This window comes from Heptranchias perlo, chromosome 34, assembly GCF_035084215.1.
Source record: "Heptranchias perlo isolate sHepPer1 chromosome 34, sHepPer1.hap1, whole genome shotgun sequence".
NCBI classification, from domain to species: Eukaryota; Metazoa; Chordata; class Chondrichthyes; order Hexanchiformes; family Hexanchidae; genus Heptranchias; species Heptranchias perlo.
The window spans coordinates 1,519,707-1,622,775 of NC_090358.1; the positions used below are offsets into that span (position 1 = coordinate 1,519,707).

General features: G+C 43.7%; 3 protein-coding genes across 6 annotated transcripts; 2 read left to right on the top strand and 1 right to left on the bottom strand.

Annotated features, from left to right (window-relative positions):
- Positions 1–343: 343 nt before the first annotated feature.
- hacd3 (3-hydroxyacyl-CoA dehydratase 3) lies at positions 344–25,350 on the top strand. Its single transcript, XM_067971254.1, has 11 exons — positions 344–642; positions 9,444–9,486; positions 11,582–11,655; positions 12,739–12,903; positions 15,001–15,055; positions 18,511–18,621; positions 20,188–20,315; positions 20,648–20,760; positions 22,208–22,314; positions 22,504–22,635; positions 23,957–25,350. The coding sequence occupies exons 1-11, from the start codon at positions 544–546 to the stop codon at positions 24,031–24,033; spliced, it is 1,104 nt and encodes a 367-aa protein (XP_067827355.1). The 5' UTR covers positions 344–543; the 3' UTR covers positions 24,034–25,350.
- Positions 16,780–45,131, bottom strand: ints14 (integrator complex subunit 14). Of its 4 annotated transcripts, XR_010958337.1 has the most exons (14): positions 44,987–45,131; positions 43,831–44,106; positions 43,028–43,135; positions 39,512–39,667; positions 37,682–37,800; positions 36,744–36,886; positions 35,092–35,184; positions 33,816–33,960; positions 32,506–32,639; positions 32,274–32,392; positions 31,559–31,624; positions 21,862–30,400; positions 19,535–20,869; positions 16,780–19,233 (listed from the first exon to the last, which is right to left on the bottom strand). XR_010958337.1 is itself a non-coding variant. In XM_067971253.1 (12 exons), exons 2-12 carry the CDS (start codon positions 44,050–44,052, stop codon positions 30,149–30,151), a joined length of 1,557 nt encoding a protein of 518 aa, XP_067827354.1. In that variant the 5' UTR covers positions 44,053–44,106; positions 44,987–45,131; the 3' UTR covers positions 16,780–30,148. The 4 variants fall into 4 exon arrangements, 1 of the variants encoding a protein (XP_067827354.1); XR_010958336.1 differs by having other exon boundaries at positions 16,780–19,224; positions 19,535–30,400; XR_010958335.1 differs by having other exon boundaries at positions 19,535–30,400.
- A 5,369-nt stretch (positions 45,132–50,500) lies between these two features.
- On the top strand, positions 50,501–98,370 carry slc24a1 (solute carrier family 24 member 1). Its single transcript, XM_067971126.1, has 8 exons — positions 50,501–51,700; positions 69,364–69,472; positions 81,895–81,981; positions 91,376–91,506; positions 92,468–93,076; positions 93,252–93,341; positions 95,153–95,319; positions 98,121–98,370. The coding sequence occupies exons 1-8, from the start codon at positions 50,501–50,503 to the stop codon at positions 98,368–98,370; spliced, it is 2,643 nt and encodes an 880-aa protein (XP_067827227.1).
- The last annotated feature ends 4,699 nt before the right edge of the window (positions 98,371–103,069 follow it).

Here is a 103,069-nt window from a genome sequence, read left to right on the forward strand (position 1 = left end):
ACACACCATCCCGACTTGGAAATATATCGCCGTTCCTTCATTGTCGCTGGGTCAAAATCCTGGAACTCCCTTCCTAACAGCACTGTGGGAGAACCGTCACCACACGGACTGCAGCGGTTCAGGAAGGCGGCTCACCACCACCTTCTCGAGGGCAATTAGGGATGGGCAATAAATGCCGGCCTCGCCAGCGACGCCCACATCCCATGAACGAATAAAAAAAGTCCCGGGACGGTCAGCTCCACCGTGGAGCCAAACTCCAGATGACCGAAAGTTGCCGTGTACGTGCGCGCTCCTGGCGACCTGCGTGTCGCCGGCAGCGCGCACGCCAAGCGCGGGACGGTCCGGGATACGCGCACGTCGGCCGTGCAGATTGTTCTAGCAAAAGAAGCGGCGGCGCGAAGGCGAAGGACGGACTGGCGGGACTGGGCGCTCACTCACCGGGAATAGTGCGCTCGGCGGCCCGGCTCAGCTCACAGCCCACAGCCCGGCTCGGCCCACAGCCCGAGGCCACAGCAGAGAGCGGCGGTGGGACGGGACGGGGAGATGCAGGGCCAGGGCCAGAGCCAGACGCTGACTCCGCACGTTTACTGGGCGCAGAGGCACCAGGAGCTGCTCCTCAGGGTGGAACTCAGCGATGTACAGGTGGGAATGAGATGGGAGTTGCAGGGTTTGGGATTGGGAATGAGATGGGAGCTTCTGGGGTTTGGGATTGGGAATGAGATGGGAGCAGCCAGGGTGTGGGATTGGGAATGAGATGGGATCAGCCATGCTTTGAGATTAGGAATGAGATGGGAGCTTCTGGGGTGTGGGATTGGGAACGAGATGGGAGCTGCCAGGGATTGGGAATGAGATGGGAGCAGCCAGGGTGTGGGATTGGGAATGAGATGGGAGCTGCCAGGGTTTGGGATTGGGAATGAGAGAGCTGTCATGGGATCGACTGGAATGAGATGGGAGCTATCGGGGAATAGGAACTGCCAGGGACTGGGAATAAGATGGGAACTGTCGGGATGTGATTGTGAAAGAAATGGATGCTGTCAAGCGATAGATTTGGAAAGATATGGGAACTGTCAAGTCTTGGGAATGGAAAGATATGGGAACTGTCAGGTCTTGGGAATGGAAAGATATGGGAACTGTCAGGTCTTGGGAATGGAAAGATATGGGAACTGTCAGGTCTTGGGAATGGAAAGATATGGGAACTGTCAGGTCTTGGGAATATGGTAAAGAAACAGGAACTGCTGACATTCCCATCTTGTTCATCCACATTTCCACTGTCAGGGAATGGGAATCAGGATGAAATGGGAATTGTCAGGTAGTGGAAATAAAATGGAAATTGTTAAGAAGTGCGAATGAGATAGGGACTATCAAGGAATGGGAACAGTCTGGACATGGAAATGAGGATAGGAGTGAGAGCATTTCTGGGCATAGGAATGCATGTGGGAGCTGTCTGGGAGTGGGAATAGACGGTTTGACAGGTGCTAACAGAATGGAATGGATGGGTGAGAGCTGGCGAATTGGATTAAAGGAGGAGGGAGATATTGCCAATCTATGAGTGAGAAGGTTGCAGATTTCCTATGGGCTGTTTCTTGGTAAAATGCAGGGCATGTTTATACTTGCAGTATGGGATAGAATTGCAGTACCAGTTGCAAAGTGATTCCTAAAAGTTCATTAATAATATATTTTATGTGGTACCTCTGGTGAGGCACAGAGTGAGATAGATTTGCAAATTGGCCCCGTGTGTACAGTTGGTAACTGATACGGAGGTGGATGATACGTGCTATACAGAATTTGCTGATGACACCAAGCGATGTGGCAGATGATGAATATAAGGAAGATTGATGGTATTAAATGGGCTAAAGATTGGCAGATTAATTTTAATCCAAGTGTAAGGTGATGCACTTTGGAATAGGAAGTGTGAAACATACACAGTGAAGAGGCTTTCGTTAGTGAATGTGGGAAAAGAAAAAGGGTGATATTATTGAACATTCGCTGAAAGTATCCAGTCAGTATGAAACTGTTATCAACAAGGCTAATCAAACTGGGCTAAATCACAAGGGCACTTGACTACAAGTCAAAACAGAGTGTTCTGATCTCCTGTCTATCTTCTGGTGTGGTCTTATCTAATTTGTGACCTTGTGTATATATATCATTGTGTGGTCTTACTTCAAATTATGATGTGCACTTGTGTACCCTTAAAATCACATCGAGGCATTGGAGAGGGTTCAGAGAACAGTAACATAACCATAGAACTAGTTGGAATGCTGTGGAATGAACTACTGGAGTTAGTGATTGAAGCAGAGACCATGTCAACATTTAAGAATGGATTAGATAGGTGGTTGAAGGAAAGGGGAATAAAGGGATATGGGAACAGGGTGAGCCCATGGGATTAGAACTACTGCTGATGTGGAGATAAACGCCAACATGGACTGGTTGGGCCGAATGGCCTGCTTCCATGTTGTAATTTCTTTGTAAGAAAAGGCCATTTGGCCCATTGAGCCATGCCTTCCACGGACTCTACAGTCTGCTCTGCCTTGGATTTTGCCCTATCAATTTGTCACAAATTATGACATTTATACAGTTTTATTAGTGTATTTAAAGAATACCAGCAGTATCCTATGGTTAAAATAACAACTGGGTTCTTACATTTAGTTTGGTTAGTTTTTGTTTCTGCAAAACTAGAAAAGCTAGTTCGGTTAAAGTGCAAAGAACAAATAACAGGTCCTTTGTCTTGCGGGCATTGTTGGAAAGTGATGGTAAATTGGGCTCTATCATACAATTGAGAAGCAGAAATAGTTTTTATGAATTTTATCATTGAGTAATATCAGGCATAAATGTGTTTTTGGATGGTATGTGTCAAAGTGGCTGGGGACATGTTCAAATTAAGCTTGTGTATCATTGGTGTTAAGAGTATTGCTGTATTTTTAAGATGAGGAAGGTTCACAGAATTTTACATTTTTGCATTGAGTTAATTCACTGACGGTTTTGTGAGTTCCGTCTGGCCAAACGAGCTGCAGGATGTCTAGAATACAACCATTGTGCTGCTGTAGATGGTTTCATCACAATAACAACAGCAACCTGTATTTATATAGCGTCTTTAATGTAGAAAAATGTTCCAAGGTTCTTCACGGAGACGTAATCAGACAAAAATAGACGCTGAGCCAAAGAAGGAAATTTTAAGAGGTGTGACCAAAAGCTAGGTCAAAGGGGAAGGTTTTAAGGTGAGTCTTAAAGTGGAAAGGGAGGTGGCGATGCGGAAGGGTTTGGGGAGGGAATTCCAGGCATGAGAGCCAGCTGAAGGCACGGCCGCCAATAGTGGGGCCACGGGAGGGAGGATGCACGTAGCGGCAGAGTCAGAGAAACGGAGCACTCGGGGGAGGTGATTGTAGGGCTTGAGGAGATTACAGAGATGGGGAGGGGTGCGTCCATGAAGGGATTTAAACCAAGGATGACATTTTAAATTCAAGGCGTTGGGGGACTGGGAGCCAATGTAGGTCAGTACGGACAGAGGTGAAGGGTGAGTGGGACCTGGTGTGGGATAGGACATGAGCAGCAAAGTTTTGGATGAACTGAGGTTTATGGAAGGTGGAGGACGGGAGGCTGGCCAGGCAATCATTGGAATAGTTGAATCTGGAGCTGACACAGTGATTAATGTTTTTAGCAGGGGTGGAGGCGGAAGATGTTAGGGAAGTGGAAGTAGACGGTCTTTGTGATGGAGACGATATGGAGTTGGAAACTAAGCTGATGGGCCAAGATTGTGAATAGTCTGGCAAGACATTTTTGACATTGCGTAAAAGGATTTTGGGTTATATGTTTCTTGAGTTCTTGCTGGTTTCTGAAGATTGTTCAGACTATGAAATTTTGTAAGAGCTCAGCTTGCCTATTCCACTTGAAACCCTGTACCTGAGGAATACAATTAAAGATATTATTCTGTTACCTAGAGAAGTCTGGACTGTTATAGTTCACAGTGCTAGTACTGAGGGCATTTTTATTAATTCCAAGAGACTGTTTTAATGGCTGGTGGAGGGCTGGTGTGAGCTCTTGATAAACATCTACAAATTTTAGTTGTTTCAGTGTTGGCCACGGCTCAGTGGGTAGCACTCTCGCCTCCGAGTCAGAAAGTCATGGGTTCAAGCCCCACACCAGAGACTTGAGTTTATAATTCAGGCTGACGCAGCACTGACAGATTGTACTTAGAAAAGGGAATAGTACCAGAGGATTGGCGGACAGCTGACATGATTCCTGTATTTACAAAGGGAGATAGAACAAGTTCAGGGAACTATAGACCAATTAGCTTAATGTCGGTGGTAGGAAAGATAATGGAATCCTTACTCAAAGATGTAATAGGGAAACACCTAGAAACCAAAAATATAATAAAGAATAGTCAGCACGGATTTCGAAAGGGAAGGTCATGCTTGACCAACCTTATTGAAATCTTTGAAGAAGTAACAGAAAGTGTAGACAAGGGCAGTGTAGTAGATGTAATATATTTGGATTTTCAAAAGGCCTCGATAAGGTACTGTATAGACTTATGACTAAGGTCAGAGCATGTGGAGTCAGGGGACAGGTAGCAGAATGGATTGCAAGCTGGCTACAAAACAGAAAACAGAGAGTAGGGGTTAAAGGTAGTTACTTAAACTGGCAAAAGGTGAGAAGTGGTGTTCCACAAGGATCGGTGCTGGGACCACTGGTGTTCACAATTTGCATAAACAATTTGGACGCGGGAATCAGAAGTACAATTTCAAAATTTGTGGACGACACCAAATTGGGGGGTATAGTTAATACTGAAGAGGACTGCGACAAAATACAAGAAGATACTAATAAGCTTGCAGAATGGACGTGTAATTGGCAAATTAATTTCAGTATAGATAAACAAAAGTAGCTACACTTCAAATGTAATTCATTGCCTGTGAAGCGCTTCGAAATGTCTTGAGGACATGAAAAGAGCTATATAAACGGAATTCTTTCATGTACCTTAATATTAGTCTGACCAGATTTGAATTTTAGCTAAAATTGATTAGTTGTTCAGTTTGTCAAGTCCATGGTCTGTGTGTAATGTTTTCACCCATCCAAAGCGAATGTCAGATGAAAGCACAAGATTACACTTAACCCAGTAGCAGTATCACTAGTGAGATCATTGTTACTTCCTGGATCCATGCACTCTGCTGAAACAGAACTAAGGGATGTAGAGTTCAGATTGCAGGGCGGCTGTCTGCTTCTCAAAACTGTAAACATATAGGTGAATGAGAAAACTGCCAACAGAACCCAAAACTGTAACACCATTCTGTGTGTTGATGCAAGGCTCTGCAGTTTCCTCCTGTATCCTTACCCTTTCTCTTTCAATCCCTTCCAAAGTTAGATCATATCTAACCTGTTGCCTTCCTTAACATGACATTTCCAAACTCCTAACAGCTCTAGTTTGATACAATTTTTTTTATTCGTTCATAGGATGTGGGCATCACTGGCGAGGCTGGCATTTATTGCCCATCCCTAATTGTCCTTGAGAAGGTGGTGGTGAGCTGCCTTCTTGAACCACTGCAGTCTGTTTGGTGAAGGTTCTCCCACAGTGCTGTTAGGTAGGGAGTTCCAGGATTTTGACCCAGCGACGATGAAGGAACGGCGATATATTTCCAAGTCGGGATGGTGTGTGACTTGGAGGGGAACGTGCGGGTGGTGTTCTTCCCATGTGCCTGCTGTCCTTGGTGGTAGAGGTTGTGGGTTTGGGAGGTGCTGTTGAAGAAGCCTTGGCGAGTTGCTGCAGTGCATCCTGTGAATGGTACACACTGCAGCCACGGTGCAAGTGGGCTGCTTTGACCTGGATGGTGTCAAGCTTCTTGAGTGTTGTTGGAGCTGCACTCATCCAGGCAAGTGAAGAGTATTCCATCACACTCCTGACTTGTGTAAAGAATCTTACAACACCAGGTTATAGTCCAACAGTTTTATTTGAAAATCACAAGCTTTCGGAGATTATCTCCTTCGTCAGGTGAGTGAGAAAGGAGATGAAGGAGATAATCTCCAAAAGCTTGTGATTTTCAAATAAAACTGTTGGACTATAACCTGGTGTTGTAAGATTCTTTACATTTGTCAACCCTAGTCCATCACCGGCATCTCCACATCATGTCTCCTGACTTGTGCCTTGTAGATGGTGGAAAGGCTTTGGGGAGTCAGGAGGTGAGTCACTCGCCGCAGAATACCCAGCCTCTGACCTGCTCTTGTAGCCACAGTATTTATGTGGCTGGTCCAGTTAAGTTTCTGGTCAATGGTGACCCCCAGGATGTTGATGGTGGGGGATTCTGTGATGGTAATGTCGTTGAATGTCATAGGGAGGTGGTTAGACTCTTGTTGGAGATGGTCATTGACTGGCACTTGTCTGGAGCGAATGTTACTTGCCACTTATCAGCCCAAGCCTGGATGTTGTTCAGGTCTTGCTGCATGCGGGCACAGATAGCTTCATTATCTGAGGGGTTGCGAATGAAACTGAATACTGTGCAATCATCAGCGAACATCCCCATTTCTGACCTTATAATGGAGGGAAGGTCATTGATGAAGCAGCTGAAGATGGTTCGGCCTAGGACACTGCCCTGAGGAACTCCTGCAGCAATGTCCTGGGGCTGAGATGACTGGCCTCCAACAACCACTACCATCTTCCTTTGTGCTAGGTATGACTCCAGCCACTGGAGAGTTTCCCCCCTGATTCCCATTGACTTCAATTTTACTCGGGCTCCTTGGTGCCACACTTGGTCAAATGTTGCCTTGATGTCAAGGGCACTCACTCTTACCTCCCCTCTGGAATTCAGCTTTTTTTTTCCATGTTTGGACCAAGGCTGTAATGAGGTCTGGAGCCGAGTGGTCCTGGCGGAACCCAAACTGAGCATCGGTGAGCAGGTTATTGGTGAGTAAGTGCCGTTTGATAGCACTGTCGACAACACTTTCCATTACTCTGCCGATGATTGAGAGTAGACTGATAGGGCGGTAATTGGCCGGATTGGATTTGTCCTGCTTTTTGTGGACAGGACATACCTGGGCAATTTTCCACATTGTCGGGTAGATGCCAGTGTTGTAGCTGTACTGAAACAGTTTGGCTAGAGTTGCGGCTAGTTCTGGAGCACAAGTCTTTAGCACTACAGCCGGGATGTTGTCGGGGCCCGTAGCCTTTGCTGTATCCAGTGCACTCAGCCGTTTCTTGATATCACGTGGAGTGAATCGAATTGGCTGAAGTCTGGCTTCCGTGATGGTGGGGATACCGAGAGGAGGCCAAGATGGATCATCCACTCGGCACTTCTGGCTGAAGATGGTTGCAAACGCTTCACCCTTGTCTTTTGCACTCACGTGCTGGACTCCGCCATCATTGAGGATGGGGATGTTTGCAGAGCCTCCTCCTCCCGTTAGTTGTTTAATTGTCCACCACCATTCACGACTGGATGTGGCAGGACTGCAGAGCTTTGATCTGATCCGTTGGTTGTGGAATTGCTTAGCTCTGTCTTTAGCATGTTGCTTGCGCTGTTTAGCATGCATGTAGTCCTGTGTTCAACCGTATTTAGCAAAATACGAATCAGTCAATCATGAAGATGTCTGCTGCATTTAGCTGATGTCAAGGAGTGGCTCTTGTAGTTTTAGTGGAGATTGGCCATTCCCTTTGGTACTGAATGCTGATCGTGAGACATCAACTACAAACCCAGCCACTAAAAGGGGAGTGAGAGAAAGGATGTTCCACTTTAAAAATAAACATTTACCAGTAACTTTTGGTATCATTTGTTATGTGCTGTGTAAATTGTCTTTTTGATACCTTGCTTACTTTCTAATTGTGGCTGACAAAGGAAGCCTACAGTAAATCACCTTAACACTCAAGATTATGACTTCACAAAGCAGAAATTGATCACTATTTTAATGCACCAGCTTCTAAACTTTCTCAAAATGCAGTTTTCCTTGCTCTGACTTCCTGTTATCAAACTTGTATCTAACCCATAATTTTCAACAACTTCTCCATGGGTTGTAATAAGTGGAAATAATCCTTTCTGCACCTCCAAAATCCCTCACTTGATTAACAGAAATTCATCAGAAAATGTTGCTAGAGGTGTGGATTTCAACTGTTAAAAAGCCCTTTTGTACTTGCTGTTCATTTAATTCCAAAGCAGCACATGGTGTAAAAATTGTTTCACTGATGAAATTGGAGAAGTAGTTTGCCAGTTATGAAAATCTGACCCTGCCAGCAACACTTGCAGACAGTACAGGTATTGTGTGATTTTCCATTTGATTGTCATAACCTGAGTTTACAATTGTAGGAGTGGTGAAATATGCAAAGATTCTTTTAATGGGAAACTCTATAAACACAGTGTTTTAAATTAATGCAGTGAGTCACGGTTTCTCATATTAGCCACAGTAAATAAGTGTATTCAAGACTGGGGGAGGGATGGTGTGTGGATCAGAGCTTCAGTGCAGTGAGTGAGGCAAGGAATATTCCCCACACTGACCGTCCAAGCTCAGCTGTGTTGTTTTGGGTCGGCATTAATTAGAAGCCAGGTGCTTCCTATCGGGAAGGGAGAAACAAGCAGGGCGAGTCACCCAGGCCCACTCTTGCACTGTTCCAAAATAGAGATATTTCTGCATTATATTTCATATAACTTTAGATGGACAGGATAAATCCAATTTAAAGTTGGGTTGAGCTGATTCTTTAAAGGAATTCTTTTGTCTCTGTGACCAATATACCTAACTGTTTGGCCCCCCACTATATCTAGCCCAGATGTTGTCACTGTATTCAGAAATTAATTCACTCAAACGATTGATGCCTGGGTGACTCCTTTGTGATGCCAGTGCAAGAATTGTAGGCGAGGGGAAGCAGACAGCATCATTAGATAGGATGGTTGAACATCTGTGACACAAAAGACTTCTTTTTGGCATAAATCATAGTCCTAGCTGCTCAAGTTTAATTCAGTTCTGAATTGTTACCTGGATTCTGCTCACTTGATGAGGAATCATGTCGCCCATCTTGTTCTCAAGGTTTACAGCTGTTCCATCCAAAACCTGTTGTGAAACTGACTGTATAAGAAATACTTTTTGAAAAAGGATATTTTAAATCCTTGTAGACTGATTCTATCTTTTTATTGTTTTAAATATTGTATTTTCAGTTTCTTGCAGACTTACTCCCTCTGCACCCCACTTCCCCTTCATCCCCATCAAAGGTGAACAAGGAATGTAGGCACTTGTAATGGCATTGATGAACCTTATTGTGAAGTATTGGAGTGTTGCTTGATCCTGTCCATATTTGTACAAACATTGTTTTAAACTTTTCTTTGTTTGTTGCTTGCAGAATGCCTTGAAAAATAATTTGTAAAAACTGAGAAGTTCATAATATATTTGCTTTTTTAAAAAACTTCAGTAGAAATGCAAACAGCAAGAAAGCTTAGAAAATACTATCTGTTAAACTGGTGATGTTTGCACTCTTTCAACAGAAACCTGATATCAAGATCACTGGAAATACCCTCTCGTTCAGAGGTAAGATTCTAATGCTGTACACGAGGCACAACAGGTTCCTTTTCTGTTGTGTATAAATCAAAGTCAAAACTAAAATGCCTGTAATTATAAATGCATTTTTCCTGTCTGATAGACAATTACACTGGGTTTTTTTACGCTTATAATCGTGCTAGTCTGGAGCTTGTTATAAACAAACTGCTCCATAAATTCAGATTGTGTATAAATAGTTGAAAAATATTAACTTAGCCACCAGGAAGCTTTTTTTAAAAAAACGTTGATCAAAAAATTGCACGGGGGGAGTGAAGATCGAGTGTAGTCTTCAGGTGAAGCGCGGTTAGAGGGTGGGGTTGACTGGAGCGTGGATGTAATTCAGTCCCCATTTTAAGGTCGTACATTCTTTCCTTATTTTTAGGCAATATATTTTCATTTGATGTTAGTTATCGTTAAATAGCAAAACTTATCACAGTTTGGGAAGCAGCGAAGTAGAGTTGGTTGGAGTCTAGGAGTTTCCCTTCAGTAGCTGGCTGGCAGATGCAAAACTGAGTCACTACAGCACCACAACTGGCAGGAGGATGTAATTATAGCGTGACAAGTTTACATAGGCAGTTTCCATTGTAAATGTGAATATAGAAATTTATAATGGCAAAAGTTGACACAAAAGTGTGACAACAGGAAATAAGGATTTGTAGACAGGAAGTGCGTGCAGATGTAAGATTTTTAATATTATACATGATAAAAAGTAAGATCTTGTTGCCTTCCTATCTAGAACATTTCAACAGTTTGTGAAAAAGTCCAATCTAATCATCTTTTGTGAAATTATGGTTCATTAAAGCTTATGATTCTTGCCAAATTACGGGCAGTTTTGTGCTGTTAACATGTGAATCCTAGGAACTGGATTGAGATAAATATGAATGTAGAAGGCCATTTAGTTCATCTTGGGTCATCCAACTGGAAAAACCCTCTCCCCATCACAACTTCTGAATGTGTTGTAAATGACTAAAAGGCTTTTGACTCGAGCCCTACATGGATGTCAAGTGTTTATCACTCTTAGTATGAAGAAAAACTTCCTGACATTGATTCCATCTCCGAAGGGAAACATCTGCATAAATATTCTCTGACCCAAAAGATAATTGAGCAAAATTCCAGAATATTCATCCACACTCTCCTCTCCAGTTTGAGTCTCTGACCTCGAGACAACAATCCCCCACAGCCCAGTAACACAGTGTTCTGTGGCGTTTATGATCATCTCAATCTATACTTACCACCATCAATCCCATTCCTGGGGTAAGAATTCTTCTGGTCGCCGTGTGTAGTGTCACCACAAATGTGCCTGAAAAGACTGGTCCCATAGACCACCTCTCATTTCATTTAAGACCCTTGCAATCAGCAGAAAAAGCCTGTAACCCGAACTGAATTCAAACCTGTTTCCCAGCAGTGAGAGGAAAGTGTTTTAACTCACTGTGCCGAGCAGTCTATTACTTGGAATTTAAATGGAATAAAATGACACATCAACCCAATCAAATTAGAATCTCAGAGATCCTACTTATGAGTACCAACCAATCAACAATAGGCCTGTAGTTATTTACTTAAGATTTGGAATCCAGATAGCCCTACTTCCAAATAGCATTCTCTTGGTTTGCCTGGCTAGAGTTTTATAAAAAAAGGGAACACCGAATATCTGCACTGGGAATTTTAACCAGGTGGGTTGTAATGAGAGAGAAGAAAAAATACATTAATGTTACTTTTAAACGGCACCAAATAAAGTAGCGTTGGCTGTATTTCCATGGCAGTGGCAGTCTGCTTTCATCATCACTGTAGTTGGCGAAGACAAGGCACACGCTATCCCGTCCTACAAAGCATTCTGAGATGTCTCCTTCCATGATGAACACTATAGAAATGTAAGTTGTTGACTGAGCTTCATATATGTACAGCTTTAGAGTTACCGATAAGACACTATGTCCAGTAGTCATTTAACTCATCCTGAGACAGCAGTGTACAGAATCTCCCAGCCCTGATAAAGGTGTTTGAATGTGATGTCTAACATGTTATAGTGTCAAATATTTTCTAACATTTTCTACATTCTAATCAAATATTTTCTAATATTTTCTACATTCAGCACATGGCCATGGTGCAAAAGGAGACAATGCATATGAATTCCATCTTGCATTCCTGGAAGCTGTGAATCCTAAGGTATGTCACTAATTGCTGATGGTTTAACACTTTGACGGCGATAGCATTTCAGCTACAATCCTAATGAGAGTTGACTGTTTTCAGTTGATCTTTTGATTTGTTTCCTCATGAGACCACCAGCTGAGACCATAGTCAGGCTCTCTGCAAAAAGGCAGACCAGATTGTTTGATCTGATGATGAATAAGATAAGGGGAAGCCATGTTCATGTGACTGGTAAGATGATGCGTTGTCTGCAGCATTTAGTAGTTCCTGGGTACGTGATGACTGACCAAGATACAAAACATTGCAATTCAAAAGGTGTCACATTCAAGATGCTCTGTTGTGTTTTTGAAAGCTTTGTGTGGTTGGAGGCCTCTCAGGTTGAGAATTACAACAAAAAGTCGGCCCATACTTTAGTTCACTCAGTTCAACTGTATTTCCAGGCAACTGTTGTGAGACAGAATATCATTAGTGCAGAAACAGACAGTTATGTAAAAAGCCCATCAAAAGACCGAGATTAAAGGATTCTGAAAATTTGAAATGCTTTGTTATTTTGGTCTCTGAAAATGATTTAATGTATCAGGGACAGTTAAGTTCTCTTATTTTATCTAATGATTTATTTTGCTTCTGTATAAATTTATGTCGTGCAGTAAGTTTGACTAGTAATTTTAGCTCAAGCTGTATGGTCCGTCAATATTGTGTTTAATTGCCTTTTGGAGAGCGTGGTGGGCGACCCGTACTAATTGTTAAGTCTGGGTTTCCAGTCTCTTCAAATACAACGTTGAGCTCCAGTCCAAAGGAGGTGCAGGCCTGTCTATGGAAGGTGCCTTTGTGCTGAGTGAGAATAAATAGTTTTGTGAAAGGGCCTGAAATGTAACAGTCTAATTAAATTGAGAACAAACCTCTGACGTGACCTTTGGGTGGGTAGCCAAGCAAATTAGCCCTTTCCTTGAGCATAAAAGAGGTTAAAATGTCTACCATTTAGTGGCCCAGCTAATATTTTGGGTACAGGGCTATTATTTATGACCCTCGTACAGTAAATGGTGAGGCAAATAACCTTGCTGGCAGGAAATTTACATCAAAAGAAATGTTCTGTGTCGATAGCCAGTGTTCAAGGCCACTGAAAGACAAGTGAATATAACGGTGAAGAAAGTGGAGAACAGATGGTGGGACAGACTGACCAAACAAGAAAAGAAACCAATATTCTTGGCTCCTGATTTTGACCGCTGGCTGGACGAGTCTGATGCTGAAATGGAACTTCAGGCAAAGGTAACTTCAGTGAGGGGGCACTAGGTGTCGTGTTGGGTTCGAGAACTGCCCTTTCCTTTCTATCATTTTGTTTCAAAACTAACCACTGTTGAATTTACTTTGGACAGTCTCTATCAAACTTGCAATTGGCACAAGTCCATAGCACAAACCTGACCATGGTATCGCCAAATAAGGAATTCAGGAGAAAATTCTTTACTCAGAGAGTGGTGAGAATGTGGAATTTGCTACCACATTTAGCTGTTGAGGCGAAAAGCATAGATGCATTTAAGGGGAAGCTAGATAAGAATATGAGGGAGAAATGAATAGAAGGATATGTAGAAAGGGTGAGATGAAGTAGGGATGCAGCAGGCTCGTGTGGAGCATAAACCCCGGCCTAGACCTGTTGGGCTGAATGGCCTGTTTCTGTGCTGTAAAGTTCTATGTAATTCTATGTAAAATTGGCAGTGTCATTAAGACAGGCCATAGGGACAACAGGTGAGGAATTGGCAATAGTGTGGCGTAGTTGGGTACAACATTTTGTGACAAAGGTAGGGAAAACTTTACTCAGTATCTAAATCATGTTGTACCTCACCAGGAATTGTTGATGTTATCACTGGGAATGAATGTTTTAAAAAAAAAACCTGGAAAACCGTTCGATTCCTCAGCAGTGTCAGAGATGCAGTGAAAACCTGGTCCAATCATATGGTCAAGAAAGAATGAAATTTTCTTTTGCTTCAAGGCCGATCAGGATAAAATGGGACTCCTGATGTAAATGACACTGATGTAAATAAGAAGTTGCCCTAAGACTTAATATCCATGGAACAGACAAGATTGTGTCAGCTTCTGACTGTAGGTGTTGATTTTATATTTTTTGCTGCTTCACTCAGTATTAGAGTGAGCTTTAGACTGTTGTCCTGTGGAGAATGAGCCGTGACCTTATACATAGAATTACATAGAATTTACAGCACAGAAACAGGCCATTCGGCCCAACTGGTCTATGCCGGTGTTTATGCTCCACATGAGCCTCCTCCCACCCTACTTCATCTCACCCTATCAACATATCCTTCTACTAATTTCTTCCTCATATTCTTAACCAGCTTCCCCTTAATCGCATCTATGCTTTTCACCTCAACTACTCCATGAAGTAGTGAGTTCCATGTTATCATCACTCTCTGAAAAAGGAACTCTCACCTATTCACTTAAAATTAATTGTAATTAACAACATCTTGTTTTCATGTATTTATTCCGTGTTTTATCTTGGTTTAAATGACTAGTGCTGATAACCTCAGTGGGTAACTTGTTTTGAAGGTGCTCCTATGTGAGTGGATGAATAAACATATAATTGAAATGATATAATGGCTGCATTTCCCTGGTGAATGCACATTAGGAGATATATTCAGCAGCCCCACTATAAACACTGACGCTCTCAGTACTGAGCTTTAATAAATAGTCTTCAATTCTTGTTTGTAGCATTTGTATTTTTCCCCTCCCTTTGGAAAGTGATGACTTGTGCTCGGTGCTAACCCTCAGCCTCTGGTTGCCATTTGTACTGTGCCCAGGTGGCCGTTCTTTGATTGTGACTTTGGACATTGAGTATCGATAGGCTGTTTGATTGATGGGTGCATCACAGCTGAACCTGATCCTGTCAGCACCTGGATTTTAAACAGATGGTGACCAGCAACAGCTGATCCTTCAGGGACAGTACGGCCAGTTATAACACCCTGAATATTTCATGGCTGATAGCACAGGTCACACACTGAACCTGAGACCTACCTGATCTATGTAGCTCAGTATTATATCCTATTATATTAGTAATACAAGTATTTATTAATATAATAATTATAAAATTACTATTATTATAAAATTAAAACTATTATAATAATTATAACCTTGATCTCCCTGGCTAAGATTCTGTTAGGGTGCATGAGAGCCGTCTGTGGTGAGAGGCCCCTGGAATATCGCTCAGCTTTACAGACCCGTAGTTTCTTGGTTATCTCTCCATCTTGTACCTTTTAACCCCTTTACTAAGCAAACAGGAGTTGTATCTTCTAATAACCTGAATGATGTTTCTGTATTATAACTGATTGTAATTAAACCCTTTCTGTTCTTCATTTGTAGGAAGAAGAAGAAGAAATTAATAGAATAAGTTTGGAGTCGAGGGTTCGGAAGGATTGTAAGTATAGCCCACTGTTCACTGTTGTGACTTGTTTAGATGTTACAGTGTACATTGTCTGGATTCCACTTGAACAACAGGTATTCAAATAAAACTAAAGTCCAAAACAAATCACGTGGGTAGGCTGTGGGCATCATTTAAAGAGCATCACCATCAGGCCCCGTCATATAAAACAGTTGCAAACTTATTATTTTCAATATCTTCTGTATTTGTGTACATTTGTTTTTCTGTCGGTAACAATAGCAGTAACAGTAGCATGTCGTTAATTTAAATGGGATGGTGGGCGGGGCGCTCCCTGTGGTGTGGGAGGGGAGCTCTCCCCTGTGGTGGGTGGGTGGTGGGGCTGGGGAGCTCTCTCCTGTGGGTAAATGCACTGCACAGTTTGGCACTGAGTCACACAGACCAAGGTGGCCCCTGGGCTGTGTTGATCTCAGCTGAGCACAGGCAGTGGGAATAAAATTAGGCTGTGTCCTTTGGATAGGGAAGAGTCAAAAAAGTTAGGGTTCCTACTCCTGATTGCTGTCTAATGATCCCTGCTGGAATGTGTGTGTGTGTTCAGGTGAGGACAGTAATGCCCATCATCACTTGCTGTTTAGGTTCACAAATGAAAATCCTAACCAGCACAAGGCACAGAGGGCTGGTGACACTCATGAAACTATACTTTTCCCTGAGTCGTCACTCACTGATAAGTGGCGAGTAACATTCACGCCAGACAAGTGCCAGGCAATGACCATCTCCAACAAGAGAGAGTCTAACCACCTCCCCTTGACATTCAACGGCATTACCATCACCGAATCCCCCACCATCAACATCCTGGGGGTCACCATTGACCAGAAACTTAACTGGACCAGCCATGTAAATATTGTGGCTACAAGAGCAGGTCAGAGGCTGGGTATTCTGCGGCGAGTGACTCACCTCCTGACTCCCAAAGCCTTTCCACCATCTACAAGGCACAAGTCAGAAGTGTGATGGAATACTGTCCACTTGCTTGGATGAGTGCAGCTCCAATAACCCTCAAGAAGCTCAACACCATCCAGGACAAAGCAGCCCGCTTGATTGGCACCCCATCCACCACCCTAAACATTCACTCCCTTCACCACCGGTGCGCAGTGGCTGCAGTGTGTACCATCCACAGGATGCACTGCAGCAACTCGCCAAGGCTTCTTCGACAGCACCTCCCAAACCCGTGACTTCTACCACCTAGAAGGACAAGGGCAGCAGGCACGTGGGAACAGCACCACCTGCACGTTCCCCTCCAAGTCACACACCATCCCGACTTGGAAATATATCGCCGTTCCTTCATCGTCGCTGGGTCAAAATCCTGGAACACCCTTCCTAACAGCACTGTGGGAGAACCGTCACCACATGGACTGCAGCGGTTCAAGAAGGCGTCTCATTAGGGATGGGCAATAAATACTGGCCTCGGCAGTGACGCCCACATCCCATGAAATAAAAAAAATAGGAAAGGAGAGATAAGGGAGAGGATTTTTTAAAAAGAATTAACTACCAGCCTAAAGTGTTGGAGTGCGATTTGTTCTGTGCTGGGCCAAGCTGCTGTCTGAAACTCAATGTAATCCTTTCTTTCATGGTGTCTAGAACTCAGACCATTGAATAATCACATCTGTCCCCATCACTTTGACAATGTATGCTGCTGAAAGTTTACCTCTGAAAAACTGAGTTATAATTTTGTAAAAAGCAAAATCAAAATGCTAAGTATACACGTGTGCATTAAAATGTTTTATTGTAGACCTAACATTTGACATTTGCACCAAAATCTTTGAAGTTTAAATTGGGAATATTTTATATCTGAATTCAGGCCGCTTCTCATGATGCGATGTGAGGTGATCATTGGTGAACTCCTCAGTGTAAGGAATCCTTCACCCCAGTGCCACAGTCTCTGTTGTGTCTGATTGTGCCTGAAGTCCATCAGGATAGCATTGTCCCCATCTGCTAATCACAGGGTTGGTCTGTTTTTCTGGGACATTTGGCTGATGTACAAATTTCATATATTGCTCAATCCTTTCTTACAATATTGTTATGCAATTATTTCTTTCACTATGATCCGCTCATACGAAAAGATGTTTTTGCACATTAGCTCATTCACTTATATTTCGATCACAAAATGAGTATTTTAATACTTTAAAAATGTATACAAAATATTGCTGGATTTTAATGGTACCAACTTACCCGATATTAACATGCGTTGCTTAACAGACATGCTTGTAATTGGGGCAATGCAAAATCTCAGAGGCCGAATTATAGATATCCTGTCCCATTGCTTTGTGTCACATGCTTAAAACAATTCTTTGATCCCCCGTTCAGGTCCATACTTATAGGAGTTGTAGAATTCAATTTGACATTGTTAATGATAGCAGTATTTGTATTGTGATTGCAGTAGTGATAGCCTGTCAAATACCTCTATATTTTTAACAAGTTAGTCTTTTCAAGCTGAGTGATCTTTGTTGAATGATGGGTGAGTAAACTGCAGCTGTGGATTCCTGGCCTTGTTTCCTGGACAGACAAGGGGTTCCTGTGACACAAAATATGTGCCTGTTACATGTATCAGTCACTTTGCTTGACCTGAGGTTGGATGGCAGAAGATAAGTCTGATTACGGGATTGCAGCTAAAAGTTTAAGCAGAGATTAATTATATGTTGCAGTCCTTTTAAGTCTCAGTTTGAGTGGGAACAGGTAATTATCATGAATTATTTCTGAAGTGAGAGCAATTTAGGCTCCATTTAAATTTTGAGCAGAATTGCAAGAAGCTGATTTTGGTGCCCAGTGTGATAGTGTGTTGATGTATGACGATGCACCTTTGTGCCCCTGATTCCCTTTACACACACAGATCCAGATGTCTGGCACCCCAGATCTGATGGAACAGAGTGGCTGCAAGGAGAGAGAATCTGAGAATGAATGACCCCTGAGTCGCTCTTTGAAATGACCTGTTAACAGGCCAACATGGGCATGGACCAGGGCGTAGGACAGCTGCCTACCCTCTTGGCTAGGGAATGGTGCTCGGCACAAAGGGAGAAGAAAAATAACCTTAAAAAAGGAGAGTGGGAGGTGGCAGAAGCATTGTATTACATTAGAATTACACACAATGCTTTGTAGCACAGAAGCACACCAAATCTTGAAACACAGTTTGTCCAAAGTTGTTAAACTCCAATCTTGGCCAGAATGGATTTTCCAATGGAGTAGTACAGGGTGACCAAGTTGCAGACTGAGCCCAGGCAATCTGGCCCTTGAAAGACAGAGAGTTCAATCCTATTTCTACTTATATTTCTTATTCACTGGTTTGTCCTGATTGAATTTTATGGCCCTGGCGGTTTGGGAAGGGTTGTTTTTAACACAGTTGCATATTTTATACTTTATTTTCTTAACTGAGGTCATTAAAATATTTACAATTCGTGTATTTTGTTTCCAGCAGCATTAATGTTTTATTTCCTTCCTAACAGCCTATGTCACCATGAGGAAAGGTTACTTATTTATGTACAATTTGGTGCAGTTTCTGGGCTTCTCCTGGATCTTTGTCAATATGACAGTGCGGCTCTTTGTGTTGGGCCAAGGTGAGTGACTACAAGCAGCCTGTAACAGTGTGAAATCCAGAGTAATGAAACAATATTAGTCAGCCTCTGTTACTGTGAAACCCTTTATAATGAATCTTCTTTTTTGTTAAGAGTCAGCTGATTGTTAGATTAGTTTCTTGGAATTGAGAATGTATCCATTTGTGATTCTGACACTCACTCCATACTGACACTGCACAGTCACATAAAGCTTTCCACCCTGACTGGTGTCACAGACAAACTGTACTTGGATGCTGGTTTCAACATTCAGACTTTTTTTAAGCTAAATGTGCAATTTGCAAAAATGAAATCTCAGTTTTTGTTGTTTCTTGGAATGTGATGCAGTGCTGGTTTCCCAGCTCGGAGCTGCTGTGAGTCCAGCAACTCTAGCATGTGAGGGGAGTGATCCTCTGCATTCGGTGCCACAACAAACTGCTGGAGGTTGGAAATAAAGGTCTTCATTGTTGCTGAGCGTTCCACCCATCAGTACACTTGGGACAGTTTCTGAAACTCGCTGATCTTCAACTTGCTGTATTCTGTACTGCTGCAAGTTGTCAGCCTGCCTTCAAACTGTGCAAAAAGGTTGTGGTTCTGTGTCTCTTCCTTCTAGATGAACTCAGGTGATAAATAAAGTATAATTAATTCAGAGAATCAGTCAGTGCACAGATGCTGGTTAAACTAGGGCTATAAATTATGTGATTTTTAATTGATAACTTGTCCACCAGATTTGATAGACATCTCAGTCATAAAGAACTGTATCCTGCATCTCATTTACCTCTAGATATTCTTCACAAAGTACAAAATGAGATATAACTCAGCGTGGGAACAAAATAACTAATTTCCACGCGTTTATCCACAGTACATTTAGACAATCATTCAGTAATCTGATCAAGAAAAAGATAAAATACAAATTTACCAGAAGTGGGTAGGTTTTAAATGTGTTGTTGCCTTTGTGAAACTTGCTTTTAACATTCAGCATGTTGATCAAGATAATTCAGAAATGTTCATGGATCGGGTCCTGAGGATTCATGCGACTGCATTCTTTCAGGCGAGTGGTGGGTAATTCATTCATCATACTCCTAGATGGTGGAGAGACACTGAGGGTTCAGGAGGTGAGCCACTCGTCACAGAACACCCAGCCTCTGCCCTGCTCTTGTAGCCACAGTATTGATATAGTTGGTGCAGTTAATCTTCTGGCCAGTGGTGATTCCCCAGATGTTGATGGTTCAAACTGTTCCCAGATATAAGGGAACAACTGAAATGAAGGGATTCCACAGCACTGAAAATAAATAAAATTAATGGTGCTTCCTACCAAATTTTTGCACTTTTTTCCCTCTGTTGCTTAGACAAGAATGAAGTACATCCTTCCATGCCCCAGTCCCCAGCGCAACCCCACCACACTGCACTGAATCCTTGTGGGGATTTTGTGTAGTAGTAAATGGGGATTGGTTTGGCTCAGTCTATTATAACTTGAATCGGGTGTGAGTTTAGGCTGCAGTTAGCAATACTATGCTTACTGTTGGCATTTAAAATGCTAATAATTTTATTTTATTTGTGTTGTATCTGCAGATTCTTTATTTGATACTTTCCACGCAGTCGGTGACGTGATGAACTTTTGCCAGATATTTTCAATTTTGGAGGTTATAAACCCACTGCTGGGATTGGTGAAAACAGGGTTTTTGCCTGCAGTAATCCAGGTACGGTCTGGCCCTCTGGGGTTAGGATAGGATGAGTGGGTAAAGGGGAAGGAAGGTAAAGGCAAGTTGAACCGCTGTTCCTTTTTCGGCTACAAAGTACAGGCTTTCCTTCTTTCTGAAGTTAGTCCATGTGTCACTCCCTGTGAAGTCTGTTTTCCTCCTCAAATGAAGAAAACTGATGTAAATAAAACTGAGTATGTTTAAAACAGGTTTACAGTTTTGAAAACATTTTCTCCCTTCAAGGTGTGAGTCACTTTTTAATAGACCAGCAGTTTCAGTTTCTTCAGCAGTCCTCTGCTAGCTTTATGATGTGGATTTAATTGTTTTAACAGGTAATTGGGAGGAGTATGATTCTGTTTGTGGTGATTGGAACTCAGGAGGAAATGCAGAATAAAGCAGCAGTGTTTGTTGTCTTTTACCTGTGGAGCATCATCGAAATGTTCAGGTTTGCATTCTCCTCACTTTCTTGAGCTCAGTTTTCAGTGAGATGATGGTTTAAAGAACCAGGGCCTAGTCCTGGAGAACATTCCCTGTGAAGTCTTAACGCTAACAAGCTGTGAGAGGAGCATTACAGGTAAAACATAGGATCAATAAGACAAAAAAAAAGGCACTTCATTTAGTAACTTATCAGAATGTCACAACATTTCACGCAATTAATTATTTTTAGAGTGCAGTGACTGTTATGGAACCAGGGATATTACAGCACAGGAGGAGGATTTCAGCCTGTGCCAGCTGTTTAACTGGAGCTTTGTACTCTAATCCCACTTCCCTGTATCTTTTTATATTCTTCCTTTTCAAATACTTTATAAATTATATTGTAGTCAGATACTCATTGCCCACTTCTGGTAAAGCATCTAAATACTTTAATCAGCTGCTAAAAGGTGTGTGAGACCAACCTTCCTTTGATGAAGTGCATTGCAACCATTCAATATTGCTCCTTTCTCTCTCTCTCTCTCTCTCTTCCCTCCCTCCTCCATATGAGCCATGGTTGGGGACTTGTATGAGGAACCAGAGGTCCAGTCCCATGCTGTACCACCTGATAACGCTGCCCGTTAGTACGCAGGACGTCCCAAAACGCTTCACATCCCATCCATTATTTTTTGAAGTGCAATTACTGTTGCTATGTGAGCCAATTGGACATTTACCATGAGCACACTGTCCCCCCGCCCACCTCCAGAGAGGTTAGTCCACATCATTTCTTGTTTGTGGTGATTGGAACTCAGGAGGAAATGCAGAATAAAGCAGCAGTGTTCGTTGTCTTTTACCTGTGGTAATGTTCAGGTTTGCATTCTCCTCACTTTCTTGAGCTCAGTTTTCGGTGAGATGATGGTTTAAAGAATGAGTCTTCAACTAAGGGTATTACGACAGGACCATTAAATACAAAGTAGTGTTGTGGAAATTGCAATTCATTCTAATCCTTTTTTTCACAGTATGCTTATGGTGGCACTCACTGTTTATTTGCATAATTTTAATGTTAGCAATCCCAAGTACAACCACGTAGCTTAGGCAAATTCACTTTGCTAGTAGTTTCCCTGCCAACCCTTACCTGTGCCGTTCACACCAGGCTGGATCTCTGTGCCTGGTACCGTGCAGCACCATCATCTTCATTTGCTTTCTTTACATGTGCAGTGCACACTGGATAAAGCTGAACTCATCTGCTGGGCTGTGTTCACGGGGGACCGGTATCTCACAGTCAGAGCTCTGGGTAATGGTGGAGCAGTTACTGCATTTAAGAATGGGACATGTTTCACTCATTGAGGGAATAGCATTTATCTTCTGAATGGTACAAGTCTCTACTGTGTATAGGTGTATAGGTTATGTTCTCCGCTGTATTCACGGTAACTGCTACATTGAGGGAATGTACATAAAGCATTGTTCTGTTACTGAAATAGGTACCCATACTACATGCTGTCCTGTATAGGCACAGAGTGGAGAATGCTGACATGGATCCGATATACTATTTGGGTTCCTCTTTATCCACTCGGAGTCATTGCAGAAGGTTGGTTGTGAGGTTTTTATATACTTTTACACTATTGCCAAATTGTGACATCAGTTGAGCTATTGGAACGACAGTTTGCTTCTACAGTACGGTTTTTGGGAGGGATGTGAAGTTTTGGTGAGCTTTTCTCCACGTATTTAGCCTACGAAGATCCACTTCTATTAACTCCCTTCTTCCTCTCCTCCACAGCGGTGTGTGTGGTTCAGTCTATTCCACACTTTGAGGAAAAGGGAAGATTTAGTATCCTGCTGCCCAACCCACTCAACATCTCATTCAGCTTCTCCTACTTCCTGCAAGGCTACCTTATTGTTATGTTCTTAGGTGAGTTCCAGTCTCTGGTCTCCGGACCACTTGGGTCTGATTACTCTGACTTTTGTTTTGATATATTCCGTTTTGTCAATACAGCTGATACACTGACATAAAAGGTGTGTTATTTAATGGTATAGGGCCTAATCTTAAACATAGGGTCCAGTCATGACTGATATTTAAGAATGAGGAGGATTAGGTGCAGTTTCTTCCTGCACTGGAGTCTCTGTCTCCTCCGCACACTCTCGTAGCACAGGGCTCGAGGGAGGTGACGTTTAAAATAACACATTGGGACAAAATACTGGTGTTATGCGGAGTGATTAATGCCTGACAGTGATTGTAAGGTAGTAATCTCATTGAGATTTTCAGTGGAGTCCCAAATGAGATTACACCTTGAAATCGCTCCCATGTGTTTTTTTGATGTGGAGATGCCGGTGATGGACTTATTTCAAATAAAGCTGTTGGACTATAACCTGGTGTTGTACGACTCCTTCCATGTGTTTTTTTGTAATAGTTACATTGAGTTACAGCACAGAAACAGGCCATTTAGCCCAAATGGTCTATGCCGGTGTTTATGCTCCACACGAACCTCCTCCCACCCTACTTCATCTCACCCGATCAGGATATCCTTCTGTTCCTTTCTCCCTTGTGTGTTTATCTAGCTTCCCCTTAAATGTATCTGTTATTTGCCTCTTCTAATTCTTGTGATGGTGAGTTCCACGTCCTAACCAGTCTTTGGGTAAAGAAGTTTCTCCTGAATTTTCTATTGGATTTATTATATTGACTATCATATATTGATGACCTCTAGTTTTGTGGGGTTTATTCTGTTTTGTCTTTGTTGTAAGCACAAATGAGAGCCAACACAAGCCATGTTTAGTTTGTGACATCAACTCTTATAGTTATGAAATCACTGCAGTTTTATCAGATGGCAATCAACAATTACTGGGAAGTAATGGTCTTAGACCAATAGTGCCTCCTCTCGCTATCCTGACTGAAATTTGTAACAGCACAGCTCATGGATCAAACCTGGAACTTTCTTGCTCTTTGTGGCCTTCTGCTACACCGAAAGCTGCATTTAACTTTTGGGTCATTTGAGTCAGCGTTAACGCACTTATGTCTTAAAATTGGGCTTTTCAAATGCTAATGTATGAAATTCTTTAGTCCACTATTTTAATGACAAAGTTAACTCATTTATTTCAAACAGGTTAGTGTCTCGGTTAAATTAGTAGAGGAAGGAATTTCGTAGGATCGCATGACTGTTTTATGCGCTGTATTCGAAGAACTCAGCATAAAAGCTCCTTGTGTGTATTATGATGTGATTTTCTTTTTTTTCCAGGTTTGTTCATTAATTTCCGCCACCTCTACAAACAAAGTAACAAGCGTCTCAGACCAAAGAAACGCAAGATGCAGTAGAGGAGACTTGTGTCCGTCTCTGAGTTGGTGAAGAACCACTCGGTGTCCTCAATTATTTGAATTAAATGTAAACTTGCTGCCTTTATAAACACACTGTACTTTTCAGGAAGTGAGAAAAGCCATGGCAAAGTGTCAATAAACCTTCAGTAACCAGTCACCCTGCTGCTCCCGTAATGCCACCTTCGCGGAGTATAACCATTTCCACCTCACCTGTCAGCCTTGCTGCCTGTGTGAGGAGTACTTTGCAATCACTGAACACATTCCTTAGTAGCAGTGGAAATATTCATTATGGCCATTTATTTTTTTCCCTTAAATGTACATGTTGTCTGAAGAAATCCAAACTCTAATGGGAGGAAAGTTGATTTATAACAAGTTATCTTGCACCCATGTAAAGTTTTTCTTTCCAATTACAACAGATTAATTTTATCAATTAAAAATGATTTTATATTGCAGTATAACTTTGATTTATCAAAGGTGACTGAGCAATGAATGGTGTCTCAGAATGATCAATGAGCAATATTGGACAGATTAATGATGATGCTGTTTAACAGTCTTTCTGGAATTAAGTAATTTAATTTTAAATTGGGTGCTTTAATCTGCGTTCTTGTGGCCCTGCTGCCACGTGTTATTCTGTGGGAGAGCAGGAACCATGTGTACAGGTCTCTGCTGCTTTGTAACCAGCCACGTGGTCAGCTGGTGGGGCGGAGTTGATTCATAGAATAGGTGCTCCCTTATTACACCCATTAGATTCCTCCACAGTAGGGAATTGCAATACAGATCCTGAGGAGTACATTGGTACAAAGTTACCCTGCTACTGAACTACCCAACAATCATGCTCATGAATATTAATATCATAAAGATAATTAGAAGGATGGTTCATTTCAAACTACTGATTAAATATAATGAGGATGGGGGACCTTAACATAAATCATCTCACACTGGATTAGTGTGATAGGCAGATGGCCATTGAAAACTGCAAGAGTAAAGCTGGGGCAGGCTTTGTTTCTCAGTTAACCCCAAGGTTGGATGATTGTCTGAAATTCACTGAAGGACATCTGATCATTTATAATATATGCAAGTTGATTAATTTTAATTTTTGTTATTTTTCTAAAAACTGCACTAATTTTGTGCTTTTTAATGTAGACTATTTCGGTGCATTGGGAAGCAGTGTTGGGTGGTTTAGAACAGGGGTTTATGAAGAGTTTGAAAGTATATCGGGGTAAGCAAGCTTTCCTGGGGGACAGATAGAGACGGGAAGCTGCTGTTACTATTAGAAAGGATTCACTGTGATTTGAATAAACTGAACATTAGTGAAAATCAGTGGTTATAATTTACTTCCATCTCCTATAATGGGGGTTAAATGCCCTGTGTGAGACTTGCCTGCTCTTTCTCATATGTTCAGGTGTCCCCACTAACAGGTACAATTGTCCAACTTAAGGTGTATTGAAATGTGATGGAACTTGCACTATACCTTGGCTGGGGCAGGTTACTCTCTGGTGCAGGTTATCCAGAGAATAATCATCAATTATTTCTACCTGTAGCACTGACAAGATGAACTTTGACCTATTGTTACCATGTACTGCTGTCTGGGGAAGGCAGAGCTTTTGGTGCCAGGTGTTGTTGCAGCATTTGGCTGGCTGGAGGCTGCATTGAGTTAATGTGTGATGCATCACTGGAATTACCTTTTCAGTGGATTATTAGAAAATAACACACTGTTGTATAAATTATACGTCGAATAATCAATACCAAGGAGATGATTTCAAGATGGTGTTTGATCCAGGGCTTTAGATGATGGACAGTGTTATCTATCATGAGATCAAAGCCTTGAAATCAGCCACAGGTACCTATTTGGTTGGTGTATAATATAAACTTAAATGTATGCTTTGATTCAGTTATTGAATCACGTGGACTGAACTGCCACTGTATTACGTGATTTGAACTGCACTGATATCAATTTTATACATTAAAAATTATAATTTCATTGCATATTAAGGAGTACCACAAACCCTGATATGAGTTAAGTATTTCTGCAATGTTCTTAAACCCTGGATTGAATAATTCCTTTACATTCTCTCCTGCTACTTGTAGTTTATAATAGGTGGACAGTGTCTGGAGGAAACTGTATGAGGTAGGTGAATAAGTTTTTTAAAAAAAGAACAGATCTGAAGGTATGTCATTGAGTGACAGGCGGTTAAATTTACACTCAGTACATTTCTGGTAAAATGAACAGTAGACACACAACAATTTGCATTTATATAGCACCTTTAACATAGGAAAACACCCCAAGGCGCTTCACAGGAGTGTAATCAGACAAAAATTGACACTGAGCCAAAGGAGATATTAGGACAGGTGACTAAAAGCTTGGTCAAAGAGGTAGGTTTTAAGAAGCGTCTTAAAGGAGGAGAGGCGGAGAGGTTCAGGGAGGGAATTCCAGAGTTTAGAGGCCTAGACGGCTGAAGGCACGGCCAACAATGGTGAGGCAAAGGGATTTCACTTGCACGAGGCCAAAGTTGGAGGAATGCAGAGATCTTGGAGGGTTGTAGGGTTAGAGAAGGTCACAGAGATAGGGAGGGGCAAGGCCACGGAGGGATTTGAACACGGGGATGTGAATTTTAAAATCGAGGCATTGGTGGACCGGGAGCCAGCGAGCACAGGGGTGATGGGTTCGGATACGGGCAGCAGAGTTTTGGATGAGCTCAAGTTTATGTCAGTATTCTGCATGGATAAAGATATTGAAAATGTAAATGTTACAAAAATTACTTACGTTGAATTTGAATAACGAAGATGGATGTAGATTGTGAAGATGCAGTTTTTAATTGGAAGATGAGGTGTATTAATTATTTCTGTTGCGTAACTAAGATTTGATCAAAGTAAAAGGTATACATGGTACAGAATCGGACACTGATCACACATCACGTGGGCACTGCCCCGTCTCCAACACAGTTCATACTGCTGTTAAACGTCAGTGGCTCAGCTAAGGTGGGTGAGTCTGACATAAACCATACAGAATGGACCACCAAGTTTTTTTCCCAGACATGTACTATAATCTTTTCTGAAGGAATGCCCCTCATGTTAAAAGTGCCTTCCTGTTACACCATACAATTCAATGTAGGGCTTTCCACATGTCAGGGAAAGCCTCGGTACTGATGCTCTTTAATGACCTGAAGAGTAGCAAATGATAACTTGCTCTTCAAGTGTCCCTAATATTTCTGCATTAACTGACGGACAGCCCAGGTGAGATCAGGATCTTTCAAAGCAGAGACGATCAAGGGGATGGGAGAGCTGTTTCACTAGATACACCAGTACACTGCAGGCACAGGAGGGTTTTTTTTGTTGTTTTAAGGTTTGCAAGGCCACACTTTGATAAAATATTCCATTTGAAAACTTGTTTTAAAGGAAAAATGATATTACTATAGCATACTTAGGAGGTGGTGGTGACTTTGGATCTATGGTTCCCAAAGCTCTCCACCGCTGGGGGTTTTCCTCACCTCATGTCTGGGTGCGTTGTAGACTAATAGAGATTGATTATGATAAGTCAACAACTCCATTATCATTGTATCATGTGACCACCAGGATGGTAATAGGCAAACTAGATGGACCTTGGTCTGTTTTTGGTCCAGCAGTAACTATGATACACTGTTTGGTCATGGTGATATATAATTGTGGAGCCACACTGAATTTCACATGGGATAAAAGGGGTATGAGGGTGGTTATGGTGGAGATGCTTAAATATTTAATCTTTTTACAGAGGAAATTGAAAGTGGGACTGTGGGAGTACCTGAGGGGAGGGTGGATGAGCGACAACTGGAGGTAAAGGTTCATGGGCCTAAAAATAGAAATATCTGGTCCAGCTCTGTTTCCATCCCAGAATACTGAGGGAGGGTGGGGAGAAGATGGCAAAACCATAACTTGCTAAAATCTTTGGAAATGGGAATTATGCCAAAGGACAGGTGGATGGTAAATGTTACATCCATGTTCGAGGAAGGGGAAAGGGGCAAACCACAAAATAAAAGGCCAGTTAGTCTTGATCTTGGTTGTGGGTAAACTTCCAAAGGCCACAAACAATGAAATTAGCAAACATTTAGAAAGGCATGGGCTCATTGGGGGTAGTCAGCATAGATGTGTAAAGGACAGGCTGTGCTTAATCACAAGAGGGACATGAGTAGTGGTGTGCCCCCTAGGGATCTCTTGTTCTTCATTTATATACATGATTTGGATGTGTACACAAGAGGATTCAGGTTTGCTGATGGTACCAACCAAAAAAGCACAACAAACTGAGAAAGATTTGGTTAGAGGAGTGGACCAATAAATGACAGATGCAGTTCAACAGAGAGAACTGTGAAGTGGTACATTTTGGGGAAAAAGAACAGTGAAAGGGAGTATATTTCAAATGGTAAGATTCTTAAGAGTGGAGGAATAACATGGAGTCGAGGGCAAAATTGCAGATAAAGTGACCTTTAAAGAAGGACAGTTAAGTAGAGAAAGGCAAATCGAGTTCTGGGTTTTATAGACAGTGGCAATGAATATAAAAGCAAGGAAGTGATATTGAATTTGTGACAGACCAATTTAGGCCCCAGCTAGAGTATTATTGTGCAGCTGTGCACCCTATTCCAGGAAGGACATTTGAACCATAGAAATGCCACAGCAAAGATACACTCGAATGATACCAGGAATGTGGTTAGAGTTTTTTTTAAATTGTTCTCAGGGGTAGGCAGTAAACATGTCCTTGCACATGTCCAATACCCAACTTGCCATGAGCAGTGGGCCTTCGCCTTGAATTGCTGCAGTCAGTGTGCTCCCATAATGGCGTTACGTAGGGAATTCCAGGAGACTGACTCAGTGATGCTTAAGGAACAGCGATTACACATGTCCAAGTCAGCATGAAAGCATTGTTTTCATAAACTTAACAGGAGTTAAAATCTACAGGATATGGGCTTTTGAGCATATCTGTCATTGCTCTGTAACTGCCAATAAGGTCAAGCCCAATAAAATTGCAAATGTGATCAAGCAGTATACCAGTAGTTCACTTAAAATAACTTTAGTTACTGAAGCCTGGACCCTGCTGTGAGGAACCAGGATAGCCAGCAACAGAAGCCCTGAAAATTGAAGAAACCAACCAACTCTGTAGAATATCAATGGGCTGAGTTTCAACTATGTATCTATCTTGTGCTTCAGATGAAGTTGATAAACTGTAATCTTTGCTCTTGCAGTTTAGGGTATGAGCCAAATGCTTATCTTCCTGCTTTGCAACCTGTATTAGCACTTGAAGATTGCACAGATGTAATCATACATGGTGCCTTGGGACATTTTACTACATTAAAAGGTGCTATCTAAATGCAAGTGCAGGGATGTTAGCGATGCTCACTAAACTAATTCAAACTCAGAATTTTTTTACCGCAAGTTTAATCGTATAGATGCTATTTTAGTAACGAGGCTTTTGCTCTCTTTCACTGTCACTTTAATTACACATTTTTAAAGCATCTTCCAGCTTGTGCCAGTGACTGTTGTAATATTATCAATAACGGTCCATGCACAACTGAAAATAGTCCGAGTTAGATTGTGACACATTTGGGACAAATGAGTTAACACCCAAACCAAATGTTGGGTGTTAACTTATTTTTCCACACTTTGGGGTGTGAGACATCACATTTGTACAACTTTCATATCTTTCTCTTTATTCTGTCCCGTCCACTACACAGATTGTGAAAGGTAATGGTGTTACACCTGGCTCCTCTGCAAACAGGTACAACACAGGCACATGAGACAGTGAATGAATAGTTTCATTTCAACTGGTGTGTACTGTACATGTAGAGGAATTAGTACAGAGAAAGTATAAGAACTGTACTGTACTAGATATCCTATTACCTAGGCTGTGTAGACTGGCAAAGAAATTATGGAGATTTAAATCTTCAACATTAACCAAAAAGTCAAGGCTTGTTAAAAAATAGATTTTGTAAAAAGATTTTCTTGTGGTGCACGCGGATAGATTTTGTAACAGAATTTTTCACAACCTCATGTCCCTCGCTGTATCCTTGTGCACAGCACTTCCAGCAAAACATTTCTTTTTTAAAAAATTAGGTCCTCAAAAGTGAACCAAATACAGTCTCTGTTCTAATCAAATTCTGTCAGCACTGCTACTAGAGAAGTCTGTCTGCAGAGGGGTAATGTTGTGCTCGTAAGCTGCATACTCCGAGTTCCCAGTGCTGGCCAACTTGAGCTGCTGGGCAGCGTGAGAGAGCTGAAATGCAGCATCGGGATGGGCTGTGTCTGGGAGGAGCGTACACTCACGGTCCAACATATCTGCAACACCTTTCAGCAGGTCCAGAAATCCAAATGCGAGGGCTGCCTTTCTCAACCGATTCAGTTCCTGTGAAAGGAAATGCACAGGCTGAAGGAGTGCTTGCTTTTAAAATGTGAAATTTGTGCTCATCACAGCGAAGGGATCAATGCTGAGGAATAGCGTTAGAATCTAGCACTCACAGGCAGAGGGCAGCACAGGACAAAAGTGCAGCTCCTTCTATCAGCCTCAATGATGTGAACAAAATGCCTTCTGTACCAGTGTGACAATTCCATTCATCACATTACAGCTTCACCGAGAGACTGATAATTAGTGCCATTTATAGGCATCATCTAATAGGAATTTGATTAACACTGTCCTAATCTCATTTCCTATAAAGACTCTTTCAGCCCTCAGAGAGGAGATGTTAATTCCAGTTGAGTTTGGCCTGGATTCAGATCCTGGTCTCAGAGGTGGAAGAGCACTGAGCTAAGCTGGCCACTTCACCCAGTGCCCTAAGAGTTTTACTTTTCTGCACGAGTCTGGTTATCGTCAGTAACTCCTGACTGGATCAGACGTACCAAAGGGCAGGGGCTGCAGTTTATGGGTGGGGGAAGTTGCTCAGATAGGGTCAGGCGAGTCTGTGAGAGGATCTTAAAATGAGGATAAAGGCCCTGAAATCGATTCCCTGCTACTTGTATTTACAAGTAAACCGGCTGAGCTCCACTTCGATGTCAGAAAATAATTGGACGTTTTTAGGCTGGAAAAATTCCAATGGTAACTTGTGAGGGCAGAACTTCCAGATGGTGCCGAATGACAGAGATAGACCTGTGTTTCAGGTGCATATTCTTTGTCAGAACTCGAGTAAAATTTGAAATTTGCCCCAAGTGTGGACCTGCTTATTCCACCTGTTACTGAAGTGTAAAGTCAGGGATACCTCACAGGAAGCGGCCTGTCTTTATATCACGTTTACCATTCACAGGCAGCCTCTCCATTAATACAGCACTTTACCCAAAGCCAGATCCCAAATGGCAAATCCCCAGATCTGCAGGGAGAAGATTAACAATCAAATTTTGCCCATCAGGTAGCAACGGTTTAACAAACATTGTACAATGAATATACTCTCCACCAGTCCTACCCTTTGTGTTTTAGATTTGATTGCCTGCCCACAGCTGAGGGTGATGACCTGGAGACTGGATTACCTGAAGAAACTGAAGATGAGAATTCACTGAGGATCAACCCATTTACCTTGTAGAATGTCTGTGTCTTTTCTGGAAGTTTCCGAGCATTTCTTAAAATCTTCTGAACATCGGTCTAAAGGCAAAGGAGAAGATATTAGAGGCGATTAAGAGACCGTCTAAAGGCTGCATTCCCCTTTAAATATGTTAAGAATTGGATTCAGTTTATAGAGATATCCCATATTCAGCAGCTAAATGCTGACAATTGACTGCGTGATCCTGTAAGGATTGTAAAGGAAGCTATACTATATATTTTATACATCAGCCACTCCATGCTGCAAACTACAGAACCGTATGCTCAGCACACAGCCCACATCTGAGAGCTGCATAGAGCAAGGCAGCAATGGCAAATAGTTTAGTCTGACAGGTACTAGCTGTATAACTGGTGTATATTTTCGATATGAGTATTGTGCAACATACGTCAGACATGTGCAGTAGGCACTAGTATCTGGCGTTATGCACAAATTATAAAATAATAAGCACATAGGGTTTACAGATTGTAGCTACATTCATGAAAACCTTAAAAATGATCCATTTTGACATTAAAGATGGAGATAAGTAGAGTCAAAGTGAAGGGAAGACTTTATCACCGACTGGATTGTGTGAAATTTTTAAAGTGAGTTCCTGTACATTCTCTAAAGTGTCCAATTATCAATCAGTGCCAAGACATTAGGAGCTTGAGTACAGACAGGCTAATAACACAACACACCCAGTACCACCCATACCTGCAGTCCACTGGGCTTAATCCACACAGTCACGTTCTGTGCGTAACTGCGCTTTGTCCTAGGCTGTAGAGGGAAGGGGCTTTTACTGTCATCTTCACCATAGGGATTTTCCTCAGCGTCTGAAATGAATCAAAATAAGTAGTAAAATATGGAGAAGGTAGTTTGTGACATGGGGAGAAGAGAGACGAGAACTAGTTTCACAGAAAATCCAATTTCACAATTTCTCACTCACCTAAAATAGGTCCCAAATGTGACATCTTTCCAAGCCAAGGAAGAGGCTCTGGACCAGGCTCGAACAAGGACATCATCAGATTGGATTTCTTTTTGCTGTCGGCCTGGGAGTACAGCATCCCGTACCAGTCTGGTCTGGTCAAATCAGAAACAAGTAGTAAACATTCAACATATTGTTAGGTCGGCAGATTAGTGAACCGAAGTCCCCAGGTTCCAACGATGGAATGTGGTGAGAGGGAGCTGTCAATGGAGGGTGGGGGGAGAATGCAGAGCCTCCCATTTACTGACAGCAATTGCTCATCATGTTTATTGCCCACCAACTCAAGAATTACTACTATCAGTGAGATTCTCTTCAGAAAGTTGATGTAACGATCTCCCAGCTGTCACTAATAATTATAAAGGGAGAATGGATGTTCTGGACAGTGCTGACATTGAGAATCGATCCTTTTTGTACAAAATGAACAAGCTCCATGTGAAAAGTAAACGGGGCTAGTCAGTGTGTACAGTAGGGCGTCAGGACTCCTCCCTTTGCAGAAAAGGGAACGTAAGTACTTGTGTGAAATACAAACTACCCAGAGACAGAGTCTCATTTTATAGAGTTAACCCTTAGCCCAATGGAGCCATGTTAGGTCAAGATTCCAATTCTAGGTCCTGCATCAGTCTCCTACGGACCCAGCTGTTATTGGGGGTTTTTGTGCACTTGGACCTTGTAAGCTGCTCAGGTAAGTCTGGGAACAATTCTAAGGCTTCCCTGGGTCTGAATGAAGGACCTACCAGCTGAAGCAAGCTGTAAGGAGGCCAAGCTCTTTGTGTATTGAGAAGGAACTGAAAGAAGCTCCGTGCGGAGGGGGAAAGGGGAACGGCAGAGATTAATGCAGCATCTTTCTCTACACGTTGCTTCCGGCTCTGTGCAAAAGCAGACCCTATCCAGCCAGGGCACCCCAGGGGAGCGAGGAAATTATCTTGTGACATCTTTCCATGGCATCAGAGGGGTGATCAGCATCTGATCACCAGACTGGTGCTGTGCCAAGAGTGGATCACCAGGGCATTGCAGAGCTCCGTCACACCAAGCAGCAGCTGAGGGCAAGGATTCAGATCACGAACGCAGCCTTGGAATGTAAGAAAATATTTTTATACCTAGTAAGAGCCAGGGATTCCCATTAATGTTTGTCAGTGAGAAGAATCCTTTACTGATGTCTTTAGGACTTTAGCCAGTGTGTACCCCTCTCTGTATGAATTAGAGACAGTGAGTGGGTGTCAAAGAAAAGATACCTGGCTAATTTCAGAACATATTAATGTACAATTCCTCACCCGAGCAGTACTATAGCCACCATTCCTTCTACTTTGAGACTGCCATGCAGCAAGACACAAAATGACGGCATCTTTCCAGCAATTTGGGAAGCGGAATTCTCATCTTCAGTTTCTTCAGGTAATCCAGTCCCCAGGTCATCGCCATCTACCAAAGCAAAAAAAAAAAATCACTCAATGTCAGTACATTCACTCCTCCCCTCCCCAACAGGAGCACCACACTAACACAAGGCAACCCCACTATAACAGCAACACGTTCACCCCACCCACCCCCCTAGGATACCCCAACCTTGCAGGACACTAGCTTTTATAAACTCCCCTCTGCTGCAGTGCTGTTACATTCCCACCTCTTGCAAACCGGCAAAAGGCAAATTATGCCTTTACGGCGAGACGTTCTTCCTCACTCAGAATGATCGGCGCGAGATGGTCTCTGCATTGGGTGCTGGAGGCAAGAACCCTGGAATCATTTCTGAAACAGTTGGCTGGTGTGATGAGAGGACTGTAGGTTCTTTCTGGATGGATGAGCCAACACCCTCCCTCATCAGTATCCATCAGGTGATTTGTGCAGTACTGCTATCCAGCTTTTCCCTCCTGTAGATGGATACACTTTGACCCAAAGCTTCTAATCAGTACAGGAAATGGCTGCACTTTACCCAAAGACAGAAATACCTGTATCTGGGATTAGGACTGATATCAGGAATTTCTGCTTCACACAAGTAGTGACTGACACATAGAAGAGAAAGAACTTGTATTTATATAGCACCTTTCATGACCTCAGGACGTCCCAAAGCGCTTTACAGCCAATGAAGTATTTTTTTTAAAAAGTGCAGTCACTGTTATATTGTTGGGAAACACGGCAAGGTCCCACAAACATCAATGAGATAATGGCCAGATAATCTTTTTTTTTAAAAAAGTGATGTTGGTTGAGGGATAAATATTGGCCAGGACACGGGGAGAACTTCGAAATAGTGGCTGTGGGATCTTTTACATCCACCCGAGAGGGCCTCAGTTTAACATCTCATTCAAAAGACAGCACCTCTGACAGTTCCTGGAGTGGGACTCGAACTCACGACCTTCTGACTCAAGAGAGAGTGATACCAACTGAGCCACAGACGACACCTAGAATAGACTGGGCAGAGCAGTGGAAAGAAAAACCCCTGGCCATAGCACAGCCATATCCTACTGCCCCATTCAGAACACCCCAGACTCGCTGACAGGTTGGTACAATGTGATTGGCACTCTCAAGACACCAAGCAATACTCAAAGAGTGAGGACCCACCTTTATTAAGGGCTATGGGTAAAACCAAGTGACGAGAGAGAACAGGAGGGCTGGCAATATCAGCAATCTTTATAAATCCCACTATATCCAACTCTGAAAGAAAAAAAGATTAAAAAAGTTAAAAAAAAATCACACCAGGCTCCCCTCTCCTCCCTAACTTGGAACGTAACCTGGTGACAGGAGCTCGTACTTGGACTGGTCAGAAAATACACAGTTCTCTGTGTACCATGGGATATGCATGGACCATAAGCCCACAATATGTACAGCATCTGTCCCCCAGCTATCGCCACCCCCTAGCCAAGCTCCCGTCTGGGAGTGTGGGACGAACCCCCATGTAATGATGCATTTTCAGTTTACAACAAGCAGCAAGTGATGTGAGAAAGTTTCTCTACTCTGCAGATCGATGAGATCACCAAACTATACACACCTGCTTAAGGTTCTCTACCTTGACTGCAGACAATTAACACAGTGACAAAATGCTGACCACGCCCGTTATAAATCCAATAGGGAATTCAGAAGAAACTTCTTTACCCAGAGAGCGGTTAGAATGTGGAACTCGCTCCCACAAGGAGGAGTTGAGGCGAATAACAGATACATTTAAGGGGAAGCCAGATAAACGCACAAGGAGAAAGGAATAGAAAGATATGCTGACAGGATGAGATGAAGAGGGGTGGGAGGAGGTTCATGTGGAGCGTAAACACCGGCATAGACCAGTTGGGCCGAATGGCCTGTTTCTGTGCTGTAAAATTCGATGTAACTCTGCTAGGTGATGTAACCTCATGCACCCCCTCCCCAACTGCCTGTAATCCTGGGGAGGCAAAAATAACCAGCGACCACTTTCTGGAATAATTCTGGGAGATTGCTCCCCGACCCCCAAAACAAACAAACGGAGCTCGGTGACCCACAACGCAACACCAGACATACTTAAAACTACCCCCATATGTTCCAAATTCCATGAGAGAATCAAAGAATCATACAGCACAGAAGGTGGCCATTTGGTCCATCATACCTGTGCTGGCTCTATGAAAGATCTATCCAATTAGTCCCACTCTCCTGCCCTTTCCCCCATATCCCTGCAATTTTTTCCTTTTAAAGTATATATCCAATTCCCTTTTGAAAGTTGGAGTCAAGTACAGTCCAGACTAGGTAAGGATATCAGGTTTCCTTCCCTAAAGGACATTCAATTATATTGCCAGATGTCTTTAAAAAACTGAATTCAAATTCTCAAAACTGGTGGGATTAGTCCAGACCTCTGGATTACGCGCTCAGTAATGTAACCACTACACTACTCACCCCCTCCCCGGTCCCCAGTGAGCACACATCCACAGCACTAAATGTCTCACTGGCACTGACCCAACAGCCTCACTCAGACACACCACACCAATAGCTTGTCGCACATCACACACGTTCTTCCAGAGCTGGGACTAAGCCCCGTTACTGGGGCCGGGTAAAGGGAACGATGCTCGGCTCATACCGTGCCTGAGCTGCAGAATCCTGATGCTAACACCAGGCACAAAAAGTCGCCAAGTGTTTGATTCTCTCCCGCCAATATTATTTACCTTGATAAACCCAAAAATTCACACAAAGAATCAAAAGATAAACCTAGGAAAGGGACTGCTCGTCAAACGGCAGCTTTACATGAGCAGACTCACCTGTACTGATGGTTTTTGGGACAGGCTCCAGCTCTTCATCAATGATGACAGGTTCTGGTCTCGGGAACATCTGCATGTCAGACACCAGGTGCCCACATTTCAGCACAGCATGGAAAGGGGAGTATGCTTGATCAATCAGTTTACTACAACATGAAAGAAAGACACAGCACCGTGATCCAAGGATCAGTGAGTCTACAACCTGCACTTTATAACAGGCGATGTTTCTCTAGTGATGCTTTCTACTTCCCCCTCCCAGATACTTAACGCTTCCTACTATCCCAACCCTTCTTTATAATTAATGAATTCTGCTATGCCCTCCTTATTAGGGTTTATCTGAATCAGACCCTCCTCTCTGCTCAGTGCAGCCATGCTCTCATACATGGTGTATATAATCAGCTACATCCGGAACATTTTAATAAACGCTTTTCTTGTGTTTGGAAATAATTGACGTACACCATTTTTGGAAAAGCTCTGTTTTTAACGTCTGTTTTCCTGCAGGTCTCCAGACCTGGGTATTTTAACCAATTAATTACACAGAATGCGTCTGCAAAAGTTAAAAACACTGAAAATGATAAATTTCTAGATTACAGAGAAACAAAATGCTCAGTTACAGTCAGTGTCGAGTCATTTCCTGCTGCAATGCCGAGAAATCCAATTCGTAACGTGGCACTTTTAAACAGCAGGGCAAGGAGAAGAGTGCAGGGGGCAGAGAGCAGGGTGTGAGGTGCGAGGGACAAGGGGCATGGAGCAGGGAGAATGGCGAGCTGAGCTAGACCATCCTGCAGTTATTCTGAGCAGGATGCACATTGTAATCAGCTTGTATTTTATAGCTGGAACATGCGACTGTGGCTCTTGCAACTCACTATCAGAACATAATCCCCCTAAAGTGACAACAGATTCACCCAGCTCACTGCAAACAACCAATTTGTGTCACGTACCCAAACATGGACTGCACATTTTTCAGGCAAAGAGGACCATCGATAGTGAAGATTTGTCCCTCACCGTTGTTTAAATCAATCAAACGTTCGAGGATTTCCAATGTGTCTGTGGTCTGAAGCTGGAAAAGAAATGAGAGAAATAAACATTAGTCAGCAGTAGATCAGTTAGAAAGATACCACGGATTCTAACTGGTTCAGATAAAACATCCTCCCCATCTTACACTTACAAACTCTTCTCTTGTTGCAGTCTCACACACCGTTCCTCATCTCTCACACTCTCCATCTCTCACTCCAGCCTTCTGTTCTCGTCATTCTTCACATCTAAGGTCAATGTTTCCATCCAGCCCAAACCGCTGGGAGTAAAGTTTCCTCCCCTTGGCGGCAGCTCGGATTCGAATTAACATGAGCTTGGGACAGTATCAAATCAATTTTGAGTGGGACCAGGACCCCAAATAAACTGCTCAGAACTCCGCTACATTTCTCGCTAAGAGAGATCGATTGGTGCGGGATACGGGATGTTACACTGGCGTTTTGTTCTAAAGGTGAGTAAAGGCAGCGGCACTGGGGCAGTGAGGGAGCTTTACCATACGAACACTCGAAAAATGACAGACAGAAAATGAATTACTGGTCCATCCAGCCTGTCCCATATAATTGTGATGTCTCGTGTATCACGATACAGACACTCCCCACTCAGGGCCTGTAATCTCCTGGGAGAGGCGAAAAAACAGATGAACCTAGTGCGGGAGCCTATGCTGGCCCAGTATATCTAATATACATCGAACCTATGCTATGTGACTTATGCGTGTTCAACACAGACACGGGAAAGAAATGATTGGAGAAATGTTTTCCACATCAGTGTCCTTCACTTTGTGGAGTACAAAAGATTAATTGCTTCATTAAATATTTATATAAACACGCAACAGTAACAGTACATAGTTTACAGAGAATACAGGGATAATCAGGCTTGGGCTGATAAGTAACATTCGTGCCAGACAAGTGCCAGGCAATGACCATCTCCAACAAGAGAGAGTCTAACCACCTCCCCTTGACATTCAACAGCATTACCATCGCCGAATTCCCCACCATCAACATCCTGGGGGTCACCATTGACCAGAAACTTAACTGGACCAGCCACATAAATACTGTGGCTACAAGAGCAGGTCAGAGGCTGGGTATTCTGTGGTGAGTGACTCACCTCCTGACTCCCAAAGCCTTTCCACCATCTACAAGGCACAAGTCAGGAGTGTGATGGAATACTCTGCACTTGTCTGGATGAGTGCAGCTCCAACAACACTCAAGAAGCTCGACACCATCCAGGACAAAGCAGCCCGCTTGATTGGCACCCCATCCACCACCCTAAACATTCACTCCCTCCACCATTGGCGCACAGTGGCTGCAGTGTGTACCATCCACAGGATGCACTGCAGTAACTCGCCAAGGTTTCTTCGACAGCACCTCCCAAACCCGCAACCTCTACCACCTAGAAGGACAAGGGCAGCAGGCACATGGGAACACCACCACCTGCACGTTCCCCTCCAAGTCATCACACCATCCCGACTTGGAAATATATCGCCGTTTCTTCATTGTCGTTGGATCAAAATCCTGGAACTCCCTTCCTAACAGCACTGTGGGAGAACCCTCACCACAAGGACTGCAGCGGTTCAAGAAGGCGGCTCACCACCACCTTCTCAAGGGCAATTAGGGATGGGCAATAAATGCCGGCCTCGCCAGCGACGCCCACATCCCACAAACGAATAAAAAAAACTGCCCAGTACCCGGGGGCTCTGCTATTGAAAGTAAATGACTAGTTTTCTCTCAGATGTGTCGTACCTCTTCCAAGTTAGCGATGCACATAACGTACAACTTTGAAGGAAATGGGAAGGGAAGTGGGAATTTGCTCTCCTCTGAGCGCTGACTGAGGACAGTGAGCGAGTGCCGGAGAGATCCCCGACCGATTCCCAGACTCCCATCTGTTACTAGGATCACCTGAGAAAGAAAAAACAAACTTTCAATCAGTCGGCAATGCTATTTAGTCAGAAAAAGGTGTGTGAACAGGACAGAGGCAGGAGACAGCAAATTATACGCGAGTAGTTTCTTTTTTTACAAAGAGGGGAAACCGTTTTATTACAAAATCTGTTCACTTTGCAGATGTTCCACATTTTTATAGCAAGGACTGAAATGCTGCTGATCAACAACCTTCAATCCTACATGAAAGCATAAGAAACAGGAGCAGGAGTAGGTCATACGGCCCCTCGAGCCTGCTCCGCCATTCAATAAGATCATGGCTGATCTTTAACCTCAACTCCTAGGCTCTCGGTTTTGAAAGGCATGAAACCAGAGTAAAGATCAGTGCCCAGCTGCTTGAGAACTGATTTCTGCCACAAGGAGCTGGAACAGATGGAGCTTAAACTGGACTTTTGTGCCAGGCCAGAAGGAAGGAAGTTGCATTTATATAGCATCTTTCACGTCCTCAGGATGACCCAAAGCGCTTTACAGCCAATGAAGTTCTTTTGAAGTGTAGTCACTGTTGTAGTGTAGGAAATGCAGCAATTTACACACAGCAAGATCCCACAAACAGCAGTGTGATAATGACCAGATAATCTGTTTAAGTGATATTGGTTGAGGGATAAATATTGGCCAGGGCACCAGGGAGAACTCCCCTGCTCTGCTTCAAATAGTGTCATGGGATCTTTTACATCCATCCGAGGGGGCAAATGGGGCATCGGTTTAACGTCTCATCCGAAAGACAGCACCTCCGACAGTGCAGCACTCCCTCGGTACTGCACTGGAAGTGTCAGCCTGGATTGTGGGCTCAAGTCTTCGGAGTGGGACTTGAACCCACGACCTTCTGACTCAGAGGCGAGAGTGCTGCCCACTGAGCCACGGCTGACACTTAAAGATGGCGCCAGTGGTTCTCAATCACGCTCACACTTTCTCAGGCCATGAGATCAATGTTAATATTCAGTACACATTGTGGTCAGCACAAGGGTAATAAATTTACAATGACACAGGACCTGAAGGTGAATACAACCAGGTGACCAGGCGTAATAAGAACATAAGAATTAGGAGCAGGAGTCGGCCATACGGTCCCACGAGCCTGCTCCGACATTCAAAAAGATCATGGCTGATCTTCAACCTCAACTCCACTTTCCTGCCATATCCCCATATCCCTTGATTTCCTTAGAGTCCAAAAATCCATCCATCTCAGCCTTGAATATACTCAATGACTCAGCATCCACAGCCCTCTGGGATAGAGAATTCCAAAGATTCACAACCCTCAGTGAAGAGATTCTTCCTCATCTCATCCTTAAATGGCCGACCCCTTATCCTGAGACTATGCCCCCTAGTTCTAGACTCTCCAGCCAAGGGAAACAATCTCTCAGCATCTACCCTGTCAAGCCCCCTCAGAATCTTATATGTCTCAATGAGATCACCTCTCATTCTTCTAAACTCCAGAGAGTATGGGCCCAATCTCTCATCAAAGGACAACCCTCTCAACCCAGGAACCAATCTAGTGAACCTTCGTTGCACTGCTTCTAAGACAAGTACATCCTTCCTTAAATAAGGAGACCAAAACTGTACACAGTACTCCAGGTGAGGTCTCACCAATGCCTTGTACAACTGTAGTAAGACGTCTTTACTCTTGTACTCCAACCCCCTTGCAATAAAGGCCATAATATTAAACGTTGTTAAAAAAGGGAGAAAGGGATAGACCTAGTAATTACAGGCCAGTCAGTCTAACCTCGATGGTGGGCAAACTATTGGAATCAATTCTGAGAGACAGTGTAAACCGTTACTAAGAAAGGCACGGAGTAATCAAGGGCAGTCAACATGGATTTGTTAAGGGAAGGTCATGTCTGACTAACTTGATTGAATTTTTTGAGCAGGTAACAAGGAGGATCGATGAGGGTAACGCGTTTGATGTAGTGTACATGGATTTTTGCAAGGCTTTTTATAAGATCCCACATGGCAGACTGGTCAAAAAAGTACAAGCCCATAGGATCCAAGGGAAAGTGGCAAGTTGGATCCAAAATTGGCTCAGTGGCAGGAAGCAAAAGGTAATGGTTGACGGGTATTTTTGTGACTGGAAGGCTGTTTCCAGTGGGGTTCCGCAGGGCTCAGTACAAGGTCCCTTGCTTTTTGTGATTATATATTAACGATTTAGACTTAAATGTAGGGAGCACGATTAAGAAGTTTGCAAATGATACAAAAATTGGCCGTGTGGTTGATAGAGCAGGAAAGCTGTAGACTGCAGGAAGATATCAATGGGCTGAACAGGTGGGCAGAAAAGTGGCAAATGGAATTCAATGCAGAGAAGTGTGAGGTAATGCATTTGGGGAGGGCAAACAAGGCAAGAGAGTACACAATAAATGGGAGGAAACCAAGAGGTTTAGAGAAAGTGAAGGACCTTGGAGTGCATGTCCACAGATCCCTGAAGGTAGTAGGACAGGTAGATAAGGTGGTTAAGAAGGCATATGGAATACTTTCCTTTATTAGCCGAGGCATAGAATATTAGAGCAGGGAGGTTGTGCTAGTACTGTATAAAATACTAAGTTAGGCCACAGCTTGAGTACTGCGTACAGTTCTGGTCACCACGTTACAGGATGTAATTGCACTGGAGAGGGTGCAGAGGAGATTTACGAGGATGTTGCCAGGACTGGAGAATTTTAGCTATGAGGAAAGGCTGATGAGGGGCCTAGATAGAGTGGATAGGAGGGGCCTATTTCACTCAGCAGAGGTCAATAACCAGGGGGCATAGATTTAAAGTGATTAGTAGAAGGATTAGAGGGGAGCTGAGGAAAAAATTTTCACCCAGAGGGTGGTGGGGGTCTGGAACTCACTGCCTGAAAAGGTGGTAGAGGCAGAAACCCTCAACTCATTTAAAAAATACCTGGATATGTACCTGAAGTGCCGTAATCTACAAGGCTACGGACCAAGTGAGGAAAAGTGGGATTAGGCTGGGTGGCTCATTTTCAGCCGGCACAGACACGATGGGCCGAATGGCCTCCTTCTGTGCCATAAATTTTCTATGATTCTATACTATAAAGAAACAGTCAATCACAGAGTGGATCTGAAGAGCAAATCAAACTACAGGCATAGACAACACTGTCCACAAATACTCCCTAAACTTCAGTACCAACACTGTCCCTTCTCCAGCACCCCTTCGTCTCTCCATAACCTGGGGTGAGGGGTGTCGACTGATTCCTAAACCCACTGATAGCAAGAATTCCTCCCAACTAGAACAGCAAAAGTCAAAAAACACACGGTAGAGACTCAGGCCCAAGAAATGGATGGTGAAATCTAAACCCAGGCCCAGGAGATGAATTTCTATGAAAGTGCAGTTACCTGACAGGGAATGCACACACCCCACTCGTCCTGCACAATGTTGCTGATCCCCATAAGTGCAGACTCGAGGCAAGTCTTGTCATAGTCGTCGACAGTGCTCAGCGCCTCCTGGAAAAGATCCAATGTGGTTGAGTGAGCGGGGCCGCGAGCATCACACTGAACGCCTTAAATCTCAAAAGGGACAAACCAGCGATCCTGCATTACACAGGAAAATGTCAAATCCCTGCTATTGCTGTTCACTTTTCAATAAAGTACTTCTCATATTACAAATATAAAAGGGTAATAGTTTCATATATACACACCCAGCCTCCAGTTTCCCCTGGTGAAAGCAGCGACTGTTGCGGGATACGGTTCCACAGGTAACTACAACTTGCCAGTGCCTCCAACAAGTGTCAAAAGGCATTTCCACTGTGGGGGCATCACAGTTGGGCACAATTCTGTCCTCATCTAAGGCTCATTCGAGATGCACTTTCCAGCACTGGTCACTGGACAACGATCGGGATCAGGAATCCTGGCTGATGTGTTTTAAAACCTCGCTTAGATTAACCGTAATGGCCCAGGTACTGGCCTGGCTGAGACTAACTAATTCAACACAGGCCGCATGGTCTGTATGGTTTAGTGTTATATGAGGCAGTTCATTAACCCAGTCATGGGGCGATTCTTCCAGAAACAACAGATTACATTTTATATAATTGAACTGTTGTTAAATACATTTTTATCATGGCTCTCTGTAGTTTTCTGATCTTTTACCATCTCCAACTTCTGTGTCAAGGAAGAGTTAAATGAGAATGCTGAGCCCCTACCTGCAGAGTGTTGTAGTCCCTGGTGAAGGGAACCATTAGCTCCCAGAGCGAGGAAAAAGCCACGAGACAAGTGAACTCCAGTTTGTAATTGGTTGCCATGTGTTCAAACAACATGCTGAGCCCATGGGCGGCCAAATGCTTGCGCTGATACTCCTCTGTGCCCTCCAGGGAGACTGGCCGGGTCATGGAGAGAGACACGTCCAGCAGGACCACGGTCGGCATGGCTGGTGACGTGACCGTTCACCTCTCCGGTTAGACAAAAGTAAACGGATAATGCTGTAATCAAAAACAAAACATTACATTGTAAAATTCGTTGCTACCCATGGGGTCCGTGTCTGGTTTGCTCAACCCATTCAAACTCAACACATGACCTGGACCCAGCAGCGCATCGACATTAACTGTAAGACTTGCCAAGAATTCCCAGTCTCTAATGGCTAAAGTGCAAATAAGTTTGAGTTATCAGAGCCACACAGACATAAGAAGGTATGAATGATACAATTAGTTCACCCAACTCAATCTTTCATAAAACACAACCACTGTTTATCTTCTTATTACCTCAAATCCACATTCCCTAAACTCCCAGCTGAGTTAGGAACGAAGGTCCACCTAGTTTGTCTTCATGATGTGGAGATGCCGGTGATGGACTGGGGTGGACAAATGTAAGGAGTCGCACAACACCAGGTTATAGTCCAACAGCTTTATTTAAAATCACAAGCTTTCGGAGGCTTCCTCCTTCGTCAGGTGAGTCACATAACCTGGTGTTGTAAGACTCCTTACATTAGCTTGTCTTCTACCACCCTGGTCATCGCCTAATACCAGTTGTTGGAGCGGAGTTATTGACTAATCACAGCAATCGATCTCCAGCAATAGAATCTCACAGCACAGGAGGAGGCCATTCGGCCCATCGTGCCTGTGCCGGCTCTTTATTCCCCTGCTCTTTCCCCCCTTCAACTATTGATCCAATTACAACAGACCCGGGGAGGGGGGAGGGTCCGGAGACTGGGCCGAGCTCGGGGACGGGACGGTAAAGGGGCTAAAGAAATGCAAGTTGTTGTTATTCTTGAGGCGGCCGAACTCCCCGGGCGGGGGGTGGGGAGTTCCGGTCGATCAATGTTTATTTTAAAACTAAACAGAAAACTCCCGCCACAGCAACTACCTGAGTCCGAGGCCCAGCGGCCCGAGCAGCCGCGCTCTCCGGTGCTCGCTCGGCCGACGGCCGCTCCTCCCGTGTCCCGGTCCCGGTCGCAGGCCCCCAGGCTGTTCGATGGCGCCTCCCTCCCGCCCGCACTCCGAGTCCGCCGCCCGCCGGTCCCCCCCCCCGCACTCCGAGTCCGCCGCCCGCCGGTCCCCCCCGCCCACACTCCCCACAACATCCGTTCCACAGGCTCATGGGGCCCGCCCACCGGCAAAAATAAACCAAGCTCCAGGTCTTTAAATGGGTGGATCACATTCCTCCATATACAGTAATTATATATAATATAACTGGATATAATATATATAACCATATAATATATAACTGTATAATATATAACTATATGTAATAATTATATAATATAACTAGATATAATATAACTGTATATCTATAATATATTAAATATCTGCGTGCATTTCCTTTCAGCTTTTCCGATTATGAATTCCTATGTCCACATTTATAATGGAATCTGTCACAATGTAATTACACCCTCCCCCAGTTTACAGACAGTTTCTATTACAGATGTAGAGGTAGGAATTTATAATGGAAATATAAAAATAGGGACTGAATGCATGATTTTGAATGGAGTTTGAATTATGTCTGCGCGCCCTGATCAATTATCCCCGCCCTCTCACCTTGCTCCAGGTGAAGATGACATTTGCTCTTCACTCCCAGGTGTGTCCTGCCTCAGGAGATCGACTAGTTTATTATTAAACACTATTTGCGTTGAGTAGATACATCCTGTCACAAACTTTACTTCATGTTGACACAATTTTTGGTCACGCTTTTCCTATTGTAAATTGCTGTGTCAACATTTCCCATTTAATTTTCCTGTCAAACTGTCACCATGTAATTGCGGGCCTGGGTGGGAGAGGGGAGAGGAGCTCGGTTACAGGCAGCAGATGACGCTGTTGCACCGGCCTAATGGGGACATTCCTCTCACTGTTTTAAATTTATGTTCAAACTCTCCCCTCTTTTTCTTATATTATATTAAAAATATGAGGACAAAAATAAGAAATAAGGACAAAAATAAGAAATAAAGACAAACTATCTTTTCATTAATGCAAGAAAATGAAAAAGTTATTTTAAAGTTATGAATTTGCAATGCCAGGAATTATTCTCCTCTCCTGAAGACATTGACTCTTTGCTCGGGGACAGTTTCACAAATGCAGGGATCCTTTAGTAACTTGCTTCAGTGACCGTTATTTATATTTGGGTCTTGATGATGACAAACTGATCAACCATAGGTGGCATCACAGTTGAGTCCAATCCTGACCTCACAGCAATGCAAAGAATGATCAGAAACTGCAGCCCAGGGAACACAGAGATCGTTGTAGTGGCGATCAGTTCAGCACAGACCCAGGAATCGAGCCTGAAAACTTCCTGGTCTGTATAACTCAGTGACTCTCTGAGCCATCAGCGGAGCTTGTGTCAGACAAATAGTAAAATCATTTAATTGCTGATGTCTTAGCCTCTTCCTCTATATACAAAAAGTTGCCAAAGTTTCTTCCGAGCAACATTAGTGACCTTTAACCCAGTTCCCCTTGAAAAAAATGAACTGAACTGAACCTTCCCAATTGTCAAGAAAAGTCTGGGAATTGATACCAATATTATTCGCTAACTTTTTGTTACAGGTCATAATCCGAACCCATGTCTTGTTTCAGGGCCACTCTCAGGCCTATGGGGAGATTCTGCGCATCTTTGGTGGATCAAAACTACTAATTTTATACTGAAAGAGACTGCGGCCAATCCTGCCTTGCTCCAAGTGACAGCTGTTGTAATATTTGAAAACACTTCCCTAATGGCGAATTCTCCTGACATTCCACTAGGACACTTGAACATTGACAGTGCGAAACAACATGTTGCACTTTTATAGCAAGTCTGAGGATTAGGTTTTTCAAGTTAATGTACAGTATTGGGAATAGGGAGTCAATGGAGGTCAACATGGACTGGAGTGATGGGTGTGCGGGATCAGAGCAGGATACGCCATGAGCAGCAGGGTTCCGGGTAAGCGGGAAATTATGTAGTAGAGAGCTGGGAAAGCTGGTGAGGAAATTGGGAAATCAAACTGAGAGGAGACAAAAGCATGAATGAGTAGACAAGGGAGGGTCGCAGATGGGCAATGTTGCAAAATGTCAAAAGTAATCAGTCTTGGTGATGGGTTTAGTGGAGGATTATGGTCAGGTGGGACCGATAGAACAGCAGGACTGCGGGGTCAGCCTGGGAAAGGGTTTCAGCACATGGAGCATGCGGCTGTTTGATGGGAGCCGGCTATAGTCTCGCTGATGTTGAACTGTCTCGTCCATGACTTAATGTCGAACAGGAAGGCCAGTCAACACAGCAACAGCCAGTGGGTTCAGGGTGACGATGGAGAGTAACGTTCTATCCTTGACAGCCATATGCAAGTTGATAGATGCTCGTGGGTAATGACACTAACATCTGTCTTCTGTTCTCTGTTATAGAACCATTGAGTGCATCTATACATCTCCTTGGTGGTTTCTTGAGATCATCCGGCCCCACGGCTGGTGCTGACTCTCAGTCTGATATCTCCCTCTGCGAGGCTCCTTTTACTAATCTAGAGTTATTCAGGGTCTGAGATCTTTAGGGCATCCATCAATTTCATCAAAATGAAGCAGTACAAACTGAATGATGAGTGGGCCTATCGGGGCGGGGCGGAGGACATTGCGGCTTCTTCTATCTGATGAGGGAAGGGTCTGTGGTACTCGCTGGAGATTCTTTGCCGAACACTAGTGGCTGTTATTCCTTTCTTACTCTCAGCCATTCCCATCCTCAGCAACACACTTGTTCTGTGGATCAGTTACTTGTCTGAGTTTCGGAGCCTCAAGAAGCTTGTCCATGTCCCATTTCAGTGATGTCCAGGCAGCCACGGTTCTGGTCCTCAACTTTATACCTCTTACATTCCAGGAGTTCACCTTCTAGATATAACTCGCATCTAATCAAAGGGTTCTAATCCCCTTTATATGTAGACAACATGTTCCAGGGATGAACTACAAAGCAGTTTTCTAATTGAGATGTTCAACTCATTTATATATAGAACAATGAACATCTGGCGGTGATTAGGATTCAGCAACTTCTTTCAAGAAGTGAGCAGAAAAAGCAAAAGTGAAACTCAATCAGATTTAAGTGTAACTGAATCCCTGAGAAATAGAAAGCGCACAATATTTTGAATATTGGAAACTGCTGAAGAATAATCTTGTTTCACATTTGGGCGTTTCTGGAGCCAGCAGCAGATATCAAAATGAGTGCTCACCATCAGCTCATGGGTCTGTAATGGGTGCTCACGGGTCTGTAATGGGTGCTCACTATCAGCTCATGGGTCTGTAATGGGTGCTCACGGGTCTGTAATGGGTGCTCACCATCAGCTCATGGGTCTGTAATGGGTGCTCACCATCAGCTCACGGGTCTGTAATGGGTACTCACGGGTCTGTAATGAATGCTCACCATCAGCTCTTGGGTCTGTAATGAATGCTCACCATCAGCTCACGGGTGTGTAATGGGCGCTCATCATCAGCTCACGGGTCTGTAATGGGTACTCACGGGTCTGTAATGGGTGCTCACCATCAGCTCATGGGTCTGTAATGGGTGCTCACCATCAGCTCACGGGTCTATAATGGGTGCTCACGGGTCTGTAATGAATGCTCACCATCAGCTCTTGGGTCTGTAATGGGCACTCACCATCAGCTCACGGGCCTGTAATGGGCACTCACCATCAGCTCACAGGTCTGTAATGAGTGCTCACCATCAGCTTACTGGTCTGTAATGGGCACTCACCATCAGCTCACGGGTCTGTAATGGGTGCTCACCATCAGCTCACGGGTCGTAATGGGCACTCACCATCAGCTCACGGGCCTGTAATGGGCACTCACCATCAGCTCACAGGTCTGTAATGAGTGCTCACCATCAGCTTACTGGTCTGTAATGGGCACTCACCATCATCTCATGGGTCTGTAATGAGTGCTCACCATCAGCTCACGGGCCTGTAATGGGTGCTCACCATCAGCTCTCCTCGGGTCTGTACTGGGCAATGACACTTGCACTGGGGGATTAATGATAATATCATTTACATGCGATTAGGAAATGGAAGGGACAATTTATTATCATAATTCATAACATTAGTTGAGTAGCAAGGCTGCTAAATTGGATTTAATGAACTATAATCGAAGTAGTCTAATACAATCGATATTAATAACTATTCCAAGCGATGTTTGTTTTCTGTAAAACAATGTCAGATTATAACTGGGTTTGTGTCAAGTTACCTGAAGCACGAGGACTGGAAGGCGGGCTAATCTCCTTAAGGTTTTTCGGCTTTAGCCTCCTTGCTCGACAGAACCTGCTGGCGTCCTTCACACTTGACCCCGGATCACCGGTTAGTTGGAAGAGAGACAAAAAACACCCAACATTTTCGCCCCAGCCTCACCACCAACGTCCCAGAGGCACCGCGGACTAGAAGCAACATCTGGGAACTCATTACATCCCAGTCTGATTCAGACACAGCAACAGGTAAAAGTGACCAGCGTCCGAAATCTAGAACAGGTGAATAAAACACAGGTGAAGATTTAGGTATTTGGTGCATTTATTAAGTGTTGTAACAGTTTAGGGTGTTTAATAATCTAACTCGATAACTTGTACATTGCATTCGGGATATTTTAATGCCAGCTGGTAAGTGGTTTTAATTTGCTCGATTATTCATAGAGTGAGGGTAAATTATTTCTGTTTCCAAAAAAAACGATACAGGATTATGATTTTCTTCTGCAGATGCGGGTCTAGTTTGTCTAAATAGGAAGTTTGCGTGACATCAGCATTTTGCACCTGGTTTATGTTTGCAATATTAATGTGTTAACACCAAGACCCAGATTTCTGCCTCAATTCTTGTGTTTGGAGCCCAGCTATTGGGGGGTGCGTTGTGTTGGAAGCGAATGGATCATTTCAGAGAGAGTTCACTGGGCAGATCTGATTAGAGATTTTCACTTAAAACTGCCGCGTTCACTCAGTGTCCTTAATCTCTTTATAACGAGAATCCGAAGTAGAATGCAGACATTATTTGGTTGGATTGAAAAGCCTAGGGCAGCTTTCGCCGGTGTGGGCGGCAGGTCGAGTAACTGATATCACTTCACTGTCAGGGGCGATTTGCAGTTTCTAGGAATTCTAGTGGGTTTTTTCTCTTATATTTTTCTGGGTTTTTTTTGTTCACAGATTTAAGAAAGGGAGATTGCTGCTAAACTGAGCATCCGGAAAACGAGCCGCTAACCCAGTAACAAACATCCCATAAACCCCAATGACCGTGAAAAAATCTCAATTAATCTCAAGAGAAAATAGCAAGAAAACGAATTAACGAAAAAGGAACAAAAAGGGGAGAGAAATCACCGAGAGAAACTCGATGGGTGAGGTTTAGTTTTGTATTCTTGAACAACAATCGACTTTTGTTCAAGAGTAAGATCAATCTTTACAGAGACAGACATGTATCTGAGACGGAGGAGAAGGCTGTCATGGATTCGGATTCTCTTCCTGACCTTCGGGCTGCTCACTTGCTCCGTCTATCAGTTCTCCATCGGAAACTTCCAGCTTTCAGCACCACGGAGAGCGCAGGATGGAGAGGGAATCGGTGGCGGCTTCGGGCAGGACTATCTCTCCATCTGGAGCAGGAAACTTCTGCAGACTAACCCTACCATCACAGCCCAGACCAGCCCCCGCAGGACCCCCAGGACCAGCACCCCCACAACCGGGGTCCCCAAGACCAGGAACCCCACAACTGGGATCCCCAAGGCCAGCACCCCCACAACCGGGGTCTCCAAGACCAGCACCCCCACAACCGGGGTCCCCAAGACCAGGACCCCCACAACCGGGGTCCCCAAGGCCAGGACCCCCACGATCATTCCTAACACGACCACCATCACTAGGATAACCAGCACAGCAGAGATAAGTAAACCAGCAGTGTCGGAAAAACCTCGATTAAGAGGATGCATTCTAGTGGGGAATGAGATTATCCCGGCCCCCACAACACCTGCCCCTATCCCGGACCCCAGCATAGAGCCCATTCCCATTCCCAGTTTGGAGCCCCCGCTTGGCCACACCAAGGGTGAATATCCAGCCGATCTCTTCAGTGTGGAGGAACGCAGACAGGGCTGGGTGATCCTACATATAGCGGGCATGATTTACATGTTCATAGCCCTGGCCCTGGTCTGCGATGAGTATTTCGTCCCGTCCTTAGGTACGATCATTGAAAAATTGAAAATTTCGGGCGATGTGGCGGGCGCGACCTTCATGGCCGCGGGAGGCTCGGCTCCTGAACTCTTCACCTCTCTCATTGGAGTCTTCATTTCTCACAGTAACGTGGGGATCGGGACTATCGTGGGGTCGGCAGTCTTCAACATCTTGTTTGTAATCGGAATGTGCGCCGTTTTCTCCAGGGAGATCCTGCATCTCACCTGGTGGCCACTCTTCCGGGATGTCTCTTTCTATATTTTGGACCTGATCATGCTGATAGTTTTTTTTCTGGACAATGTGATCGTTTGGTGGGAGAGCGTTTTGCTCTTGTCTGGATACATAAGCTACGTGTCTTTCATGAAATTCAATGGAGAGATAGAGCGATGGTTTAAGGAGAATATCGTCAACAACAGTAACGTGGTTAAAGTAATCTCGATGATCGACATGGGCAAGGTTAGTGACTCTGTGTTTACACCTTTCACTACTTTCCTGGCCTGTTTGAGGGGATCTTCTCAATGATATTAAAGTTAGGTCTTCACTTATTGAGCTCCTGTTGTATTATTCCACATTCAGGTGGAGCAGGGTCCAGGGGCCTTATGGGCTACTCCTGCTCCTATTTCTTATGTTCATCCTGACAATATCCGGGTTTATTAGATTTAACTATTTGCGACGTGGCAAATGAATGTGGTCAAATAATTTTGGCAAAAGTTCGCCTTGCAATGATGGAGCAACAGAACTTATCACCGGTATCATTGAATCATAGAAAGTTACGGCACAGAATGAGGCCATTCAGCCCATCGTGTCCATGCCAGCCGAAAAAGAGCTATCCGGACTAATCCCACTTTCCAGCACTTGGTCCGTAGCCCTGTAGGTTACAACACTTCAAGTGCACATCCAAGTACTTTTTAAATGAGTTGAGGGTTTCTGCCTCTACCACCCTTTCAGGCAATGAGTTCAAGACCCCCACCACCCTCTGGGTGAAAAAATTTCTCCTCAGCTCCCCTCTAATCCTTCTACCAATTATTTTAAATCTATGCTCCCTGGTCACTGATCCCTCTGCTAAGGGAAATAGGTCCTCCCTATCCGCTCTATCTAGTCCTGTCATAATTTTATACACCTCCATTAAATCTCCCCTCAGCCTCCTTTGTTTCAAAGAAAACAACCCCAGCCTATCCAATCTTTTCTCATAGCTAAAATTCTCCAGCCCTGGCAACATCCACGTAAATCTCCTCTGTACCCTCTCTAGTGCAATCACATCTTTCCTGTAATGTGGTGACCAGAATTGTACGCAGTACTCAAGCTGTGGCCTAACCAATGTTTTATACAGTTCTAGCATAACTTCCCTGCTCTTATATTCTATGCCTCAGCTAATAAAGAAAAGTATCCCATATGCCTTTTTAACAACCTTTTCTACCTGTCCTGCTACCTTCAGGGATCTGTGGACATGCACCTCCAAGGTCCCTTTGTTCCTCTATGCTTCTCAGTATCCTCCCATTTATTGTGTACTCCCTTGCCTTGTTTGCTCTCCCCAAATGCATTACCTCACACTTCTCTGGGTTGAATTCCATTTGCCACTTTTCTGCCCACCTCACCGGTATACTGATATCTTCCTGCAGTCTACAGCTTTCCTCCTCACTATCAACCATGCAGCCAATTTTTGTATCATCTGCAAACTTCTTGATCAAGCCCCCCCAATTTCAAGTCCAAATCATTAATATATACCACAAAAAGCAAGGGACCTAGTACTGAGCCTTGCGGGACCCCACTGGAAACAGTCTTCCAGTCGCAAAAACACCTGTCGACCATTACCCTTTGCTTCCTGCCACTGAGCCAATTTTGGATCCAACTAGCCACTTTCCCTTGGATCTCATGAGCTTTTACTTTTTTGACCAGTCTGCCATGTGGGACCTCATCAAAAACCTTGCTAAAATCCATGTAGACTACATCAAATGCATTACCCTCATCGACTCTCCTTGTTACTTGCTCAAAAAATTCAATCTTGTCAGACACGACCTTCCCTTAACAAATCCATGCTGACTCTCCTTGATTAACCCGTGCCTTTCTAAATGATGATTTGTGCTCTCCCTCAGAATTGATTCCAATAATTTACTCACCACCCAGGTTAGACTGACTGGCCTATAATTACTCGGTCTATCTCTTTCTCCCTTTTTAAACAATGCTACAACGTTAGTAGTCCTCCAATCCTCCAGCACCATGCCTGTATGTGAGAGTGTGTGTGTTTGTGTGAAAGTATGTGTGTGTGTATGAGTGTGTGTGTATATAAGTGTGTATGTGTGAGTGAGCTGAGAGCATGTGTGTATGTGTGAGAGTGCATGTATCTGTGCCTGCGTGATTGTGCGTGTGACTGTGTATGTATGAGTAGGACAACTGAAGAGGTAAGGGACAGTATAAGACATAAGGAAAGAGCACACAAAAAGGCAAAAAATGGCACAGATCCTGGTGAGTGGGAAAGATACAAAGATCAAGAAAAGGGTCACAAAACAGATAGTAAGAGCTACAAAAAGAGAGTATGAAAATAAACTTGCAAGGGATAGCAAAACCAATACAAGAACTTTTATAGTTACATTAGGAAAAAGAGGGTGGTCAGGAGCAGTGTTTTCCCCTTAAAAACTGAAAGTGGGGATATTGTCATTGACAATGGGGAAATGGCGGACATGTTGAACAATTACTTTGCATCAGTATTTACAGTAGAAAAAGAGGATAGCATGCTGGAAATCCCAAGAAAACTAATATTGAATCAGGGACAGGGACTTGATAAAATTAACATAAGTAAAACAACAGTAATGAAGAAAATAATAGCACCAAAGAGTGACAAATCCCCAGGACCAGATGGTTTCCATCCCAGGGTTTTAAAGGAAGTAGGTGAGCACATTGCAGATGCCCTAAATATAATCTTTCAAAGTTCTCTAGATTCAGGAACTGTCCCTCTGGATTGGAAAATTGCACATGTCACTCCACTTTTTAAGAAAGGAGAGGGAAACCAGGGAATTATAGACCAGTTAGCCTAACATTTGTTGTGGGGAAAATGCTGGAGTCTATAATTAAGGATAGGGTGACTGAACACCTCGAGAATTTTCAGTTAATCAGAGAGAGCCAGCATGGATTTGTGAAAGGTAGGTCATGCCTGACAAACCTGATTGAATTTTTTGAAGAGGTGACTAAAGTAGTGGACAGGGGAATGTCAATGGATGTTATTTATATGGACTTCCAGAAGGCATTTGATAAGGTCCCACATAAGAGACTGTTAGCTAAGATAGAAGCCCATGGAATCGAGGAAAAAGTACGGACTTGGTTAGGAAGTTGGCTGAGCGAAAAGCGACAGAGAGTAGGTACTCATATTGGCAGGATGTGACTAGTGGAGTCCTGCAGGGATCTGTCTTGGGGCCTCAATTATTCACAATATTTATTAACGACTTAGATGAAGGCATAGAAAGTCGCATATCTAAGTTTGCCGATGACACAAAGATTGATGGCATTGTAAGCAGTGTCGATGAAAACATAAAATTACAAAGGGATATTGATAGATTAGGTGAATGGGCAAAACTGTGGCAAATGGAATTCAATGTAGACAAATGTGAAGTCATCCACTTTGGATCAAAAAAGGATAGAACAGGGTACTTTCTAAATGGTAAAAAGTTAAAAACAGTGGATGTCCAAAGGGACTTAGGGGTTCAGGTACATAGATCATTGAAGTGTCATGAACAGGTGCAGAAAATAATCAAGAAGGCAAACAGAATGCTGGCCTTTATATCTAGAGGACTAGAGTACAAGGGGGCAGAAGTTATGCTGCAGCTATATAAAACCCTGGTTAGACCGCACTGGAGTACTGTGAGCAGTTCTGGGCACCGCACCTTCGGAAGGACATATTGGCCTTGGAGGGAGTGCAGCGTAGGTTTACTAGAATGATACACGGACTTCAAGGGTTAAGTTACGAGGAGAGATTACACAAATTGGGGTGTATTCTCTGGAGTTTCGAAGGTTAAGGGTGATCTGATCGAAGTTTATAAGATATTAAGGGGAACGGATTGGGTGGATAGAGAGAAACTATTTCCGCTGGTTGGGGATTCTAGGAGTAGGGGGCACAGTCTAAAAATTAGAGCCAGGCCTTCCAGGAGCGAGATTAGAAAACATTTCTACACACAAAGGGTGGTAGAAGTTTGGAACTCTCTTCCGCAAACGGCAATTGATACTAGCTCAATTGCTAAATTTAAATCTGAGATAGATAGCTTTTTGGCAACCAAAGGTATTAAGGGATATGGGCCAAAGGCAGGTATATGGAGTTAGATCACAGATCAGCCATGATCTTATCAAATGGCAGAGCAGGCACGAGGGGCTGAATGGCCTACTCCTGTTCCTATGTTCCTATGTTCGTGAGTGTATATATGTGTGTGTTTGTGTATGCATGTGAGTGTGAGAGTGTGTTAGTGTGAGAGAGTGTGTGTGTGTATTTTGTAGGAACAAGTCCAGTCCAAGTTAAACTGGGTCACTCCGGAGCCTTATTTTCAGCATCAAAAGTTTATTTGTGGTTTGAAATCAACATTAATCAGAACCTCCACAAAAGTGCCATGTTCTATATGACCCAATGATACATCAACTCCCAACTATATGATGTATTTGGAAACCACTGATCTAGTCTGATGGGCGGGTGTGTGTTGAGACATTTGTTTACTTTGGTTCTGTTTTGGTTTTAATAAGGCAACAGAATATAATGGAGGCTACTGATTTAATTTTTCAATGCCTAGATGAACACAATTTACTCCAGTTAACTGGAACTTAGCAACTGAACTGAAGTTTGGGTAGCTAACAGCATTACAACATATCACCAAATGATCTTGCTGAGAATATATGTGACAGGTGAAGGGATCTGTCCTCTTTACAGTAGCACATTCACTGTTCTGCAGAATAAATGATGCTCAGATTATACTTTTACAGTAAGTGAAAGTGAAGTTCTGAGCCAGCAACGATGAAGAAATGCTGATAAATGTCCAAGTCAGGATGGTGAGTGACTTGCTGGTGATGATATTCCTGTGACATTGCTGCTGTTGTCGTTCTCAGTTGTGGAGGTCACGGGGGAGGGAGCTGCTGCAATGCATCCTGTAGATTTGCAGCCACAGTGTAGGAGTGATGGAAGGAGCAGACACTGAGTCCAGTGGTGTTCAGCTCTTGGACCATTTCTGGATCAAGGCTGTGATGAGGTCTGAAGGCAAGTGGTTCTGGAGGTACTCAAACCGACCATTGGTGAGCAGGTTATTGGTGAGTAGGTGTCACTTGATGGCAGTGTTGATGACTGCTTCCACCACTTATTGGTGAGTTGTGTCATTTAAATCAAATGGCTAGGAATGAGTTTAAAGCAGTATTCAACCTTTGTTTTTGCGACATTAATCACGGTGTTATCAGAATCTGTTGATTGAATGAGCACCTTGTAGCTTACTGGCTGTTTGCTGTTACCTGGGTTGTATTTATGTCATGCTGTTAGCAGCCAATCAGATGCACCTGCAGTAATGATCTTTTCGTGTTACTGAAACAGCCAATGAGCCATTTGATCAGTTTGAAAGTTTGAAAAGTTAGACAATGCAGCATTGGATTTTACAAATAGCTGAACAACAGCAACAGAAAACCGGGCTCTGAAACTGCTGGTCAGCAGAATTCTGGAGAAGTGGTGAGGAGATGAGTCTCCAAAAACGCAAAGAAGGCACCGACCATGGAAACAATTCACCGACAGGATGAATGCTGTCTCGACAACTTCAAGGACCGAAGCAGAAGATCTGGAAGAAGGTGTACAATGGTGAGGTATAAACATTACCGTGAAATGTGAGCACAGGGCATATGTGGATGAGGAAAAGCATTAGTTGGAAAAACTAAAAGACCTAGAGAAAAGTTAACAATAGAGAGTAAGGTTAAAGTGACAGGGTTATGTATTACGTACTTAGGTGCTCACCCTAGTTCTTACTGGACTCATCTCCTTATCCCCACCCAACCTCCTGGGAGAGGCAAAACATGGAAAATCTGTGTCAAAAAGTCTTCTCTGACCCCTCAAAGATGATCAGGCCCCAAGCTCTAACTTACAACCCAGAATGTTACTTTCCACCTGCCATGATCTCTTGGTTTTCCAAAAATGCCTCTTAACACCTTCTGTGGACTGGAAGGACTCAGCATTCACTGCCAGCTTCGGAATCCAGTTTCACTGGTCGATTACCAATGAGAAAAAGAAAGCTCCAGCCCAATTTATTTGGCGGCCCGTGGTTCTACCCAGACCCATCACCTCAAAAAATTTATGTTGTATGGTGTTGATGCCCTTAATAATTTAAAATGCTGAATCAGATCCCCTCAAAGTCTACATCTCTCCAGTGAATCCAAGCCCAAGGCTCCAAGTCTATCTACATATTGCAGAGACATGATGAAAGCCTTTCCAAATCATCACGTTTCAATTAGGTATAAAGAAAAAAATTCCCATAATAGATGAGCATAGTGTACAACAGGTGGTGGTCTCCTGAACCTGGATGTACTGGCCCAATATGAAGAAAAAATGGTGGCAATGATGAGGAGGGAGAATTTGAAGGGCATTAGGTTTGTGAAGATTAAAATACCACAAAAAACTAGTGGTTAATAACATGGAAATGGATATTCTATGATTTCCATTCTATGGTAGCATAGTGGTTATGTTACTGGACTAGTAATCCAGAGTCATACGTTCAAATCCTGCCACGGCAGCTGGCGAATTTAAATTCAATTAATTAAATAAAATTCTGGAATTTAAAAAAAACTAGTATCAGTAATGATGGCCATGAAACTACCGGATTGTTGTAAAAACCCATCTGGTTCACTAATGTCCTTTAGGGAAGGAAACCTGCCGTCCTTACCCGGTCCGGCCTACATGTGACTCCAGACCCACAGCAATGTGGTTGATTCTTAATTGCCCTCTGAAATGGCCTAGGAAGACACTCAGTTGTAAAATCTTACTAAAAAAAGTCACAAGAATAAAACCAGACCGACCACCCGGCATCGGACCACTAGGCACCAGAGACGACAAAGGCAAACCAAGCCCAGTAGACCCTGCAAAGTCCTCCTCACTAACATCTGGGGACTTGTGCCAAAATTGGGAGAGCTGTCCCACAGACTAGCCAAGCAACAGCCTGACATAGCCATACTCACAGAATCATATCTTTCAGCCAACATCCCAGACTCTTCCATCACCATCCCTGGGTATGTCCTATCCCACCCGCAGGACAGACCCACCAGAGGTGGCGGTACAGTGATATACAGTCAGGAGGGAGTGGTCCTGGGAGTCCTCAACATTGACTCCGGACCCCATGAAATCTCATGGCATCAGGTCAAACATGGGCAAGGAAACCTCCTGCTGATTACTACCTACCGCCCTCCCTCAGCTGATGAATCAGTCCTCCTCCATGTTGAGCACCACTTGGAGGAAGCACTGAGGGTAGCTAGGGCACAGAATGTACTCTGGGTGGGAGACTTCAATGTCCATCACCAGAGTGGCTCGGTAGCACCACTACTGACCGAGCTGGCCGAGTCCTGAAGGACATAGCTGCCAGAATGGGCCTGCGGCAGGTGGTGAGCGAACCAACACGAGGGAAAAACCTACTTGACCTCGTCCTCACCAATCTACCTGTCGTAGATGCATCTGCTCTTTTGTCCATGTTTGGACCAAGGCTGTAATGATGTCTGGAGCCGAGTGATCCCGGTGGAACCCAAACTGAGCATCGGTGAGCAGGTTATTGGTGAGTAAGTGCCGCTTGATAGCACTGTTGACGACACCTTCCATCACTTTGCTGATGATTGAGAGTAGGCTGATCGGGCTGTAATTGGCCGGATTGGATTTGTCCTGATTTTGAGTGCAAAAGAGAAGGCTGAAGCGTTTGCAACCATCTTCAGCCAGAAGTGCCGAGTGGATGATCCATCTTGGCCTCCTCCCGATATCCCCACCATCACAGAAGCCAGTCTTCAGCCAATTCAATTCACTCCACGTGATATCAAGAAATGGCTGAGTGCACTGGATACAACAAAGGCTACGGGCCCTGACAACATCCCGGCTGTAGTGCTGAAGACTTGTGCTCCAGAACTAGCTGCGCCTCTAGCCAAGCTGTTCCAGTACAGCTACAACACTGGCATCTACCCAACAATGTGGAAAATTGCCCAGGTATGTCCTGTTTCCAAAAAGCAGGACAAATCCAATCCAGCCAATTACCGCCCTATCAGTCTACTCTCAATCATCAGCAAAGTGATGGAAGGTGTCGTTGACAGTGCTATCAAGCGGCACTTACTCACCAATAACCTGCTCACCGATGCTCAGTTTGGGTTCCGCCAGGACCACTCGGCTCCAGATCTCATTACAGCCTTGGTCCAAATATGGACAAAAGAGCTGAATTCCAGAGGTGAGGTGAGAGTGACTGCCCTTGACATCAAGGCAGCATTTGACCGAGTGTGGCACCAAGGAGCCCTAGTAAAATTGAAGTCAATGGGAATCAGGGGGAAAACTCTCCAGTGGCTGGAGTCATACCTAGCACAAAGGAAAATGGTAGTAGTTGTTGGAGGCCAATCATCTCAGCCCCAGGACATTGCTGCAGGAGTTCCTCAGGGTAGTATCCTAGGCCCAACCATCTTCAGCTGCTTCATCAATGACCTTCCCTCCATCATAAGGTCAGAAATGGGGACATTCGCTGATGATTGCACAGTGTTCAGTTCCATTCGCAACCCCTCAGATAATGAAGCAGTCCGTGCCCGCATGCAGCAAGACCTGGACAACATCCAGGCTTGGGCTCATAAGTGGCAAGTAATATTCGCGCCAGACAAGTGCTAGGCAATGACCATCTCCAACAAGAGAGAATCTAACCACCTCCCCTTGACATTCAATGGCATTACCATTGCCGAATCCCCCACCATCAACATCCTGGGGGTCACCATTGACCAGAAACTTAACTGGACCAGCCATATAAATACTGCGGTTACAAGAGCAGGTCAGAGGCTGGGTATTCTGTGGCGAGTGACTCACTTCCTGACTCCCCAAAGCCTTTCCACCATCTACAAGGCACAAGTCAGGAGTGTGATGGAATACTCTCCACTTGCCTGAATGAGTGCAACTCCAACAACACTCAAGAAGCTCAACACCATCCAGGACAAAGCAGCCCGCTTGATTGGCACCCCATCCACCACCCTAAACATTCACTCCCTCCACCACCGGCGCACAGTAGCTGCAATGTGTACCAACCATAGGATGCACTGCAGCAACTCGCCAAGGCTTCTTCGACAGCACCTCCCAAACCCGTGACCTCTGCCATCTAGAAGGACAAGAGAGCAGGCACACGGGAACAACACCACCTGCACGTTCCCCTCCAAGTCCCACACCATCCCGACTTGGAAATATATCGCCGTTCCTTCATCGTCGCTAGGTCAAAATCCTGGAACTCCCTACCTAACAGCACTGTGGGAGAACCTTCACCACAAGGACTGCAGCGGTTCCAGAAGGCAGCTCACCGCCACCTTCTCAAGGGCAATTAGGGATGGGCAATAAATGCTGGCCTTGCCAGCGAGGCCGACATCCCATGAACGAATAAAAAAAAATTACATGAACATGCTGATCTACTCTTAATGAGCATGTAGTGACAATACAGTACACAAATGGGAAATGTGCTGAAGTACTCATTCCCATCTACTCTCTTCACAGGGCAAGAGAAGCCCAATGGAGATGTAGTCACTCCCGAACAGTCCACTGGAGCCGAACACCAACCCGACCTGAAGCAGGTATTGGGACAGATAAACTCACGGTGGCAAAGCTTGACACTGATGAGGATGAGGGTGCACAGACTGAGTCACTGAGGAAGAGGCAGTGGTGCTAGTGTTTGATCAAGGGTGGCAGGTCCCTGGTAGAGGCTTAATGTACTGTGTGCCCCTGTTCAGCTGAATGGGGAAGCAAATCTTAGTGGCTCTGTTTTCAAACTGTGTGGTGTGGGGTTCAGACCTTAATGGTCTTGCTTTCAAATGGAGGCTGGTAAAGAACGACAATGGTATTGAGGAGTCACTTACCTCCTTGTTCAATGGAAGGTGGTCTGGTTGGGTTGGAGGAGTCCAACATCCAGATGTGCACTGGCGTCCTCAAAATGTGAGATGTATTGGACCAACATCTGTCTTATTGCAGTCTGCCATTGATCATGCGGCAACACAAATGGTATCTGCAGTGCAGACTGTGTTTATGCAGGCTACAGGCACGGAAGGAATATCTTTCATGAATGCCTACACATTTGCATTAGTGGCTTTGGGATCCAAAGTCCAAGATACAATCTTGGGGAACAGTTACAGTCCAAACACGCCAGAGAGATTTCAAAATGTCATCATGCCCACTGTTCTCTGCTCACACAGATCATTGGGCATCATCAGGACATCCTCCACCAATGTCTTAAACTGAGTAGCACAGCTGCAATTGGTTGGCAGTAGTGTCAGCGTAGTTGCATCCCCTGCACTAGTGACATTAAGTGCCACCTCTGATAGCACTGCGCCCACTGCTGCATGCCCATCAGGGTTAGATGCAGATGCAAGTACCTGATCTGCAATTGGTGAGGCAGCCTTCCTCCTTCATTCAGGGGAGCACTTGGTAGTAGAACACCAAGGCAGAGAAATCCAAGGCACATAAGGGAAAATGAGGAAGCAAAGCACATTAAAAACTTACACTAATATCGTCTCTGAGTTTATTTAGGTGGATCCATGTTTAATATGTCCTGCAGTCTGCATTGTGAATTGTGCAGAAAATGAAGCCTCAGTTGTCCAAAAGAAAAACGAATAAAACACATGCAGAGTGCAGCTAAAACTTAACAGAGATGGCAAAATGATCAATGAATGTCCGAAAGACATTAATTGGAGAGCTCACTGGCAGAATTCAGCAATGAGCTCCTCTGTCTCTCTGTCCACATGGGAAGGTCTGTTACATGCTATTCTACATCTGGTTCTCTACAGCTTTCAGCTACTCCATATCTAGATGCACAGTGATACCTCTGTCCATGACTATCTTGTGCAACATGCAGCAGACTGATATAATTTTAAAGCTGTTTCTTGGGATCTGTTGTAACCCCTCTTCCCCCAACAAGACCCAGCAGCTAAAGTGTTGCTTTAGCACCCCAAACATCTGCTCAGTGAGGACACTGGTTCACACTTGAGCCTCGTCGTACCTCTTGTCTGCAAAGGTGTGGGCCGTGTATTGAGGTATCAATAGCCATGGTTGAACCATGAAGCCTATATCTTCAAGGAGCCAGCCATACAGCCTTCCTTTTCCTTCAAAGCTCTTTCTAAATAGTTGATTCCCCAGAGCTGTGCATTGAAATTCATTATTGTATCATGTTGTTGGAATAATAGGCCTTCCTATTCAGGTAGAGTTGGTGTTGAGCAAGTGTGTTGCACTGTCGGAGGTGCCGTCTTTCGGGTGAGATGTTAACTGAGGCCCCGTCTGCCCTCTCAGGTGGACGTAAAAGATCCCACGGCACCATTTTGAAGAAGAGCAGGGGAGTTCTCCCCGGTGTCCTGGGGCCAATATTTATCTCACAACCAACATCACTAAAACAGATTATCCGGTCATTATCACATTGCTGTTTGTGGGACCATGCTATGAGCTAATTGGCTGCCACGTTTCCTACATTACAACAGTGACTACACTTCACAAAAGTACTTAATTGGTTATAAAATGCTTTGGGATGTCCTGAGGTCGTGAAAGACGCTATATAAATACAAGTCTTTCTTTCACTGATTTGTGTTAGGTACAGCACGCTGGACTAATAATGACTCTGCATTTGTCCAGAGGAAGTTTCTGCTTGTAGATTACGGCTATACCTTGTATATTTTTGGTAACTTAAAGTTTTCTTTAAAGGGGCCACCCCACCATCAATGCAAAGAAGTATCATTCATTTTAATATTGTTTTGCTTGCTATTTCTGTTGAATGTTTAACAGATTTTCCACTGATCTTTGGGGACAGTTGCCTGTGTAGCAACATTAGAAATATCTTCATGAAGATTTCCTCTGGGACAACTTCACTAGATATGCCAAGCAGAGAGAATCTTCATGAAGACATTGACACTGTCATTGCACACAGTGACCAGAGCAATGCTTCCTTCTGTATTTATTAATTCACCAACCTTATACTTCCTTTCCCCTGATGATGTCATCAGCAGTCATCCCTTAAACCGAAGAATTTTTAGAGGAAATATAATTTAAAGTTGATTTGTAGTTTTTTTTTAATGGTCTGAATTTTTAAATGTGGCCCCGAATGATGAGATTCTCCTTTAAACCAGTTCTGATGTGAGGCCACCCCTCCTCATTCAAGTTACAGCACCCTTCTACATCTACAGAATATGTGAAAGTTTAGTGTACACCATGTAAAAATTGACACTTTCACACTCATTCTGTACCATTTATACAGAAACAGGCATGATTTGTATGGGAGATGCATACTATGTATCAGCTCAATAATCAGCAGTCAACCCATTGTCAATGTTACTTTGAGATAGTGGCATACTAATCACTCCTATGTAAAATATAGATTTTCCATTGCATTCAGTTACTTTTGATGAGATTGAATGGCTGAATGGAGGATTGTACGCAGGTTTGACAATTATTTCTTTGTATCTGCAGTTTGTAGAAATTACAAGCCAAGCCTAATATCTCTGTGTCCTCCAGCTTCATACAGCTGTGTTCTGTACATGTACCAACTGGGTAGTTACTCAGTGTTATGGCTCTGTTCCATTTATAGCTCATTGTCCTATTATATAGTCCTGTAATCTCCAGTCCCAGTGGTGTGGTATTTCCAACACAATGCCATATAAACATATATTTAAAATGGACAATTTATGCCCCTATTTAGGAAGCAAAGTACAAGGCCTGTTATATGTGAGTGAAGATTAATGCTAGGATTGGCTCTGGCTTCAGTTCCTAGTGCAATACCAGACTTACTGACTGCCTTCACCATATTGTGTTCCCCACGGCACTGCCAAGTACAGTTGGTGAAAACTCACTGTCCAACACAGACCCAGGCCCAACCACAGCACTGAAAGCAACACTTCCTCCTGATCTCAATTCCTTTCATAGTTCCCAGTTCCAGCAGTGAATTTTAAAAAAACCCAACACACTCATTGCAACCACCTATTCTACCACCGGGGAGGGTCAAAGATCCATTAGTAGTCCCACTGAAAAACAATAGGAATTGTAGGTTGTTTCTTGTTCTTCTGAGGAATCCCATGGGTTTTCTTTGCCCTCGCATTTCAGTGAGGTCGGCAGGGTTAGTGTAGTGGTACCAATGTACTATAGAGAGAGGTCACCAGTGGAGGTCAGTGTCCATTAGGATCACCCAACATAGAAATTACAGCACAGGAAGAGGCCACTTGCCTCATCGTGTTGATGCTAGCTCTTCAACTGAAGCTGTCCACTCGAGTTGCACTTCCTGCTCTTCCCATATTCTTTTATATTCTTCTTTTAGAAATAATCATCCAATTCCCTTTTCAATAATGTTATAGGGGTCAATTTTCAGATGGCCGAGTGGGTGCGTTCGTGGCGGGGGGGCTCCTAAAATTAGGGATACTTGGAGCGGGTCCGGAGCCCGGCTCCAACCCGCCCACTTCCAGGTTCCCCGATGACGCGAATCGGTCCGAGCGTGGCCCCCGCATGTGGGACTCCCACCGGCAATCAAAGCCAGCAGGATCCCACTTAAGATCATTATCTGGGTCCTTGAGGTCGTTTACAGACCTCATTAGTTGGAGATTTTAGGAGGATTCGGATTTTGGACTACCCAGAGCGTGTTTCCCATGCTGGGGGAAACACTCCCTGTTTAAACAGACGTGTTGCAGCCAGCAGCCAGTGGCAGCTGCAAAGGTCCATTTAACAGGTGCGGGGTAAACCCTCATTCATTGCAGCAGGGCACTCTGTCACCACAGACAAAGTTTTGCCTGCCACACCGTTGTCTCCACACTCCAAATTATTAAATCATACCCTAAACTCTGCTGTCCAACCACATTTACCTACTTTGTGGACCCCCTCACACTCACACCGTCAGGATGGTCGGGGTGGGAGGGGGGGTTCCACTGTTGCATTCATCACTCCATTGGAGGACGAGCAACATCACCAGCCCTGCCAGGCACGCCGTCCACCTCCACCACGTGGAGCTCCACAACACAGTGCTGCGCAACAGGCACCCGCACAAAGTAGTCGTGCAACTACAGATACACCCACTGTAGGGTGACTCAATGGGTGGCATCAAGGGTGTTCATGGAGAACCTCATGAAAGGGCATTATTGCACGAGCCAGTCAAGAATGGCCAAGACGTGGCAGTAGTGGTGACAATATAATATGTAATGTGAGTCGATCAGAAATCAAATATAAGTAAAAACCATGACAAACCCTCAAACACCCTTGTGCATCCCCTTCATACTCATGACACATTTGCCTTACGCTTCCTACTACACATATGTGATGCATGCCCTGTGGCTGCAGCACAGGTAGTGGCAGGTTGGGTGAGGCTGACCATGAAAGAGATGCATGAGAAGGTGAGTATGAGATCGAGCCATGAGATTGTAGGAGGATTGGGTTGAGTGGTAGTGGTGGGATGAGTACCGGCGCGGTGAGTAAGTGTAGCTAAGATGAGGATGAGCTTTGAGTGGGCATGAGGGGTGATGTGACAGAGTAGTGTTGACAGTGCAGAAGGAGATGTGGGTTGGGGGCAGTGATGTGACAGATGGAGTGTAGGGGAATGAGTGAGTACACTCACTTCGGCTGACCTACTTAGGTCATTGCAGCGCCTCCTGCACTGTATGCAGGTGCGTGATATGTTGGTGCTGGTGACCTCCTCTGCCACCTCGAGCCAGGCCTTCGTGGTGGCAGAGGCAGGCCACTTCCTCCCATCCACCGGGGAGAACATCTCTGTCCTCCCCCTCCTCGCCCCATCCAGTAGAACTTGTATTAAACCTGGGAGCAGCCTTCCCCCTGGGCTGCTCGATACTGTAATTTTGGCTCCTTTCTGCAGCATCAGTCAGTGGAGGACTGCCCCTTTAAATAGGGCTCCTCCAGCTGACAGCCTATGATGCGGGTGTGAAGTCCGCCCGCTGCGCAGCTTTCCAGCGCAAAACCCGGAAGCCAAGGTAAGTGGCTTCAATTTATTTAAGATTGCGTGGGGAACCCACTGATTTTACTGGGCGGGTTACCCACGCGCCCAGTTGACCTGCCGCTGGCAACCCACCTCCCTCCTAATATCGGGCCCATAGTCTCTGATTCAGTGTTCTATGTTCTAACCCTCAGTGTGAGATCATTTATTCTAACTTCTCTCTATATTTTTCATTTTAGGATGACAGTCTTGAGTCCCTTGTTGCCGATTTGCCAAACACTGGAACAATCTTTCGCTATTTACGCTTTCGAAACTGTTTATAACTACAAAAACCTCCATTACACGCTCCCTTAACATTATCTATTCCAGTGAAATTTTTTTTCTCATTTGGCACCTTCCTCCCCTCGAGCCCCCCAAGGTAGAGCAATGGCTGTAGGGGAGGAATCGCACTGCAGAGAGTGGGGCCAACTGGGACAGTGGGGCTGTTTCTCGCAGCAGCTAGTGTGGTGAATGTTTGGCTATAAATTTGTGCTGCTAGAGAAACATCGTCCCTCCTGGGAATAGGGTGGGGGTGTGGGACTAGCTGGATTGCTCTTGCATAGAGCCGGCACGGACTTGATGGGCCAAATGGCCTCCTTCTGTGCTGTAACCTTTCTATGATTCTATGATTCCCTCCCTCTCTCTCTCCCTCCCACTCTCCGTCCTTCCCTCCACTCTCCCTTCCTCCCACTCTCTCCCTCCCTCCAGGACACCAGAACTCCACTGCTCTTCCTTGAGTAGTGTCATGGGATCTTTAACACTCAGCTGAACAGGGTTAATGTCTCATCTGAAAGACGGTCCCTCTGCCAGTGCAGCGCTCCCTCAGTACTGACCCTTCGCCAGTGCAGCGCTCCCTCAGTACTGCACTGAAGTGTCAGCCTGGATTATGTGGAGTGGGGCTGACAAACTGAATTGAGCTGACACCTAAAGAGTTCATAAGTCTTCAATGCAGAGTAATGGATACTTGAGAGTGATGATGTGGAGATGCCGGTGATGGACTGGGGTTGACAAATGTAAACACCAAGTTATAGTCCAACAATTTTATTTGAAAATCAAAGCTTGTGATTTTCAAATAAAATTGTTGGACTATAACTTGGTGTTGTAAGATTGTTTATACTTGAGAGTGAGTATAAGAGTAATATGATCAACCCTAGCGGATTGGGTAGACTGGGCCTATACTCTCTGGAGTTTAGAAGAGTGATTTCATTGAAATATATAAGATTCTGAGAGGGCTTGACAGGGTAGATGCTGAGAGGTTGTTTCCCTTGACTGCAGAGACTAGAATGAGGGGTCATAGCCTTAGGATAGGGGGTTGGCTATTTAGGACCTAGATGAGGAGAAATTTCTTCACTCAGAGGGTTGTGAATCTTTGGAATTCTTTACCCCAGAGGGCTGTGGATGCTGAGTCATTGAGTATACTCAAGACTGAGATGGATAGATTTTTGGACTCTAAGGTAATCAAGGGATATGGGGATCGAGAGGGAAAGTGGAGATTAGGTTGAAGATCAGCCATGATCCGTTTGAATGGTGGAGCAGGCTCGAGGGGCCATATGGCCTACTGCTGCTCCTATTCCTTATGTTCTTATGGCTTCAAAAGCAAAGTCTAAACAGTTTTCAGCTCTCACCTGAACCCTAAGATGAGATCACAGCCTTGAAATCATTCCATGATTGTTCTGAATATATCTATTCTGTACATAAATCACATTTGGGTCCAATTTGGACAGGAATCTCCAATGAGCGATGATTCCTGTCCAATCAGTGCTGAAAATCAAACTGTACAGAGGAATTGCAAATTTATTAGCCATTCCTTGTACAGAATGGCTGAGTTTTATTGCTTTAGAGCTGGTCTCACAGTCTGACTGACGACAGCACTGCCCTTAACATTATAAAAGGAATTTACAAGAGAATGTACAAAGAAAACTTACGTCCTTCAGTATGATGTCCTGTGGTTATGGCATTATATTAGATGTGGAGGATAATGAAAGTCTGGAAAAACTTGGGCTTTCGGCTTTAAATGAAGAGATCATCAGTGTTAAGATTTTCAACTTTCCCGCCTTGAGTGAAGATTTACACAGGGGAGATTCTACATCAGTAAAAAGATGACCTGGTCTGTCAGAAGGAGATGAACAGCCATTTCTCATTCAATCCTTTCTTCAGTCCAATGCTATGAATCATCTCAACTGGGAATAATTTCCAATTTCTCTTTACTTGTATGAAGAAGAGTGACTCTGAGACCATCGAAGATCATAAGGACAACAACAGGATCCAGGTAAGAGTCATAACCACCAAAGACTCAGATAGATAATATATAGAATAAAGTGGAAACCTGGGAGTGGGTTATTGATTAATTTAATCAATGGCTTCAGAAGGCTTACTTAGAGAATCATAGGTATCTAGGAGTAAGTTATAAAGCTACAATCCAATCTATATAGAGAAAAAGGAATTAATTTGGCAATTCTAATCAATCTAGTCACTGTTCCACCTAACAGAGGTTCCTTAACGGTGTGATATGGTGGCACAGAGTGCTGGAACCTCAATGGTCTTAGCCAAAGACTGGTAGGACATGGCATCACAATTGCTATTCCCCACAAGTGTTCCAGCCTCAGCTGTTCCATTACACAGACGAGTCAAATTCAGGACCAGTGCTTGTCAAAGGGAAGTAAAGAGCATTAAAGGTAGGACTGCCCCAGATGGTCTTGAACATTTCTTATTGACTGGTTGCAGAGTGGGTCTAATGGAGGTATAGGATTGTTCACTGTGTAACTTACGGATTCCCTGTTTATTCAGCAGAATTGTTCACTAACGGTATTGAGTATTGAGTATAACAGTATTGAGTCACTATTTGTTCAATGTTCTATCTGAACCAATTACTTTGGTATTTGAACCAATTACTTTTGAACATCCTTATGTAATCTCTGGTGTAAATTGCATGCAATATGTTAGTGTATTTTCTTGTTCAATGTTTAGCCCAAAGTGCTTCTAACACGAGGATGCAGCACGGCCTCACTACATAACAGCACACAGCGGAATACCATCTTCCAGCTCATGATCAGTACTCTGGACCCCTTGACTGAAGGTAAGTGACTGAAGCTCATGGCTGGTACACAGTGAGAACTGGTTATTGATTAACTGGAAACCTCACCAAATTGGTTCATTCATGGCCAGCAGAACATGTCAGATGCCCTTAAAGAGGTTAGTGAAAAGTGGGATGTTTCTTTTTCTGCATTTGCAAACACTGTGATGCAATGACCACAGTTCATGTTGGTCCAGTTCCTTGTCAAAAAATTACGGTAATAAGAAATGATGTTTTGCCTTGGCAGCAAAAGTGGTTCAATATAAACTTGGATGGATCTACTGTTCATTACAGTGAAAACCCAAAGAAATAACAGTGAGTCTTGCAGTCAGATTGTGACATTCCGTACTTTAGGGGTGTCACACTCACCATAAATGAAAGTCTGACAGAAACTAGTTTGGTTGTAGTCAAACACACTGATTGCTCCCTTTCTTTGACAACTTCCACAGACAGCCATATCTAATTGTACAGGCAAAGCTCCCCTTTCTTTCTCTGGGAGATGGGAGATAAGAAGGGGGAAGGAGTGACAGGATAATCAGTCGGTTGAAAGAATAGAGATTGGCATCATTTTCATTCCTGGATGCTAACCTGGAGCAGGAGTTAATTCCACAGCCCAGAACCAACCCAAGTGCTGAGCAAGCATCATAATTTGTTACTACTTATCAGGGACCAAGATCAGCTGAAGCCCAATGGGTCACTAATAAACAGCAATAAATTATAAATTATTTTAACATTTTTCCTCATTTCCCCCACTCTGAGTCGATCCTATGCCCCAAATCTCAGTCCAGAGAACAGTCAGTGAGCCTGCTCCCTGGACTCTGTTAGTCCCTCTCTTGATCCAGCTAGTAGCCATTGCATGGGAGAAACCTAGTGGTTGTCCAGCCTTCCAACTATCCCCTCCTTCTAATCATCACCACGTTATCAAACAGCTTCAAATTCTCAATAAAATGTTGACCAATTATCCCATTCATGTGTCAGCCTCGTTTCTTACTGTCAAATAGCCTCTGGGCCTAATCACTCTGAAGGATTATCAACTCTGTCTTTCAAAAATAGATAAGCAGAGATTGAAGGCTAAGCAGATAATTGAGAGAGTCACAGCTGGCAGCAAGATCCTCAAAACCAGACACGTGTTGAAACCTACACATCCTTCCCGTTCCATCGTTCCAAAACACACCTCACTAGATCACACCAATAGGAAACGTCACTGTGGAGGATTCAGTTATTGCAAAGCCCTCAAGGTAAGGACCAGCTTCCAGTTTTAAAATACTTGCACTCCGCTCCATGAGGGTCCTTTTCAACAGTCTTAGTGAAGATGTCTGTCTCTCCCTGAGATCAATAAATTCTTAAGAGATAGGGTTGCCAACTCTAATTGGAGGTTTCACCTCATGACCTTCCATCTCTAACCGCCTTGTCCCCATGCTCACGCCACCGGTCATCCGACACGTCCATCCTTGCATTGCTCTGCCTTCCAACTCCAATTGGAAAGCGAACATTCTTCGTGATCATTCTTGACTGTCAGTTAAACAGCTGTGATGCCCCCTCCCCATGTTAAACAACCTTCCAAAACGTGATCTCTTAGGTCACACATGAAATGTATACCAGTACAGGTCTGGAGACGGAGTGGGAAAGAAATAAAAATCACTTGTGCAACATTCAGACTTGCTCTCCTGCTTTTCCAATTGTTTTTTTTGACAGGGGATTAAGGATAGCATCGGAATGAGGAGATGGCAAAACACCTCAAGTAGGGTTAACATTGCTGGGATCTCTCAGCCTCACGTGTACAAAATGTCTAAAGGAACTTTCTTGGTTGCACTGGCAAACATAAGTAAATAGGACTTGGGAGAAACATATATGGATCTGACAAGTGCCATGTCTGTTTAGTTCTCTGTTTAATTGACAAAAATTGCTTTTCAAAGCATATGGTTAGCAGCAGGTCCTAATATTGATTCTGTTTCATCTGAATTACCTCCCACAAAATGGAGTCACTTGCAAGATGTGCCAGATCACCGAACAGCCATTTTGAGAAAGATAGTTCAGACCAGGATTGTCCAGGAATTAAAGAGTAATCTCCTGGACACAGTTGCCAGCAAACCCAGGAGAAAAATCATAGGGTCATTAAAATAAATTATGTGTTTTATTCACTTTCTTTGATCACTTTCATTTATTTATTGTAAAATACCGGAAATGGGAATAAAGGCTGTTTGAATGGGTGGGGCAGTTGGAGGAGAGAGGTTGCGATGAACCCCCCAGGAATATGTCCAATTGGAGTTGGCGACCCTAGTTCAGACAGAGGATATTTAATAGTGGTATGTATACAGGTATATGGGGACACTTAGAGTCGATGTTTGTGCCAAATCAGGACACCATTTGGTTAGCTCTTTGCATTGTTGAAACATGAGCAGCCTGAATTGTTCCTTTGACTGATTTTTAAAACACACGAGGGAGACTTTCTGGGATGGGTTGTGTCCTAGAGAGTCCTCTGGTCCTCTCACTGTTTAATAAAGTCTGCAAAGAGCTGGCGGAGTCAGTCTTTGGGATCCAGATTGCACTCATCTCAACACTCTGACTCCTGGGAAAACTAGCTGCATCCATGGCGATTCAACACTCAGGGGGTGATTTTAAATCCCAAGAACGGGTGGGTTGGGGGTGGGTGAGAGTTGAAAATAGTTATTTTTTTGGGTCGCAACTGGAAATTTTTCGGACTTTGCATTCCCAGTGGGAAGCCTGTACTTTTACTTGCCAACGTTAAACCCAGAAATAAAGCCAAAGCAACTATTTTCAACTCCCACCTGACCCCAACCCACCTGTTCTTGGGGTTTAAAATCACCCCTCAGTGTCTGGGACATATAGCAACTGCACCGTGTGATTTCCAGCAGTCTTCACCCTGTGATTCCCAGTGCTCTGATTTTTAAAAATTCATTCATGGGATGTGGGCATCGCTGGCAAGGTCAGTATTTATTGCCCATCCCTAATTGCCCTTGAGAAGGTGGTGAGCTGCCTTCTTGAACCGCTGCAGTCGGTGTGGTGAAGGTTCTCCCACAGTGCTGTTAGGGAGTTCCAGGGTTTTGACCCAGCGACGATGAAGCAACGGCGATATATTTCCAAGTTGGGATGGTGTGTGACTTGGAGGGGAACGTGCAGCTAGTGTTATTCCCATGTGCCTGCTGCCCTTGTCTTGATTCCAAGGTCCAGATGTGAAAGTTACATTTTTGTATTCCAATGTATTTTGGTTCATCAGGGAAGGTGTTTCCATAACAACGCACCCTTAAGGAGAGGCACCTTTTCCTCATTCTGGCTGCTAATATTTGACACTGCCGCGAATCATAATGTGCAATGGATAAGGTAATATAACTAGCTACCTGTCCTGCATTGATCAGTGAGGCTCGTAGGGAGGATAAATTAATGGACAACAGCTGTATGTTGCTTATGAATTGGAGTGGCAGACAGCGATGTTAGTATTACAAAAGCATGTGTTTCAATCAGTTATGTGGCAGTAAGTGAGATGGCATTTTTGGGGCTCAATTCATAAGAACACAGGAATTTACAGGGAACAGGAAAAGGCCATTCCTTTTTGATAGATCAACCTCACCTATCCCCTTCTCACCATACTCCTCAACCCCACCTATCCCCTTCTCATCGTATCTCTCAACCCCACCTTCTCATTGTACGACAAAACTTCCTCTAGGTCTCATAGCAACCAGAGGAAATCTTCAATCCCCTTTTCTCCATCCATATCTCTTGCTTCCCTCTCTCAACTCACCTCATTGTTTCTGGAATCCTACTCTCTATTTCGTTGCCCCTCCCTGGTAACTTCCTAATCTCTAAATTGTGTGCCCTGGGATTTGAACTCTTCGATGAACTGAACAATTTGCCTCGACTAACTTTGTCAGTTCATTTCATAATCTAGAAAACCTCGGGTCACCTCAAAGTCTCCTCATTCCCAAAGAAAACAAACCGAACTTCCTTAACATATAATTTAAAATCCCAATAATCTGGCCTCTGTGCAGAACAGTGTCAGCAGGAGCTTTGCATTTTCAAAACTGGCCCTTTTTAAAATGTTGGTTCCTGTCCTCAGGGAATCATTTCTTTAATGAGTGCTCTGGAATTATTTTTTAAATTAGCAAAATTATGGGTCAATGAATGTCAGAAAGGAATTTCTTTTGTTGGTTGGAATTTGCTAATTAATGACAGTTGGTCTGTCTCTGTTGAGGAGTCCTGCAGTTTTAGTTTCCATCTGTAGTGACCTTCAACTCCTTCCTGATGACCACGTGCTTTACAAGCCTGTCCAGTCCCAGCTGGCTGAATGTGTGTCAGGTGAATGAAAAGCTCTTGGGTTTTAATCAGATTTATTGAGATCTGGAGAAAAGCTGGCTCAAGGTGGTGAGTCTCAGCCCGATCTACTTAACACGAAGGGGATAAGTTATCTCCCAGAATGCTCCGCCTGCCCAAGTGGAGTTTCTTTGGGCAGCCGGCAGCCAATTGGATCACAAGCCGCCAATAAGATCAAGAGCTTGCTGTTTGCAGTGGGGAGTCTGTGTGTGACAGACTGCACCTCCAGGTGAGGTAAAGAGCTGAGAATTTTCAGTTTCTCCCCCACCCAGTCAATATCAACCTACTCAGGCCAGCTCCAGCACGGGATTAGATGCCGAATGTTGTTTCTTCTACACTACCCAGATCAGCGTAACTTAACTCCCCCTCCCCTCAGAAGAGTGGCCCCTACTGCACCAGTGTCATATTCTCATTTCCCACACTGTCTATTCTCTCAGAGACAGACTTTACAAATCAAACCCACTGCAGCCCTTTCACACTCCAGGAGCTCTAACTGGATTATCGGGTGCAGAGCTGAGCGGTTTGCCCAAGTTCTTATCCCAACACCAAGAATGGCAAATTGTAAAATCTACCCCACAGTCTCTCTGAGCAAGGCTGACACTTCACCACCAGTTTAAACTGAATTGTGGGCAGTTTTGTTCTGTGGATTCACCAGGAACTGGGAGAAGATTGGGCCAAATTCAGGTCCAGCACATAGCAGCAGAGAGCGATTTTCATCACGTTAGTCTGACCGGGGTTAAACTCTAAATCCCAGCTTGCTCTCTCACTTCACCAACCTGTCCTCTAACAACTTCCTGTACCAGTATGTTTGAAAAACCAATCATTTAATTGGACGATCTGCATATCCAATGAAACTGACAGAATCAGAAATCCAGTTATCAGACTGGGTACTTTGGATCTAAAAGGAAAGTTCTTTACCGTCACAAGAAACTCACTGACCATTTTAATAGGATGGTCCTTAGTACAGAGATACGACCCTTTCAGTGTTCTTGTATGGGCTGCAGTTTTGAATACTTATTACGGTGTAACCAACGTAATTCAAAGTTGTCCTTTTTATGATAATTCCATTTCACATATCAGTGGCTTGGTGTTTGGTGCACTTTTGGGCCAGTTTTGACTGCTATTGAATTTAATCTCTGGCAGGAATCATCCGGAGGTCAAGTACAATAGAGTTTCAAAACTGAGGTGCAAGGGTTATATTTCATGGAGCAAGTTAGGGGCTGAGTTGCACAGAAAGTTGGTACACTAACAAACCCTGCTGGAGCGAAGAGACTTTGGCTCCTGACTAAAGTTGCCTGACGTGGCGATTACAGAGTGGCTTTGCCAGAAACCGAGGCACCTACCCTGTTGGATATAGAATGTGGCTTGGTCCAGGCAAAGTAGTGTGACCAATAAAAGTAAGGTGACTTTAGAATAGAATGTCAGAATGGAGCAACAAGAGACACAAGTAGCAGGTGTGAAATATTAGAATACAATGACGCCAGGCGTGATCACACCTGGAGATGGTTAATGCAAAGTTTGAAAGGGTTTTTGATCAGGTTCATACTTTTGCTGTCAGGTCTTTCAAAAGTAACAGTAACCCCTCCTCTGGTGACATCTTTAATAACTGTTTGCCCTGATTCTTTTTATGCTGTCGGGATTATATCAGCTTGGAATGTAAAATCTTCTGTATCCAAGAGGGATCCACACACCCCATTGTGTCGTCAGTACCTCTCATGGTTTACATGCCTCCATTTTCATTATTAGCAATATTGGGGTATATTTTCCTCTGGGTGCATCTAAACTAGAGCAAGATAATTAACCACCTTCTCGTCAGTTATTATCACTAGTTTTGCTCACAGCTTGAAAAGGGTGTACAGAAAGTAACAGGAAAAAAACTTGTTAAGGGCTTGTTAATAGCCTGTGCTAAAAAATGTGTTCAGTTTTGAGTGGGTGGGTGCGGAGTGGGTAGAACATTTAGTGAATCCTGAACTATTGTTCAGATCAGGGTCAGTCATACAATGGCGAACACAGCGAGTAGTTTCTGTGTAACAGTAAGCAGTAACAGATTAGGGAGGTGATTGTCATTCTCTAATTAACCCAACCCCCACTGGCAGCCCTGACCTGGCTCAAGTCAAGGAGACAACATGGGCTGGATTTTCATTGTCTATGAATGGGCAGAAAATCTCTCGTGTTACATTTACATCAGTCGATAAATGTAACTTTATATAGCCTGTATATAAACAGGATATTTTAGATCTTAGGAACATAGGAACAGGAGTCGGCCATTCAGCCCCTCGTGCCTGCTCCGCCATTTGATAAGATCATGGCTGATCTGTGATCCAACTCCATATACCTCCCTTTGGCCCATATCCCTTAATACCTTTGTTTGCCAAAAAGCTATCTATCTCAGATTTAACTTTAGCAATTGAGCTAGTATCAATTGCTGTTTGCAGAAGAGAGTTCCAAACTTCCACCACCCTTTGTGTGTAGAAATGTTTTCTAATCTCGCGCCTGAAAGGTCTGGCTCTAATTTTTAGACTGTGCCCCCTACTCCTAGAATCCCCAACCAGCGGAAATAGTTTCTCTCTATCCACCCTATCTGTTCCCCTTAATATCTTATAAACTTCGATCAGATCACCCTTAACCTTCGAAACTCCAGAGAATACACCCCAATTTGTGTAATCTCTCCTCGTAACTTAACCCTTGAAGTCCGTGTATCATTCTAGTAAACCTACGCTGCACTCCCTCCAAGGCCAATATGTCCTTCCGAAGGTGCGGTGCCCAGAACTGCTCACAGTACTCCAGTGCGGTCTAACCAGGGTTTTATATAGCTGCAGCATAACTTCTGCCCCCTTGTACTCCAGTCCTCTAGATATAAAGGCCAGCATTCTGTTTGCCTTCTTGATTATTTTCTGCACCTGTTCATGACACTTCAATGATCTATGTACCTGAACCCCTAAGTCCCTTTGGACATCCACTGTTTTTAACTTTTTACCATTTAGAAAGTACCCTGTTCTATCCTTTTTTGATCCAAAGTGGATGACTTCACATTTGTCTACATTGAATTCCATTTGCCACAGTTTTGCCCATTCACCTAATCTATCAATATCTCTTTGTAATTTTATGTTTTCATCTACACTGCTTACAATGCTACCAATCTTTGTGTCATCGGCAAACTTAGATATGAGACTTTCTATGCCTTCATCTAAGTCGTTAATAAATATTGTGAATAATTGAGGCTCCAAGACAGATCCCTGCGGGACTCCACTAGTCACATCCTGCCAATGTGAATACTTACCCATTATCCCTACTCTCTGTCGCCTTTCGCTCAGCCAACTTCCTAACCAAGTCCGTACTTTTCCCTCGATTCCATGGGCTTCTATCTTAGCTAACAGTCTCTTATGTGGGACCTTATCAAGTGCCTTCTGGAAGTCCACATAAATAACATCCATTGACATTCCCCTGTCCACTACTTTAGTCACCTCTTCAAAAAATTCAATCAAAAAATTCAGGCACGACCTACCTTTCACAAATCCATGCTGGCTCTCTCTAATTAACTCAAAATTCTCGAGGTGTTCAGTCACCCTATCCTTAATTATAGACTCCAGCATTTTCCCCACAACAGATGTTAGGCTAACTGGTCTATAATTCCCCGGTTTCCCTCTCTCTCCTTTCTTAAAAAGCGGAGTGACGTGCAATTTTCCAATCTAGAGGGACAGTTCCTGAATCTAGGGAACTTTGAAAGATTATAGTTAGGGCATCTGCAATGTGCTCACCTACTTCCTTTAAAACCCTGGGATGGAAACCATCTGGTCCTGGGGATTTGTCACTCTTTAGTGCTATTATTTTCTTCATTACTGTTGTTTTACTTATGTTAATTTTATCGAGTACCTGTCCCCGATTCAATATAAGTTTTCTTGGGATTTCCGGCATGCTATTCTCTTTTTCGACTGTAAATACTGACGCAAAGTAATTGTTCAACATGTCCGCCATTTCCCCATTGTCAATGACAATATCCCCACTTTCAGTTTTTAAGGGGCCAACACTGCTCCTGACCACCCTCTTTTTCCTAATATAACTATAAAAGTTCTTTGTATTGGTTTTGATATCCCTTGCGAGTTTCTTTTCATACTCTCTTTTTGTAGCTCTTACTATCTGTTTTGTGACCCTTTGTTGATCTTTCCCATTCGCCAGGATCTGTGCCATTTTTTGCCTTTTTGTATGCTCTTTCCTTATGTCTTATACTGTCCCTTATCTCTTTAGTTGTCCACGGCTGTTTTTTTTGGCATGTAGAGTTCTTGCCCCTCAGGAGTATAAACCGATTCTGTATCTCGTTAAATGTTTCTTTAAACATTTCCCACTGATCATCAGTCGTTTTACCCATTAACAGATTTGTCCAGTTTACTGTGGACAGTCTCTGTCTCATCCCATTGAAGTCGGCCTTGCCCAAGTCTAGAATCTTAGCAGCTGATTCACTTTTTACCCTTTCAAACACTACATTGAACTCGATCATGTTATGATCACTATTGGATAGGTGTTCACGCACAGTTAAGCCGTTAACTAAATCTGGTTCATTACTCTTGTATTGTGTAATGAGACAGGGTTGATTAATAATCTCATAGTAAAGGATCCTCTAGGGAAGAGTGATTATATGATAAGTATGTCACTCTCAAACTCAATGTGAAATTCTAAGTCTGAAACTAAAGTCTTAAACTTAAATAACGCCAATTATATAGGTATGAGGGGCAAGTTGGCTCAGGTAGACTGGGAAATTGGATTGAAGGGAATGACAGTTGAAAAGCAATGGCAAACATTTAAAGAAATATTTCAATATTCTCAACAAATATACATTCCATTGAGAAATAAAAACTCCATGGGAAAAGTGATCCACCCGTGGCTAACTAAAGAGGTTAAGGATAGTATTAGATTAAAAGAAGAGGCCTATAATGTTGCCAAGAAGAGTAGTAAGCCTGAGGATTGGAAGAGTTTTAGAAACCAGCAAAGGACAACCAAAAAATTGATAAAAAGGGTGAAAATAGAATATGAAAGTAAACTAGCAAGAAATATAAAAACGGATTGTAAGAGCTTCCACAAGTATGTAAAAAGGAAGAGAGTAGCAAAAGTATGTTGGCCCCCTAGAGGCTGAGACAGGAGAAATTATTTATGGGGAATCAGGAAATGGCAGATGCGTTAAAGAACTATTTTGTATTTGTCTTCACAATAGAAGACACAAAAAGCATACCAGAAATAGTGGGGAACCTAGGGGCTAATGAGAGTGAGGAACTTAAAGTAATTATCAGTAGAGAAAAAGTACTTGAGAAACTAATGGGTCTAAAAGCCAATAAATGCCCTGGACCTGATGGCCTACATCCAAGGGTTCTAAAAGAGTGGCTGCAGAGATAGTGGATTCATTGGTAATGATCTTCCAAAATCCCCTAGATTCTAGAATAGTCCCAGTTGATTGGAAGGTAGCAAATGTAACCCTGCTCTTCAAGAAAGGAGGTGGGGGGGGGGGGGGGGGAAGAGAAAACAGGGAACTACAGGCCAGTTAGTCTGACATCAGTCGTCGGGAAAATGCTGGAATCCATTATTAAGGAGGTGGTAACAGGGCACTTAGAAAATCATAATATGATTAGGCAGAGTCGATGTGGTTTTATGAAAGGGAAATCGTGTGTGACAAATTTATTAGAGTTTTTTGAAGATGCAACTCGCAGCGTAGATAAAGGGGAACCAGTGGATGTAATATATTTGGATTTTCAAAAGGTATTCAATAAGGTGCCATATAAAAGGTTTTTATGCAAAATAAGGGCTCATGGGGTTGGGGCTAATATATTATCATGGATAGAGGTTTGGATAACGGACAGAAAACAGAGAGTAGGATAAACGGGTCATTCTCGGGTTGGCAGGCTGTAACTAGTGGGGTGCCGCAAGGATCGGGGCTTGGGCCTCAGCGATTTACAATCTATATTAATGATTTGGATGAAGGGACTGAGTGAAATGTATCCAAGTTTGCTGACAATACAAAGCTAGGTGGGAAAGTAAGCTGTGATGAGGACACAAAGAGTCTGCAAAGGGATGTAGACAGGTTAAGTGAATGGGCAAGGTGGTGGCAGATGGAGTATAATGTGGGGAAATGTGAGGTTATTCACTTTGGTAGGAAGAATAGAAAAACAGAATATTTTTTAAATGGTGAGAAACTATTAAATATTGATGTCCAGAAGACTTGGGTGTCCTGGTACAAGAAACACAAAAAGTTAGCATGCAGACACAGCAAGCAATTAGGAAGGCAAATGGTATGTTGACCTTTATGGCAAGGGGTTTGGAGTACAAGAGTAAGGAAGTCTTATTACAATTGTATAGGGGTTTGGTGAGACCTCACCTGGAGTACTGCATACAGTTTTGGACTCCTTGTCTAAGGAAGGATATTCTTGCCTTAGAGGCGGTGCAACGAAGGTTCACTAGATTAATTCTTGGGATGAGAGGGTTGTCCCATGAGGAGATGTTGAGTAGAATGGGCCTATACTCTCTGGAGTTCAGAAGAATGAGAGGTGATCTCATCGAAACATGTAAGATTCTGAGGGGGCTTGAGAGGGTAGAGGCTGAGAGGTTGTTTCCCCTGGCTGGAGAATTTAGAACTAGAGGGCATAGTCACAGGATAAGGGGTCGGCCATTTAAGACTGAGATGAGGAGCCATTTCTTCGCTCAGAGGGTTGTGAATCTTTGGAATTCTCTACACCAGAGGCTGTAGATGCTGAGTCGTTGAGTATATTTGAGGCTGAGATGGATAGATTTTTAGACTCTAGGGGAATCAAGGGATATGGGGATCAAGCAGGAAAGTGGAATTGAGGTTGAACATCAGCCATGATCTGGTTGAATAGCGGAGCAGGCTCGAGGGGCCGTATGGCCTACTCCTGTTCCTATTTCTTATGTTCTTATGTATCTGTGCAAGATCCCAGTGCCATTTAACTTTGTCTGTACGTGCATTTATATTTTGCAGTTGTGTCTCCGTTTGTGCATGTGTTTATATTGGTATGCTGAATGTGCAAGTGTTTGTACTTCTATACTAAATATGCATGTGCCTGTGTGTGGACATCTGTGTATGTCTTTGTGTACTCATATGCATGGCTCTGTCTTTGTGTGATCTGCACGTTTTCAGTACCCGTGTCTGAATCTGTATCCCTGTATGAGTGTCTGTGCTTGTTCATCGTTATAACAGCAGTCTGTGATTTGTTGCTGTTGGAACAGAGTCCTACTAAGTGCCAGTAATAAGTTTCACCTGTTACAGGCTGCTAGTACAGGATGTAGATAAAGTGCTTCCCCAAATCCTATGTAATCTGCTTTTGAAATGGTGACACCGCGTAGAACAGTTGCAGATTGTTTAACATCTGAAATCTGGTTGCATTCTATGTGTGAAAATCCTCAGAAGTTCCTGTGAGATTTATGAATCTGCTTGGACCTGTTTCCCTGGCCTGTATCTAGAATGAATGAGGCCTTGAGACCAAGTCTGGAGCTTTTGCTGTGTCAGTACAGATTCAGTCTGAGTTAAACTGTTTCTTTCAGTAAGTAGTGCAGGTTAGATCATTGTTCCTTGTCTGTTCAATCTTTTGTACAAGGATTAACTTTAACTGTAAATTTCCCTTGAGGAGGTTTACATGATAAATATAGTGTAAGAGGCCAATTTGCTTATCTTAGCTCATCCATCTAGGGAAAAATAGTACAGCCTTGTCCCCTCCCTTATCACCTCATCCAACGAGATCTTGGATTAATCAAAGATTCTGTTTCTACTACCCTACCCCGTCACTCTGGTTGAAGAAGTTCTTCCTGACATCGATCCTAAATTGCCCTTTCACTGACTTTGGTTGAGGCTCCCTTGATCTATAGTCTTTGTTTGCCTTGGTGTTCTCAATTTACCTCAATACCCTTTCATTGTTGCCTCTGTTCACAATTAGTACCACTCACACATACCTATCACTGGTTGTGTAAAAATCAGGTCTTACCAGTATCCGTGGGATACCAGTCTCTGTAGTATTTCAGTATGGCTCTCCATAGTGTGCTGAGTTGCTCAAAGTGCTTCCCAGAACCTTCTCCATTTGTAATATCTCTTTTATTTGCAGTGAAGTTTAAGGAGAAGGCTGAAATAATGAGCCGTATGGCCAAGGGCCAGGGAAAGTCAAAAGATCAACAAGGAAACAAAGTGAAAGGTGAGATACAGAGAAAAACAGATACAGAGGAATGTGTTAAACTGGGCAGGAGGGGGAACATGTGAATAATAGTGTCCAAAATTGTGAGTCCAAGCAAAAGGATTAACCTTTTGTGTCTGAACTGTGAGATTGTGTTGTATTCTTGAAACACATTTGGCAACTATCACCTTGGAGTTCCTGTGAAGTGATTCACATCAGGGAACTGGGTAGTTTGATGCTGAGTGCTTTGTACACATTATGGTCGCATTCCCTCCCCACCTGACCAATTTAAACCGTGAAGAATGGCATTGGCTCAACCAGTACAATCAATGGACTGTTGTCTCTTGGCAAAACATCTGAGGCCAGCTAACTGACGGCTTGTAGGACAGAGAAAGCAGAATTCTGCAATCTAGATGCTATTGGTATCTTTGGTCCTTTCCCTGGGGTACTTTGGATCTCATAGGCAGTGAATGCAGCTGTGGGTCAGTGTCTGTGTTTTACTGATGTGCGTTTAAGATGACAAAAGGATTCGATAGGGTAGATACGAAGAAACTATTTCCTGAGCTAGGCCGTTCAGGAGTAAAATCAGGAAGCACTTTTTCACACAAAGGGTAGTGGAAAGTGGAACTTTCAAGGCTGAGATTGATAGATTTTTGTTAGTTAAGCTATCGAGGGATATGGAGCAAAGGAGGGTAAATGGAGATGAGGTACAGATCAGCCATGATCTAATTGAATGGCGGAACAGGCTCAAAGGGCTGAATGGCTGCCTATGCTATCTGTAGTTTCCAACTGTCCATGTTGTTAATCTAGCCAAGCCAACTGCTTCCTACCAGCTGCGTGACAACCAATATTGCAGCAGGAAATAAAGGGAACAAGGACAGACGTTCAGATAAGTGAACAGCGCAGTTCTCGGGCTTTCCTTGACTGGTGGAGTGCTGGCCATTTCATCCCATTCCTTTGGATTATTTTCCTTGTTTTCAAGTCTCTCTGCACTGCACACCATTCCTTGGCCAAGGTACTGGGCAACCAACCTCTCCCAGACTCAGTCAGTGATGATTTGTAATCAGCTACCAGGTGGTAAAAGTGATTATCGCTGTCTGGCTCTCCATCCCATGGTCCAACATCCATTGGTGCAGTGGAGGCCCGGAAACCCTTGTGAGGAACCAGTTAGAAGAAAGCTGAAGAGGCTCAGAACCTGCTCTTCCTTGGAGCCTTTCTATTTTTGTTTTGCTTAATTTATTGTCTTTTACTTAGTTCTTAAGGAAATACATTCACGGATACCTTATGCAGCGATTGTACCTAGAGTTTACGTTCAAACTTATATTTTATATAAGGAGGATATAACGAGGGGTAAGCAGCTAACATAGACCTTATGGGTTGAATTGAGAAATAGGAAAGGATCTAAGACTATAGTGGGAGTTGTGTATAGGACCCCTGGCAGCAGCTCTGAAGTGCTAGATTGTATAAATGCAGAGATTAGACAAGCATGTAACAAAGGCATAGTGGTCTTAATGGGGGGACTTTAACCTTCACATAGATTAGGAAAAGCAGACTGTCAGAAAGGTAGTGAATTTCTTGAATGTGTCCGGGATAGTTTTCTACAGCAGTATGTCCTAGAGACAACAAGGGGGCAAGCCACACTAGATTTAGTAATGAGTAATGAACCAGATTTAGTTAACAGCTTGACTGTGCGTGAACATCTATCCAATAGCGATCATAACATGATCGAGTTCAGTGTAGTGTTTGAAAGGGAAAAAAGTGAATCAGCTGCTAACATTCTAGACTTGGGTAAGGCCGACTTCAATGGGATGAGACAGAGACTGTCCACAGTAAACTGGGCAAATCTGTTAATGGGTAAAACGACTGATGATCAGTAGGAAATGTTTAAAGAAACATTTAACGTGATACAGAATCGGTTTATACCCCTGAGGAGCAAGAACTCAACTTGCCAAACAAAACAGCCATGGACAACTAAAGAGGTAAGTGACAGTAAAGGTGAATGGGAAAGATACAAAGATCAACAAAGGGTCACAAAACAGATAGTAAGAACTACAAAAAGAGTATGAAAAGAAACTTGCAAGGGATAGCAAAACAAATACGAACTTTTATAGTTATATTTGGAAAAAGAGGGTGGTCAGGAGCAGTGTTGGCCCTTTAAAAACTGAAAGTGAGGATATTGACAGAGAAAAAGGGGAAATGGTGGGCATGTTGAACAATTACTTTGCGTCAGTATTTACAGTAGAAAAAGAGGATAGCATGCCGGAAATCCCAAGAAAACTTATATTGAATCGGGGACAGGGACTCGATAAAATTAACATAAGTAAAGCAACAGTAATGAAGAAAATAATAGCACTAAAGAGTGACAAATCCCCAGGACCAGATGGTTTCCATCCCAGGGTTTTAAAGGAAGTAGGTGAGCACATTGCAGATGCCCTAACTATAATCTTTCAAAGTTCTCTAGATTCAGGAACTGTCCCTCTAGATTGGAAAATTGCACGTCACTCCGCTTTTTCAGAAAGGAGAGAGAGGGAAACCAGGGAATTATAGACCAGCTAGCCGAACATCTGTTGTGGGGAACATGCTGGAGTCTATAATTAAGGATAGGGTGACTGAACACCTCGAGAATTTTCAGTTATTCAGAGAGAGCCAGCATGGATTTGTGAAAGGTAGGTCGTGCCTGACAAACCTGATTGCATTTTTTGAAGAGGTGACTAAAGTAGTGGACAGGGGAATGTCAATGGATGTTATTTATATGGACTTCGAGAAGGTATTTGATAAAGGTCCCACATAAGAGACTGTTAGCTAGGATAGAAGCCCAAGGAATCGAGTGAAAAGTACGGACTTGGTTAGGAAGTTGGCTGAGCGAAAGGCGACAGAGAGTAGGGATAATGGGTAGGTACTCACATTGGCAGGCTGTGACTAGTGGAGTCTCGCAGGGATCTGTCTTGGGGCCTCAATTATTCACAATATTTATTAACGACTTAAATGAAGGCAAAGAAAGTCTCATATCTAAGTTTTCTGATGACACAAAGATTGGTGGCATTGTAATCAGTGTGGATGAAAACATAAAATTACAAAGGGATATTGATAGATTAGGTGAATGGGCAAAACTGTGGCAAATGGAATTCAATGTAGGCAAATGTGAAGTCATCCACTTTGGATCAAAAAAGGATAGAACAGGGTACTTTCTAAATGGTAAAAAGTTAAAAACAGTGGATGTCCAAAGGGACTTAGGGATTCTGGTACATAGATCATTGAAGTGTCATGAACAGGTGCAGAAAATAATCAATAAGGCTAATGGAATGCTGGCCTTTATATCTAGAGGACTAGAGTACAAGGGGGCAGAAGTTATGCTGCAGCTATACAAAACCCTGGTCAGACCGCACCTGGAGTACTGTGAGCAGTTCTGGGCACCGCACCTTCGGAAGGACATATTGGCCTTGGAGGGAGTGCATCGTAGGTTTACTAGAATGATACCCGGACTTCAAGGATTAAGTTACGAGGAGAGATTACACAAATTGGGGTTGTATTCTCTAGAGTTTAGAAGGTTAAGGGGTGATCTGATTGAAGTTTATAAGATATTAAGGGGAACAGATAGGGTGGATAGAGAGAAACTATTTCCGCTGGTTGGGGATTCTAGGAGTAGGGGGCACAGTCTAAAAATTAGAGCCAGACCTTTCAGGAGCGAGATTAGAAAACATTTCTACACACAAAGGGTGGTAGAAGTTTGGAACTTTCTTCCGCAAACGGCAATTGATACTAGCTAAATTGCTAAATTTAAATGTGAGATAGATAGCTTTTTGGCAACCAAAGGTATTAAGGGATATGGGCCAAAGGCAGGTATATGGAGTTGGATCACAGATCAGCCATGATCTTATCAAATGGCAGAGCAGGCACGAGGGGCTGAATGGCCTACTCCTGTTCCTATGTTGATGAGCCCACTGAACGATCAGATTTGTATCTTACCAAAGTGTACATTCCAATATATATTTTCTAAAGCCATTGTACCTTTTGATTGCACGCCTGCGGGAGGAATGAGTCAACATATCCAGGTTTCTTGGAATGACTGCACTTGTACTGAGAACTCTTTACATTTTCATTTTGTTCTTACTTCCTGTTGTGGATGCTAACCTTGAAGTAAAATTTAATCGGTAGCTCCATCAATATTGCTTACTTCCCTGCTCTGACCTACAGTGTCTCCTCAGTTTATCCAGTGTCAGAGTTTAAAATAATATTGGGGACTGGTTGGCCCAATGAGTTTAAGTACAATCCTTTCACCTCTGCAACCGTAGCTTAAATTCAACCCAGACTAATGAGATGAAAGTCACTACTGTCCGACAATTGCAAGTGTTCGGTGTAAAATGAGTTTGGCAGCCTCAATTCAGCTACTAGTTGGTGTATCATCAAGGCATAAAACTACATGCAATTTGGCACAGACTTAGGAAGAGAATAACAAAGGCTGGTGATGGGAATGGAAATGCCACCATGGGTATTTGGCAAAGTTTTGAGGCAGAGTATTTTGTTAAGAGTTTTCTCAGAGGACTGTTTGCTCATGAGACTGTGAATGTTTGAGAGGCAGGAGTTCCCAGGTGAGGTACAGAACAGGTCAGGTTTGGAGTGAAGCTTCCTCTGCTCTGCCCCAACAATATACCATAGCCCCGACGTCTGCAGGGGCCCCCTGCTGCCACCAGTGTGACATTTTCATTCTCTGCACCAGCCATCTCAAAGATTGCCAATGTGCCAAATTAGGGACAGTTTTGTGCTGTGTTCTCACCTCATGTTCACAAGATGAGGAAGGCCATCCATCCATCCATCGACAGTCCTGCTGCATCTAATTGTTTGTTAAATGATTCTGGGTTTTTGCCTACACTATGCTACCGTACCCCATCCTGGGTACAGTAGCATAGTGGTTATGTTACTAGTAATCCAGAGGCCTGGACTAATAATCCGGAGTCATGAGTTCAAATCCCGCCATGGCAGCTGGGGAATTTAAATTCAATTAATTAAATAAAAATCTGGAATTAAAATACTAGTAACAGTAATGGTGGCCATGAAACTACCAGATTGTCGTAAAAACCCATCTGGTTCACTAATGTCCTTTAGGGAAGGAAACCTGCCGTCCTTACCTGGTCTGGCCTATATGTGACTCCAGACCCACAGCAATGTGGCTGATTCTTAATTGCCCGAGCAAGCCACTCAGTTGTAAAATCTCACTAAAAAAAGTCACATTAAGAATAAAACCGGATGGACCACCCGGCATCGGACCACTAGGCACCGGACACGACAAAGGCAAACCAAGCCCAGTTGACCCTGCAAAGTCCTCCTCACTAACATCTGGGGACTTGTGCCAAAATTGGGAGAGCTGTCCCACAAACTAGTCAAGCAACAGCCTGACATAGCCATACTCACAGAATCATACCTTTCAGCCAACGTCCCAGACTCTTCCATCACCATCCCTGGGTATGTCCTGTCCCACCGGCAGGACAGACCGACCAGAGGTGGCGGTACAGTGATATACAGTCAGGAGGGAGTGGCCCTGGGAGTCCTCAACATTGACTCTGGACCCCATGAAATCTTATCGCATCAGGTCAAACATGGGCAAGGAAACCTCCTGCTGATTACCACCTACTGCCCTCCCTCAGCTGATGAATCAGTCCTCCTCCATGTTGAACACCACTTGGAGGAAGCACTAAGGGTAGCAAGGGCACAGAATGTACTCTGGGTGGGGGACTTCAATGTCCATCACCAAGAGTGGCTCGGTAGCACCACCGCTGACCGAGCTGGCCGAGTCCTAAAGGACATAGCTGCTAGACTGGGCCTGCGGAAGGTGGTGAGCAAACCAACACGAGGGAAAAACTTACTTGACCTCGTCCTCACCAATCTACCTGTCGCAAATGCATCTGTCCATGACAGTATTGGTAGGAGTGACCACCGCACAGTCCTCGTGGAAATGAAGTCCCGCCTTCGCACTGAGGACACCATCCAACGTGTTGTGTGGCACTACCATCGTGCTAAATGGTATAGATTCAAAGCAGATCTAGCAGCTCAAAATTGGGCATCCATGAAGCGCTGTGGGCCATCAGCAGCAGCAGAATTGTATTCCAGCACAATCTGTAACCACATGGCCGGGCATATTCCTCACACTACCATTACCAACAAGTCAGGGGATCAACCCTGGTTCAATGAGGAGTGTAGAAGAGCATGCCAGGAGCAGCACCAGGCGTACCTAAAAATGAGGTGACAACCTGGTGAAGCTACAACTCAGGACTACATGCATGCTAAACAGCGGAAGCAACATGCTATAGACAGAGCTAAGCAATTCCACAACCAATGGATCAGATCAAAGCTCTGCAGTCCTGCCACATCCCAGTCATGAATGGTGGTGGACAATTAAACAACTAACGGGAAGAGGAGGCTCTGTAAACATCCCCATCCTCAACGATGGCAGAGTCCAGCACGTGAGCGCAAAAGAGAAGGCTGAAGCGTTTGCAACCATCTTCAGCCAGAAATGCCGAGTGGGTAATCCATCTCGGCCGCCTCCCGATATCCCCACCATCACAGAAGCCAGTCTTCAGCCAATTCGATTCACTCCACGTGATATCAAGAAACGGCTGAGTGCACTGGATACAGCAAAGGCTATGGTCCCCGACAACATCCCGGCTGTAGTGCTGAAGACTTGTGCTCCAGAACTAGCTGCGCCTCTAGCCAAGCTGTTCCAGTACAGCTACAACACTGGCATCTACCCAACAATGTGGAAAATTGCCCAGGTATGTCCTGTTTCCAAAAAGCAGGACAAATCCAATCCGGCCAATTACCGCCCCATCAGTCTACTTTCAATCATCAGCAAAGTGATGGAAGGTGTCGTCGACAGTGCTATCAAACGGCACTTACTCACCAATAACCTGCTCACCGATGCTCAGTTTGGGTTCCGCCAGGACCACTCAGCTCCAGACCTCATTACAGTCTTGGTCCAAACATGGACAAAAGAGCTGAATTCCAGAGGTGAGGTGAGAGTGACTGCCCTTGACATCAAGGCAGCATTTGACAGAGTGTGGCACCAAGGAGCCCTAGTAAAATTGAAATCAATGGGAATCAGGGGGAAAACTCTCCAGTGACTGGAGTCATACCTAGCACAAAGGAATATGGTAGTGGTTGTTGGAGGCCAATCATCTCAGCCCCAGGACATTGCTGCAGGAGTTCCTCAAGGCAGCGTCCGAGGCCCAACCATCTTCAGCTGCTTCATCAATGACCTTCCCTCCAACATAAGGTCAGAAATGGGGATGTTCGCTGATGATTGCACAGTGTTCAGTTCCATTCGCAACCCCTCAGATAATGAAGCAATCCGAGCCCGCATGCAGCAAGACCTGGACAACATCCAGGCTTGGGCTGATAAGTGGCAAGTAACATTCGCGCCAGACAATGACCATCTCCAACAAGTGTCTAACCACCTCCCCTTGACATTCAACGGCATTACCATCGCCGAATCCCCCACCATCAACATCCTGGGGGGTGTCATCATTGACCAGAAACTTAACTGGACCAGCTACATAAATACTGTGGCTACAAGAGCAGGTCAGAGGCTGGGTATTCTGTGGCGAGTGACTCACCTCCTGACTCCCCAAAGCCTTTCCACCATCTACAAGGCACAAGTAAGGAGTGTGATGGAATACCCTCCACTTGCCTGGATGAGTGCAGCTCCAATAACACTCAAGAAGCTCAATACCATCCAGGACAAAGCAGCCCGCTTGATTGGCACCCCATCCACCACCCTAAACATTCACTCCCTTCACCACCGGCGCACAGTGGCTGCAGTGTGTACCATCCACAGGATGCTTTGCAACAACTCGCCAAGGCTTCTTCGACAGCACCTCCCAAACCCGCGACCTCTACCACCTGGAAGGACAAGGGCAGCAGGCAGATGGGAACAACACCACCTGCACGTTCCCCTCCAAGTCACACACCATCCCGACTTGGAAATATATCGCCGTTCCTTCATCGTCGCTGGGTCAAAATCCTGGAACTACCTTCCTAACAGCACTGTGGGAGAACCTTCACCACACGGACTGCAGCGGTTCAAGGCGGCGTCTCACCACCACATTCTCAAGGGCAATTAGGGATGGGCAATAAATGCTGGCCTCGCCAGCGACGCCCACATCCCATGAACGAATAATAAAAAATGGAGAGCGCTTTACTGTACCTCTATCTGTGTTACTCTTGGAAATGGGACTAAATGCTGATACTGAGTGTGTAAAGTGGAAACAATGTTCCATTCCCAGCTTTGGTCTCTTGGACTGGTTTCATTGACCTGGAAGGATTGGAGAGTAATTTTCCAGATTTTCTATTCCCTAATTGGGCTTGGATTTTTCATCCGGTTGTCGGTTCTACTAATTTTCACCTTGGTGAGCAGAAACTGTCACTAAAAAATACAAAGTTGAAAATAGTGTTCTTGAACTTTGGATTAAAAGATTCACTTCAAAAATATCTCTTCATTATCCATTCTGGGCTGCATGCTTTGAAGAGTGAGGGCGCATCACTTTAAGTGAGTTTACGGGGTAATTTTGCCTGGTAAGGTGCCCAATGATATGACTGGCAACATAGTCATGTCAGATCTTCAAACCCATTAACTCGAAGTAGTAACTGAATAATAAGTCACAACACTTGTCCCTGTGGTAATACAGCTGTTGATGATATTTGAGGATGAATGCTTGTCACTTCGGGGTTTGATCCGTCTTGCTGCTGTTTTAACGCAGGTGTTCGTCCATTTAAAATAAACAGGCAATCTCCTCCATTACAATAATGGACAGGGGACTGTTATATAACTGAGATACATCCGTCAACTAATATCAAGTCATTTCTCGATTAAATAGTCTACCGCTGTCAATGTGGCTGACTTCAAACAGACCTTTTAGGGAAAGATTTTTAAAAATTAATTCTCGGGATGTGGGCGTCGCTGGCAAGGCCGGCATTTATCGCTCATCCCTCATTGCCCTTGAGCCGGTGGAGGTAGGCCTTCTCCTTGAACCGCTGTGGTTTGATATACCTGAGTGGCTTGTTGGCCACTTCAGAGGGCAGTTAAGAGTAAACCATGTTGGTGTGAGACTGGAGTCACGTATTGGCACAGACCAGGTAAGGACGGCAGGTTCTCTTCTCTAAAGGACATTTGTAAACCAGTTGAGTTTTGACAACAACCCATCAGCTTCATGGTCACGTTTACTGATCCCGGCCTTTTATTTCCAGACGAGATTTTTTTTTATTAAACTGAATTCAAATTTTAGAGAAAGTGATTCCTAATTGTTGCATGAATTGAGCCAGAACGAAAACTCTGATACTGAAATAACGTCCCTTTTCATAATGAACATAAAGAGCAAAGCAGAACGATGAAACCTTGAAGACTCTGGTACTTTCTGTTTAGCAGGTGGAGCAGTAAATGAGAAGACAGATTTCCCCAACTGCGTGAATGTTAAAGTGACACCCCCAACTGACCCACCGATCACATCACCAGAGACAGCAGATGCAGAGGAACAGGCCAAGCCAACTGAAGCCCAAGTACGTGGCCCCAAAGGATCCACTCTTCTTGCATTTCAACTACTCTACATTTTGTCTATTCTATTCAGTAGTGGGGAGGGAGTATTCCTTGGTTGATTGGATTGGGAGGCAAGCACTTTTTCTAGACACTGTCTTAAGTGGAAGCCTCATGAATTATTGAGAATTCAATTTGAAACTCAACTGTGCCTGTCACTGGACCAAGTCCCATGATCGAGTTCTTTGATGAAGTAACTGAGAGGATTGATGAGGATAGTGTAGTTGATGCTGTGTATATGGACTTTTGGAAGGCATTTGGTAAAGCACCACATAGTAGGCTTGTTAGCAAAATTGAAGACCATGGGATTAAAGGGACTGTGGCTGTGTGGATACGAAATTAGCTAAGGGACAGAAAGCAGAGAGTAGTGGTGAACAGTTGCTTATCAGACTGGAGAGAAGTATACAGTGGTGTTCCCCAGGGGTCAGTATTTGATATATGTTAATGACCTGGACTTGGGTATACGGGGCATAAAGCTTGGAAATGTTGTAAACACTGAGGAAGACAGTAGCAGACTTCAGGATGACAGAAACAGACTAGTGAAATGGGCAGACACACGGCAGATGAAAGTTAATGCAGAGAAGTGTAAAGTGTATATGGGACCAATCGGCAGTGTGATACCAGTGTGTTGTATTTGTCATCTTGTTTCTGAACAAACTGGATTTGGTTTTATCTGACAACGTCCAGGACTTTATTTTAACTTGGCAACGGAGAGGTGGTCCGGTTAAGTCCTTGACTAGGGAGATAAGTTTTTCTTTTCCAATACACATGCATGCTGTACACTTGTATGCCCAAAATCTTTGTATTCCTGATGCAAAACCATAGTGTAACACGCAATTCAGAGCCACTTGTTAAACATCATCAATATGTAGTGACCGCTTTTAATGAATCTTTGTATTCCTGATGCAAAATCATTATTATTATTAGAAAGCTGATACGAAGGATGACGGTGACAGAAAAGACGACGGTGAAACAGACGGCGGTGACGGAAAAGACGGCGGTGAAACAGACGGCGGTGACGGAAAAGACGGCGGTGAAACAGACGGCGGTGAAACAGACGGCGGTGACGGAAAAGACGGCGGTGAAACAGACGGCGGTGACGGGAAAGACGGCGGTGAAACAGACGGCGGTGACGGAAAAGACGGCGGTGAAACAGACGGCGGTGACGGGAAAGACGGCGGTGAAACAGACGGCGGTGACGGGAAAGACGGCGGTGAAACAGACGGCGGTGACGGGAAAGACGGCGGTGAAACAGACGGCGGTGACGGGAAAGACGGCGGTGAAACAGACGGCGGTGACGGAAAAGACGGTGGAGATGGTGGTTCTGATGGTAGCGATGACGACGAGGATGATGATAGTGACGACAGCGATGAAGATAGTGATATTGATGAGGATGAGAAGGAAGAAGCCAATGATGATGATGATGAACCTTTAAGTCTCGAATGGCCAGAGACCCGACAAAAACAGGTCACTTACCTGTGCCTGCTGCCCATCGTGATCCCGCTCTGGCTAACGGTACCCGATGTCCGAAACAGAGTAAGTGAGAAAGTAGTGTGTAGAAAATTAGTAATGGAGCAAGTGATGAGGCTAAAATTAAGTCAACTGATGTGTCCATCATAAACCACACTAGAAAAACCTAAAATTAAATTAAATGATTCCCAGTTTAAGAGGAGAGACTATCTCTAACGTGCTGTATTTTCTTCTTCAACAGGCTTCAAAGAAATATTTCATTGGAACTTTTCTTGGGTCGATTATGTGGATAGGCGCTTTTTCATACTTGATGGTGTGGTGGGCTCACCAGGTAGGTGCAGAGTTACTGAAAAGCTACTTGATCCCATACAGATTCAATCCATGGATGTGTCGGCTACAGCTGGAATATAAAACCCACATGATTCACAGCTTTGAGTACTAGAACCCTTAACTATATCCAAGTAGAACGAATCACCTACATTATTGGTGAGAAAGGTTCTCCTTGGATCAGGATTCTTATAAACTACAGTTTAATATCTGTCGCACAGTCCACCCACTGAATTATTCATTGAGCTGTTCAACTCAACAAAACTGACTCAACACAATGAATAGAAACAAATTTTGCACAAATATGATTAGGCTTTAAAACCCACTGCTGCCTTCAGTTGTGATTTAACACTTGCAATTAGTTGAAGGAGCGCTAGAAGCATTTACGCTTAGTTACGGCATTTGTATAAAGATCTGCTTGGATCATAAATTTCATACAATGGGAAATATGGGAAAGTGTTTGGTTCACTGGAATTCTGTACAATCAAATGAGGAACGGTTTGGTTCCTTTTATTCCATCCAATGGGAGGCAGTCTTTACTGTAATTGGTCTTGTGGAATTCTTTTTAAAATGTTCTCCCCATCCCCCGGGAAGGTGTCTACTCTCGCTGGGGTACGGTTCCCGGGAAGATGTCGACTCTCGCTGGGGTACGGTTCCCGGGAAGATGTCGACTCTCGCTGGGGTACGGTTCCCGGGAAGGTGTCGACTCTCGCTGGGGTACGGTTCCCGGGAAGATGTCGACTCTCGCTGGGGTACGGTTCCCGGGAAGGTGCTGGATACAGGTGTGGGTATCAGCAGCCCTCAGCATCGTGCTCAAGTGGCTATTCTTCAGGTACCAGCCTAGACAATTGAGCATTAACAGACTATTTGACAGTGGAGGGTATCATTGATGAATCTCTTCCTGCTGTCAATGTCATTGTAGGTGCATCTTCCAGTAGAAATCACTGGACAGAGAACCCTGGCTAATATTTCCCAACCAATCCCAGTGGTACTGAGGCCGGCTGTAGTGCCCAAACCTCTGCCAGCTGAGATTAGCTCATTCAAACCGGAGACCTTCTGGTCTGTGTAGCTTGCTACAGCAAACATGGCATTCGCACAGGAAGCTGAAACTTTCTACTTGGATCAGAAATGCGTTTCTCCAGACAACAGAATTGAATATGAAGACAGGTGGAAATTCTGTGATCTTACATTTCTCTCGCTCTAGTACATAAGAACATAAGAAATAGGAGCAGGAGTAGGCCAATCGGCCCCTCGAGCCTGCTCCGCCATTCAATAAGATCATGGCTGATCTGATCCTAACCTCAAATCTAAATTCATGTCCAATTTCCTGCCCGCTCCCCGTAACCCCTAATTCCCTTTACTTCTAGGAAACTGTCGATTTCCGTTTTAAATTTATTTAATGATGTAGCTTCCACAGCTTCCTGTGGCAGCAAATTCCACAGACCTACTACCATCTGAGTGAAGAAGTTTCTCCTCATCTCAGTTTTGAAAGAGCAGCCCCTTATTCTAAGATTATGCCCCCTAGTTCTAGTTTCACCCATCCTTGGGAACATCCTTACCGCATCCACCAGATCAAGCCCCTTCACAATCTTATATGTTTCAATAAGATCGCCTCTCATTCTTCTGAGCTCCAATGAGTAGAGTCCCAATCTACTCAACCTCTCCTCATATGTCCGCCCCCTCATCCCCGGGATTAACCGAGTGAACCTTCTTTGTACTGCCTCGAGAGCAAGTATGTCTTTTCTTAAGTATGGAGACCAAAACTGTATGCAGTAGAAGCACAGGGATCCATCAGCTATTTCCTTTATTATCTAGGTCGGTGAAACAATTGGTATCTCCGAAGAGATAATGGGTTTGACCATCCTTGCTGCTGGCACCTCAATCCCTGACCTCATCACCAGCGTTATTGTTGCTCGCAAAGGTCTGGGGGACATGGCTGTGTCCAGCTCGGTGGGAAGTAACATCTTCGACATCACAGTCGGGCAAGTATCGCGCCTCAGTCTGTTGAGATAACGGGGGTGAATTTCCGCAGACGTGGTGGGTTCAGTTTACGCCACATTTCCTGGTTTCTGCAGCTCCTGCGTTGAAGTTATGAAGTACGAGCTAAAGACCATCCACAGAAATTCACCCCTACCACCCCCGCCCCAGGTCTATATTTTAATGCGTAACCGTTCAAGTTTACTGTTTATCCAACTTCCATGCTAAATACAGAACAACAGCAGGTTCCACCCACGCTCTATTGCCCCCTTTACACTTCTCCTGATCCATACACATGGAGAAGGGAGAGAGAGAGAAAGAGCACCTTAAGTCACTCCTAATTCTTCTAATGCTCGCTGTCTGTTCCACCTCTGTTTTAAAGAAGCAATGACTTTGATAAGTTGAAACTGGCCCTTCAGCTCTCTGTACAGTTCATTTGATGGGAAACTTGATGATGTAACTATACTGTAGGTTGTGAGGGTCACAGCATATCAGAAAGGGTTCAAATGTGACAGATATTTCACACCAATTAAAAAGCCAGCACTCACACAGATTGCTTTTGAAGTCCCGACTGTGCGGAAACTCTCAGAGCAGCGGTCGATTCAGGTGCTGCAGATGCACTCAGTGTTAGGTGCCAGCTGCTGAGAGAGGTGTGCTGGCCTCCAATCGCACAGGCGGGATGGCATTAAGTCCTGCTTCAACAGGCAAGTTCAGAGTGGTAGCTAATTACACGTTTCAATCAGATCAGCTCTCGATCCTGGCTTCACTGTATCGCTTAGAGTGCTGTTAAACAATTGTCTTGAAAAAGTCAATTACAACTTGTTACCTTGAGCAGCTGATTTAAGGGTCAGCTTGGCGCAGCTGGTAGCAAGGTCACCAGGTCACCTCCGAGTCAGAAGGTTATCAGCTAAAGCCCCACTCCAGGATGTGAGCAAATAAATTAGGCTGAGGGGGCAGTGTATCAGTCAGTCAGAGATGCTGTCCTTCAGATCAGATGTTAAACCAAGCCCCTGCCTGTTTGCTGAGGTGCTATTTTAGTAGTTTTCCCCTCTATTTTCCAACCCCTCCCTTTGTGCACAGTAATTATTCCTTTATCATGATTTATAATTTTTATTTAGAACACACATAACACATTGGGGCAGCTAACTCAGTCCATGAAGGCAATGTGTGTGCAGTGTGCAAGGTAATGTAAGGTTAGTCCATTTAAACACTTACATATAACCACAGAGAGTTTACAGCACATGAACAGGCCATTCGGCCCAACTGACTCATGCCGGTGTTTATGCTCCATACGAGCCTCCTCCCTCCCTACTTCATCTAACCTGATCAGAATATCCTTCTCTATTCCTTTCTCCCCCATGTACTTATCTAACTTCCCCTGAAATGCATCTATGCTTTAACCTCAACTACTCCTTGTGGTAGCGAGTACCATGTTCTAACCACTCTCTGGGTAAAGAAGTTTCTCCTGAATTCCCTATTGGATTTATTAATGACTATCTTATATTTTGGGCCCCTGGTGTTGGACTCCCCCACAAGCGGAAACATCTCTATATCTACCCTATCAAACCCTTTCATAATGTTAAAGACTTCTATTGGCCTTGGTCTGAGTTCCGGGGGGTGGGGGGGCATTACTGTGTGATGAATTGGAATGCCATGGGGGTTGGAGGCTGGAATGTCAGGCCCCATCAGCTATGGACGCGGTGCTGGCTGCTCTTAAAGCAGCATCATCAACAAAAAAAAATGGCACAACCCCCCCCCCCCCCACCCCTTTCATTGGAGGCCAATGAAAAGCAGGGGCATAAAATACAGGGTGTCCCTAATATATTGAGGGAGGCACCCGGTAAAAAAACTTTAATTCTAAAGTCTGACCTTCACTATGGTTGTCCCACCGATCAGAGGTGTGGAGTTTCAGCATCAGCTGCTCGACTCTCTGCAGCCAATCATGGTGTGCACCAAGCCCCTGGGTATATGAGTGTGCGTTCTCAAACTCTGCCTGTGGCTGGAACTGCCCTTAGGTGGAAATTGAAAAAATACAATTAAAATGGTTGACTTGAATGTAAACATCGTAAACTGAACAAACCATTCCATACATGTACATTATTTTTTAATTTCCTCAACATACCAGTGATTTTTCTTCTCTCAACAACAATTTGCATTTATATAGCACATTTAATGTAGTAAAATGTCCCAAGGTTCTTCACAGGAGTGTAATCAGACAAAAATAGACAGCGAGTCAAAGATGACCAAAAGCTTGGTCAAAGAGGTAGGTTTTAAGGAGCGTCTTAAAAGGTGTGAGATAGAGAGAGATGGAGGCGTTTAGGGAGGGAATTCCAGAGCTTAGGGCCTAGGCAGCTGAAGGCATGGCCGGTAAAAGGTGGAGCGATTAAAATAAGGGATGCAGAAGAGGCCAGACTGGAGCAGCGCAGAGATCTTGGAGGGTTGTGGGTGGTTAGAGACAGGGTGGGATGAGATTTTTATAATCGAGGCATTTCGTCTCCTCCCCCCTCAGGCCGATGAGTGCATCAGTCTGGAGCTAGTCTCAGAGATGCAGGAGTCTGATTTGGCTTGAACTCGGTCAGTGAGTTGCCACTACTGCTGGATAGCTCACTCTTGTCCCCAGCCAAGTGGGAATTTCAAAGCATAAAATAATGCTGATCAATCCCTGCTGGTAGCCTCATTGGACGGCCGAAGTGCTCACACACTTGTTATAATACACTGTTCCCATCCACACAACTTCTCTCTCACACAAAACTCACATTTACTCATCTTTTAACCTTCTTTCTATTTATTTTTTTCTGTTTGGCAGGCTTCCAGTGCCCTGGTTGTTGTACGCTACCTTTAACAACTTCACGCCAGTTCCCGTCAGCAGTAATGGCCTGTTCTGTGCCATTGTACTTCTCTTCCTGATGCTGCTGTTTGTGATCATCTCCATTGGCCTCTCCAAGTGGAAGATGAACAAAGTCTTGGGCTTCACCATGTTTTGCCTCTACTTTGCGTTTTTAATCATCAGTGTAATGTTAGAGGACAGGATCATAGTGTGCCCAGTGTCCATATGAACTCTGACTTCCTACCCTTGACCTATAAAGAGACACTACCAAGGATCAGTTCTGCTGCAACTTTAAATGACAGTAAAACACCCCAAAACATAGGGTGAAGGAAACATTCCAAAGCATCCTTGTCCGTACCCAACAATGTCATCATTGCTGTTGATTTTATTAATAAATTCAGACCAGAATCAATTGATGTTTACTGTAAATATGAAAACTACTGCAGACAATTGGATGCAGACATGATCAAAAAGGTATCAGTTAAAGGGCCCCTATTGCTTTGTATTAAAGGTGTTGCCAGGTTGGTGATCCCATTTTCCAAACATGGATATGATTAATAGTGCTGAAAAGTCCATATTGACATAACTTCAATGTATATTTCACTATTAGGTTTTTATATGTCAATAATAAAGAAGCATGGAATCAGAAGAAGCCATTCAGGCCATCAAACTCAGGCCTTCCAACAGACCTTGTGCCCACCTAAATTGAAGACTAATTTGGAAGTACATTTTTAAAAACCCTTGTAGAAAAGTTTGAACACATGCACCTCAGCTCAGGCTCTTCCATGAACTGAACTTGGCTAAGAAATAGTCCCAAAACTGTCCTTAAACATCACTTTTCAGAAGCTATTAGTAGTCAATGCAATTATTAGAGTGACAACATAGTTTTGGAAAATGGAAACACAAGGGCACCAAATCAGAGGAGACTGACATGGCAGTAATTGTGGGGTGCGCCACCTAACAGCTTTACTTTTGAATAGTTTCAAAGATGGGATCAAGGGAAACAGTGCAGCTATTCAGTTCTGGGATTTCCATTCCAATCCAGCTTACATTGATGGAATCCTTAAACTCAGCAGTCTCAATCCACTTCTTAGTGGATCTATCTGCACTGTATAAAATTGCCATAGTTTAGTATTGACACTACCGCATGGAAATAAATTAAGGTGTTAACAGGCAATTAAGGTGTTAACCCATTTAAGATGAATCAGTTAATACCTCAGTTAAAATAGAAAAGAAAGAAACTAAATTTGCCTGTTTGACACTCTCACTTATATTGATGTGCCCGTCTAAACTGGCAATCTTAGTGAGGTGAGGAGAATGGTCGGTGCAGTAGGGAGCGTTCTGATGACACACAGTTTAGTGGAGAAGAGGGAGTTTCACCCAACAACTAAACTGTGTTAAATCTGATCAGGGAGAAATTGTTTCTGATGCTGGGTGCCAAGTGAAAAAAATCATATTCCCCAGTACTGACTCCTCCTTCATGGTCAGGGTTCATCTCCCTCTCTCCAAATCTGCACACAAATTGTATAATTTCTCCCCCCCCCCTTAAATTATTCCAACCTACTTAATGAAACACCATATTGATTGAAACTCGTCTCATGGAGATGGTGCTCTCATTTTTTAAGGCGGCACCAACCCCTTTAAACATGCTATAAACTATTTTTATACATAAATAAAGTGAAAGATTACTGCTATGTGTAAACATCATTACATTGTTCACAGTTATTGTGTCTCACTTCCTATTGTATGAACAAAACATTTTCAGCATTGACTTGCATTACTACTGAATGTTTCATCATGTCTCAGAAGCTGCTGTATGTTATTCTAGACTTTACTGCTCCCTATTTCTATTTCAAAATATATTTTAAATAGCCTAATTGGAACATAGGAACAGGAGTACACCATTCAGCCCCTTGAGCCTGTTCCACCATTCAATTAGATCATGGCTGATATGCATCTTAACTCCATATCCCTTGATACCTTTACCTGTCTATCTCAGTCTTAAAAATTTCAATTGACCCCCAGCATCCACAGCCTTTTTTGGGGTGGGGCGGGGGGTGGAGAAAGAGTTCCAGATTTCCACTACCCTTTGTGTGAAAAAGTGCTTCCTGATTTCACTCATCAATGGCCTGGCTCTAATTTTGAGATGATGCCCCCTTGTTCTGGATTCCCCCACCAAAGGAAGTAGTTTCTCTGTATGTACCCTAACGAATTCTTTTATCTGACATGATTGAGACTGAGGTGTGATCAAAGAGAAGGCTTTTAGCTGCAGTGCGAGTGTCAGCAAGCCAACTTGAGCAAGAACTAGAAAACTTGGATAGTTCTGTGTTAAGTGAGTCAGACAGATCCTACCACTGAGACTTTATGAAGTTATGGTACCAACATGGGAGAAGGCTTCATCTGATTGCTCTGTGCTATTGCCAGCCATAAACATAGGAAATCTTCCTATGTTCCCTCTATCTAGAGAAATCATAGAATCATTCTAAAATACAGCACGCCAGCCAATAGGGTCTTTGTAGTATTATTGTTTGGGGTAGGGCAGTAATGGAAATGTATATGGAATCTGTATGAAACTGCATCAGAGGGCTGAGAAACTGTTAGTTAAAGTATTATTGGCCGATGGTTTATGCGGTGCTGGGAAAGACTGGAGCGATGACTGAATATTCTCTTAGTTACAGAGTTACTCAGCACAGCAATCAATCAGCATACTTTGTAACAACTCAGGATAAAAACAAGGCACTTTAGTGTTTAAAATTGTTTTTTTGACTTGCATTTATTGAATTAATATTTTAAAAGTGAGAAACAGCACATCGACCATACCATCTGATCCATGTTTCATAAAACTAATGCAGTAACAGAATTTTATATTGTGTGTGTGTAATGAAATTTCAAGAGTTCACTGCACATTTTGTTCTAAGATTAAACTGGTTTTCAGTTGCATTTAAAATGTTGAATGTATTGTGTGGTTGAAGAAGGCAGTATTTAAAGTGAAAGAGATGGACAGAATGATTGGGCTGTTTTCTTGTAATAAAAATGTTTCATATTTTCAAACGATTTATTAAATCACTGGTAAATTGCCTGTGGCATTGTCAATGGTCAGTTAATAAGTGTGTTTTTTTAAATACAAGATGGTGATGGAGTTGGGAGAGAGAGAAGCTTGCTCCACAGAGCCACTTAGTGATCAGACACTGAACAAATTAACTATTGACCATATGTGCAGACACACTAGTTGATCTCCAGTGGTGATGCACATGGAGAATTAAGACCAAGTGCACTCTTCAGGTGAAGCCAGGCTAGTGTGGACTAGGGGGCACAGACATAATAGTCCCCATTTTAAAGTCATATTTATGTATTTCTATTATAAATTTATACTGGAAACTTCCTATGTAAACTTGCCCATAAAACTTTCTCCATAACAATAATTTGCACCTAGAAATCTGTGATTGTGCTGTTGAGAAACTTTGTGATTTCTTGTTTTGCCACGTTCCAAACCACAAATGCCACTTCTATAACATTGCTGCCTCCCCTCCAATAGCCCGGCAGCTGCTGAACCCTTGTCCATGCCTTTGTCACCTCCACAGTCAACTATTCCAATGCTCTCCTGTCAGGCCTCCCAACCTCCGCCTGTAAACTTCCGCTCATCCTAAACTCTATTGCCTGTATCCTGTCAACATTGGTGACTCTAATATCAGAAATATAACTGAAGACATCACTCCCATATAAATCAGTTCAAGCCCAACATACTTTGCAATTGTTGAGCTATATGGTCTTATCTTTGCACGTCACAGAGACTAATTCACCAAGATTTAAAAATGTTTTTAACTTACAGCTCCAAAAAGAATGACATGTTCCACCTCAAATTCTTTCACCAAAGCACCAGCATGGTAAAGAAATGTAAAAAAAACTTTAAATCAAGAAAGAACTTCATGTGAAGCTGTAATGAGTAAAGTTCTTTTGTTTCAAATACTATTCATATACCCATTGATTTTTTTTAAAAAAATGGATAACTTATTCTGTAGAAACTGGATGATGGTGGCAACTTAAATGATATCTATCGTGAAATTTGCACAGAGGTATTGGTAGCTGCTGAGGTTTAATTAGTCAAGTGCATGCAGAGTACTAATGAGATTCTTCACCTGGGCACCAGTGGGAGCGCCTCAGGCTCTGGGCACCAAGATCTTTTTAAGCAGCAATGTTTGCAGAATGCACCATAGTGTAATTACTCTGGCTACTGTGGTAATTATCAACTTCACCACAAACTGTTTTCCAGTCAATATTAATTTCCAATCCATATCTCTAATAGTATCACAATGGACTCTTACTATAAAATGTATAAAAGGTTACAATTATTGACCATGTACCTTCAGTCCTATTGAAAGAATTCTGCTGCGCTTCCTCCTCTCAAGAAACCATTCTGCTCAAGTCACCGATTTCGACAGAAGACATGGTCCTCACAATAGCTGTTGAACTCATCACATCATTCAGCAGAACAGTTTGTATGAATAAGTTAGAAATGTTGCCAATACAACTTAATGTGTAGATTCAGCAGTTTGAATGATAAGGCTAAAGCCCATTACATCACGTGTCCAGGAAATGGAGACTGAATCACAAATAATGGTGATATTTATTATGACAATGACCACAATAAGCTATTTCACCATGTCCAAAACAGTAGAACCAGAGGACATGGCCTGCACTTGAAACTGAAAACTAATCTGCAGGAACGATATTTCAATGAGTGAGTGGTCAATCTATGGAACAGGCTTCCTAGTGAGGGGGTGGAGCTAGTATCAATTCATTCAAATGCAAATGAGATACATTTCTTTTAGAAAATAATGTCTTTGTGATATAGTATACGAGTGATTTGAGAATGACATGTGGTAAGTGTAGCATGCTTGGGAGGGCCTATTGTTCCCAAAGCTCTTCAC

What these genes read in the sequence shown, in the direction of transcription:
- hacd3 (XM_067971254.1), top strand. Translation starts at nt 544, where the DNA reads ATGCAGGGCCAGGGCCAGAGCCAGACGCTGACTCCGCACGTTTACTGG. An exon ending in GTCGAGGGTTCGGAAGGATT is followed by an intron (nt 15,056 to 18,510) that starts GTAAGTATAGCC and finishes CCTTCCTAACAG; the next exon opens with CCTATGTCACCATGAGGAAA. An exon ending in AGCATCATCGAAATGTTCAG is followed by an intron (nt 20,761 to 22,207) that starts GTTTGCATTCTC and finishes TTACTGAAATAG; the next exon opens with GTACCCATACTACATGCTGT.
- ints14 (XM_067971253.1), bottom strand. Translation starts at nt 44,052, where the DNA reads ATGCCGACCGTGGTCCTGCTGGACGTGTCTCTCTCCATGACCCGGCCA. An exon ending in GTGGCTATAGTACTGCTCGG is followed by an intron (nt 32,640 to 33,815) that starts GTGAGGAATTGT and finishes TGATTTGACCAG; the next exon opens with ACCAGACTGGTACGGGATGC. An exon ending in ACATTTGGGACCTATTTTAG is followed by an intron (nt 32,393 to 32,505) that starts GTGAGTGAGAAA and finishes GATTCATTTCAG; the next exon opens with ACGCTGAGGAAAATCCCTAT.
- slc24a1 (XM_067971126.1), top strand. Translation starts at nt 50,501, where the DNA reads ATGTATCTGAGACGGAGGAGAAGGCTGTCATGGATTCGGATTCTCTTC. An exon ending in ACAAGGAAACAAAGTGAAAG is followed by an intron (nt 81,982 to 91,375) that starts GTGAGATACAGA and finishes TCTGTTTAGCAG; the next exon opens with GTGGAGCAGTAAATGAGAAG. An exon ending in TGGTGTGGTGGGCTCACCAG is followed by an intron (nt 93,342 to 95,152) that starts GTAGGTGCAGAG and finishes TTTATTATCTAG; the next exon opens with GTCGGTGAAACAATTGGTAT.